Here is a 143,425-nt window from a genome sequence, read left to right as displayed (position 1 = left end):
TGTTTTCGCGCGCGCTCTTTTGCCGAATCTTTCCTACAATAAAATAACCGTCACGTTTGGCGGTTTCGGCTATAAATAAGTAATTTTTTTCTGCGTGTTGTAGTAACTGGGAGTAGGTTTGGTTTCCCTAAAAGTACTCTTGCCACCTAGGCTTAGAGGTTAATTGGGCTTGCTTCTCCAAACCTTAGTTTAGCCATCCACATTTGTGAAAAACAATAAATGTCATCAGCTTCCTATTTTACCCCCTCATCATTTCCCAACTCCTCATAGAATTGGATTTTCAATGGTCATCGGATGGTGTTCGAAGGAGTTTCTGCTAACTCATATTGTATTTCGGTGTCCCTTTGTTTGCTTTTCGTATTCGTTTCAGGATCTGAGTAGAATATTGTTGGTCTCGTGTGTTTTGCAATCTGGTCAGGTTTGCTTTGGATGAGGTGATTTATGGCTATTTGTAAACCCCTCTTTTGTTCTTTGCCTTGAACGTTTGTACCTGTTTTTGGGTACCTCTGCCACTTCTTGCATTTATTTATAATATATTTGTTTTTGCTGATAAAAAATAAATTGGGATGCTATTCAAAGAGAGCCTATAAAAAAATAATATTAACATTATAGTATATATTTCAGGTTGTACTCCTTTCTACACTTAGTTTTTTCATACTTATACACTTGAAATTAGAAGATTGTGTATCCCTTTGGTCTCCTTGGTTGTACCAACAACAACCACTACTCTATATTTAGTCTCTTCGTATTTATACACTCGAGATTATGGGATTGTCCCTGGACCTCCTTAGTCGGTTCCACCCTTCAATTTGATCGGAGCTTGCCAATTAATACCCTCAAATCCGGACCGACCCTCTCATATTGCCAATTGAGCACTCCACTATTCACGTTGCTCAATCCTTAACCATTAAATGACTTTAATCGATCATGATGTGTGCCTAAGGATCTCAGGATAACAGATAGAATCATGTATGATAACACTTGCAATAATATCATATTGGTCAGTTATGATGCATCCCTATATAATGCCAATGCTTGACCTGGATGAGATAGATTACGCTTAACACTTATGGTCTTGGACTAAATCTCCTTCTTAGGCATGATCTAGTTACAAGAACACATGCCATTTTCAATAATTATGCATTTAAAAGTATTTTTGATAGTATTATACAAACAAATATCATTTCATCAAAATACTTTTTTGAGTGAAGAAATATTCTAACATAAATGTGTGTAAACTCATTTTTTTAATATCAAGCTTAACTTCAACTTTAATCCAACACATGCAATGGAATGGTTGTAATAATGCACTCAATATTCTAAAGTTCTGTCCCTAATTTGACTTAAAATAAAAGTTTACATAACCTTTTTTTAAATAATAATAGTAATAATTATAATGCACTTAATACTTGATTAACCAAGTGAGATTTTTTTTTCGAATTCAAGTTATTTAAGTAATTTTTTTTTTTTGAAAAAGAAAGAGGAGTGTACTTAATAAAAAATTGAAAGTGGATATAGTAAAACTTTTTTTTTCTTGAATTGAAAATCAATGAGCTCGGCCCATTAGCTATAATCAGACCAAAATGAATTTGTATCTCAAGATTAACTCACACTTAGTCACCACTACTTTGTTATTTCAATTTTTGTCTTGATAGTTTTTTTTTTGGCTAAATTATTGTTTTTTTCCTTTAATTTATTTTTGAAATTTGATTTTGTCCTTTATTTATTAAATGGTTTAATTTGATTATATAATTTTTAAAAACATTCCATCTAAATTGAATCTAATGACGTTATTATATGATCATGATTATTTATATAAGATATTTTTGACGCTTTAAATGTTTAAAATAAATACGAAAGATTGAATTAAAAGAAAAAAGTTACTCATGTTTTTACTATCCAAAATAATTAAATTTAATATCTCTTTAATTTTATATAAGTGTTACAATGTGAGTGTGAGAAATTACTTTTAAAAACTAAATTCACTATTCAACTTGAATATATACTTCATATGATATCCAAGTGATCAATAACATCGACATTTTGATATTAAGAGTACATATACTATAAGTATAAGAATTAAATTCTAGCAAAAAAATTTGCATGAACTTTTTCAACAGAGTTAATTTATCATATTTGAAATAAAAATAAAAATATATATGATCCACTTGGTGTATGTTTTACAATTTGTTGGTGGAAGATGGAAATGACACTAATTTGTTTTCTTCATTCATGGGTTAGATGAAAAGAAGAAGGTTGATTTGAATGTGAAAGCGGGGGGCCCATCCCACCAAACTCCCTCTACCTACAGCTGTTGAAGCTTCTCCTTCTTGATTCTTCAGTAACCCCTTCTCTCCCAAAATCTCTCTGTTCAGTTTTCATATGGCGAACACACTATATAACGGCGCCACATGCCGAATCCCTCTCCGGAACCAATCCCTGGCCTTCTCTCGCCACGTTTCCAGATCCCTCTCTTTCCTCCCTATGTGAGTTCTCTCCTCTCTTCTTCCCTCCAATTTCACTTCACACACCAATTTCTCTCTCTCACCCTTCGCAGAACACGTGCGGCAAAACAACCCAACGCAATTGCGGTTAAGGCTTCTTCGCACTCTGACTTCGACTTTGACCTTTCGCTCAGTCCTCGTGTCAATGCCGTCAAGCCTTCCAAAACCGTCGCCATCAGCGACCACGCCACCGCTCTCGTCCAAGCCGGCGTTCCCGTCATCCGCCTCGCCGCCGGCGAGCCCGATTTCGACACGCCCGCTCCCATAGCCGAGGTTGTCTTTCTACATTCCCCCTTTCATTCATAATAACTACGTCTTCTTTTTTTAATAGTGTAATTGCAGGCTGGGATTAATGCAATTCGTGAAGGTTACACGAGGTACACGCCCAATGCCGGGACCATGGAACTGCGCCAAGCGATTTGTCACAAGCTAAAAGGTTGGTTTGAATTTCATTATGTAATAATGTGCTTTTCGTTTGGATGATTGTAAGAGATGAGGGTTTTGAATTGCAGAAGAGAATGGGATTACTTATACTCCTGACCAGGTTGTGGTTAGTAACGGAGCCAAACAGAGTATTGCTCAGGCAGTGCTTGCAGTTTCCTCCCCTGGAGATGAGGTAAGTAAAAAAATAGTTTATGCTCTAACTCCATACATAAGCAATAGAGAAACTAACTACTTATATGCTTCATTGTCATTTATTTGGCTAGGGCTCAATGGATTATTTAATTTGACCAAACTTGTTTGAATTATTCAAATTTGTTTATCATTTGCTTGCAGAAAATCTCTGATGATTTGTCTGGTTGACAACCGTGCCAGACTTGTATTATCATTCTTCAATCTATCTCAAGTTTGAAATTAGTCACTTGCACTTGTTTGTTCAAAAGATTCTTCAACTGGCTTTTCAGCTTCTAAAGCTTTTGCTCTATGTTTGTTTTATGTCCCTGGTAGTGTGTTATAATTACTTTTGTTGAAATTAAATAGTTTTTTTTATTCTTTTATAATTGTACCATGTTTATATACAAGTCTGAGAAACTCATCAATCTCATAAATTCAGGGACTAAAATCAAGGATTAGAATCAACCTACGTATATAAAAGTAATAGAAAGAGAGCAGAATTTCCCTATTTACATAAATAGACAATATTTCCCTAACGGTACACAATATGTCAATATCATTTCCCACAATATCTCAACTACTTTTTTTTTATCAATTTATCATTTATTCAGGGTCCAGTAATATGTTTGCTGTGGTAAAAGTCACAAATAAAATAGCCACTTGGTACTATGCACATATTTCCATTTATTAAATTATGTCTGAGTTGTTTTTGGACAACTTAATGCTTATCACATACTCCATATTTTTTTTTTCTCTTCCTGTTGCTCACTGCAGTGGCTTTCATTTATGGCGTGAGTATTTCAGGTTATTATTCCAGCTCCATTCTGGGTTAGTTACCCAGAAATGGCAAGGTTGGCTGATGCAACACCTGTGATTCTTCCAACCTTAATATCTGATAATTTCCTTTTGGATCCCAAACTCCTCGAATCCAAAATTACTGAAAGATCAAGACTGCTTATTCTTTGTTCTCCATCTAACCCAACGGGATCTGTCTACCCCAAAGAATTACTTGAAGAGATAGCCCGAATTGTTGCAAAGCACCCCAGGCTTCTGGTATAGTCATACATCCATAACAAGATCACAAGTACTTCAATGTGTTGAGCCTATATGATATTTCCTTTCAAGATCTTAATAGTTGTTTTATGCAGGTTCTCTCTGATGAAATTTACGAACACATAATTTATGCACCAGCAACTCACACGAGCTTTGCATCTTTACCAGGAATGTGGGACAGAACTCTTACTGTGAATGGATTTTCTAAGGTTAGTCTGTAATGTTCTATTTCTGTTAAGAGTTGCGGGATGTATTGTTGATCCCTCATTCTTATTTTATACTGAATTGCCTATTCTTTATTTCAATAGTGAGTTCTAATTTTAGACATGACATGGAGGCCTCCAAATTTGATTATGACACTTTTGAGCTGTTTTCCTATAGGCCTTTGCAATGACTGGTTGGCGGCTTGGATATATTGCTGGTCCAAAACATTTTGTTGCAGCATGTGGAAAGATCCAAAGTCAGGTATGCTACATTTTTTATTGGTCACTTTCTTTCGTAAGCCTTACCCTATACATCATACATGTCTTGATTTCCTTTTCCTACAGCCTCCATGACATCTTACAGATTCTTAAGTTTAACAGATTCAGTATTTGAGAGGAAACTTAAAGAAATTTTCTAGCCTTCATTTGGAATTAGTTGGATTATTGTTGCTGGTTAATATTATATGCAGTATATACTGGCTGATGCATCTTATTGAATTTAGTTTACTTCAGGGGCCAGTAGTATAGCTCAGAAAGCTGCAGTTGCTGCATTAGGACTAGGCCATGCTGGTGGGGAGGCAGTTTCTACCATGGTGAAAGCATTTAGGGAGCGAAGGGATTTCTTAGTACAAAGTTTTAGAGAAATAGATGGCATCAAGATATCTGAACCCCAGGTGCAAATTCTTTTTTTTTCTTTTTCTTTTTCCCTTAAATAATTCTCCTCCTTTTGTTTTGTCTCTTCCTTTTGCTGTCTGTTTTTCTACTCAAACATAATTTCTCTCTGTTCATCCGCAGGGAGCATTTTATCTATTCCTTGATCTCAGCTTCTATTATGGAAGAGAAGCTGAAGGATTTGGTAAAATTGTGGATTCTGAGTCCCTCTGTCAATATCTACTGGAGGTGGGCCAGGTATATGCATGAAATGGCTTTAAAGATTTTAGTGATTTCATGAGCAGGAAATTTCAAATGGTCTTGTATTTTACGGTATTGGCTATAAAATAGTCGAGATTTATTAGCAAAAGGCCAAAAAGTATGTTCTCATTTTTAAAGTATGACCCAACAACTGAGTGAAAGTTATCTGGAAAGTGTCATCCATGGTCTTTTACAGTTAAGCTTAGACCATCAATATGTATACAAAGTTGAAAGAGAGAGGAAAGAAACATCGTATTGTTGAACTTTTAATGTCTCATCAGTCATAAGTCATAACATTGTCTTTTGCCATTTTGGCTTACAGGTAGCCCTGGTGCCAGGGAGTGCATTTGGAGATGACACTTGCATCCGCATCTCTTATGCAGAATCGCTTACAACCCTACAGGCAGCTGTAGAAAGAATTAAGAAAGCACTTGTCCCGCTGAGCTCTGCTGCACTTGTTTAATATCGATGTTTTTTTTGTTGTTATGCGTGTATTTTATTTCTATTTTGGCAATGTGTAATCTGTTTATTCTGAAAATAATAAGCTTTGGCTACTTTTCCACAAATGAAGTGATGCAACTGTCTTATTAATGGTTTAAAATTATAATAACAAAATTGTCCTCCTTTAATGTTACATATGTTGTCTCGAAAGGGGAAGCAAATAAACAGGCGTTCAATGGCTACAATCTGAAAAGGGCGTGGTAATTTTTAAAGTAGAATCCATTGAGGGACAATTTTCTCAGGCAACAGTTTATTACCTAGCACTAATAAAACTATGGAAATTTGAATTAGCTACAATCAAAGTAGCATTGATAACTCTAGCTAATGGTAAATTTCATGTTTCGTTTTAGGAGAGATTGAATTTGTGGGGACTCCATCTTTGCTACTTTTTACAACTGCATACGGACCCTACGCGGACTAGTAGTACATTGCGTTTTTTTTTTTTTTGGTTTGTCAGGGGATGTAAATTGTGGAAAGTGGTGCTTGTGCCTCATTTCATACAGAATCGAAACTGATCCAACGAAACAATGAAGTACACCCCTCAAGTCGGGCCTGCTAAGCAAAACTTCCATAAAAGCCCATTAAGAATAGTGGATGAAATGGAAGCCCAATATGCTCATAAGTTGTAAGTCCTATAAGATGTTTTGGCCTTCAACTTTTTTTTTCCAGGTATCGAGGAAGATGAGTTAGGCGTGTAAGCGTAGGCCCAAATTATGTTAATTAACTCGTTGGGAACAAAAGACGTGGATGAGTTGATTAATTGATGCAATTTGCGGCAGATCATGTGCTTGATTTGGCATAGAATCAATTCCAAGATAGGAGACTGCTTGACCTACCCCACAACCGCAAGTTTTCCAATAGGTAGGGACGTAACCATTAGAAGTTTCCTGTTGGAAAGGCAATGCAACAACACATACAAAAAATAAGAGCGTGGGAGGGAAGGAACGTAAGAAGGAAAGGCAATCTTAACTCTCTTCAATATTCCCATCTACACCAAACTTTAACATTCTCCAGAAGCTAAGGAGCTCCAATTCCCCTTCATGCAATCTTGCATAGTGACTTCAACTTGGAGACAATCAACCTTCAGACACAAGAATTTCGTTTTCCTCTGCATGCACTTTTTTGTCCCAAAAGTGCCACTTTCCCATCTAAACTTCATCTATATATATATATATATATATTAATCAGTAAACATAGGAAACCAAGTTGGAGAGAGGCAAAAAAAACAAAAGCCTTGTGAGTTGTGATCATGGACGTCTCTAATTCATGCAATGAACAACAAGCACCCGAGATCGTTTTCTTTGATTTGGAAACTACAGTACCCAAAAGGGGTGGAGAGCGTTTCTGGGTTCTGGAGTTTGGTGCTATTGTAGTTACACCCCACAAACTCACCGAGATTGAGAGCTACACCACGCTGATAAGACCCAAAGACCTATCTGTGGTCTCAGTGAAATCCAGCAGAAGTGATGGAATAACTCGTAAAGCCGTTGAAAATGCACCATCTTTTGAAGATGTTGCAGACAGAATATTCAGTATCTTGAATGGAAGGGTGTGGGCGGGGCATAACATCCAGAGATTTGACTGTGTTCGAATCAAAGAGGCCTTTAATGATATCAATAGGTCAGCACCGGTTCCCGTTGGAATCATTGATTCTTTGGGGGTTCTAACTGAGAAGTTTGGAAGAAGAGCTGGTAACATGAAGGTATGTAAGAAATAGCAGCAGCAAGTGATTCATTCTTCACACAAAAAAAACAAAATCCTCATAATTATTTCAAGTTCTTAATTGCTCTTATTATTTATGGGCAGATGGCAACACTGGCTTCTTATTTTGGCCTGGGCCAACAAAAACACAGGTACACATTTCTAACTCTAGTGCTAAATGCATCGTAATATTGTATTAATTTGAGTATTATATATGCATAAGAGTTTAATTTTAATACACTAACCAATTTATATATGATAGTATATAGTGCCTTTTGTAAAATTTGAGTGATGTGGATATATATATATATATATATATATATATATATATATATATGACATTATGAATATTTTGAAGCAGGAGTCTGGATGATGTTCGCATGAACTTGGAGGTGCTTAAGCACTGTGCAACGGTGTTGTTTCTGGTGTGAAATTAATCTCCATGTTCAATTCTACTTGGTTAGCTTTGAAAACAAATATTCCACCTAGCAGCATGATTCTCACACGTTTGTTATGGCTTATGGATATTGTTAGGAATCTAGTCTACCAAACACATTGCATAGCAAATGGTATGGATCTTCCAGCGTTATGACGCGAAGCAGAAGCGATGGGAAATCTCCCTGCAAGGAAGAGACTAGCAGAAAATCTCCCCCAACTTCATATGGATATCAGAGGACAGTTCCCTATGCTAGGGGAAGTTTGGGAAAGGTTTTATTTTATATATTGACACAATATTTGATTTTCAAGTGCATGTTCAGTATACATTATTTTTGGAAATATATATAACCTCAAATACATATGGTTTAATGATAATGGAAATTCTTTAAATGTAGGTGACCGAAAGAGTGAAGGGATTGTTGTGTAAAGCACAAGGGCAACCACCACTTCAACATCTACTCAAGCATTCTCATTCATTACTAAGGTGAAGAAGTGACAACATGAATATGCCACATTCAGAAAAAAGGCCTTGGCGATTAGGAAGAGAAGATCAAAGGCCTCACGTTTTGGTTTTGTTGATCGTTGGCAAATTGAAAGGAAGAAGTGCATGCACAAGATGCCAGAATGTTTTTCACGACGCTCCTGCACATGTTTCAAGAAACCGAGTGACATCCCAAATTCATTTGTGTATAGTTCGATCATTTGATTTGTATATGCTCCAAATTCATTCGTGTATAAGCATACTTCTTCAATGAAAGATGCTAATAGTAAGTGAAATCAAAATGAATATTAACATCAATATTATCACAACAATGAGTTTAGGATATATACAACCTTAGATCTTGCTTTCCACTGAATCACAAATATATTGTTGATAAAAGTTTTTTTTTGGCAAAATGACCAGGTAGGGTTATTTTTACAAACTTATTCTCTAAACGGTCTCTTTTCAAACAATTTCTGGAGGAGGTCTATTTTGCAAGCTTTTCATCATTCTTACTAGGGAAACACCGTATGTCGCCATTTCCTTTGTCATAATACCTTTATGTCGCCATTACCAACAACGGAACAGGACTGTCCCTGTGTTTTTGCTTCAAGTCTCCAGGGTTTTGCTTGTAGCTACTGGTCAATGCCTTGCTTTGTTTCAGGTTACAGCATTATCAATTGATGTTAGTCTAAGCCACCGGCCTATTTGTTACAGCAGAGGGAGACAATCGAGTAGATAAAAATAATGAAATTGTGTGTTACGGCAGATTCAGTACAGAGCTACAATTTTCATAGTTAAATGATATATGTTTAAGAATAAATATTTTCAGGAATATGAATTTTGTGAAAAAGAAGACAAAAAACGAAAGAAAATAAAAGTTACGTACTCTGCCAACAATCTTTAATAATAAGTGTTAGTTTTGAATATTTAATTATTTTTTTAAAAAAATATAAAAGCTGTAAAAAAATATTCAAAACACCATAACTGAAAACTTGATAACATTATAAAAATTTATAGGTCAATTTAATCATAAAAAAATATTTGATAAAGGAAATGTGTCCTGATTAAATGTGAGAGACTAAGAATAAGTGGATATTTGATTTTAGAAGTTTTCCAATATCTTCCATTTAAAAAAAATAGAAACTTTTTTTAAAAAAAGTTTCTTTTAAAAATATAAGATATTTTAAAAATAAAATATCAGGACCAACATAAATTTAATGTTAGTACGTTACGTTTTCGTTTAATGCCTATTTTGTGTTTACAAAAGAGAAAAACTATGATGTCATTTCCAACATAAATTTCACATAAACCATATAGTTCTTTTATTACATCATAGACACACACATGTACACCAATATAGTACATAGACCAAATTCCACTTTGCGTGTGGCTAAAAGAGGAATGGGAAGACTTATTCTTCTGTCCCACTATATTGTACATAAAGTACTCCGGGGAAGGAAATCCAAGCACACAAAAGAAGCATCATACATGAGTAAAATTTTACAACATTCCAATTCAAACCAGCCATGAAAAAAGCTAAGATGTTATTCCCACACACAAGTTCTATCAACAAAGACGTAGGTACAACACTCGGTTTAATCAGTAGCAATTTAGAAATCCAGCTTGCAGTCAAAAGCTTCTCCAATAGTGAAGAAGACCCTTCCTCCAATTCTTGTGACAAAGTTGGTCGCCTTTTGCTTATAAATCACTTGTCAACGAGGATTGGCAATTGCTACCCGAGCGAAATTAACACTAGGAATAGGTAAATAGACACAGTGCAGACATGAAATCCGCAAATTATAGTGTAAAAGTTCAAGGCAAATTAGGCACCCCTTACCTGCTTCCCACTTGAGACCAAACTCTTATGCAGTTCCTCAAGAGAAGCAATTCCTGAGGTCTCAATGCTCACCAAATCTACCATATAATTATAATATAGTGAAATAAACTGTTCAGTGCTTGCCTAGCAACAATATTGTTACTAGACACAAGTATAGCAAATTTACACATTAATCATCCTCAGTGGTGGCTGTTGCACTTAACTTTTATATTAGTAACAAAACATCATATAACTAAACAAGCAAAAGTAATTTATTCAATTAGTTCGTCAGAAAAACAACTTACCAGAGGTGTTAAGGATTACGAGATGAACTATGCTTCCGGTGTTGTCTTCTATGTTCACTTGGCTTCTTCCCGGGTGATCCATTTGAGGATCCTTAGAAACAAACAGAATTAAGTTGCCTAATTAGTTACCACTGAAGTTGGATTCTTTTTTTTATATATAACATGAAATGGTTTGGTTACAAGTGCGTACTATCGCAGAACACATCTGTGCCGGGATGTCTTCCCAGAGTTTCTGTGCCTTCTCCAATTGAGATCCATATTATCTTTGTATAAGATATCGCCATCTGAAAATAAATTTGAATCATCTCAGTTCATTCTTTTTTATTTGCTTATTTTTAAGTGTATTTTTTTCTGCGCTTTAATCTCAATGCATGCCATTTTGCTTGAGAATGTGAAGTGCGGCCCAACAGGAGAGCGTGGATAGAACCCTTGCAATAGCACTTAATCTTTTTCATCATGTTTTAACGGAAAAAAAAAAAAAAAAAACCTGATCATTTATGAAAGAGATGTTCGTGGCGGTGTGACGTACCTGTACTTGAGATTTTATAGATAGGGTCAATTAGTACACATGCATAGATTATGTAAGTCTCAACAATAATAAAGAGGGGTCAAGATTGCTAAAGATCAAAACTCTTTGCATAATAGTATATCTCATCTTTTTTTCAAAAATAATTTTTCTATAAAAACCCCAACACTCTTTTGTGTTGTTAAGTTGGATTAACATGCTTTGCAGAAATTGAAATTGATTAGAATGAAATTTAGAATTGGAAAACTTAGTGGGAGGAGATAAAGATTTTTTTAGTTGTTTGTTTTAAATAAAATAAAGATAATGACGGTTTTTATTTTTTATTATTTTAAATTAATTATTTTAAAATTTAAATACTAATTGAATACTAACGTTCTTAATGAAAAATAAAAAAATATCAAAATAAAACTTTTCGTAACATAAAAAATCAGAATTAAATGTTTTAAACTTACTAATCAAAACTAACATTAACTCTTATTTTTATAATAGTAATTAACAAAGGAATGAAAAGGAGGAAAAGTGTGAAATAATGGGTGATACAATGGAAAAGAAACATAAAAGATATATTATGAAAAATCATTTGTAAAAGTTGGTGTTAATATAGCTTAACTCTTTGAAAAAGTAGAAAAAAGGAAAACGTGTTGTGCAGAATTGATTAGTCTTGAATCTTGATCATTAGAAGGTAGTGAAAAGGCAATCTTAGAGCATCATAAAGGTGCAAATAGGCAATTATCGTTTCGGTTTTTAATTCACTCTGTAGATTCCATTATATTACATTAGATTTATAACTTTTAATATTTTTTTTTTATTTTAACGATATAACTATTTAATAATTTCAAATGAATCTTATATGATATCCTATTTTTGAATATTCATATTTATATTTTTTTTCAACTTCAAATAATAGTTTATTTATATTTTTAATTTCAAAATAATAAACAAACAAATAAATCTAAAAATATTGGAATTTTATAGACGTTTGATGGCCAATTATTATTACGATAAGAACAAATTTATAGTGAGGTTGACAACTTTTTTTTGTGATATTGACAAAATTAATTTTACAAAATAATAATCTTGCAGTTTTATTTCATATTAGGCATTGAATAACAAGGTAAAAAGTGGTAAAAATATTTTTTTTGGAGGAATGGTAGAAAATGTATATATTTATTCAGAGTGCTTAAATTTTAGGGTTATGTGAAAATTAGTGATGAAGAATGTCATTTTAAACATTATTTCATTTTATAAAGATTATGTGAATGAAGGAATAATATAATATAAAAGACTGAAAGTAACTTCGAGGCTGGTCATGGTCGAGTGGAGCAATATATGACTTTGCATTTTAAAAGGATTTTGCTCAATATACGGATAGTCTACATGATCAAAATATTCAAAACCATTTTTTTTAAGTGTTTGGACATGCTTCAGTGCATATGTCATAAAAGTTTTGGTCAGTCGAATACTGGATCTTGCATCGTTGGGGCAATTAATACAAGGCTGGACTCAAATGCCATGCTCATTACCTTTAAACCCAACATGATTTAGGTTTGCATTATATTGCTCATGTATTGGTAGCATAATCTGAGAACATATGAATTATCTATGTTATATAAATATACATGTATAGTAAGATTAAAAGTCAATGGTCACATGATTTTTTTTTAAGAAGGTCACATGAATATTTTAAAACGTTATATACATATAATTTAATAATATATATAGGTAAAATTATATTTTTATTCCTAAATTGTCTCTATTTTTTATTTTAGTCTCCCTTTAAATTTATTCACGAATTTAGTCCCTTAGTTAGGTTAAATCCCGTGGATGTGATCCAAATTTAAACATTGACTCTGATGTATCACATTTTGGTTGGACATAAAAAAATCCGTTCAAGAGATAATTCTAACATTTTTTTTGTTCATTATTTAATCAGAACGTAACATGTGAATAACGTTAAAATTGTGAATAAATTTAAAAGAAAATTAAAATCAAAATTAGAAACACTAAAAATAAAATTGTCACACATATATATATATATATATATTTATGAAAGTAAAATAAATAAATTTAAATCATACATAATAATCAACAGAACGTTTTTATTGTTGGGCTGGTGAGAACGATTTAGTTTGAATAGACTAGGAGGTTCCTGAACCATAGGCCACAAGAAACAAAACAAAACCTAAGCCTGTACTGCATCCCACTTACTAGACTAGTGGCCCTACCCAAGAAGATTTCACGTGACTCTATTCAAAATAAAATATTAAAACATAAGGGAGAGGAGTTAGTAATAGAAAAGTACAATTTTGCCTTTTACTATTGGTAAGAAGTTCTCTTTGTTTTATGATTACTACTTTGAGCAACATTATCTTAATAAGTCAGGTTAATGATATTCTGCAGCACTAATGAAACCGAATTAAAATGATGCAGGCAAGTATCCCATGACGACATCATTTCCTACTACTAGTGGATTTCATGAGAGGGATACATTTGTCTTTCATTCCTCCCTTCTTCTTGTCTTGTTCCATTACCTTGGACTTCACCTCCTCCTCCATGGTTGGGTTTGATTGAGTCGAGGAAGCTGCCACTAAAGTATTCCTTCTCCTCTGTCTGCAAATTCCCCAACAAGATGGGATTCTCCATCTCCTCCCAAAACAAAGCCTTATTATTCTCTTTGGTCCCCACATCGCTGAGACGCGGCCCCTTCAAGTACTCCCCTGCTGCTTCGCCCGTGCTCCCACCCCCACACGCTATCAGCTGCAACAGTGCTGAGTAACGACTTGACACCGACCCTTCACCATCCCTTCTCTTCACTTTCTCACCCTTGTTCTTCTTATTCTTATTTGTGCCTTCAGCATTTACCTTTGTTGCGTTCTTGTTTTCTTCTTCATCATAAACCAGTTCTTCCGTTGATACCCCTCTTGAGCAACGAGAGTGTGGGGTGGTGGTGGAGCTCGTGTAGCTTGTTTTCTCTCCCTCCTCGTACTCTTTCTCTTGCTCCTCGTATTCCTCCAACTCTTCACGCTCTTTCTGCTGCTGCTGCTGCTTGTTGCACACACCCAAAGCCTTACTCCTTGAATCGTAATTGTAATTGTAATTTGCCTCTGCCTCTGCCTCTGCCTCTGCCTGCTGATGAATTCCCTGCTGCTTGTTGCTCACATTAAATCTCTCTGCATTGATAGACATTAATTTCCAATTAATTCATTTCATCTGTACTTTTAGTGTCTTCAAGACCAGAAGAAAAATAAGAGTCTAATAATTACCAGAGCATCCTTCGACGAGTTCAGAACCTTTGAGAACATATTCGCCTCCTTCTGCTGGATGTATTATATCCTTCAGACCCAAGTCGTACCACACATAACCGCTCTTATAGTTCCTGAAATTCAAGTCACATTTTTATTCCAATTCAACAAGATCAAATGTGATGTGAGTGCAGAACAAAGAGAGGATTTAAGGTAAATTTACCTTTTACTAGACCATGAATATTGCAAAGGCATGCCACTCCCACGAAGAGCCATGAGTCGATCGAAGACATCTTTAATAAAATGTCCGAAACAAGTTATAATAGTGGAAGATAATTAATTAATAATCATACATACAGCTATATAAGACAAAAGTAGTTACCTTTCAAGCGGAGAGGTTGATTGGACAAAAGGGTGAGCTCCATGAAATGGGGGTGCTCCAAAAGGCCGTTTCGGGAGAGATAGTAAACGACTTGAACTTTTCTAAAGGGCTTCACTTTTTGATTCATCCTGCATATTTTGGCGCGGTCTGGGCTCGTGTTTCTACTACTGCCTCTTTGTGAACGAACAACGTCCATCCTCCAAAATCCAAATCCAAAACTTCTTCCTACCTCTTCTTATCACCACCACTACTAGCCCAGGAATGCCCCCATAATGCACCTCTTTATGCTCGCAGGAGAATGAAACTGATTGAGAAAGAACCAGAAAATTAAGGAGAGAGACTCACAGTGTGTAGTTAATGCACTGCATGGATAAGAGACAGACTCATTTACAAACTTGGTACCATAAGTATCAAGTGGATTTTTTCTTTTATACTTTATCACTTATTATATCTTTCATTTTCTTTCTCTGTATTTGTATCCCTATATATTTTCATTCATACATTTTTAGTCAAAACAATGCATTTTCTTACTGTTATATCATGTCAATTTGTCACGTCGTCAATATATTGAGTAAAATCAAGATGAAAGAATTTAGTGAGCACCATACCATAGACCTTAATAATAAGAAACTAAAAAAAACCAATTAAGCCTTTTTCTTAATAATAATTAAACAAGAATGAATTTTTCAATTATTTTACATATTTCAATGCATGAGGCAGTCTACAGTCCATAGACCTTAAAAAAAAAGCGTGAAATCAGGATGTACGCAGAGAAAGATTCCCTTTAAAAAGGACCGTTAAATAGAAAGGAAGACACAATGGGAGAAGGTGTAGTGGGTGAAAGCAAAAAGAGAAGAGGCTGAAGGACAAGGTCATGGTCTCAATCAGAATCACAATCACCATACCATAAATGAATTTAATTTTGACTTTACTCTCACTCTGTTCGTGATTTGAGACAACAGTGACCTTTGCCAGGGATTGCTTAGTACGGAGAACTTTTTTCCAATTCTACTTCACATCGTTGACGAAATTTTACTTTTATCACTTTCTCTCTTGTTTTTATCTACCCAGCTCCAGTTACCACATCTATTGGTTCACCGTTCACCACAAAGTCTTGCTCCAATCAATCATTTCTTGCTAACCGGAGTAGGGGACAGGGAAGAGAAAAAAACAGGAGACAAATAGAAACGACAACAAATAATAATAATTTCATCCAAACAAAAATACCCATAGTCATAACAAGGCAAACGAATTAGTTAGTGCCCAAAAGCAAGGCGACTAGTGTTGTTAAACCAGTGGCTATTAACAAATAATGACCATATTTGACTCTGGTCGCTAAACCAGTGGCTAAACAATATTTTTGCAACTGAATATTAGTAGTGATAATAGCTTAAAAAGTTAATTTAATTTGATATAAAAACTATATTAGATGAAAAATATCTATAAATATTATTTCATTTTGAAGAACTAGAATTTAAATTAGTATGTACAACAATAATTTCGAAAATAAAGAGAAAGGTAAAAAAAAATAGTAAGAAAGATAAACGTGTAATAAAAAAGATGAAAAGCATTATAAAAGAAAAAGAAAATGATATGAATAACGTATTTTTGTATTAGGTGGGTGGCATGGCACAGTATGTGGTCCCAGTTATCCTCACGGGGGTTGCAGGGTGCATTAATGAATAGATGATGATGAAAAGGGAAACATGAAGCAGAGACTGAAAATTTGTATTGTATTGCATGTTGGATGTTGGAAGCTCCTGTGTCCTGGATCCATAATAATGTATGTATACACAGCTTCTTCTCTTCAGCTACAGCGCAACAGCTGTCATCGTCAGAACTCGGAAGCAACCCTCTTCTACTGCTTTGTCTCATATACTACTTCTCATTATACATATACCAACTCAATGCTAATTAATGTTGTGTTTGTCTTTAATAATAATACATTTTTTTATAAATTAAATACGTAGTATACTTTTAAGTTCTTATAAAAAGGTAATATATTTTTTTTAATCTTTCAAAAATATTTTTTTTTTATTTTTGAAAACTTTTATAATACACCCTCCCCACCTTAGTATCTGTGGATTCGCAGAAGTAGTTTTCGAAGGTTAAAATTAATAGAAAAGTTAACCGGTAATTACATGTTAAAAAATCAGTTTATTAAATTATAAAATTATATTTGAGAAGATATTTTAATTAATTTTTAATTTTTTTATCAATTGAAAAATTTGTTTAATTATTCAAAAAACAAGTTTTTTTTTTAAATGTTATTTCAAGTAGTTAAAAAAATCTTCAACTTATTTATCCAATTTTTTAATTATTATTTTAAAATAAATCATGATTTTATTATTTTTCAATCATTTTATACTTTTCAATTACTATAATATCTAATTTTAAATCATTTAATAAAATATTTTGTCCGCTTCTAGCTACCATCTAGTTTTCCTATTTTTCTTATCTAGATTTTTAGCTCATTTTTTCCAAACATAACTCAATTAGCATTTCAAAAAATGTTAAAATTTACTAAAAAAATATGTTTATCCAATAGTCAAACAAATTTTTTTAACTAATAAAAAAACTAAAAATTAATTGAAATGTTTTGTTTAACATAGTTAATATATGACAAATTTTCACAAGAAAAACAGAAAAAATGATTTGTTTTGTTGAATTAAAATAAATTTTATTATATTTATAAGGAATAAAAATATACCTAACTCTTTTATTAAAAAGTCAGACAACATAAATATAAATAGCCTAGGCTGTGTTTTGAGTATTTTAAACAATAAATCGACATGTTTTTTTATAATCAATAATTTTTTCCAAACACTTTTCAAATGTGCAAAATTTTGCATATTTTTAAAATTAATTGATATTTTATTGTATTAATACTATTCAAAATATAAGTAATTCTTTGAATTTAATTTTGATGCACTGTACCATAAATATTTTTACAGCAATGATTAAATAAAAATCATCTTCAATATAACTTCAAAAGTAATTGTTAAAAAAAATAAAAATCTTATCATATGACAATTTATAATTTAAGTGATATTATAAAAATATTATACTGTTGACTTATTTTAATTAAATTCATTTTTTGTTATCAGAGTACATATTTACAATTGTTTAAATTATCTAAAATTTAATATACATAACTATTAAGATAATATTATTTAATTGATTCATTAGCCTAACAAAATGTATATCTTTGTTTCATAAACAAGTGTTATGTATTCACTGTGTATGCTTGTGTTAGTTTATGATTTTCCACGGCGACTTGTTTTCACTTCTCAGTTGAATTGAATCTTGTTCTGGTCTGGTCGGCCTTTTCTTTTTCTTTTTCTTGGATCTTTTTTCAGGTTGGCCCATTCACTGAAAATGTGTGACTACGTTCTTTTTTTTTTGAGGGTACAGAGGGTTTGAATAAGCTGGGCTCCATGCCCTAACAACAACTTAACATGTTAAGAAAATCAGTGGGCATTGCTACATGCACCAGCAATTGCACGATTTCCCGTTTTGCCCTTCCAAAAAAGGCTTTTGAATTAGAATAATTCGTATGAGGCTTACGGATTAATCCGTAAACATTTTTTTTTAAAAAAATATGTTTTACAAATTAATTTCCCAAATAGGAGTCAAATATGTGACTTTTGTGTTATTAGCACGACATTCTAACCAACTAAGCTAATACACCAATTATGTTATTAAATAATGTTGTTATATATAACACTAATATTTCTAATGTATATGTAAATTTAAATAATAAATTTTATAACAATTAATTTTGATATAATTCATACGAAAGTAAAAAAATATAAGCCATAACTATGTTTTGTTTGATGTATTACATATGGAAAATAAATAAAAAAATCTATTGAAAACGACATTTAGAAAATCAACTTTGAACCTTTGGATTCATTTTATATCCCACTCTTCTATACCAAATCCTTGCATTTATTAGATTAGATTTTGTTTGGATAGACACAAAGTCTCACATTATTTGAGATCAAAGTTACAAATAATTTATAAAATAATCTCTATCGATCCATCAAGACGTTTTTAATGAGAATAAAATCGTGATGGTTGATCAAACACTTAAGCGGAGAGTTATATCTCAATTATACCCGTGAACTTGAGGCCGGAATAATTATTTTTTTATGGGATCAGTCATACAAGAATGATCCATTTTTCACTTACTAGGAATAATTTGAAAATCAATAACCACTCAATATTTTTAATTACATTTCTGACTCTTCAATCGTGTGCATGCTTTGAATCCTCCACCACCTAATGGGTGTAGTAAAATTTCTTGTGAGGACCGTTATGGCATCTCTTTTATTTAGTTTTAGTGTCTTCTTGTCACCCACAAAAAGTGATTAGCAACTTTCATTTGTTCAAATTCTACATTAGCATCTTGTTGATTCCTTTTAACAACACTGTATGACGTATATTGGCGGTGAGAAAGATTGAAAACGATACCACACTTGGGTAAGCAGTAGTTATCCGCGCCTAACAATTTCTTGTTTGATTGATTCGAAAGCAATTCACGTTACATGGGTGTGCATTCACGTTAACTAACGGAAAAACAAAGATCGCATAACTACTCTTAAGAATTTCGAACTTGATCTTAAAATCATATACTATTTAATAGCTACAAATTAACCTCTATTCCATTAACTACCGAGGGTGAGAGGAGTTTTCACTTAAAATACATGAACATATCTTAGCGGGTTATGGTCTCTTACTTCTGAATATAGAACAATAATCTAAGAAACCAAACAGCAAAAAACAAATGTCTTCTGTTTCTTTTTCTTTTCTTTTCAAAACTCTAATTAAATAATGAATATTTGAAATAATATAATAATTATGAAAGAAAATTATCAACTTGAGAAAGAAAGAATACAGTGGTCCTCTTGCTCTAGCTCTTTTCCTCATTAATTGTCAGCTAACTTGACCGAGAGCAAAGGAGTGGGAAAAAAAGTAGTGGATAATTAAAGGGGAAACTGCCAAAAAATATATTCAAAAGTGGGGCTTAAAGAGAAAAATTAAGCTTTCAAATGATTAATCAAGACAATAAAATAAATAATATATTCTTTTTATATCAAGGATTACAGGTATCTTTAAAAAAGATATCATTAGATATTGATTTTTTTAATATATGTCTATAGATATAAGATTCTAATTCAAGTTATTTAAAGAGAATCAGTAAGGTATCATGTTAACTAACCACTTATTGGTAGATAATAATAGAATGATTTTATGACCAGTGTATGTTTCTTTTTTAATTTTTGATAACAACACTTACATGACGCATCACTTGAAATGTGGCAAAGATAGAGTGTCAGGGGGTGAGAGCTAGTCCTTTGTCTTTGAAAATAAAATTTTCTTTCTAGAATTAATTAATGCCTCTATTCTATTATATAGGGATTGCAAGTTGTAAACCAAGCACACTCATTTTAGTCATTGTCATGACGCTTCTCTCTGCAATGGTCATTGAACTCTTTGGCGAACAAACATTTTGTGTGCCTGTTCTTTTGTCTTCCGTTATCACTCACAGCATCGTTCATGGTTCCGCCGTTACAAGAGACACATTATTTAGTTTACAAAAGAAGGAAAAGTGAAGTATAAATAAAGAAATGTGTTGTTAGATACTAAAAATTATCAAATAAAGATATTAAGTTAGGATAATCTAGTATAATTAGAATTAAATTAGATACTTAAAATTTCCAAATGGGTAGTGGATGGACTATATAATTCTCCATTTCTACGAAAGTGTTGTACGAACAAACGAATTTAATAGTCTGTATTTCATTTTTAATGAAAAATGATACTTGAACAAAACAAAAATAATAATTAAGAAGAAAAATATTAGCATCAAAAAACATTTTTTTGTTAAAGTGTCATTTTTAATTAAAGAAATATAAAATAACCAGAAACAAAGATGATCTAAATATTCCACAAATGACATGAGATGATATGTCAACCTACTTGCACATGCCACTGGTGAGTCATTTCATGTAAAAACTTCCGGGACACATACCACTACTTCTCATATGCCATCTTTAAAGGCATATGCTTGAACCTTTTTCAATATACTTTTAGGCTAATTTTTAGTGTGGCTAAATCCAAACCTTTAGGTTCCTCTCTACCGATGGAGACAGAAAATGATATATGGTGACGGGCAATTTTCAATATACTCCCATGTACGTATAATAAAGCAGGTTGATCAACGTGACAGTGACACTATTACCAAACACAACATTAAGTAGATTACTACTTCGTGTATAAGTAAAATCTAGGCGAAGATATATATTTGTAGGCTGTGAACTCTATATATGTTATAGACACTAACCTCTTCCGTAGCATTCACTCCACACACCAAAAAGTGTAGTATGATGAGCAACAAATTATTCTACGCAAACCTTGTGCTCGCTTTCTACCTCTCATGTCACTATGCTCTAGCTCAGACTGAAAATTTCCCTTTGCCACTCAAAGCTGTGAATCTTGGAAATTGGCTCGTTATTGAAGGGTGGATGAAACCTTCTCTCTTTGATGGAATAACTAACAAAGATCTTTTGGTATGTTGATCGTCTCTATCACTTATTGTTCATCAATAATTTTGTATTCTATTTTAATCTTTTGGCAATGCTTTCTATTCCCAGGATTAAATTATTTGTTAATTTATAGTTGAACTTAATTCCTGGTTCCCCTAACTATAACATAAATTTGCTCATTTCAGGATGGAACTCAAGTGCAATTCATGTCTACCAAGTTACAAAAGTATCTCTGTGCAGAACATGGAGGAGGAAGTGTTGTTGTTGCCAACCGCACCAAAGCTTCTGGTTGGGAAACTTTCAGGGTTGGTTCCTTAACAGATATATATACTTTTCAAGAGTTTTATTTATTTAATGTATCTGTTACACATTTATAATTTTATATATTTAATTAGTGGCATTTTTTGTGACCATCAACAACGCAGTTGTGGAGGATCAATGAATCCACCTTCAATTTTAGAGTTTCTAATAAGCAATTTATAAGATTGACAAATCGAGATGGAGGAAGCAATTTAGTGGCTGATTCAGATTCACCTAGCGACTTGGAAACATTTGAGATTCTGAGGAATGCTGATGACCCTAACAGGGTTCGCATTAGAGCACCAAATGGCCAGTTTTTACAGGTATTTTGGCGTTATTTCTGTTACTAATGGATCACATGATGATGATGATGATGATTTTAAACCTTCTCAGTCTACTCTTATGACCACTATGGAACGTGTAGCTAGTAATGTTTCTATACTCTTAATATTGTTTTATCAGGCCATATCTGAGACTGTGGTGCTTGCAAATTATGAAGGATCCAGTTGGGATGATAGTGATCCTTCAATCTTCAAAATGAATGTTTTGAGTGGCAGCATTATAAGAGGCGAATACCAAATTACAAATGGTTATAGCCCAGATAAAGCTACCAAAATCATGAGGGTAAATATCTCTGCTTTAAAGAGAACAATGAGCAGAAATTTATGTCAGATTTTAATTGACTTATGATTAAGATATGTGGGGCATGCACCTGCAGGATCACTGGAACACGTATATCATTGAAGATGATTTCAAGTTCATGTCAGAAAATGGCTTAAATGCTGTGAGAATTCCCGTGGGGTGGTGGACAACCCAAGACCCAACACCACCAAAGCCATTTGTTGGGGGATCCTTGGAAGTGCTGGACAATGCCTTCACATGGGCAGAGTAAGACCAATTAAGGGCTGCTACCCTGTCTATTTCGTTACCATGAAATTTGGAAAAAAAAAGCCACTTTGTGTATTACTTGTCACTATAAATGTCACTCTTTAATGTCATTGTAGAAAGTATGGAATTAAGGTAATTGTGGACCTGCATGCTGCTCCAGGCTCACAAAATGGAAGACCTCACAGTGCCTCAAGAGATGGATATCTAGAATGGGGTGATTCATACATATCTGACACTGTGGCAACCATAGACTTCCTAGCTGAAAGGTTCAATTTATAGTTACATGTCCCTTTAATTTTCTAAAAATATGTCACCATCTTAAGCCTTTTATTATACTATTTGTCTTGAATGTTTATTTGTGTCATTTAATTTGTCTTTTGGGGTGCTTCTTATCCGGTTAAATTATGTGTATGTGGCCTCAAAAATTGGTTTTCAGGTATTCTAACAGATCGGGTCTAGTTGCAATAGAACTAATGAATGAGCCTCAAGGCGTAAATTTGGAAAGCCTTAAAAGCTATTATCAAGCAGGTTATGATGCTGTGAGGAAACACACTTCTAGTGCCTATGTGATCATGTCTAACCCTCTTGATAGAGATTCAAAAGTGCTTTTGTCCTTTGCTGGAGCTTTCAGTAGAGTGGTCATTGATGTGCACTACTACAATCTCTTTTCGGATAGGTTCTCCAACATGAATGTGCAGCAGAACATTGATTTTATCAAAAACCAAAGGGCCTCAGATCTTAGCTCTCTCACCACATCTAATGGACCCCTCATTTTTGTTGGTAATTAAGTTTTCTACTTTTACATACACAAGAAAGTAGCATTATAAATGAATGCATTATCATATTCTTGGATTCTGTTATAGGACTTTGGATAACCTTCTTTTAAATCTTCTATTCTAAGAAAAGTATAGCATATCATAACATGGTGTTGGTGGAATCTGCCAGGGGAATGGAGTAGTGATTGGAAAGTACAGAGTGCATCAAAGAAAGATCACCAAAAATTTACGCAAGTCCAAGTGGATGTATACTCTCGTGCCAAATTTGGATGGGCTTATTGGGCCTACATATGTGACTCTAACTTCTGGAGCATCAAGTGGATGATTGAAAACAATTATATTAAGCTTTAATTAGTATTGCCCTGTGCTCTAAAAAGGGTGTTGGGTATTTTACTATTTTAGATGTCTATTCAAATTTGAAGTGTAATTTACAAATAAAAATAAAGATAGCCTATTACTGTTACACAAAAAACATATGAAGTTCGTTTGTACACTGCCTTTATAAAATTCACTGTTCCTATTGGTAATTAATTCTATGAAAGATGCTGCAACTTTCGGTTCTTTAATCTTAGATTAGTCAAAGACGGTCCCGAATATGAAATAAATGTTAAAAAAGCTTAAGTTCTTCGCTAAAGTTAACTTATGAAGCACTCTTTCTTCCTAAAACTAGAAAGCAGTTAAGAGACACAAGAAGATAATGCTTGCTGAGAACGTTGAATATTAGAGATTAGAGATTCCTCTTAAATTTTTTGAACTCACAATCATGATTACGATTCCTTAATCCTTATGAGCCTATGATCAGTTTCGCAGCCCTACCATCCTCCATTATCATTTTAAGCACCGAGCGAGAACGAACGGTTGTGATTGACTTTTCTTTCCTTAATAAAATAAAAGCATAGAAAATAATGAGGCATTGGAATAAAAAAATTGTTACAAATGCAGATTGAAATTTTAAATCCGCCCAAAAATTCTGCACAAATTAGTCTTTCAGTTTTGAGTAAAAAGAGCAGTATAATTAAAAATGCTGCTTAGCTAGTTAGTTTTTGATTGATTATTAGAGCTCATCGGTGCCCCTCGTTGTGAGACATCGACATTTTGACAGATTTTACTATTTTATATTAGAGTGCTGGCATTTCTGCCAAAGCCTTCTTTTTTTCAACAGAAAAAAAAATTGTAAGAAAAAATAATTATTTCTATAAAATAAAAATGCATTAAAATTGTTGTCATTTAGAAGATGACAAAATCGATATTATTATACGATAAAAGGAGTTGCTGAATGATTATGTCATTTGGACTTTGACTTCTTCTTTTTTTTTATTACTTCCGGACTTCAACTTTTATATATGACTAAAAATAATTATAATTTAAAATCTTATTTTGATACTTGAAATCACCCCATCACTAACTAAAGATAATCACTAGTATATATTAATCTATCAGTGTCATGTATTACAAATGATCACTTCATATTAATGTATTAATGTTGTATTTTATATGTGTGTATATATATATTAGAACTTATATTTAGTAGAAATTATATTTCATTAAATTTTTTTTATAATAAATATTTTGAAATTAATTTTAAAAAAACATTTCAAAACATTTTATATTTTTAATTGTTTTAATTTAAGTTTACCATGGGAATTATTCTAGCTTTGAGATAAGAGTGCTTTCCAATATTGTTTATTAATGATTTGAAGACGTAAAAGTGAAGGAACAAGTTAGAAATTTAGAATGATTTGGAATCATAAAAAATAAAAAATAAAAAAGTTAGAATGATTTAACGAATGTTATTGACAGATGCCGGTCGTGTAGTGTAATTATTACCGAAGCTGTCCAAGCCCAATTACAGGGGCTTCTGTTCCTCTTTTTAATGGACTGGTTAGGCTACAGATATTTGGGCCTAAGTATGGAGAAAGGCTGATTAATGGCTTGTCGTTTTGAAATGTTTTTTAAGTACAGCTTATTGATTTGAATGTGATCAAAGTGGTTATTTTTGCAACAATTTTTTAAAGCCATGTAGAACTTTAACTTGTTGATTGGAAAATTTAATTTTATATAATTAAAAATTATAATAAATAAATATGTTTTAATATATAAATTATATTTTATATTTTTAGTTTCTCTCAGATTTTTAAAACTCCATTTTAGTCCTTTAAAAATTTTGTTGATTTTTCATTCTTATAATCTTGAAAAACACCACTTTTGATCAAAAAGTGATGCATTTCAAAATTAGAGAGACAAAAATATTAGACACACTAAAATTGAACTTATAAAAACCAAAAACATATTCTACTTTTAAATTTTTTATGAAAAAATTTAAATATAATATAAGATTATTTATAATTATTGATAAATTCTTAAAAATTTATTGAAATTCAATTTAGAGATAAGAATAAAAAGATGGTAGATTGGAAGAGATAGATGGTTTAGAGAAAAACGTATAAAAAATGAAGAAAAAAGGAGGGTGATTTGATATGATTGAAAAAAAGAAAACTGCTACTTGCAAAGTAGCATATCCAAATGAGAGAAGAGATAATACTAGGAATGTTAATTAGAAAAAAAAATACTAAAAATATTTAATTGACAGAATAACAAGAGTGAGCGCCTCACTTTCCGAGTTATAAATTCTAATTAATGTTCTAAAACTTATAGCTTCCATGTTGCTTTTGAAATTAAATTTCTTAACTCACACAATTATCATTTTAAAATTATAGCATCTTTTAAAATTATTCTAAAATCATCTTTATCTAAAAAAAAAGTGAATCCATGTTGCTTTTGAATTTAAATTTCTTAACTTCTACAATATTCTTTGGAATTAAATTTATCATGAGTGTATTCTTTTCTTTTAAGTTTGATCCTTCAAATTGATCCTATTGATGTGGACGATTAGGCGAGTTCATGTGTGTATCATATATATAAGCACTTAACCTGCTTGAATGGACATTCTGTTAAAAACAAACGAATTGGGTTAATAATTAGACTTAACGTGATGGATGAAATTGAGTTTCAGAGACATATTTTAATTTTTTTAAATATAAGTGTCAATTTCAAAAATTAAATAATGAATTTAATCATTTTGTAGAGAAAACCTGTATTGGGTTCTAAAAATTCACATAAATTTACTGCTTCTTTTGTGGCCTTGGGTTGGGACCACCTCATTTGTCGCCCATGTAATGTATTCTTCACTAGGATGTTCAGTTATTTGCATCAATAATGTAGCGATACTTAATGCAGCTTTCAACAATAATTCTTCATTATTTTTTCACCAAAAGGGGGAAAAGCGTGTTAATATCTGAGATACATTCGATGTATGGTATTGGTAATATATAAATTGAGCTTGTCAATTTGGAGTTCACTTTTTCGGGGCCACAACAAGATACATAGTTTATTAACTCGTTATATGCTGACCAAAAAGAAAAATTTAACTCATTATATGACTTTGAAGTGTGGTCCATTTGTCTGTTAGTAGAATCTAGACAGTTTGTATTGTTTAAATATAATTCTATTAGTTAATTAAGATTTTATTTTACTTTGGTTCTTCTTGTCTTTTCTTTCTGTTTTAAAGATAATTATATTTCATCAAGAAAATTTAATCTAATTGATTAAATATGATCCTTAAATTAATGTAAATTTCTTAATATTTATCTTTTAATTTTAAGGATAAAAAAGATAATTTTGTATATAGCATGATGGAACATTAGACATGAGTATCTCTTAACAAAATATTCAAACCTCAATTTGTTGTGTTGTAAGAAAGTAATTTTTTTATCTTCAATGAATCCCGTTAATTATAATTATCATAACAGAAAAAAGCATAAGATACTTAAGAGTTTAAAAAAATGGAGAAATCAAAGTACTCAATTTTTTTTTAATTTTACAAATTATCATACTCATCGAAGAAAATTCACTTAAGAATTAAAGAATTATGGCAAAAATAAAAAATAAAATCCATGGCAGTATTAAAACAAACACTATATTGTTGGACTCCTGATCTAATGGTATGTGTGTTATCGAGTCCCAATGAGATCACATTATTGAGAAATAAGAACGACATGCTGGGTAACACTTGGCACAAAGGGTCCAGAGCTGAGTACTATCTGATAGTGTAAAGACAACCAAAGATACACGTAAATAAGAAAAGGAGAAAAGCAACACCTCTAATGAATATCTTCCCAAATGGACATGTTAATAAAGTTTATAACAAGTAACCATGTCAATGAGCCTAAAAACTCCCTAATTATTTTACCAATGGCATACCCCTGACTTGATTTCTTAGTTAATCTCTTTTATTTGCCTCTTATTTCTACATCATTAACTTTAGCATTGAAATAATATATTTATAGGTACTTTATTATCGTGCACAAAAAAACATAAGAAAAATATCATACAACAAGAATTATATAAGTTTAGTAAGAATAATATGCATACCATGTTATTACTATTCTACTAGAAATTCAAGACTTAAGGTCATTTTTTAGCTAAAAAAACAAACAAAAACTCTATTAGAAATTACAATTTAGAAGTTATGATTAGAAAATATTGATTTTAATTATATTATATCTTCCTCCCAAAAATTATATTACATCTTCAGAAGATTAAGCGTTATAATTATAATTTTAAAAGGATTTTCCAAATGGTGTAATTACAGCATTAGCATCTAATTTTTATTTTGTATTTTTGTTTCTGAATGGGTTGGACAAAAGTCTCAAACCCAAGAAATGAATTATATAGAATTCAACATAATATCACCCATGAAATTTTGATTCCCATATATATGTCCCCCCCCCCCCCCCCGCTCGAAGTTGAATGAAATTCTGCCAATATTAATGGAATGAAGCTACACCCTTGTGGAAGTCAAATTCGATTTTGCTGGAGAATGAAGTCCTTGGTTACCACGTAAGTCGGGTGAGCCTGTGGATTGTCCTCGATGTTTTGCCGAAATTCTTGATAGCTTGAGTGACACTGCAACTCTATTTTAAGATCCTGCAAGAACATAAAATTAGGAATAGTCAATGTTAGTAATTGGCCCATGGAGGCTTCGTGCACCCGAGATAAGGCATCAGCAACGGAATTGGCTTTTCCCGACCGATACTGGATTGAATAGTCATAGCCCAGGAGACGTACTAAGTAAATTTGTTGTTCCGACATCTGTATCACCTGGGACATGATTTCTTTAAGACTCTGGTGGTCGATCAAGATGATGAAGTGATGGCCCAACAGATACTGGCGTCACTTCTTCACTGCCACCATGATCGTTGCTAGTTCTTGGACATAAGTGGATGAATGGAGGAGTTTGGTGCAAAAAGGCTTGTTGAAGAATGCGATGGGGTGGTTCTGTTGAGTAAGAACAACCTCCATGCCTACGCCCGAAGCGTCTGTCTCAACAACAAATGGTTGAGAGAAGTCCAGCAATCCCAAAAACGAAGTTGTGCAAATTGCGTCTTTGAGAGTCTCGAAAGCTAGCTGGGCCTCCGGTGACCATTGGAATTGATCCTTGACTAGAAGACGAGTCAAATGAGCCACGATGAACGCATAGCCTTTAATAAAATGATGATAGAAACCTGTGAGGCCAAGGAAGCCCGATAAGGCTCATGCAGACCGAGGAATAGGCCACTCTTGAATTGCCTCAACTTTGGTGGGAACAGGTTCAATGTCATGCCGGGACACAATATGATCCAAGTACTCAATTTGTTGTTGGGAAAAGGTGCACTTAGTAAGTTTGAAGAAGAAATGTCCTTCGAGTAAAACCCCAAAGGCTTTTGCGAGGTGATCAAGATGCTCAGTGAAGGTTTTATTGTAAATTAATATATCGTCGAAGAAGACGATGATGAACCTACGCAGGTAAGGTCCAAAGATATTGTTCATAGTAACTTGGAAAGATGATGGTGCATTGCATAAGTCGAACGACATTACGCAAAATTCATAGTGGCATAAGTCGAACAATATTAATAAATTTATCATTCATATACTTTTTTGATTAATTGAATGCGTAAATTTTGCCCCTTGTTTTATTAATGTTAGTAAAATATATGCATTATTTAGTTGGTAATATCACTGATATGTTACTTAATGTTGATCATTTTTAAATATTTAACTATGTAAATTTATATTTATAAAGAATTATTAATACCAAATAGATTATTAGTAATCAAAAGACAACTCATACTTTTGTAATCCGCCTATAAGATTGTAGTTATAGAATTAAATTTTCCTCCTTGATTATTTAAATTTGAATTTAAACATTTAGACCAACAAAGAAAAAGGACCAGTATCATTAAGTGCGAGTGTGCAACATAATTGATGCGAAGGATGCACTTCAAATGAAAAGAAGAAAAAAACAATCAAATGGGGGTTGAAAAGGAATCCTGTTATACCCTAAAATATCTGAAGACATATTGTACCATATTAGAATTTTTCAGAAAATTGTCCATAAGTAGATTAATCACTATTCATCAACATATGACTGAAGGGATATGCATGTGTGATGCCTAGCATTGGGCCAAATGGTCCAATTGTGGACAGTGGACTGGTACAATAATGGTAACATGTGCATTATGGATCGTCTATTATCTATTCTCTTGACGCGTTTCACCTTTGAAGGATAGTGATGTTGAAACCAGGGATTAAGCCATAATGATGTCTACACTGTCTCCATGTATTATTGTTGTTTGCTTATTCGCCTCTCATATCGCTGATCGTGATATCCTTGTTTCCATTACCTTCCTAATAATAATAACGGAAAACCATATTCGCCCTTACATAGTTACATTAACGGCATGCTCATAGACCACTTTGAGACTTAGGCTCATTTAAATTTTCTCATCTTTTTATAAATATGTATTTTCTGAATATCAAATGTTAGTAAATATTTATTTTATAATTTAAAATTTATAAAAATATATTACTTATATTAATTTTATTTTTATAAAATAAAATACTTGTTTTATAATATGTTACATAAAATCATAATTTTTATCTTCTTACGATTTTGTTTTGAGTAGGTCAATTTAGTTTGTTATATGTTTGTTATCTTTGTTTATTTTTTATTTTGCATGTTGGTTTCCAATTTTTACAAAGTGTGATAGTTTTATTTTTAGTTTTTTTAGGGGGTATGTACCTATATATCTCCCTCCTTCTTTAACCAATAGACATAAATAGAAAAATAATTTTTCATTGTCCTCTTAATTTCTTCCCTTTTAATTCTTATAAAAAAATATTTTTTTGAGAGAAACATTATTGATGTTTAAAAGGTTTGAAGATCGTTTTTCACTGCATATATTTGGAATCACATGTGGTTGTATCCGACAAAAAGAGTATAACCAAATTCACTTATCTGTGTATGGGGGTATTTTGTTTTTTCTTTAGGGATAAGTTTGTGTGCTTCAAACCACACTATTTAAAAACTTCTCCTTTAAATTAATTTTTTTTATACTTATCATGTTATATTATTAATTCATATTCTGTCATATTTTTGAAATTATATTATTACTGTTGTCCTTTATTTAGCTTGAGACTTTGCATCTTTTTTATGTATTTCTTTTTTTAAGAAAATTATTTTCTAACATGAAACTCATATTTTTCTTTTGCAAACTTAGCATGTATTGGCATAATGGCAATTGAGTTATACCATTGAGTTAAATATTATCATTTAAAGCAGCTAAATCTAATTTCCTGGAAAAAATATAGTGTAACATTATACTGATAGAAGCTCTGCCTTAATAATAGGGAACATCGAATCGCCTTAATATTGGGGAACATTGAACCCCATTATCCTACACTGCCAGATTCGTTCCCTTCTAAACAACAATCAATGTGAAGGGATTTGTAATTACACTGTGGACACATACGTTTTATAAAGACAGAATTTTCTTTTCTTTAACCAAATACAGAAATTTTATTGTTCATCAACTTACTACTCCTTTAAGTAGTTGAGTATGAACTATCAACGAATAGCTAGAGAGAGCATTGCCCTGATTTCTTTTACGGGATTTTTATATCAGTCATATGACGGTGCAATAAACGACATAAGCTGTAGGCACCAAGTTTGCGTGTCCAAATGGATTTCTGATTAAAGAAAGGTTAATTATATTTTTTATCTACCTAGTATAGACTGTATAGCTTTTTATTTTTAATTACCAATATAGACTGTATAGTCAGGGCCGTGTATGACAGTTATTAGGGTTAAAGTGAAATATAAATTAAAAGTTTAATTTATTATTATTTTATTTATTTTATATTTATCAAAATTTAATATGTAGATATTTGTAATATTTTATTTTATTATATAAAATGACAAATTTAATTAACCTATTTTTGACAAAGATAATGTTATATAAGATGTAAATAATTTTAGTTTTAACTTTTTCAATAACGATCATAATTACAATTGCTATTAATAATATTTTAAAAACGAGGCATATTTTTAAAAATAATCTTTTAATATAATTTAATACCTTATACTATAATTTTTTTAAGTATGCACTTTTGTAATATCTTTATTTTTAAAAATGAATTAAGAGTTCTTCAATTTATTCTCATCTAATTTTTTGAATTCAAATAAAAATTAAACATGATTTCATATTTGAAAATGTATTTAAATTGATTTTCAATTAAAGATATACTTTTAAATTCAAAATGGTTGATACAAATAGAATTTTAGTTAAATGTGTAATCATGACATCAACATTTACACCAAATATTTTTTCCATATATATCAATTATAGTTTCATTCATTAAATTTAAATTTTATAAAAATTTCAATAATATATTTTTAGGGGGAAAGGGGTAGGTCCAAAATAGATATAAAATAATTTGTTTAATTTTTTAAAATAAATAATAAAATGACACTTAAATTATTTATAATAATACTTACATCTATATTTAATAGTTGTTGTCATATTAATAAAACTAATACTAAATAATATATCATATTATAACATAATTTATCATTTAAGAATTAAAATTAATAACAAAATACTTTATTAAAAATTGTATAAAAATATTGAAGCCCTAAAAAAATTAGAGGCCTAAGGCCATTGCCTCAGAGGCCTGGCCCTCTGTATAGTGTTTGAGTTATTTTGGTTTACATAATTTTAATTACTTGATTTTTATTTTATTTTTAATAATTTAATTTTAGATCTATTTATTAACTAAATTTACATTTAACATTTCATAAAAATGCTGATATGCATGAGATATGACTGTAGAGTGCTGCATTAGGCTCTAATAATAATACAAAAAAAGAAAGTGCTGCATTAGGCATGTTGATAGTGGTATGGAAAATAGAGTTTTAATACAATGTATTGACATGGATTCCAATTTTTAATTACTCAGTTCTGATCTCCTGTTTTTCAAATTATGCTATTTTGATCATCATATATATTAACTTAACATCCAACATAAGTATAGACAAGTAATAATTCATTTAATATAAGAATGACAAAAATATTAACCACTATTCATTTAGTTCATTTAGAGTGCAAACATGAAAACCTTTTTATCCTAAGTTATAATTATTTTCACACTTAACATTATTGTAAAATTTTAAGTGTTCTTTAAATAAGTTAAATAAAAAATATTTCAATTGAATAATTAAATAAGGAACACATTATTATTGTTTTGAATCACAGCGATACTATCATTGTCAATCCTGTCATGTACAGGAATTACTTTAATAATTTGGTCGTTTAATCTCATTTATTCTAGTTTTATTACAAAAATCTAAAATAGTCTGTTATTTGAAATATATGTATATCATTATTGCAAATAATATATTAAGTGTAAAAAAAATTATAAGTTAAGTAGTATTAAAATCATTTGCTATTAATTATAAATTATTATCAATAAAAACAAGACTTATTTGTGTTTGTACTTTAAAGTTAAAGTAAAAACAACTATTAATTTATATTGAAAATCTACGTCAATAATGTCTAATGTGTACACAAACTACAAACTAGGATTATACGGGAACTTTGATACACTGCGATAGAACACAAAGAGAATAATAGGTAGACAAGATTTAAATTACAAAACAATTTTTATCTTGTGCATTAATTAATGCACAAATGATCTAAAATTTACTTTAATATCATTTCAAATATTAAAAAGGATAATAATAGTAACAGTGAAAATAATAATAAATATAACCATGATAATAATATCAATGACCATAATGATGGTACGATGATAATAATAATAATATAAAAAAAAGTATTTTTATTTTTTGAATACTTTGTATTACAAGATAAGAATTGCTGATTTTTTGATTAAAATGTGAGCTTTTGTTCTCTGGATTACCTTTTTATAAGTGCTGTCCATTACCATGTTAATTTTTTTTTAAGCAAACCAAAAGGATGTTATATCTCTAGTTTAAATACTTGTGGCTTTGGGGGGTCAGTAACAGTAAATTAAAATTGCCGTTTGAAACGGCCGTAACGATCCTTCCTAGTAAACTCAATAATTGCCACTAGTTTTGCGAAGAATATATTTTAATTTAATATGTGGTCCTTAGCATTAGTTAAAGTTATCAGTCTGTATTATCAGTTCCAACAGAGGCGTTGTGGCTTCTTCTAAATACAGAAAATAAGAAGGGGAATGAAGAGAAACATGAATTAAGCACAAAAGACGTGGATAACTTGATATTATTTTATTACATACATGCATAGATAGCCTGCTCTCAAATAAGTCGGCAGGAACAAAGATAGAGAGATTCAACGATCTTCAAATTTCACATTTGCCAGAAATATATAACAGAAAAGAGGGGTATGGGATATGAGTTAAGTTTTGATCACATTCAACTACACTATCCCAAACCGTTACTCTTAAGACTTTGAACTTCACTTGTACTCTAGGATCATGTTGTTCTCAGGAGCTAATCCAACACAAGCCCTCAGGATGTTTTCCAGCATAGCTCGCTGCTTTGACAACGCATTCACCACTGGTGTACCCGGTGGAACCTGTAATTTAATAATTGTATTTCAGAAATTTAATTAAAGGGGGAAATGAGAGAATTAATTCATTGAACAATTATGAATCGGTAGTATTAGACTTACCAGAGGGGCCTTGGTCAGGTAACTAAGGATGGTCGCAACTGGGTGGAATGAGTGGAATTTTCCCTGTTGAAGCCATAAACTCATTTGAGTCTTTAAAAAACTAAAAATAAGAGATAGAGCTTGGAATGAATGATTAAGCAACATATATATGACAAACCTCATTTTCAGCTTTAAACTCGATTCGAGTGCTGAGCTCAGCAAGAAGGACCAAGTCCAAGATAATAGGAGCAGCTAACAGTGAATCCTCACATGTGTTGTGCAACACAATTGTGTTCTTTCCACCCATGAATATCTCAGAAGTGTACTCATCCATGGCCCTCTTGCTGTCCCCTACATAAGGCACGTACTGCAAAAACAATAAACCAAAGTGTCAAAAAAATAACCAATTGAATTTGAAAGAGGGAGTAGTGACTAAAAATAAAAAAATAAAAAAAATTACCTTAATGACAACCACATGGTCTGGATGTTCACCGGGCTCATAGAGGATGGCGTTGCTGTTGACCATATCGTCAACAACATTGCTCTTGGAGATTTCCTTAGAGCGGAAGGTTTGAGGGGCTGAGAGATTCATGCCATCATTGTTGCCCAGATGGTTGTAACTCACTATAGATGTTGGCTGTCACTCATCACCCAGACAATTAAAACATCATCAATGTACTTCTCCCCAACACGTTCTTCAATTTTATTTTAATTAAAGTTTAAGCATACAAAAAATCTTAACAAATGATAGTCTGTCCTTATTATTAACCAATAAAATTGTAGTAGCACACGTGATATGAAAAAAAAAAAAAAAAACAACAACAACAACAAAAGTTGTACCTTGATGCCGGCCCCCACAAGGAAATCCACTAACACAGATTTCATTTTGGTCTGACCACTCTTAAAGTCATCTCCTCCAATCAAACTGTTCCTCTTGATGGCCAGATCAATCAGCCCTGACGAAAACACAAAGCAAAATTCACCAATTTATTTATTTTGCATAAATAAAATTTAATAACCCACATAATAATAATAATCAATAATGAACCTGGGACAAAGGTGTTCTGAGGGCTTCCATTGATGAAAGGAACATTTTCCATAACACAAGCAATGGCATACAAGGTGGAAGGGGAAATCTCAGCCTCGTTCCTGTCCAAGGAAGCAAAGAGGTTTTCCATGGTGTCGTTTAGTCCCACAACTAGGTTGCTGTACCTCTCTGTGTTGGCTGTCCACAGGACAACCACCTTGTCAACCTTAGTGCTTTCCTTAAACTCCCTAAATTTAATTTCATAACACACATATATAGGGTATGAGCGAGTTTCAAACTGAGTAATAGTATATAAATAGATTATGATTAGACCTACTTAATGTCTTTGATGATTTGTTGAACTTGTTCTTTCTTTGTGCCCTTGATCACGTTGTTGGCACGGTCTCCTTGGTTGGCAGCAATGAAATCGGGGTCATAGATTCCGGGGAGTGGAACCATAGATTCCATGTAAGGCCTCAACTGTTTCTGCAGGTCGATATCAAACACCTTGGCCCTGGCCATGGCATCTGCCAGGTTCAAGTTACTGATATCCCATCCCCCAAACACAACATCATCAGGGTTTACCTGCATAAATTAATTAAGACTCGTGTTTATGGCATGGTTCAAAAAGTAAGTATAATTAATTTAATAGTAATTATATGTTTTCAACATGTCACTCATGTCCCACTTTGTGTCAATCCCACATATTAGATGTGGGACTCACTCACCTCACCGGCCATATGTTTTAAATCAGAGAAGTCTCATCCACGTAATGCTACAACTTTTTTTTTTAACAGGATCCATTTAACGTTAGAACTACCAAGCAATATTCTTCATTTGTAATCATAACTTCTATCATAATCATAACATGGTTATTTTAACATTTAATCTATTCAATTCAGAATATTTGTATATTATCTTTATTGTGTTTTTGCTAATAAACGTAAGAATTAATTTTTATAAAGTCAAATAAATTTAAGAGTTAATTTATATTGTAAACAAAGTAGAAATTATTCTGAATACAATTTTTAAATAATTAATATAAAATTCAATAATTTTTCATATATGGTAGCATAAAAAACATTTATATCAACACCAAAAAAAAACATTTACAATATTGATATTTAAATTAAATTATAATTTAATTATTAAATGAAGTTAATATTAGATAATTTTATGTTTTTTAAATATTAAATACACTGCTCAATTCTAAATTTAATTATTATATGAATTTAATATTAAATATTTTATGTTTTGAAATATTAAATACACTTTATGTAGTACTGATTTTATTAAAAATATTTAATACTGGTATCAACTTTATTTAATAATCATTTAACTATTAAATGAAATTAATATAGTGTTAAATATTTTTATGTCTGAGATATTAAATACGCTTTATGTAATACTTGTTTTATTAAAAATATTTAGTACTAGTATTAACTTCATTGAATAATTATTAATCAAACATAAATATTTTTATGTTTTCAAATATTAAATACACTTTTTAAAATTATTAGAAATTAAATAAATCAGTAATATTTATCTCCACTTATCATTTTTGTTTTTGTCCTCCGTGACCCACATCTTTGTGGGCCTTGTTCACTTTTTCCTTTTGTAAGAACCATTTCTCTGACAATTAAACTCACGGGACAAAGGAAAATAAACATTATTTTATTAAAAGAAAAAAGATTATGGGGCCGGATAAAAAAAGGAGATTCAAATATGATGCATCAGTGTCCATGCTTCTATTTTTCAATCAAACAATAATAATTTAATAAAAAATTAGTAATACTATTTTTAGATCAAAATTTAAGTGCAATATCATAAATTATCTTTAAAATTTTATTTCAATAATTTATTCCAATTTTAATGTTTATTCTTAAAAATAAATAGTATATGTACTAATAGTATAAACTTTGTTATACTATTATTCTATCACCTCAAACTATTGTTTATGATAAATTTGTAAAATTTTAACATTATTGTCTTAAAATTTATTAAAAAAATACAATTTTTTTATTCAGAAAATAATTTGATGATTGACAATGTATAAACTTTTATACTGACACTACGTGTCTATTAAATTCTTTTACTAATATGTAAGTTGTCCAAATAAAATTCAAATTTCAGTTTAGTCATATTTTTGACTAATTATCATTTTTTGAATTAGAATTATTGAATTAAAAGTACAGAAAAAGATAAAACAAAAAGACAAGACTAATATTCATTCCCCAAAGAGATGGTAGTATACCATTGGAAGCAGGCTCTTGAATGGGGCATATATTTCCTCCCCTTGGAAAGACCCAACTCTAATAGCTGATGCCTGGGTCAGCGACCCAAAGTAATTGGCTTGTTGAATCTTGTCCTTTGTTGCCCATGAAATACCCCTGAGAAGTGAGAATCACAACATACATGATCACCCTTAAATTTTAAAGCCATTACTAGCCACAAATAATAATAATAAATTAAAACGTTAATATTGGTTAGGAAGATGAAACTAACTCTCGGTTAGCAATAACACCACCGGTGAGGGTTGAGCCATTGTTTCCACCCCACCCCACAAGCATTACCCTAGCAAGACAACAAAGAAACCATATCAACAACAAAGCAATAAATTAAAAGATGGAAAAAAATTCAAATAATTAAGGGTAATTAAGGGGAGGAGGACATGAGAACGTACTAACCCTAGTTTAGGGACATGGGTGTTGGTTTTAAATTCATATTTGACAGTTTTGGGCTTGACAACCCACTGATAAGTGCCATTCTTGTTCTCGTGAACAAGTTCAGTGGTTTCATAGTTGTACACGGACTGAATCTCAGTCTCTGTGTACTTCACGTTAGGACTCTCAACCTTGAAACTCTCGATGAACATTTTTCTTGCTTCGAGAGAAAATGAAACAAGTACTTAATTCGGAAAGGCCTAAAGAAAAAGCAAAGGCTCTTTTAAGAGAAGAAGAAGAAAGAGTGGTTGTGTGCAGTTTCACGTAGCGAAGCAGCCTCAATATATAGACGAACCGCCAATGTATGCTACTTGACGTGGCACAAAACGAGTGGCTGTGAGTCATACAATAATTGTTAAAAATTAAGTGCTCTCAATCAAGTAACGTTAATATTCTCGCACGAAAAGAAAAGATTAAGTTATAATATTCTTTTCTAAAATTTAACTGCATTTACTGTGTTGATTTTTCTTTTTTTTTTACGTTGTCACGAGATATGTGTATTATCAAAATTATTTTTTTACAATAATTGTTAAAAATTATTTTTTTACAGTTATAATAATTAAAAAGCAATTTTATTTTCATAACTCACACCTTTATAAAGATCTTACTAAAACTCGATACTTAATGTCGGTGTGAGTTATTAAAGTAAAAATTTGATTTAGATTTATACACAAGTTTTGTCTTTTTATTAAATTTTAAAATATTTTATAAAATAAATAACATATTATATTATTAATGTTTTACAATTTTAATAAGATTTTACATGTTGCGATATTATTTCTACTCACCATTACCATATATAAAGTAATGATTAAGAAATTAAAAATATAAAATGTTTATTAAATATACAATATTTAATGTTGTTAATGAGGGGCGGAGGCAAGTTGTGATCTGAGAATGTCATGGTCACCCCTATAATTTGTAATCTCCTTTGAAATTTTTGTATAAACAAGTATATTATGGAACCCCTGAAAAAAAAATTGGTCCTGGCCTCCCTTAATCCAAATGCTGCCTCCACCACTTAATATTTTTTTTAAAGACGCCACTTAATATTTATACATTGTAATTTCTTACAAATTTAACCTACTTTTTTAGGTTGAGGGGCATTCAATTAATGGGTTCATTTGGCTTATCTAATTTAAAGTTTAAACCCTCCAAAAAAATGAGTTTGTAATGGGATGTGGTGAGTCGGCCACCAAACTAGCAATATTTTTTCAAAAACAATAAGCTTCTCCAAAAATACTTTTATAGGAGAAAAATAAGAAGAAAAAATAAATTTCTTCATAAGTTAAAATGAATTTTTCATTAATTAATCATTAGTAAATTTATAAATGTTTTTTCATCTTTTAAGATATGAAATTTCTTTACAGATTAGTTAATAATTAGTTAGTGAAGAACTTATTTTAACTTAGAGAAATACATCTCATTTTTTAAATTTTATTCTCAAATAATTCATTATTTATGTTTTTTTTGTTTAGATCATAAGTGAGATAGAAAGTTAAAAAGGGATACAAAGATAAAAAAAAGTATGAAAATAAAAGAGAAATATAATAAAAAAAGATGTAATATTTGAAGGGATAAAAAAATCTCTATTTACAGGGATGAGTGAAAGTGAGAGTTAATTTTTTTATATAAATTGTAAGGAAAATATTTAATGAAAATAAAAATAACCAAAAAAAAAACTTTGTGCACTATTATTTTTTTTTTATTCATAGAATTATTTTGTTTTAGTCTTTATGTTACCAAAAAGTTGTTGAATTTTTTTGACAAATTAAAGCAACAATAAAAATGAAAAGATATACCTTCTCTACCCCTCATTTTGTACCAACTGGGGAGAGGGATTGTATAGAAAGAAAAATTCATCTCATTTTCAAAAAAAAATCCAAAATAAAATACTTAAAAATGGAATTTGCCATATTATTTCTCTTTTTTATCATTGTGTTCCTTCCTGTTTACTCTAATACAAACAAGGGATTAATGAATGTATTTGTATAAATTGTTTAATTAAATACTTATTTGATAAATTTTTATCATGAGTTGAGAACTTATATACTTTAACTAACACATGGAAAGAAGATATTTTTTTTATAGAACGTTAAATTTGATTTTTACGTTCTTTTATCTTAGATCGAAAAACAAATTCACCATAACTCTATATTTGTTAGGTGAGTTTAATATAGATAAATAACTTGACTTAGGATCTAACCTTAAAATATAGCTATTTACTTAAGAGAGTAAAGTGAGTAATTTTAATCATAAAGAATGTTAGAAACACATTATTTTTAACATATTATTTTTGTTGGATAAAATTTTTTGAAAATTAAAAAATTATAAAAATAGGAGAGAGATTCATTAAATTAAATAAGACATGAAACTCATAAAATTTTGTAATTTTTAATAAATTTTAAACAAAAATCAATACATAAATTTAGGAGATATATCCATTAAATATAAGACATGAGATTCATTAATTTTTGTGATTTTTAATAAATTTAAATCATAAATTAATATTAATTTCTTTTCCTTTTTATTGTATTTTATATATATAATACAATAAAAATGAAAATTCTAATTAAATAAAACAAAAATAATTTATATTTTCTTAAAGAACAAAATGTTTGTTATGCTTAATATCTTTAATTTGATCTATATTTGTAATCACTTCGTTCTTTATTTAAATAGTTTTTTCTCGACAAAATTACCCCAAGTCTACACTTTCTTGAATCCAATTGTGTATAAGTGTATGTTATTGTGTTCTCAAAAGATTATGTTTGGAGCATTTATCTTTTGATCATTAGTAAGAAAATCAACTAATAGTATTACATACACATACATAACAATATTGATAAGAAAATAAAGTGTGTAAAATATTTTATTGAAAAAATAAAGATTTTTTTTTATAAAAGTTATTATGAAACTGCCAAAATTATTGCTTTAGAATAAAAATAAATTAAGCAACGCATTAAATAATTTTAAATATTTTTTACTTTCTGAAAAGAGTAAATATATTTCTAAATTTGTTTAATTATTTATCTTTAAGATTGATTGATAATTTGTTGTTTCACTTAAGAAAAATATCAAACGATAAGAATAATTTTAAATAATATTTTGAAGAAATAAATAATTTTAAATTTGAAAGTGATACTTGTTATAAAAATTATGATAATAAGTAACTTAACTACATTCATTAAAATATTAGAAATTAAAAATATATAGCATTTAGATGCTTTAAGCTGGTCCATTTATTCTCTTAAATAACAGTTACTTATGCAAAAAGAGTGTTTTTAGATTTTAATACTCATTTTAAATTTCATTAATCATAGAATTAATATAACAAACTAACTTTAATTTTATGTTTCTAAAACACTTATTAACAAGGCCCTCTGTTTTAATAACTTGCCATTAAGTCAGATTTCAAATAATAAAAAATGCACACAAACAGATACGGCAATAAGTCTTTCTATTAAAAAGGAAGTCCATGCCTAGACAAAACTTAAAAGTTACTTATATATGTACGTAATTGGTAATAAATTATTTCAAAAGATGTAATTATTATTTGAAATTAGAATAAAATATTGTGGTTGTTTATAATAATCGAGTGTAAAAATATTTAGAAGAAATATGACATCATACCAAGTTATTTCATTTATAATAGTTATAAATTAAATAAATATTTTATTTGTTTTTATTTATAAGATTCAAATTAATTAAAGATAATATTAACTCAGAATGAAAATTACACCGACTTTATTTTTTTATCCTAAGTTGAAAAACTAAAACAACTTTTGACAAATGAAAATCGTCGAAAAAAGCATTGAGCTTAACTATTAAAACTACACTACACTTGACTCGGATAAATCATATTAGAAGTAAAGAATGAACTTAAGGAAACAAGCATCTAGCCATGTGGTCTCTCACGTGGCATTTAACAAATCTAACAACATTTCTTACCAATAATGTTTATATCTATAACTATTATAAATATGGAATAATTTTATTTGGTGTTATTTTTCTTCTAAATATTTTTGTCTACAACTATTATAAATTCCTATAATATTTTATTCTAATTTCAAACAAAAGTTATATCTTTCAAAATAAGTTACACCCAATTACATACATATTTCATACATATATAGGCAACTTTTAAGTTGAGGCATGTCTTTTTTCACTAGTCAATAACTATTAATAATGAAAATTATCTCATTTGATATTTCTTATTTATCCTTTATCTATAACAATATATAAAAACAATATTCCCTTTTTGTTCCTAAACTAATCACAAAACTATACCTATTTTTCTTATTTTGCAACCGCTCATGTAACCAACTATCACTTTTCTTAATTAGGATTAAGAAAAATTGTTCACATACAATTTAACTACTATTTAAATTTCACTCATCATGAACTATATTTCCTTATTTCTTTGATTGTGACAACACGCACCGATCGTCATGAACATCTTCAACAAGAAATGCACCAAAGGTTCTCCTTCTTCTCCTTCCCAATCATCGCTTTCCCTTTCACCTAATTATAATAATTCAAACAGTGTTACGTTTGGGTTGTGTTCATTCTTTCCAATCATTTGAATTTTCATGTTTTGGTTTGATAATCAAAAGTGCTTGTTATTATTTGGTGCAGAGGCTCTTCGTGAGAGTAAACTTGAAATGAATAGAAAATTTGTTTTTTCATAATTTTTAATGTTGCATGAACCAAATTTGTTTATCTTTTTGAATGGTTAACGCATGCAATTTTGTTTGTCATGGTTCCATGTAATTTCAGGTATATCATCTTATCACATTCAATCTTTTTATTTTAACTTTTAATTTATTGTCACTTTCTTCTTAATTTATACTCGGATTCTTTGTTTAGCCTTTGGATGTGAATTTTTTTTACATGACATGATACAATTGCTTTTAATTTTTTGTGTATCCATTTAAATTTTTCTAATATATTATGTGCATTTCAGGTTTATCACAACTCCATAACTTTCAAAAAAGTACTTGATTAACAATCAAATTCAAAGAAATTGATTAGATTTTAATGTAACTTTGATTTTTAAGAATTTTATTTATTTTTTATCTTATTTCTCTCTCAATCTTACCTTTTTCTTCTCTTATTTTTTATTTCTATATTATATTACTCTCTCAATCTTATTCTTGCAGTCAATCCACCCCAAATTCCCATATAATGACACAACTAAATTGCATACAAAATTCATTTTAAATATATTGTTAACCTTCTATTTATCTTTTTATATTCTTTATTAATTTCTCTTCTTTGCATTAATTTTAAAAAAATCTTTTTTTAACCTGTGATATAAAGTATGGACAATTTAAATACTCAATAATCAAGAGAACAAACAAATAAAAAAACATGGAAGAAAAATAGAAGGCGAAGAATAATCATGAAATAAAGATAAATAAATTATCTAAAAGACAAACAAGTTGTCGAACAAGCATAAAACAACACAATTAACATGAATTTTATATTTTTGTTATTCTTAGGTACTTAGGTATCCATTTCAGGTGTATTGTATGTATTAATGATTTTAATAGTATGTAATTTTCTTTTTAAAATAACACTCCATGTTTTTTTCTTTAATTCAAATAATGAATTTTTATACAATTGTTAAATGATAATTTGATTGATTTACGTTTAAATTTTAAAAAATAGTTAATTGTAATTTTAGTGGGTAGAATTTTGTTGCATCTTCATAATTTGATCTTTAATTATTTATTGAAAGTTTAAAATAGTTGTATCACTGGAATGAAAATAATAGATGGAAAGCAAAATAAAATGAAACAACACAAAAGTAATTCATAATTTCACAATTTTATTTATTTTTTAAAAATAATAAAAATCCTTTTTTTTTCTCAATAGATAAAAGATGATTCAACCACTTAACAATAACATCACTCTGCCCCATTTTCTTCTTCATCATCCCCTCTTCTAAAATCACCAATCACCATCAAAACTGATTCTTGATTTTGTTACACCCCTAACACATTTTTCTTAAATTAATAACTTACAATTCATTCTTCTCTCTCCATTTGTTATCAGATTAACTATCAAAACTAAAACTGATTTTAAGTTTACATAATTAAAATTAATGTGACTATATATCAATAATTTATCAATGCAACTAAATTAAAAGTGAATCATAAATACACTGTTCACATTAAACTAAAATAGAAAAACCTTAGATCAATTAGACATATAGTCAGATTTATGTTTCAAATCAACAAAGTGACATTAAAACCAAATTCACTAATTCGCAGGCTTGCTTTTTTATACTTTTATTATTTTCTTAAAAAAATAAAAATAGAATTTCATAAAAAAAAAAACAAGTGTAATGTTTTTTAAATTATTCATGTATTATGCATTCAACACAATGAATTTGAAAAGAATAGCATATATTACATTAGCCATTAGCGTGTGTCTGAATGAGAAATTTTAAATTTTTAGGAAATTTGAAATGTCAGAGATTTAAAATGCTCCTATGTAAAATTCTTTAATTTTTACATGAATTTCAAATTCTTCTTCCTTTTCTGTTGATTAAAATGTCATATATTCAATTTTAAATCTAAACATAAAATTTAAAATGATAAATATTCAACATCTCGTTTAAAATAAATTACCCTTTTAAATACTCTATCCAAACATAAGAGTTTAAAGTATACATGCAACACAAAATAAAATAACAAAAAAGTGGTTCATAATTTTTCACGAGTTTATTTTTAAAAAAATAAGAAGAACACAAACCGGATATACCGTTAATTTGACCAACCCCAAATAAGTTGCTCATGCATAATAAATGGTCGTTCACACAATTAAAAAACTCATTTTGATTTTATATGTAAAATTGGTAATTTTAAAACTCAAACAGATTTACTGATAAAAATAGTAAAACTAATTTTAAATGTGTTAACCTATACCAAGTACTTGTTCATTTTAAATAAAACCCTGAAATGAAAACTAATTTTAAAAATAAGATAAAAATATATTTTTAATATTTCTTAAAAAAAGATTCACTTAAATAACAAAAGCATAGGAAATTAGAGACAACGAATTTTAAAAATATTGAAAAAAATGAAAAAAAAAATTATATTCAACAATAGAAAATAAAGGCAAAAAAACAATATATTTTTTAAACAATTTTAAAAATTATTTTATTCAATATTAAAATTTTAAAATCAAAATTTAAACGAAAAATAATTTTTATATTTTTTTAAACAAAAAATAATTACAAAATAGAATGTTACCGTGTATGTTTGCATCCAAGGCACTGACACATTATTATAATGTGGAAAAGCTAAAGTGAATTATAAATATGTATAAAATTTCATAAGATTTAAAAAATGCCATAGCAAAATAAAACTAGAAACACATGAGTGTGATAACATCTATCTTTAATGGTCATTTAAATGAGTCAAAGAAAAGGAATAAAGTTTTCATTTGTTGGGGGAGAAAGTTGAAATTTGGGTGGTTGTTTTGGAGAAGAATTCATTTTTTTAAGGTGAATTTTTGTTTAGAGATTAAATTTTGAATGTGTTTTGAGATAACGAAAGTCTTTTATTTGGAGGGGAATTTTTGTTGAAGAATTAAAAATTTTTAAGTTGATATTTTCAGATATTTTTTAAAAAATAATGGGAGTTTTATTTGGGATGATAATTTCGGGAGAAGAATTTAGTGTTTTAGGTGATTTTTTGTTTGGATATTTAAATAATTTAAAAAATAATGGAGTTTAATAGGATATTTTTTCAAGTAAAAGGAAAGAAATTCAAATAACATTAAAAAAACTAAACGATGAAGTTTGCGTATTATTGGAAATTAAATTATTCTATCTAAAAAATAAAATACAAAAAAAATCTTGAACTATTTTATCTATAATTTTTTTTAAAATTGAATAAATTTAATTAAAGTAATTAAATTCTCCTATGTTTAAATTCCATAACATTTGAAATTATTTATCCAAATATTACTTGCATGATAGAAGTGCAAATTGTGTTAGAGATTAAATTAATTTTACTAAAGAAATGAGGAAAAAACATATTGATTTATCAACTTTCAATTTGTGAGTGTCAACTAATGCCACTGAAAATTTTTCATCAACAATTTTGCTTGAAGAAGGTGAAAAATATTTATTACTAATAAAAAAAGTAGAACTAAGATAACCAACTTTAGCTTAATCAATTTATATATAATACTAGAATAACTTAATATTTTGTAACTTTTTTATATATAATTCAATTTATTTATATTACGGTAACATATCAATGTATAATACGATACATTAAAGAAAAAAATTAACTTTAATACAAAAAGACACAATAACAAAATAAAAATATATACACAAATACAAAAAGACACAATAGCAAAATAAAAATAAAAAAAAACACCTAATAATACCAATGATTCCGCTGACATATATAATGACATCAAGTACACACATCTCCACTCATTTTGACTTTCTAAACCATTTTATCATAGAACATTGCAATAGTACGTGTCCTCGGAATCTTGCACACTGACCAACACATAACAAATTTAATTTACTAAATTAAATTTTACTAAATTAAATAAAAAGTTAAATTTTACTCAAAATATCAGTAAAAGTGTGTTTAGATGACACTATGAAAAAGTAAAAATAATTATTTATTATTTTAACTTCACCATAAAAATTTAATTGATTATTTGTAACAATCAATTAATCTAACTCAAATACATTATAATCCTAGGTTAGAAAATAAAGGAGAAAAGAATTGAAATTTAAATTAGAAGAAAAGAAAATTTGTAATTTCTGTTTCTTAAGTTAATTTTTATTCAGATTTTCCTTAGAGATTTTTTTTAACCAAACAAAGAAAAAGACATCGTTATATATATCTTTTTCCCTTCAGTTTTTTTTTTTTCTCATTTACTCCTTCCAAAGGAAGCTTATGCGTATTGTAGTTAAAGTTTTTTATTTATTTACCAGGGCAAAAACAAACAATGAAAATACTAAATGTACATGTAGTTGGTGTGACCTGTTAAAAAAGATATAACTAAAATTGAAAATAAAAATAAAATTGAAATGATGTAACTGAAATTAAATTTTTCTAATAAAAATATTCATTAGAAAAGTGGACACCAAATAAGATTAATAGTTATGGTTAACTTAGTATTAAAAATGTGATAAACTTACATAGTGGTCTACGGGCAAACAAGCAAAAAATAATTTTCTTTTTTATAAAAAAATTATTATATGAAAATAAAATTTAAATTAATATTCCAAAATAGGTAAGACAAAGGGTAATTTATGACTTTTAAATTTTTTTTTTCATTAAAATTAGGGGTGGGAATAGGTCAGGTCGGCCTACAGATACCTACGACCTGGCCTACAAAAAGTCTGACCTGAACTGGTCTATTTAATTAAAAGGTTAGAATCAGACTTTTTTAAAAGCCTATTAAATTAAATAGACCAGGCTTAGACTAATTAAAAAGTCTTATAAGTCTGATAGGCCGGCTTATATATATATATATATATATATATATATATATATATATATATAATTTTTTGGGTAGCAATATATAATATTATTTTTTGGATACAATTTTTTTTAAACTATCAGAATTTTGATTACACGTTACTACTCCATAACTCCTATTCCTATAATCAAGCACTTTAATTACAATTTAGGTGGTGTGAGTCACGTGCACTTTTATATTCCTTATTATGTTGGGTGACTTCTTTTTTTTAACTTTCCTATTACGTTCCTACTCCATAAAATATTAAATATTTATTGTGATGAAGGCTTTTAAAAAGGCTATCAGGCCAGGCCTCTAAAAAAGTCAGACCGAACTAAAATAAAAGTCTTTGATAGGCTATAAATCAGACTCAGGCCTCAAAGATATTCATTGTAGGCTAGGCTGAGACCTTTCAAAGCCTAGTCTGTCTTGACCTATTCCCACCCCTAATTGAAATTAGTAAAAAATTTTATGACTTCAATTTTTTAATTTTTTAAATACAACTTTAAAGTGGTAAGAATTTTTTTTCACACTACTTTAAAATTGTAATAGATTTTTCTTCATTGAAGTCGTAAATTATTTTACGACTTCAAATTTTTTTTTGCACGTAAGGTCTTTTTAAAAATTGTAAATACTTTTTTATTTTAATTATTTAATGAATTAATATGTTTTTTTAGTTTTAATTAATATTTTCTATATTTTATATTATTTTATTTAATATATTTTTTATATTTTTTCTTATGTTAAGGATTATTATTTATTTTATAAATTAAAAAAATAATATAGAAGACTTAAATTTAAATAAAAATATTAAAATGTATTTTGTTTGACAAAAATATTAAAATATTTTTTTACTAATATTAACTTATAATTTATCAGATAATATTAATTTTTATTTTTTTATATTTGAGATTTAAGATATTACAAATACACGACTTGGGCAATGAAGAGTGGAATCTACTATCAAACTGAGTGAATGATGGTGTGATTGTAAAAAATTTCAAACAATTCGAATTCATTGTTTACATGCAATGGTAACATGTGTTTCTTGTAATTTAAATTGTGATAACTTTGTTGACCTTGTATATAAGTTGAAAAACATTTACAAAGTTTATTAGTATCAAATTTTATCAGTATCAGTTTCATTCCCTTTATAGTGAAGATAAGTGACCTCCATATTTGAGTTCTATTGCATGTTTGATCATTTGAAGCCATAAGAAATGTCAACTATCCATTCTATACATAATGAGATATACAAACCAATTCTAAATATACCTACGAAATGCTCATTGTGTAGAACCAAAAAACATAATCGTAATAACGGTCTATATAAATAAGATGACAGCTAATATTATTTTTACTTTTTAATTTTATGTTTCTATTTAAGTTGTATTGTTCAATTTATATTAATGTATTATGTTTTTTTTTATTTTAACAACTAGTTCTATTACTAAATTATGTCTTGTTGTTAATATCAAATAGTTTATAAAATAACGTTAATTAATACTACTCTGTGAAATTATTAATTTACTTAGTGATAATTATAAAAATTAATTAAAATAATATTATTTGATAAATTATAAGTCAATATTAATAACAAAATATTTTAATATTTTTATTTAAATTTAACTTTTTTATATTATTTTTTAATCTACAAAAGAAATAATAATTCTTAACATTAGTAAAAAAAATATTAAATAAAACAATATCAAAAAATATAGAAAATATTAAATAAAACTAAAAAAACATACATTAATTCATTAAATAATTAAAATAAAAAATTATTTGTGATTTTTAATAAAATACCTTACATGCAAAAAAAAAAATAGTCATAAAATAAACTATGACTTCAATGGAAAAAAAATTCATCACGACTTTAAAGTTGTGTTTAAAAAAAAAAAATTAAATTTATATTTTTTCTTACAATTTCAATAAAAAAAATCATAAAACAATATAGGAGTTTCAATCTGGATTGGTTGATTATCCAACAACTTAACTCTTCCAAAATATTAATTTAAATTGTACTCATTTGATAAAAAAATAGCTCTTTATATTGGTTTGGGCGTGGTCCTACATGGAAAGGGGGAAGGAAACGGCTATTTCCCCGAAAGAGAGGCATGAAAGAAAACAAGGAACAGTTGAGAAAGTGTGAGAAAGTGGAGGTCCTACCAGCCATTTTTCCAAAAGTGTCACCCTACAAGTTCCTTTCATGCAGTCCCACTCACGCCCATATTAACTTTGAACCACGTGTCCCTAGGACTCTTGTCAGGCCGTGACCCACCAACAATTTGCGAGCGTGTCCACACGCCAACTCTACTGGAGCGTGGACTAGAGTAGTCCAAAATATATGTTACTGAGTCCACTCAGTGTTTTGTCTTCGTCTAATTAACCTTCAAGACTCTTCCTTTCACGGTTGGGCCCACATACTCTCGGCGACAAAACCAACGCATACTTGGCCACTCCATTCTCCTGCCACGCGTACACACTTTTCTTTTCCATGAATTCCTTTTCATTTCATTTCAAGAATTATTTCCTACACTGTTCTAGAAAAATGTAATTATTTATAATCATATCAAATCCAGCATAAAATTAAAAATTATCACAAAATTAAAATAAAAATTAAAATAAAAATTAAAGGTTATTGATTTGATTTTTCTTTTTTTCCATATCACACATTTCCATTTGATTCACGATTTGACAAGCCAAAGTCAAACCAAATCATATTATGTAAAATATTTATATTTTATAGAGTTCATAATCATATATGACATCTAACTTGTAAATGAAACAACAACACTTACATTAGGTATATTGAGTAAATCTAATAGGCTCAATCTTAGAGTCTCTCTCACTCTCTCCTCTTTCATAGGGAACGCTTAACCTAAAATCATGAATTGAAATCTCTCTCGTGAAAGTGAAACGCTTAGAGTCTCCTATCTATATAACGGTGCTACTCGAATCTTCGACTGTGTTTGTGCCATTTCAACTTTGCGGTCTCTCTGAGTCTCCATTGGTATAGTTTTTGGTTTCTACATCTATGAGTCATATCAATGTGTTCCTCTTTGTTTCTATTTATAGTTTCCAGACTCTCTTCTCTCGTGAAAGTTGAACTTTATCTTTTGTATTGTGAATCCGCTCTCCTTGTGACAGAGCAACTTAGTCATCTCTATATGTCATAAAATTCTTTAAACTCCTTTGCATTAGTTTATTTTCATTTTCCTCAAAAAAATTCTACACAAATGTTGAGAATATCCTAGTTTATTTATTATTTAAATTAATTGTGATTTGTATCTTATCATTAGAATTGTCTTGTAATTATTAAGAAGATTATTTCATTACTTAGGAAGCTGATTGCAGCGAGGAAGTTTTTTCAGATGTTTTATATTGCTTGCAGCTTAGTGCTTTCATTTTAAAATTTCCTTTGGAATCCACCTTAGCATGGGTGGCTTTTACTTGCATACATAGTGTTTTCTTGTTGGGTCATTTTTTTAATACTTACTATTACAATTTTCAAACCGTAAAAACTAAATTAAATCAAATGGTAAAAGATTAAAATGCTACAAAAAATGTAAAAAAAAAACACAAATACATGACCCATGAATACACCAAACAAGCAAAAAAGATATGTTTTCCTCCCCCGCATGCATGTAGTCTTTTGTTTGGTGGTTAAAGGATCATGTAATCTTTTGTTTGGTGGTTAAATGGTCATGTATTTATGGGTGTATGTGTGTTTATATATATATATATATATATATATATATAATTTTTTTTTGTATTTATCATAATTTATTTACAAATAAAAGTGAATCTAATGAGGAATTGAAAAATCTAATATCACATTTTGTTTGTTGCTTGAAAGACTATTTTTTTTTATGCAATTTCATCATGTTTGCAGTTTTTTTTTAGTTTAAACATTGGCTTAGTTTCATAATTTTTATGTAAATGGATCTAATGAAATAAGTTTTATATTTTAAATAAATCAAATATGAATAATATTTATCAATATTTCATAAATAAATAAATATTTTAAAAGACAAATAACAAAAAAATAGTAAAAAAACAAAAATTTATTTCAGCCAAAAATTTAATAATGTATTTTAAATTATTTTGATTAAGAAAATAATAAAAATAAATTATTTTTCATCTATTTAATTAAATAATGAAATATGAATAATATACTCATCTGTCCCAAAATAATTTTCATAGGTTATTTTATATATACAAAAAATAATAAATAAATAAAATAGAATAATAATTTTAAAAAATAAATCTTACATCATCATTAATTAATTTATTTCTAAATTTTGAAGTTAATCATTAATATATAAGTAAAAAAAAATTAATGCTATATTAAAAAGTAAAATGAAAATTATTTTAAAATAAATTTGATTATAGTGAGACAAAAGGGAACAATATTTTTCACCCTCAATAAAATAAAGAAATCCGAGAACAAAACGGTGTCGTACTAACTCCCACGAACCCTGGCTCATTTATTCTGTTTTGGGGCCAATCTGGAATCTCACATCTCATTCACTAGCAGTTTCTTGTCTTCTCTCCATTGTCAGTATCTTTCTCTCGTGCATTGCTTTTCTTGTTATTAGTAGTGACATGCTCCAAATAAATAATGCTTTGAATTCGATCATCTTTCTTCCTGCAGGACCATGTCTGCTACTTTCAAATACCAACCTACGGGACTTCACGGTTGGGGCGCGCCGAGATCTTCTTCTAGAAATCTCGCAAGGTTCTTCTCAATGCGATTCGCGTGTAACTCTCGCCACCATAAAATATTGCATGCTTCCGTTTCTCACCCTTCATCACTCTCCATTTCTCACGACTCATCTAGTAAGCATTTCTTTTTCTAGACTAACTAATTTAACTAACTTTGCTTTAGCTACAGCTAATAATAATATGTGATTCTTGTTATACAAAATTGTAAACTATGTGTTTTGATCACTGAATAAACTTGAGTGTTTGTTTTTTTAGCCGAGACTGAGAGTACTTTGATATTGATTCGTCATGGGGAGTCTTTGTGGAATGAGAAGAACTTGTTCACGGGATGTTGCGATGTGCCTTTGACCAAGAGAGGTGTAGAGGAAGCTATTGAAGCTGGTAAGAGGATTAGCTATATACCGGTTGATATGATCTTTACGTCCGCACTGATTCGAGCACAGATGACGGCTATGCTTGCAATGACTCAGCACCACCAGGAGAAGGTAGTCATGCCACTTATAATTCAGTTTGCTAGTTACTTGATTGAAAAAAGTTTTCTGCATGTACTGGTGGCTTTAGTCATTTGGTGCTTCTATTTGTATTTTGTTCATTTTTCCTCTATTTGAAGTAATTTGGGGGGCGGGGGGGACAAACTTGTTTTCTTTGACCTAAATAGTTGGTATAGGTTTAATCAATATATTCAATAATTTTTTAAACAACCATTGCTTGTGGCCTACTTGTAGGGAAACCATTATCTGTACTACAGATTAGAGGTCTCTAATCTTTAAAAATACTTATTTTCCAGAACTATTTAGAATGTATGCTGCTCTCCATTAAAAAAGCCAATAAATATTGGTGTTTTGCATACCTGTCAAATGTTTTTAGAACCTGGAGTTTTTAACAAAATCTTTACTCTATAGGTTCCTATTATCATCCATAATGAGAGTGAACGGGCAACAGCTTGGACTCAAGTTTACAGTGAAAAAACCACCAAGCAATCTATTCCAGTTATTACAGCTTGGCAGTTGAATGAACGAATGTATGTAGCTATTAATCTCTCTGTTTCTTGTTCATAGGATATGTTCTATGAATTTTAGAAGGATACAATTATCCTTGTTTATTCTATTTCTTCAGGTATGGGGAGTTACAGGGTCTTAATAAGCAGGAGACTGCAGAAAGATACGGGAAGGAGAAGGTGCATGAATGGCGTCGGAGTTTTGACATTCCTCCTCCCAAGGGCGAGAGCCTGGAAATGTGTTCACAGAGAGCTGTTGCATATTTTAAGGATTTTGTAAGTGTGTTAATTTTCTTATTCCTTAACGTCAGTTTTATATTGGATTTTGTATGACATTGTTATCTTGCTGGGGATTGAAACATTTGGAATTCTATGGGAGTTGATACTTAAAAGCATGTGTTTTAGATTGAACCTCAACTAAAATCAGGAAAGCACGTGATGGTTGCTGCTCATGGAAACTCATTGAGGTCTATTATAATGTATCTTGACAGATTAACTTCTCAAGAGGTAGCATCCTGCAGTTCTTACGAGTGCAACCATCTCATTTGTGTAATTTTTTCTTTTGGTAGTAAATAACGCAAGACTGGGATTGAACTTTACTTCTCTGTCGACAAACAGGTCACTAGTTTAGAGTTATCAACTGGGATACCATTGCTTTACATATATAAAGACGGAAAGTTTAACAGTAGAGGAAGTCCTGTGGGGCCTACAGAAGCTGGTGTTTATGCATACACTCAGGTATAATCCCTTTACATGGTATTTATGGGTGTTATTGGTGAGCTGAAATAAAAACTGAATGCTTCTCAAATTAATGAAGGAGCAATGCTATGTGAAGGTTGGGGATATTTAGGAAACATGAAATGACTACCTGCCTCTATGCTTGTGATTGGGTCACGTGGCTTAGTTTCTTTTTTTGCAGTTTTTGGTCTTTTTTTTCTTTTTCGCATTGGCTAATCATCACCTGTATTTATGATCTGCAAAATGGCTCAAATTTTGTAGTTTTATTCTTATTCTACTTTTTTATTTTAGTTATAGGAACCAAGTTATGTGCTAAAGCAAAACATCTGCCAATGAACTTATAGCTTACTTGTCATTGGCCAACCTTTAAGATTTGGATGTTATATGATGAGATCAGAGGTTCAATCCTCCACCAGGTCTCATCTCCCTTCACTACTTATGTGCTTGCTCTGAGTGTTATACACATATGGAAATCTTACCAAGACTTGTAAGTCTTGATTAACTCCATTTTATTGTTGTTTTTTGTTTGAGAACTGGGATTCATCTCCCCATATATATATATATATATATATATATATATATATATATATATATATATATATATATATAATTAAAATAAGTATTTTTCAATTCAAGTAAAAAATCAATGTCACAACAAATAGTGATGGCTCTAGACAACATGTATGGAGGGCTAAAAGTAACAAATTTAATATGCATAATTGTATTAATGGGTTACATGACTACATATTTCTTTCTACTATATAAATATCCACACTCCACATATAAAATTGAAAACAAAAAGATCTGATGCTCCCCCTTCAATCCATTCCTTATGGTGGTTTTCAAAAGGAAGCTTGAAACTTTGCATCTTAAGAATGCAAAATTTTAATTAAATGATTTGATGTTCACACATGGAAAACAATAATATTTTCCATCACCACGGAGCAACTAGATTAGCTTGTGGGTGGTTGTTCTAGCTCAACTAGGGTCTCGAGTTTGAGTCCCTAGGAATGCTGCTGATTTAAAAACTAACGAAGAGTTTTGTTGTTCATAGTAATCCTAACTAGCTCAACCTAAATTAGTTAGTGCCAATTGTAGGAATGCAATGTACTACAGTTCCTCTTAAATTTGCTGCTGTAAGTTCTGTTTGTGTTAAATTTAGATTATTTCCTATAGCCTAATAGAAAACCATATAATCCATTTCCTTTGGGGTTCAGTGAGTTTTTTTTGGTTTGGGTTCTTGTCCAAGTAACAGCTTATAATTATACTTTGCTTTTTAGTTCAGAGGATATAAGGAAGATAGTATTATCTTTTTCTGGATTTGTTGTCTTCTTATTTGATAGGATTCAGATTGTGTCTTTATTTTGTTGAACCTATCTCATAATATCCATGTTGCATGCTGCCATTTGTGTCTACAGAATTTAGCTATTTACAGACAACAGTTGGATGAAACGTCTAATTGTTATTGATCTTGCATTTCAAGGATCAAAATGGTATGCTACAATACTTCGCTATGATTTATATATTTTATATTTGCATTAGTCAATATATGGAATCCTTCTATAAGCTTGATTGATAAATTTTTATCTGCAGGCATAATTCTCGATATTCATTCTTGGTGGATGACTCTCAGGATACTCATGCTAAACGTCAATTTGAAAATTATTGGAAGGAATTGACCAATCCATGATAGTTTTAAATCTGCAAACTGGATGGCGAGAGCGAGACGTAAAAGCCCTGAAAATTTTATGTACTGTAGCTACCCGAGTAGTCCCAAAACAATTTTGGTTAGAGAGAATGAAAAACAGGATTAGTAAATGGCAATGTTAGTCTAGAACTTGTTTGTGCCTGAATGGAAGTGAACTTATAGCTATAGCTGCCATTTTTGGAACTTATATAGGGAATTGAATTTACGGTAAATGAATGAAAACAATGAATTGAAGTATTTTGCGGACCCTTGGAGCATTTTCAATGACAAATTTGCTTCAAAGATCTAAGTCACCTTTTGTAGTTTCCATGTGTCACATTAGTTTTTAAGAATTTTACTAACTTTTTACTTAAATAATGATCTCATTGAGAACTTCAGTTGGGTCCAACATGTTATATCACATGTTTCTAATTTTATATTTATATATTTTTGCTTTAAAATGATAATTCATTTGTTTTTTGCATTTAATTAATAAATATACCGGAAAATATGTATTCTTGAAGAATAATTAGTTTCTCAGAAAAATAAAAATATATGAAAATAAAAAATACATTACATTAATGTTGGGTTCATAATAAATTAAAAATTAACAAAAATACATAATAATAAATTAGAAAAGAAAAAATACATAACAATAATATTTAAAATAAATTTTAATTAGCATTTTCTTCATGTAACGTGTCAAAATGTGTTTAACCAAATTTGCTTGAAATTGTAGATAAATTTTCTTTTGACTTATGTGTGTTCTCCTTTAGATATTTTTCTAGATCATAATAATGACATTAATTAGTGGAATGATTGATATGTCATTGTCTAAATGATCATAAGAATGTTTAAAATTATCATCATATATATCATTCATATTCAACAATTATATTATGCAATATGATGCGTGTATGCATTATATCTTCATTATATTCACTTGCCAATCACGTGTTCACCTATGTATAATTGCAAATTGAGATTGGAATACTCTAAAAGCTCACATCAACATCATTCCTAGCGGATTCTTGTTGTTGGGTGAATAACAGTCTCTTCTCTCCTAGTAATATTGGGATCGTCTTCACAAATGTAGTTCACTCATGATATATATTTCATTTACTAGATGGTACCCCATATTATATTGATTTCCATTCACTGTGTATTGCACCATTGAAGCTACATCATCAAACAAATCATATCGATTTAAGATGTTAATGTCATAATTTGCACCAACAACACCAAAATATACATGTCAAATCTACATGTCTTGTGTAGCAATGACTTCCAGCATAATCGTGGGTTTTCCATGATCACCTTGAGTATATTGAACTTTCCAAACTACAAGATAATTTTTTCATTCTCATTTCATGCAATCAACTCAATTCAACATACTTAAAAAATCATGCGTCTTCCTTATCTGTAGTAGGTTTTGAACGTTATTGTTATTAGGTCTTTTTAAGTACTCAATTCCAAATATATTTTGTTCACACTACTTACAAATCTCTCTAAGCATTCTATTCCAATAGTTTCATTAATTTGAACATAATCAATAATCATCTACACTTTCAGTAAGCGATCCGTATCCTAACTGATTTTGAAAATTTTGACCGGCACAAGATTGATATTTTGCATACAATAATTCAAGAAATCATTATATTGACTTCATCCATTTTGTTGTGTAGCTCTGACCAGCAAAGCAATTGACTAGCAAACAGATTGCGTAAGTTATGAACAAATGAAGCACAATTTATAGCATTTTGTTGTTCAACGAGTGCAGCGTTAAAATTCAACTTCTGATGAATTATACATAGTAGAAAACGATATTATTCCAGCTACAAGCAATAGGAAACGGTAAAAAATAGAGCTGTCATTTGATTGCCTTTCTATTCAAAATACTGATGTTTGCTTTTGTTTTTAAAGAAAACAAAAATTCAATCTCTTCATTTTAGTTCCAATAAAAAATCTATTTATTTTTTCACTCTCACAACAATGCTCCCTTCTTAAAAAAAAAAAAAACACGCCATATTTGGATTCCCAATTCCGTCCCTTCACTCGGAGGCATTTTCTCTCTCCGTTGCTCCATAGGCTCGTTGTGGAGACTTCAGTTCAATGTTAGTCTTTTAATTTTATTTATTTATTTCACTCTCCAAAGCAATTGTTTTCTCCCTCTTTTTTTTGTTGCTGCTATGAAAAAAATTGTTATTTTTATTCTAAGAATAAGTTCATAGTGACGATCCGTTATCCACACTGGCTAGCTATCATCTATTTTTGTCAAAATGATTGTCCATTTGTTGCCTTTTAGCATTACTTGGCCAAATTATAGTTTGGAAGGAGAAAGTATTTGAAAAAGAAAACAGCAATGATGAAAAAACCGTTCTAATTAGAAACCGGCGATGAGTAAGATTTTATTTTTGAAGTTAAAGCCAGTCAAAAGTCGATAATTGGCGATAGAGAACTTATTTGAGTAGTTTTTGTTTAACTATTTTTAGTTTTAAATGTTTGTAGTCTCCATGACTATGAAATTTGTTTTTGGTTCTTTAATAATTTTTTTTTCTGTTAGTTTAAACATTCATCTAGTCATAATGGCAGTGATGTGAGTATGTGTAAAGTATTGTAACACTCTTTTTTCATGCCTACGTTTTTTTTTACATTATAACTAATCGCATAATTGAAAACGCTTTGTCTACTAAAATCTTAAAATAAGTAAATAATATTTCTAATTTTAATTGAGTAACACCAAAAAGTAGCTGAGAAAAGTTTTTTTTTTCTGAATTAACGTTCATATATAGTTGTACTCCATTGAAGATTTATTTATATTAATATGTACTAAATTGTAGCACATTTCATCTCTCGAGAAATAATAATGTAATTTTAAAATTAAAAGAAAAAGCAACGAACATTTCTAAAGAGAAGGAATATAGTTTATCCAAATTATACCAAACTATTATATATGCTCTATGTTTAATATCAACATTATTATTGAACAAATTTTAAGATGATTATTTTCATTATTATAAAAAATAATTCTTTAGAAACATATTATTTACTATATGATAAAGAATATCATTCACCATTACATTGTATTTGGTGAAACACTAGAAATTGAAAAGTTTAACCTAAAGGTGGACAGAACAGTAAAATGCTCGACTCTAATGCATCGATCCTATGTCATCAATTTCGGTTTGCGATTCTGGCCGCCGAAGCACATCAAATTGTTAGTGCTACGATGTCGTTGTTCCAATAGGGAAAAATAAAATGAAAATAAAGAACACAATTTTTGTTTTAAAAAAAAGTCCTCATCTTTTTTTTCTTCTTCGTAATTATTTTCTGTTTCGCTTCAGTGTTACCAAAAAAAACTGCCCAACAGATGTCAACAATACCCCGTGCTGCTACTATATCCAACATGTGCAATTTTGGCTCATTTTGTGAACTGTTTACTCAACGGTTTCATGCCTCTTTTTGGCTCCCTATCGCCCTCAACCTTAAGTGCCCCGAAACCCCTGCCGCCAAAATCTCATTCTTTCAAAACCGAGAAAAAAAGGACATCATAGAAAAACCTGATTGATTAATCGCATCCAATTATCAAACAAAAAACTCAATAGATGGAGCCAAAAACAAACGTTGTTACGGGAAAAAAAACACAAAGTGTGCTCACTTTATTGTTTTCTCAATGTCTTCGTTTACGGGTGCACGTTCCAAAGCAAATGCTAACTCTGAAATGACCAAAGCTAACGACACTAACCTTTGCCCCATCAACACAAGTACCATTACATCAACCTCGCCAGATACAAGTGCCAAGAATGATAAGAAAAAGAAGGTATTTATTTTTTATTGTTATTATTGATTCTTAATTTCTTCCGTGCATTACATTTTTCTTGTGTTTAAGTGTAATGGGGATGATACATTTTCCTTTACTCGTTTTTTTTTTGTGATGAAGTCTATCCTTCCAAAGATTTTCGGATCAAAGCGAAATGGGAGAGGTTCAGACGAAGAGACACTCAAATCATCAAGTGCAGAAGAAGGAGACGGAGTTACTCTTGGTATTCAATTCATGACATTTTTTTTTCTCTACATAGAGAATCTAAATTTCCATGTTGTGAGGGTTTCCCTTTAATTTTCTTTTACAAATGTTTTGTGTGGAAAGATTTGGAGAATAAAATTGAGACGAGAAGAAAAGCATTTTTGGAAGCGGCCCCCATCATGAGAAAAAGTTTCTCAGGTACACAGATGCATATATTAAGTTGTGGCACAAACACAATTTTCACATTCTCTGAAGTTGAATCAACACAATTAATTAATTGCTTTAATTACAAATTTTCTATAATATAATATTATTAATACCAATACATATAAAAAAAAATTGCGGCTTTAGTTTAGATGTTGGATCAACTTGTACAGTTCCACGTACCTATCAAACAAGACGAAATCTTCTTCATGTCATCCTGTATTATTTTGGTAGCTTACCTAACAACAATGAAATTTTAGTCATAGGTAAGATGCTTTCTAATCAGGGGAAGAGCGTAACGAAGAAAATCAAATTTTGTAGTTTGATGTGGACCTTAAACTCAAACTCCCTTTGTCTCATCTGACATATTGTACCCCCATTGCAATTATAGTTTTTGTCAGGACGTGACACAATAATAAATTAACCATGATTTTAATTTCTTATCTGCTCACAGAAAGGGAGACTAGTCCTGGGATCGAAGGCCTAAATTTGTCCAATTTTGAACGGCCTATGATGACTCCGGAAACTGAACTTCAGAGTTTCAGGTATGTGGAATTTCATTTTCAATTCAAGGCTTCATGCACATTTTTTTTTTGTTGTACAGTATAGTCAGACTCACATGCATTCTTCTTTTTCATGCAATGCCATTTGGTAACGTGGATTGCAGGATCTTCGTTGCAACATGGAATGTGGGAGGAAAGTCACCAAATTATGATCTCAACCTCCAAGATTTCTTGCTAGTGGAGGGCTCCGCAGATATATATGTTTTGGGGTACGAACATCCATGCAATAGGGGACATATTAATTAACTAAGCTTTGGAGTTTAAATATATGGTTATTAATGAAGAAAATTCTAATTGTACCTTTATTTTTGGGACTGCTAATCATTTCAGTATTTATTGGTTTCCATGATTTGTTGTAATCATTAGTTTTTCTAGTTACTGAAATTAGAACATTAGGAAAGTCAATGACTACAACAAAACATAGAAACAAATCACTATTGATATGGTTAGTAATTTCGAGATTAAAGGTACAGTTAAGATATAATCAGAATTTTCTAGTTATGAATTTATGATCAAGAAGCTATTAAGAAATAAATCCAGACCAGACCAGACCAGACCAAGAAGTGATACAAAGATGTTATCCTACTAACATTAAAAGGAGATAAAACAAAAGAAAGAGAGAAAGTTGTACTTGAAAATTCAGAAATCATAATGTTATGTTTGTTTGAATGCTTTTCGTTTCTTCCCATTGTTTTCATTTCATATTATTACAAATTCATGCCACCTGAAGTACTTTGTATGTTCAGTTTTCAGGAAATAGTTCCTCTGAGTGCTGGGAATGTTTTAGTAATTGAAGACAATGAACCTGCTGCAAAGTGGTTGGCATTGATAAGTCAAGCACTAAACGGACCAAGAAATGAATATAGTGATTCTTCTGACTCGGGAACTGGCTCCAAAACCCATAGTAGTTCGAGGGAGTTAAAGTCCCCAGCAAGTTTGAATTTCTTTCAGAAGCCTTCTCTTAAAGTTATCAGTAAAAGCTTCAGGGCAGAGGGTAGTAGCCTCCTTAAGGCTTGCAATTGTCCTGTGGAATCTCCATCGAGGGAGAGACGGAGGATGAGAAAGTTTAGTGACCCTATGAGTAAGTTAGATTCTGAGCTTCGTGGTGATGACACTGTCGAAGAGTTGCTTTCAATTGCAGAAATACCCTCTTCTCCTAGCCAAAGCAGATACTCCCTTATATCAACTAAGCAGATGGTTGGGATTTTTCTCACCATTTGGACTAAGAAGGAGTTAGTGCCACACATTGGACATCTTAGAGCAGATTCTGTTGGGAGAGGAATCATGGGTTGCTTAGGTAACAAGGTAAGCACAGCAAGTATACTACATATCCAGTAAATATATAAAGAGAAATGTGAAAGCTAGCAGGACACTCTATCATATTTTTAAATATACTTTTAATTATTGGCTGAAATTAGTTGAAAATCATAACATTATAGGTTTTATTTCTTATTTAACGAGCATTACTCTTGATTTTGTAGTTTTCAATAAATTTAAACATATGAAACTGAATTAGAAGAAGTGTGTTGCTAGCTATCGTAGTATGTAAAACATGTCACTCAACTTATCCATAGCCACGAGCGTGTTACTAACTATGAAACTGATTTGTTATTTTGGTCACTAACTAAGAAGGCTATCACTGCATATGAAATCAATAATTGATTGCAGGGGTGTATATCAATGAGCATGTCATTGCATCAAACAAGTTTTTGTTTCGTCTGTAGTCACTTGGCTTCTGGGGAGAAAGAAGGAGATGAGCTGAAAAGAAACTCTGATGTGGCTGAAATCCTTAAAAGCACACAATTCCCTAGGATTTGCAAGAACCCTTGTCGTCGAGCGCCAGAAAAGATAGTTGACCATGAGTGAGTTATTATCTCATACGTTTGACTTATGAGTTAATAGAATCTTCTTTTATACAACACATAATTTGCACTTGGCATTATGAATTCTAATAACTTCTAGCCTATTTTGCAGTCGAATAATATGGCTTGGAGATTTGAATTATCGGATGGCTTTAAGTTATGAAGAAACAAGGGTTCTGTTGGAGGATAACGACTGGGACACTTTGTTAGCGAAAGATCAAGTGTGTCCCTCCCCTCATATACTATCAATACAATAGTTCGATTCCAGTTCACACATTCATATACTAAGGAAAAAATGTTAATCTTTAGACTTATTCTGCTTAGTTTAGACTTTATCTAATAAAAATAAACGGTTAATATAAACATTGTAAGGTTATCCTAACATTATAATATGTCATACTACCAATGACATCTTTTGTTGGTATAGGAAATTAATATATGTCATTGGTACGTTAATACACATCATATTATTAGTACAATTCTTAAATGTTTATACCAATAATTTAATTTTTACAAAGACAAGCTTACCAACTAGTTTTACTTTTCATTTGTTGGTATATGCAGTTTTTAGTACTGTGTACTTGTCATTGTCACATAGGTAAATTTATGGACTTGTATTTCATTTTGTACAGTTAAACATGGAAAGAGACGCAGGAAGGGTTTTTAACGGTTTCAAAGAGGGGAGGGTTGTTTTTGCTCCCACTTACAAGTATTCACATAATTCAGACTCTTATGCTGGTGAGACCGTCAAGTCAAAGAAAAAACGCCGAACACCCGCATGGTATGCACGTCACTTGACTCTTATTATATAAGTCAGTCAATTAAATGAGTAGTGCTAGCTAGCTGGCTTCTCAGTTTTCAATACAGATAAATCAAAATTGTTGACAACACTTTCTTCAATTTTATAATTGTCAGGTGTGATAGGATATTGTGGCGTGGCAACGGCATTGAACAATTATCATACATTCGTGGAGAATCAAGATTTTCTGATCATAGACCTGTTTGTGCTGTCTTCTCTGTGGATGTGGAAGTAAGATGCAGAAACAACAGGTTCAGGAAGGGCTATTCCTACACAAGCCCAAGACCTGAATATGAAGACTTCATACCTCAAAGGCATAGTTTCTATGATTATTAATTCAAGCCTCAAATCAAATCAAGCTTGTATATTTCCCTAGGGTCTACAGAAAAATGATTTGTCACCTCTCTTTATTTTCTTCCTATTTTGTCCCCGCACTCATCAAGGTGACCATAGCTAGTTATTAGAATTCTAACAAATGTAAGAGAAAAAAGATTAATTTATACGAGTGGCTAAGAAGTGACCCCAATCTTTGTATGTAAATAGAGTTGAACTATTCATTGAGAGCCAAACATGAACTGAAGAAGAAATGCTTATAGAACTTGTACGAAGCTAAAGGCTATCTTGTATTACATCAGGAGACATTGCCTTATTAATTAATATTTAAATAATTAATTAGTATAGACATAAACAGCCTCTTTGCATATGTAAGGGTAAGGCTGCGTACAACATCCCTCCCCCATACCTTCGCATAGCGAAGAGCCTCTAGGCAATGGGGTACGAAGTTTTTTAATTAGTATAGACATAGCAGTAGCAGTGCAGAATCGATCCAAGCTTGGGCCGAGGAACTTATTATTTGTAGGGTAAGTCCCAAATTGAGGTTACTTCTTGGCCCTGTGGTGTATCTTGCTCTGGATTTGGATTCAAGTCCATGTCCATCTGATTCAGTGCAGCTTGCAAATCAAGATCTTCAAGGGACTTTGGCCATAAGCATCCATAATCTTCTTCTGATGTCTTTCCTGCAATATCTCTAAACTGATCGTTAATCGGATGGCCAACAGGGTGGTTATTCTCATTCTGGTTAGCTCTTGCTACCTCCAAGTTCATCATCCAATCATCCACACTTGCAATTTGTGTGTCATTGGACTGAGAATCCTGAAGGAGATCAGATTGGCTTTCATTAGTGCGGTAAGCACAGAGGGACTCATGGTTCATCCTTGAGTTTTTGTTAAGAAATCCCATACCCATTAAACTTTGTGGACACTGATAGTATTGACAAGCATATAGCTTATCAACAACAGCATCTAAGTCAAACACGTCACTCTTCCTTTTCTCAATAATGTTGCCACCTTCATGGATGATAGTACTAGCAGTGGAGCTTTCGCACTCGTTTTCATCTTCCTCTGATGATGGAGATATTCTGAGGCATTTATTGGCCAATTGCAGCAGTGTTTCTTCTTGGTTCATGACCTTGGACCAAGTTGCTGTGTCCCTGGCTGTCATTTTATCTTGCAAAGTCTTGGACTGAGTCACCAACCTTCTAAGTTTGTCCAAATTAGGAGACATGTGTTTGATGATTGCAGCCAAGAGAGACACTTTCCAAGCCTTTTTGAGGTCATGGGGCTTCTTATAAGGAGGTGGGCCATGTTCATGGGCCAGAAAGCCTTGTTCACCCCACCAATTCTCTGCCCCTCTGGGCCACCAAGGTGGAGCCAAGCCTCTCTCAAGAGGGAATCTTCTTTGGGGAGGTATGCAATGTTGCATCAGAGCAGAAAGTAGTGAACTCAGAGTAGTGTCTTGCAAGTCATTAAGGAGATGTATGTAGGAACTTGGATCCAACTCATCTGTTTCAAGGAGTGGCATGTATTTCGCAATGGCGCCTGGTGCATTTTGATCAAATTTGACCTTTTCTTTCCACCACTCACGCAAGCTGTCAGAAGAACCAGTCACTGGCTTTCCCTTCTCAGGGACAATACCATACACAAAACCTTGAGCATTGCAAACCTCCATAATCTTCACCATGTACTTGAGGATAGAGTCTTGTGCTCTTGACATCTTCTTCCGCCTAGATGCTTCTTGTTTTTCTTGTTGGCCTGCCTCTTCTTTGGGGCGTTTCTCCTTCATCTGCTGCAGCAGGATCCGATCCTTCTGCATCCGCTTCTTTAGCTGATCATAGTCGGTTTCTTCCTCTTCATGTTCTTCTTGATCAAAGGGGTCGATTTCTTCGTGAATCTCCACCATGATTTATGTGAATTCTCCTCCTTGCTTCTTGAAACTGTCGGTGTGAGAGGAAAAAGGTGTTTTTAGTCGTGCTTGAAATGAAAATACTTTTTTGATATGCATGAATGTTGATAAAATGTGTCCTTATTTATATACGTGCATGAAACTACTAGAATGGCGGTGGTAAAAGGGTATGACTATGATCTAATTGGGAAATTAAGCTTAGGAAGTTCAACCAATAAATGCGTTAAGGGATGAGACAAGGTACGCAGTTTCGAAGGTAGTAAGTGTTGCAGTGTGAACAATTACCCGAGGAAATGAAACTGTGGGTGCCGCGTGTTGGGCATGCGAGGCTGTTTTAATTTGGTGGGTAGTATTGATGCACATTTTGAATGCAACTTTTCATATATGTATATAATTAAGTGATGTCATGAGAGTATATGCGTAACTGCATTGGAAATTTGCATGCTGTTGATGGTGGTGGCCATGGAATGATGATCATCAAATAGATCATGATGAAGAAACCGTGAGCAATATGGTATTAGCTGTTTTTTCTTACTAAGGTCTCCCTTGTGAGACCTGCATGTGTGTTGTGAATGATGTAATCGCCAACGTATAGTTATCACTTATGGCAATAAATTAAATAGAGTATGGCTCTAATTTTTCGTGAGGGCACAGAATATAATATATAACTGGCCAGGGAGAAAAGACAGTTAAGTAAGAAAGATGATATAACATCAAAAGGCCAAAAATATTTTTCTTTCCTCTTCTGATATGTTCTTTTGACTACATTTTTATAACTTGTTTCATTACAAATTTTGTCATGCCAACTATGGGGAAAAAACACGAATTAGTATGCACGGTCATCAAATGAAAGTTATGTCTTCCTTAAGTGCTAAGATTCTGATAGGCCTTTCAGCCCAATTTGATGAGAAAGCTTGTGAATTAACAACTAGCAGGCCCAAGAAAAAGGCTCCACGGCTATTAAAACTGGTCCGTAAATTGGTCCCTAAATTAGTCAATAAATATGGTCTCTAAACCAATTTATAAATTTGGTATCTAAATCAGTCTCTAAATTTGTAAGAAATCAATAACTAACGATTTCTAAAATCACTTTTATATATCAGTCACTAATTATATTAGCAACCAAATTATATGTTTAGAATTGAGATATAAAGCTGACTTATTCAAAATAGTTCAAACTGCTTTTAAATTATATTTGATTAAATTTCAATGATATTGTATCAAAGATGAATCCAAAACTATCACCCTATGCAAGGATTAATTAACGTAAGATTTAAAATTTTATTCCTATACTAATTTTATTTGACTCAAATCATAATTTTTTTTAGCAGATATGTGTGATCCAGGAAAACAAATCTACAACTAACTCGCTTTTTAAATTTTACAACTATATTAGATAATTATTCATTTAAAATCGTATGAATAAAAAGATACGCTTGTTTTATAGTATTTTTTCCTTTTTATCATGGAAGAAAAACCTAAAGTCCAACATAGGGTAGACGATTCATGAGCAATAGGATTGATTTTCCTTTTTGGGATTTTCTACCTTCACCAAAAGAAATTTTTCTACACCTTACATTTTTTGAAATATTCCAAAATTACCCCTTTTTGAAATATTTCAGAACATGGATTTGCAATCCGTAAGAATTATACAAATTGTCAATCCGTAATGGCCTTACCTTCCTCACCCACACACCCACCACAAACCTCTACCAGTAGCTCATGGACCGCTATGCCAACTCCGTCGCACCACAGGATGACCACCTCTACTGTAGTAGCTCATGGCCTTACGACATCGTCACGCCAAAGTCGCATGAGGTTGCTGAGATCCTCATGATGGCACTGGCTAGGGAGGGGGAGGGAGTGGGCGTGGCGTGCATGAGGTCACTGGCATCGCCCTTCACTCCAACCTTGCCACGGAGCGCCTCCACCTCACGTTGCTCGCGTACTTTGCTGTTGCCATCTCTATCCTTGACGCCTTCAAGGCAGGGTTGGACCCTGTGGCACTCTCTGCCCTCATGTCCTTCATGGCCATCGCCCTCCCTCTCGTCCCGCTCGACGACATCATCGCAATGGAGTCGCACAAGGCTGCTAAGATCCTTGTGACAGTGCTAGCCAGGGATGGGAAGGGATTGGGTGTGGTGTGGTGTGTGTGAGATCCATGGCCTTCATGGTTGGCAATTCGTAATGGCCTTACGGATTGCGAATCCATAATAGTCTTATGGATTGATAATCCGTATAGGCTATACGTAAGAGTATTTTTCGTTTTTCATTCTTATTGTTAGGTGTAGAAGAAAAATGATAGGTGCAGAAAGAAAATCTCCTCCTTTTGACGGGAGATAGAAAAGTTATTTGATAAGAAATATGTAAAAGTGGTGGTATTGTCCTACAAATCAGCCATAGTTATGGAGTGAAGTGAACTCAACATCATAAGATCTATCCAGCTAGCTGTATTTAAGACTTCAAAAAAAAAAAACCTAGCCGTATTTAAAACTTGAAAAGCCGACATTAAACGCACAAAATTGGACGATTTCTAAACCCACCCACCCAAAAATACGGCAAAAATATGTGAATAACTCACGTCATTGTTCATCTCTTCACATTTTTGCGCTGAAATAAAAAGGTGTCGATCCAAGCCCATTTCGTTTCCCTCCCTTCTTATTTCTACTCACAAACAACACAATATTCTCATTTCTCATCTATTCCTTTTCTCTTATTTTTTTTCATTTCTTTTTATCATTTTCCTCCTATCAGACAAAGTGTAAATTAAAGTTTTGTGCTGCAAAAGAAATGAGCGTAAAACAACGTTTAAAAATAAAGAATAATAATTATAATGTGATAAATGTTTAATAGTTTTGTATTATATTTTGATTATAAGTTCATCAACTTTTACACATTAAAAATTATATCAACAATTAATTTTAATCAGTTAATAATATAAAATATATTATGCTAAACTCATAAGAATTTGTAAGTTAACAGTAGTACTACATTAATTTCCTATTAGCACACCACAAAAACCTCAAGTAATTGTATTCTCGACAATGCAAATCAACTTCGTAATTGTTATTGTGATGTTTCATTTTCATCACCATCTTAATTAGATATGATGAAAAAGGTTAGCCAGCCCACAGACTCAAATTACCTGTTTCTTTAACATATTCTTTTCTATTTATATATTAAAAATACTTTAATAAAGATAATAATTATATTTGTTTAGGAAATGTTTTTTAACAATGGAAACATTAGAAATTTGAGACGGTGATTTCCATCTTAGGAGAAATTATTACTTGGACTAGCACGTAAGCTGTAATCCTGGCCAGTGATAGCTGGACATGTGGACGAGTACATATGTTCAATTAACAGTAAGGCTTAATTTTTTCCAGCTATCTTTAGAGCCATTTCAATTTGATTGTGTGTGTTTGAATGTTTTCAATTATACCAAAATCAATTCTAAAATTAGGTTGAAATTTTAAATTAGTAGCATTTTTTAAATTAATTATCTCGATATATTTAAAAGTGTAGTTTGAACTAATATATTAATACATTAATATCAATTAAAGTAAAATTCCTAACCTGTATTTCGTGCGTGTATTTTGATTAATGTCATTACTTTTATCTTTATTAAATATTTTACAGTGTATTTAATTGAGAATAATTCAATATTAATTACTTTCAAATATTCGTAATTAATATAATAACGTTACTATTAATTTAATTAGTTTACAAGAATTGAAAACTATAAAAATTGACCCTCAAACTTGGGTGGGAGAGATATCTTCTAATGTATATTACTTTAAATAATAAAGAATATTCTACGTTATTATATTTAATTGGGATTATTCATTTATGATTTTCAAATATTCGTATTTAATATAATAATAACGTTATTATCATTTTGATTAATTTATATAAATTAAAAATTACAAAATTGACCCTCACTTTTTTTTTTGGGTGAAATTTCTCCCACTGTATATTATTTTAAGTAATAAAGGCTATTATTCGGTGTACTTGATTGAAAGTATTCCTTTATTACTTTCAAATATTTGTAATGAATATAATAATGTTATTATTATTTTGATTATTTTTTTATTAGTTTACATGAATTGAAAATTACATAATTGACCCTCAACTTTTGGGGGAATTTTTTTTCTTAATGTATATTACTTTAAGTGATAAAATATTTATTTGTTATTTTCAAATATTCGTAATTAATATAATAACATTATTATTATTTTGATTAGTTTAGATGAATTGAAAATTATAAAATTGATACTCAAACTTTTGAGGGTGGGATTTCTCCTATTTTATATTACTTTAAGTAATAAAGACTATTATTTGGTGTATTTAACTAAAAATATTCCTTTATTACTTTCAAATATTTGTAATTAATATAATAACATTTTTATTATTTAGATTAGTTTACATGGATTGAAAATTACAAGCCTCAAACTTTAGGGGGGAAATTTTCTCCTGATGTATACTACTTTAAGTAATAAGATAAAAGATAAAGGATTAGATAAATTACGAGTGTCGATTTTTTAAGCTATAAAGATATTTTTAAATTCTTAAAAAATTAACAGAACAATCACTATTGTTGAGTGTAATTTATTTTTTTAATCAACTCTAACATGTACTATAAATATTATTTTTATATAGTTAAATTTCATAATAAGTAAATATTTTAAAGATATAATTTATATAAACATCTTGATTTATCTAAAAATTATAAGTGATATAAATTTATTATTAATCAAAATAGAAAAATCATTACAAAGGTTTAATTAAAAAATAAGAAAATTGAAACTACCAAATTGTACATTTTGATTTTAATTTGTCATATGAGAATATATATATATATATATATATATATATGCATATAAATTATAAAAAAATTATAATGACTAATATTTAATTATTTTATAGATGAAATCATATTTCATGATTTTGATTCATTTGCACAGAACTATAACCTTAGAAATTAATTTATGGATAAAATATTTAAAAATATTAATTTTATCTTTATAATTTTTTTTATTAATTTAATTTCTATAAAGTAACACATTTTTTTTTTATCTTTAGCTATAACTCCATTTCAGGATTCATGAGGTAGCTAACAAAGTTATTTTTTTTTTATGTTCTCAAGTAAACTTATAAGATACTAGGATCTAATGTTATTTAATTTTTTTCCTAATCTTATCATGTGCAAGAAAATCGTTTTAAAAGTAATATAAAATTACAAATTTTTAAGAAATTTAACCGCAAAAGATTATTTAATTCATTTTAGAGTTTAACCATTATAAATTATTTAATTTATTTATAATCAAATTACACCTATATCAAATTATCATATGATGAAATTACCAACAGAGATACATTTTATTGGAATCAAATTAATATAAAAAAAAATCAGAAGGATAAAATTAATAATTTTCAAATTATAGACAAATTTCAAACATATTTTATCTTTGATTTAATTTAATGTACTTAACTATTGTTTTTCAATGCAATGAATGAAAAAAGTAAAAAACCAAAGCCAACACACAAAACGAGGTTCACCAGTGAAGTAAGTCGTTCACGTTTTTTGTTTGTTTCTCTTTCTGCACCTTTTTGCCATCTCTGCACAACGCTCAATCGCTCATTGCTCTTTGCAGAATCTCTGCAACAAGGTTATTCCACACTACACACTCAAAAAACCAGAACCACATTGATACGCTTCAGGTTTCCCTCGATGGCTTTGTTTTGATGACCTTCACCTACCCTCATTGCTTCTCCTTTCCTTCCTTTGTTCTGAGTGAAACCAACTCAATCACTTTTCCACCACCAATTGTCTTCCTTTTCCTTATAAAGGGTCTTGTTCCTTTCCTACTAACCTAAGTCCTAAGCTCTCTCATTTTTCTCATTTGCTGCATCAACATGCAGCATGGGTGCTCACGGTTACTCTGTTCACCATTGTCTGAAACATAATAAAGGTCACATTTTGACCGAGGAGGTCTTGCTTTTCCAGCTGTCAACTTTAAGGGTTATGATATTTTAGTTTTCCTCTTCATTGGGTTTGTTTTGCTTATTTTTTTCCCCAAGTGGGCCTCTTGGAATGTTGTGTGTGATTGTGAATGTGTGAAGCTCTGAAGAAAAAGTAACGGGGTGGTGTGGGGGGTTATCAAAATAGGGTTTTTTCTATGAATGCTTGGTGAATGGATGTAATCTGACAAAAGGGGGAAAATGGGTGCTACGAACTCTAGAGCGGAAAAGAATGAAGCTTTGAGTCTGTGCAAGGAAAGAAAGAGGTTCATCAAGGTGGCTATTGATTCAAGATATTCTTTAGTAGCTGCACATGTTTCGTACATTCAATCTCTTCGAAATGTTGGCATTGCTCTCCGCAGGTATGCTGAGTCTCAGGTAGAGGTAGAGTCATCTCTTTCTATATCTAACAAAACCCCTTCTCAAACTAGTTACCCTTCTCCATCATCACCTTCTCATGTTGCTGAGGTTGAGGTTTTGGAGTCACCGTTGCACACCGAGAGTCCTCTTTCGCCTCCTGTGGCCACCACTCTTAGTTACATGAGGTCAGGGGGTAGTGCTGCTGTCACTGTTAGGATCAATGCCTTCGGTAACAACAACTATTTGGATGATGAATCCACCGTGGTTCCAATGCCTCCACCTCCACCACCTCCTCCTGAGTCAGGTGCATCTTGGGATTTCTTTGAACCTGCAGAGGACAGTGACAGCTTCAGGTTTGCAGTGCATTGTAGTGAGTCCAGAGAGTTTAGGGATGAAGAAAAGGGTGATCAATGGTTACATGTTGGTTCTGATAGGCATTGCATGATGCAACCACTCCTGGATGAGAAGTTTAGTGGAAACTTCAGCAGTGCTGCAATGGGAAATGAGTGTGGCAACTCTTATGCACATTGCCTTGATAATTCAACTGTTTCAAGAGGAGTTGAAGGTGGCAAAGGAATGGTTGATGGAGAAGTGAGAGAGCTAGAGTTGCCAAGTGCTGCAGGTGATGTGAGCCGAGCTGTTGCAAACAAGGGTGCTGGTGGAAGGTCCAGTGCAAAGAGGGAGCAAAACATGGCTGGAAAAAATGCCTCCACAGAAAGAGAGGATCCTTCAGAGTTCATCACACACAGAGCTAAAGATTTTCTCTCTAGCATAAAGGATATAGAGCATAGGTTCATTCGAGCTTCTGAATCTGGTAGGGAGGTCTTGAGGTTGTTAGAGGCTAACAAAATCAAGGTGGGATATTCTGAGGCAAAAGGTAATTGCTTGAAATCAGATTTTTTTTCTTCCAGATGCTGAACTTCATATGAATTTTGTATGCAATAGCGAGGTACTAAACTGCTTTTGACTTCTTCTCTTAGGGAAGTCGTCTACCACTGCTTTGTTGTCTGCTGTCCAGCCTGTTTGTTGCGGTAGAAAGGCTTCACCTGTTTTCCAGGGTAAGTTGCATCAGTTCTGTAAATAGACACTTATTACCAACTTAATCTAAATTGTGGATTTAGCCTTAAATACTGCTTGATGATTTGGGCTTGTCATTTATTCTTCAAATTTGGCTTGTTACTCTATTGAAGGTTTCTAGATACTTATTAGCTCTTGTTTGATTCTCCATTTGTTGACAAATGAAATGAAATTGTTCAGGACATGACACAAGCTTAAAATTTAAGCTGCTATTTGTAATATATATAACTAATTTCTGTTTTGTATATGGTTCGCTGAATGTTTTAAGTCTGGTGATAAATATGATTCTTTCTATTTGGATTAAGGTGATTATTTTCTGCAACAACATGCAGTAATCTAAGTGGTATCCTTCAATTCATGAGGTTTGATTGTTCATTTGGTTAATAAATAAATAATTGTTTGTTGAAAGGTAAGCTATGCTGACATAAGTTCTTACCTTGTGATGAGTTTGGAAATAAAGAGGTATATAGTGTTGTTTTGTATTTGATGCAATCTGGTCTACCTGTAAATTCCTTATCTCGAGCTACGGGTGTTAATATTATTCAATTTTTTTCCTTGTTAGTTTTTACTCTTAAACATTTAATTACGAGGTCACTGTTTTGTTTGCACTTCAAGGTTTGATTCTTGAAAGATGAATATTTGGGATGGACTAATTTATCCCCTATCTGTGCAGAACCTGCCCAAAAAATTATTAGTTGGAAAAGGACAGCTTCTTCTCGATCATCCTCGTCCAGGAATGCTTTGGCTACAAAAACAAAGGAAGATATTGATGATAGTGGAAGTGACTTTGTAGAAGAATTCTGTATGATTGCTGGAAGCCATTCATCCACTCTTGACAGACTATATGCCTGGGAGCGAAAACTCTATGATGAAGTAAAGGTATTACAATTCGCATAAAAATGAAATTAGTATAGGGTTTATGATGAAAAACACTGAACTATTTAAATAAAGCATGATATAAATGGATGAACATGAATTGCCTGATAACTGAGTATACTAATTTACATATAATATCTTTAGAACATCAAGTCAATAACAATTTGAGTTCCTTGGATGCCAATATTAGTTGCCTTGCCACATTGAAATCATAAATTATGGTTATCTTGGGAATGGGTATAAGGCATATGAAAATTTATGTTTCCGTGGTCCTTGGAGAATTCTTGGGCAATTAATGCCTCCTTATCGTCTTTGAAAATGCATAACCAATGTTGTGCTCATCTGTAGAGTTAATTCACATTTCAGAGCTAATTTGTTATCTATCTTATCTTCTGGTGTTGCAGAGAAAATTCACTAGAGAAATAGTATCAAGAATTTTTTTCATTCATTATTCATAGGTAATCTGGTGTAGAAAATAAAAGGGAACTTGGTTAAACTTTTCTAGCAGTATTTTACTGCTCACTCCATTTTTCTAAATCTTGGTAGAATTTACATTCAATACCCCACTACAATTCTCGGACTGGTTCACACAAGTTGTCAGCAATAATCAAAGTGAGGCCTCCTAAGTTGCTTGAACCATATAAATAACTGTTACTTCAAGGAAAAGAAAAACCTTAAAAGTAAAAAATATCTACTATAATATGCATTTATTTAATTGTTCCTTTCTCTCCAAATTCTTTTATTGTCATGCTTATGCTTGGTAAATGTGTTGCACCTCCAAATTGTGTTTTCAATCCTTGATCATTTTGACCACCTGTTGGGCTATCTGTAGGCTAGTGAATTCATAAGGAAGGACTATGATCGAAAATGTCACCAGCTTAGGCATCAATTTGCAAAAGATCAAGGCACTCATGTGATTGACAAGACCCGGTCAGTTGTGAAGGATCTGCATTCACGGTTAACAGTGGCTATATATTCTGTTGATTCAATATCTAAACGAATTGAGAGAATGAGGGATGAAGAATTGCTACCACAACTTTTGGAGTTAACAGAAGGGTAAGTGGGGGGTTCTGGATTTTATGTTTATCTTATTACCTTGAAGCTTTACTTTCTCTGTTATCTTTAAAATCTATTCCTTGCCAGTTGAGTGTTAAAGCTATAACAACTAATATAACTTAAGAAACTACTGGTTGTGCAGATTGATCAGGATGTGGAAGGCTATGCTTGAATGTCATCATGCACAGTACATCACCATCTCCTTGGCATATCATTCAAGGAGCTCACCAGGAACCTTGCAAGGAGATGCACTCAGAGAGATAATGACTCGGCTGCTAGAAGAAGTTGAGTTCTTTGGTCTGAGTTTTGCTAACTGGATTAACAGCCTCACCTCATATGTGGAAGCTGTCAATGCGTGGCTACAAAACTGTATACTGCAACCAAGGGAGCGTACCAAGAGCAGAAGACCATTCTCCCCTCGCCGAGTTCTGGCACCACCTATATTTGTTCTTTGCCGTGACTGGTCTGCTGGGATCAAGGCTTTACCCTCTGAGGAACTAAGTCAGGCAATCAGAAACTTTTTGTCTGATCTTCATCTGCAGACGGAGCAGCATAATGACCAACTTCTCAAGAAACAGAATTCTGTCAATGCAAGTATGGCAGAAACCGAGAGCAAAACTAATGAAGAGAATGAAGATGAGTCCACGAATTTGAGCTGCATACATGCAAGATTAACAAAGGTTCTTGATCGCCTGACCAAATTTTCTGAGGCATCATTGAAGATGTATGAAGATATCAAGCAAAAAAGTGAATCAGCTCGAAATGCATACCATAATTGCAGAACTATCAGGGCTGAAAAATTTTAATTCTCAAAGTATATGAATTTTTTTCTGCTGTGCTTGCTTGACATTAATTTATATTATCAAAAACACCCAAAATAAAACTATAGACGCATGATCATGGTCCTTGTTGGAGAAAGAAATTTGTGAGATGAAAAATGGGGTGTAAGTGTCTGTAAATGAGCTGCATGTTATGATGACTAGCAAAGACTATGTTGCTTGAAGAGAATCTGAGATACTTCTTCACTGATGGTTTTGTTATAGACACTGTTAACCATTTTTATTTTTCGGTTTTTGTACGTGAAACATTGAAACAGTATCCATCTGCATAATAGCAGCAAAGGCTAATGGACTAAATTCTTGGTACTTTTCGTGTGATTTAGATATTATAAGAAATTTACAATTTTTACCCATGCCACAAGATTAATACCATTGCTCCATTACATGCAGAAGCTGAGCAAATAGTTCGCAATCAATCAATGTTAAAATTCAAAAGGTAACTTTTGGCTTCCAAAAATATTGAAGAAAAAACCTTGTATATCTTTTCACAAAATAATTTTCACTTTCCACTGATATCTTCGACTGAAACTTCATTTCATTCATTTATGGTTCTGGTCGTGTGTAGTAGTTTCTTGGTCAGGAGCAACCACTAGCATATAAATTTCAACAATGAGCCAAGAAAATATTTTCTCATGTTAATTCCCGCAAATACATCAATCTTCTTTGCGTTCCTTTTTTTAAAATCCCACATATTGTGTGTACTGCGAGTAGGCCCCTGACCGCTTGGCAATGGGGGCCCGTGTAACGTGATCCGGAAGATCAAATGCATCAACAAGTTCCCTTGCAATATTCCTCACTTGGAAACTAAGATACTCCGCGAGCTTGTGGATTGCCTGTGAAATGGAAAAACTTCAATATACAACAATAATAACATTATGATGTAAAAAAGGGCAAGGTCCAAGCGTATCCATCCTCATCTCAGATAAACTCTGTACTACTGTTATCTTCATAAGGTTAAAAACCGATTGCCAAAACCAAGATTTTCAAAAGCCAACTCATGCTCATAATCGATAATATATGTTTTATTGAGGGAAAATCAATGTATGGATATGAAATTATCATAAATCTTAAATCATGTTTTCCTTAATATATATAATAATCTTAAATTTTCTGATGGGTGAGAAATGAAGTTCAAAAAGAAGTGCTTACGTAGCCAAATAATGAGTGACATTGTCCCTTGGATAAAAATGTCATTCATGGTATCTAACCAAACTACTACCAAAGTTATGCAAATTAATATGAAAGCCAGCCATCATAATTGTCCCAGGCAGACCTAGTACCATCTCATTTAGGTTATCACTAGTCATTCTCAGTTTCTTAGAACGGCCCCCCAGTATCAGCTATTAACCCATTGGTAATTAAGGGTTTCTGTGAGCTGTTAGGAAAAACTAGAAACAGCTAATTAATTTTTGTACTCAATTGCGCATTAATTTATTTTCAACATATTGGAGTACTAATTTTATTTCAAGGATTATTATACCTTGGCTTTGTTGGGAGCCACATAGTCAACATTTCGGTAGGTTCCAATGTCATTCCATATTCTATCCAGAGCATAAAGATCACAGACGAGCTTCAGAGCAGCTTGGGAGCTTGGATCCGGACAGCTGGCGCATATATAAGTCAAGTTAAAATTGGATAAAATACAAAATTGAGCAAATAAAGGAGATAATACACAAGGGCTAGGAACTAAGGAAGCACCTCTGCACGGCTTCAATAAATTTAGCAAGGATGACTGACTCAATATGTGACTCTGCAAGTGTCAAAAGGTGATTCAAACATCTATTCCATGCACCAAAATCCCCAAGAGATTTAGAATGCTTTCGAAGTCGTACAGCAACACTTTGAAGTAATCTAGATGTTCGGTACTGCAGAGTGAAAATCAAAATAACTAGTTGATTTAATATTTATGTCAGTATAAACTATATTAAATCATTAGTCATGCAATCAAGATAAAACTCACTCTGAACGCATCCAATTGAAATTTAGGATCTCGTAAATGGTCTTCGCCTTCCCACCGAGCAGTAACCGGATTTGGCTGTGACAGATAAGTATTCATGGATTCTCTCAAGTAGTTCCATGTCACTGCGAAAGTTCCACCTTTGAACTTTCCCTTGTATTGTTTCAAAAGATCACCTGCAACCTTCATTTGTAAAGGAAAAAATCCAAACAAATTAGTTAACTTGCTTCCAATACGAGGATAGCAAAACCAATCAAAATACATAATGCATGGCCCTAAAGCTATAGTTGCCATCAAACGAAGGAAGGGCATGCCTTCCCATGATTCCACATGGTTTTAAGTATGAAAGCAATGTTGCAAAAATATCTCTGCACCAGCAATCAAATAATTTAATGGATTCTTTTGTTAGAACACTTTGGCATTTCATTTGGAGACTAACAAAAGCAAGATCCAAAGAAGCTCTACAAACATTTAATATCAGCAGAATGCAAATGACAGCACAAGGTTAAAGTGGTATTTTGAACCAAAGTATGGGCAAACCAATTGCATATAATGCCCAACCAGCTGCAACTTTCCTTTATTGTTCTGTTATTTGAGCAAAATTTCAATGCGGATTTGTTCACTATTCTCTACACTCTTCACTAAGGTCTAGAAGAAAGCCAATATATTTTTTATATGGGAAGCAGCAAACACAGTCACAGATTTAAATGAGTGAATTCTGAGGCAATTCTTTGCAATATATATTATCTTGGTTATCTGATTAAAACATAACAACAACCAGGTTGTAAAAGTAGAGTAGTTATTATCTATGAGAAGCAATATAATTGGGCTTTAGGCTTTAGCTAAAAACCTGTTGAAGCAGAACTGTGTTGTCTCCTTCAAATGTTTGAAAAATGTCATGATCGTTTCTCAAAATACCAAACCGATTAACAGCAGCATAACCATGGCCTCCACAGGCTTCCCTACAGATGCTGAGTGACTTTGCAGTGTATGATGTTACATAAGCCTTTAGACCTGCCGAAAGGGCATGGACATCTGCAACTAATTCATCATCATGAGTTTTTTTCATTTGAGAGTATTTCTCCACTAGATTTGTCGTGGCAAAATGAAAAGCATAAGTTGAAGCCAGCATTGGCATAAGCTTATGCTGTTGAGACTGGTAGTCAAGAATACTGACTTCAGGTTGGTTTGGAGGTCCAAATTGCTGACGAAGTAGAGAATATCTGATGGCAATTGTGGCAGCAACCTTCAGGACGCTTACTGAGGAATACGCAAGGCCTACCCTACCACCAACAAGTTCCCCTAGAGTAGCGGCAAACCGCTTATTTACTGTAGGAAGGCTACTCGTGTACTTTCCATCACGGGAGACATCTCCAAAACGGTTTAGAAGATTGTCTCGAGGAATTCTTACCGAGCGGAATCTCAATGCTCCATTATCCACACCATTGAGGCCGACTTTATGACCACAATCATGTATCTCAATTCCAGGAAGTGGTTGATGGGTCTTCATATCCCTTATTGGAACTATGAAAGCATGGACACCCATATCAGAAAGTCCTTTTTTGTCATAAGTAGGTAATTTCAACCTAGCGAAAACAGTGGCAAACTTGCCGTGCACTGCAGCATTACCAATCCACCATTTGATGGCACCATCATTTGGTGTATTAATGATAAATTCATCTGTGATTATATCAAAGGTGGCAACAGTTTGGAGGCCCTGCACATTTGAACCTTTTAAGCACAAAAAAGTAAGCAGTTTAGAAATGTGTACTTGGGGAAACGCTATGTGGTTAGCATGTTTGACATAGAAATATAAGTCCCTGGAAAGAAAAAATATATATATATATATATATATATATATATATATAATTTCAACCCCAAAGATGTTTATCCGAGAGTAAGTTGGGTATGGAAAACAATCAAATAAAGGGAGGAAGCAAAGGTTATTGGTTAAAGACTTTAATGCACTTCACCGGCAATTGCAAATAAATGGAAACTGTTGTTTGTTAGATTATTTCAAATAGGTTTTTTTCAGCAGTATCTCACATTCACCTCATTACTTTTATATTTCTTATTTTCACAGCTAATTTCAAAATGTCATATTGCCTTCATTTTTCTTACTTGTATAAGAAAACACAAAAACACTGTTATCTCTGTGTCTGTCTAAATCCTTAGCTTTATGTTTCAGTACAAATGGTTGTGAAAAATGTGACATTTTATAATCATTTGTAAAAACAGAAAAACCTTTTTTTTTCTCAAATCAACCAAGCCTCTCTACCCTACACGATCAACAGTGTCAGTAAGTCAGTGACACTAACCAACAGTCCAACAATGAGATGAAAAAACAAAGTTTACAAGTTGAGCAACATGTTATGTTAGAAGAAGAAAGAGATGAAAGTACCATGGTGAAGCTCGGTCATAGCAAAACAACCAGGGTAGTCCAAGTTATCAATCCCATCAAAGTACTTATCCTTATGCTTCTTGGTCCCCAAATTGAGAACAGAACCACCCCAAAGACTGCACAACACAAAAAAAAAGAGTTATTAGTATTAGTTAGCAAAAAACTTTTTACACTAATTAACATGGAATTAAAATAGACAAATTAAACATTAAGAAAACTGGTAAATTAAGTTGCGTACCTATACTGGACCCCCATCTTGATCCCGAGCGACATGTCAACGCTTCCAACGGCTTCCAAAATGGCGAAGTACTTAGCGGGATCGTCGACTACGTAACGGAGGGGTCGAATCCCGGCTTCTCTGACGAGTCCCGTTAACTGCTTCATGCAGAGGTCGCGATGCTCGTCCTTGGAGATCTCAACGGGAGTTTGAAGGCGCGGGTTCGCGTTGAAGTAATCGAACACCTTCTCCTGAATGTCCACGTGTTTCCCTCGCAGGTAACTAGACAACGACGGCGTGTCCACGCTCAGCTTCCCGCGAGCGCACGTTGCCATCTCCAACTGCTTCGCCGCGACCAACGCCGTGGGGTTTAGGTGTAGGGTTAGCCTCTGGATTCGCCTCTCGGCTTCGCAGTTTGGTGTTTGCATTTTCTGTGTTGTGTTTGGTGGAATCGGTATTTGTTATTGTCCAATTTCAACGATTTGCGATCATGTTCAGATATATATAAGGGGGTGTTCGTTTGGTGTTGGCGATACGGCATTTAGAATGGTAATGGTCGTAATCGATAACGTGGCTTTGAAGCGATGATCACTCGTGAGTCGTGACTGACCAATATGGATAGGATCGGAATTTTTCAGCTAAATTTCCCTGCGCGCCTTCCAACGTGTCTTCAGTTGACTGATAATAACGGATGACTTTTTTTTTTTTAACCGATGATATTATGAAAATGAAATCTTACCCAGAATTTATTGTCATAATTTTTTTTCATTTTATAATGATTATTCTATTTGAAATTTGCATAAACAAATGTTAATTATGGTATATTTATTTGAATTTTTCTATATAATAAATTTTTTAAAAATATAGATGAATGTTGATTATAAAAATTATACATTTATGAATGTTTTATTTTAAATTTAACATGCGATATTACATTTTATAAGATTAAATATGCTGTTTTTATATTTTATGAAATATAAAAATTATATAAATTGTACGATTTTCCAATTTAAGACGGAACAAGATAGAATTCTTTTATCCTTTGAATGTCTTGGATAGTTGTGGCCCATACGGTATCTCTTATCTACTTTTCATATCGACATAAAATAACTAATTTTGTGTTTGCACCATCGGTCCACACCACCACGTGTCAGAAAAAATTAAAAATACATGTTCACATCTATATTATAGGTATTATTAATGATAAAAAGTATTATGGTATTATTAATTATTAAATAAATCTAATGGAGGTAGTTCAGTCAATAATATATCATTGAGTATGTAGAAAATACTTGGATTCAATTTTTTCATAATACATTTTTAAGGATAGATGAAAAACTTTAAATATAACTTATAGATGATTAATCTTATAATCAGTCCATACAACAAAAATTATGAAATAGTTTCACTAAAAAATCAAAGCTCCTAATTATGATGGTTAAAAAAATCATTAAATTATATTTCTTTATTTTTAACAACAAAAAAATCTTTTTCCACAAAGACTTGGGCTCACTCCACAAGTATGTATCTCCATTTTTAAATTATTTGTCATAAATACATAATTATATATTTAAGATTTGAATTTAATATCGCGGAAAAAGTTTGAATAATCTGGCATCAATTGATATAGGCACATGAGTTGAGGCTCTTTGTGCATATCATAGTCATTCTAAAATTCTCTTTAAGCTTCCTAATAATTAATTACTAGGAGATAAAATTACTTCAAGAGGTACTTTTCATATAACAAATAACTCACATTTAATTATTGGATTACAAAAAAAATAAAGGATTGAAATCAAGAGTTACTATTTTAAAGTTACGCTTGATGAAACTTCATCCACCCTCTTTGGTTATGTGTATAATTTAGGGTTAATTATTTTTGTAATCTCAACACTTTTTAGAATTTTTGTTTGGATTCACCTCGACTTTTTATTATTATTTTTAGTCATTAACTTTTTTCTTGTCCTTGCTTTTAGTCCCTAAAAAAGGATTAAAATAAATTATGAAAAAAAGTTTATGAACTAAAGTTTAGACAAAAAAAAAAAGTTAATAACTAAAAACAAATAAAAAAATTTCAAAAAATTAAAAACACAAATTCTAAAAAGTTTAAGGATTGAAAATTTAATATGCCCTATAATTTATCGTTGTTATAGTTTATTATAATTAGAAAAAGTTTATTGCAATTTAAATATAATTAATTTAGCTCATGTATGACAAAAAATACAAGGCTTTACATAAAAAAAGAAGTTTAACTAAGCTTTCAATTCTTAAAATTTTTCCATATTTAGTTTCTAGTCCCTTAACAAAAAAGTTGATGAGTCAATATTCTTAACATTTTTCTATTAAGGTTTTTAGTTCTTCAATAAAAGTTTCATTACGCAATGTCTCTATACTTTTTAAAAATTTGGTTCAGTTGAACAAAAATTTGAATACCATTATTTTATTTATTTAATGAAAAATTTAAGAATCTTGATCAATTAAATTTTTGTCTAGGGATTAAAGACTTTTATTAAGGGACTAAAAATTAATTTTGAAAAAAGTTTAGAGACAAAAACTAAGTTGTTTTTATTTCTCCTAAATTGAAAGGAGGCAACAAATCCCACAACAAAAACTAGTTAACCCTTGCAAAAATGGTATGCTTGAAACTTCAAAGGGAAAAAGTTATTAAAGAAGTTTAAGGTGATTTTGGAATAATATGTATTAGGAGAAAAAATTTTGTTTAAGAATAATCACATGTTTCAATTTTTTTAAAATATGTTTTAGCAAATTTCATTATTCGAAGCCTAAAATTGAGAAATTTCAACTATAAATAACAACTAAAATTGAGAAATTTTAAACATTCCCAAACATGCTCTTGTGACACTTGGAACCATCAAGATTTTATGTCTATGTGTATAAGAAGTGTATGAATCCTCTTCAAAACCCAATTTTTTTTTTTCAATAAAAGAGACACACACACAAAGAAAAAAAAATGATTGAATGATTAATTTTAACATTTAACCCCTTTGTAAGTATCTATCACTTAAAAATTACAGTGTTAGAAAGGATACATACTTATACCAGAAGCCTCAACTCAAGCAGCGACTAGTTTAGTTTACCAGGGGCAATGGACACATAAATATTGGTACAAAATTATTTACGTCCAAAGTAATGATTATTTTACGTCAGAGACGGTAAACGCTCAAAAGTTAAGTATTCTCTTTCTAATATATTTTATTTTATATCTAAGAATTCAAATTTTAAATTACTTTTTAAAAAACACAAATCATTATTACAGATATGAAAAATCCAATATTTTTGTACAAATCGAATGAGACAAACATGTATTGTTATAAAGGAATAATTTACGTAATGTCTAATGCCTATGGGAAGATTTTTCCGAAGTTGAAAGAGGCAAACATTTTTTGGGGGAAACACCTAATACATAATACGAAAATGCTAATTAGTACGAAGAGGAGATTCCTAAGACAATCTTATTAGTATTTTTGATTTTCTCTCTCTTGCTGATCATGTCTAACCATTGTCTTGATTGATAAAAGTTGTCTTTATATTGGTTGGTTTTTGTTTTCGTGCATATTGGAACTGAAATAATTCTTAACAAATAGCACTTCTCTATATAATAATTGCGAGACTTCGATATTATAATTTTGAATTGTCATTTTAAATGAAAGGATGTTTAGAAGGTTTTTTTATATTATTAAAAAGTATTTTTTTAACAGAAGTGTTTTAAGAGTTATTTTTAAATGAAATTAAAACAAATGAGTTATTTTTAAATGAAAGTAGTTTTAGAAGTTATTATCACATATCTTGTCCTAATCTTGTAAATATGTTGAGCATATAGTTTTAGTTATTCTTTTTAAATATACTTACTAAATTCATTTTTAATTAGCATTTTAACATGTGCAGTGCATAAAATATATCTAACTAAATTTATAACAAATATCCTACTAGTTTTAGTCTAAACACTCTATTTGCCACATCACTTTATACCCCTATCACACCAAGTATCTTGAAAGGATAACAGGATCAATCCTAATAGTTTATTTTGAGTAAAAATGTAGACATTTAAAAACTTTTTCGCATTTCATGTCGAGATGCAACCATTAATCTTGAGTGTGTATATTTCTCTTCTCATTCTTACTATGTCAAAATCCTAACGGTTTCTTTCCTTCTTCTTTTTTGGTTACATACAGTTTCTTTCCTTTTACTTTCTTATCTAAATCAACCATAGCATTCATGTGTCCTGTTCACCAAGAACTATACATTTTGAGTGTCAATTTGTTTTCTTGAGCGGCCTCTGATCAAAGTTTACTATTTTTTAACTAGCTCTTTTGTTAAAGAAATTTACAAGAATCAGTAATCTCTATCTGCAGCCCTGGTAAAAGCAACTCCCTCTGCCACCATCACATTGTGCCTCATCCAACATCATTGCACCACTTCACCTCCATCACACATTTATATGCTTGATTTAATAACGTAAGGGTAACAAGAAAGGAACGTGGATTCACGGCATAAAAGATGGGGATTGGGGGTGTTGTTGATTTTGGTGAGTGTTGTTGATGAAGGCAAAGGGGAAAGGAGTATCATCCCATTTTGAAAGATAATTTTTATCTTTTAAAACATAATAATTTTAAAGCACTTATTTTAATTTTTGAATAGCTATTTTAGAATAATTTTAGAGCACTTGTTCATATTCTAGAAGGTAATTTTTGGAATAAATATTCCAAAATAGCTTTAAGACACTTATTTTTATTTTAAATAATTGTTCTAAAGAATAATTTTGAAATTCTTATTCATATTCTGGAGGTAATTTTTACCTTCCAAAATGATCATTTTGAAATGGATATTTCTAATGGAATAGTTGTTTCTGTCCGCATAAATAAAATTGGGTGAAATACAAGTTATGGTGAAGGATTCAAATGTCCACGTGACTACTCTTTGGGAGGGGTTTTCTTTCAACACTTCTTCTACACCCAACAATATAGGTGAATTGTCGAATTTGTCTTTCCATCAAAATTAAAAAGTAGCATCCCTACACCTATCCCCTTCCTCCTATATTGTTTTTGTTTTCGCTCTCCCTTCATTGTGCCGTCATCTCCTCTCCTTCATCCCTTTGTTCATCTTCACTTGTTGGTGGTTTCTTTTCCCGTTTTTGTCGTTGTCATGGGTGTCGTGAGTACCTTTTTCCTCATCATTTTTTGTGCATTGCATTAGGAAATCTATATAATCTTACGAATTCCCAATTCTTATCCCAATATGTATTTTTGTTTTTATTTATTTATTTATTTTAATATTTAATAAATTATTAAATGAAATAATTTTTTAATTTAATAATTAATTTGTAATTTTATTGTTATTTATTTAATAAACAAATATTGCTGTTTATTTTAAAATTTTATTTCTTTAATTAATTATATTTTATTTAAGTTGTTTTTAATAATTTATTTACGAATATTATTTATTTAAAAATTAATGTATAAATTTTTTTATGTCTTCTAAAATACTTAAATATGTCTATATATCAATAAATATACTATCACACAATTTTATTATTATTTTTTACTATATATTAATAATATAATACATTTAAATTGATAAACATATATATTAAAATTTAGATTTGCATAAACTAATATATGACATAATTTTATTATTTTTTTACTTGCATAAAGTAGTTAACATAATAATATCTACACAACTATTATAAATGTTTAATTACTCATCTGGTCCTTATTACAAAAAATCAACTTTTCTTTTATTACCTTTTAGTCCTTGCTATAATATATATATATATATATATATATATATATATATCAATAGCAAAAATTAATTATATTTTGATTAATAAGAATAAAAAGGAATCAAAATATAAACCATAGGATTAAAAATACACCTTTCAAAATATAAGAACTAAAAAATAATTAAAATGTAAATTATAGGAACTAAAAAAATCAATTTTAAACTCTAATAACTAAAAGAGAATTAAAATATAAATTATAAGAACTATAAATTCCACTTTCAAACTAGGACTAAAAGTTACAAATTATGAAACTATAAAAAACAAATGAGTAATTAAACATATTATAAAAATATAACTAAATTTATAAAAAAAATAAAAAAATTTAATTTTTTATAATATTTTTAGGTTATACGTCAATCCGTATGTTTATTAATATAGATCGAAGTTGAAAAAAAAATGTACCTCCGTTGTTACACCGCAACACCAACTACAAATTGTCAATGAACCACTGTAATAATGCACATCGACCAAAATAGACACAAAAATGAAGGAGGAGCTCGGCCACAACTCACAAAAATTTATGGTGTATGAAGAAGAAAAAGGAAGAAGAAGTTAACAGGGTTAGTTTTGGAATTTTAATAAAAGCATTAGTGTAGAAGAAGTTATGTGGTGCAGGAAGAAAATCCCTCTCTGGGATCGATAGTAGGCCCGGCCCATCGGGGCGATGATCCGGCCCTGAATTTAGTTGCCCGCCGTATTTTTCGAAAAACGACAATTCAAAGTTGAAAACCCGCTTTTACCCGCCCCTTAATCCTTTCGTTATTTGTGTCACTCACTTTCGTCTCGCGCTCATTTCAGAACCACTGAGTGTCCCTACTTCCTAACCTTTCCTCTCCATAACCCTAACCCTAACCCTAACCGTAACCCTAACCCCAACCCCAACCCCAACCCCAACCCCAACCCCAACTAATTCGAAATTCGCTTCCGTGGCTTCTTCCATCTCACAAGGTCAATTCATCTTAACCCAATTCTTCTCTTTTTCTATGTAGTCTCTGGTTTTTTCCATTCCTTAATTTCGTCTAGTTACAAAATTTGAATTCGGTGAACGTTAGGGTTTCATATTTTACAAAGCTCGCCTATTCGTTTCAAATTCACCGATTCGGTTAAAGATTTTCAACAAAATCAAAATTTTATGGGAAGCAATGATAGTTTCGGCGACAGGATTTTCAAAACCCGTTCCCATCTGGCGGACGTCACGAATCGTCCGGCGAAAAGGCCGTTTTCTTTAGTTTCTGGCGATGGCGGGGACTTGCAGTTCACAAAGCTAATTCGCTTAGGGGTAGAAAATTTAGCAAAAGAGAAAAACCAAATGCAATTCGGAGCACAGGCTCACCTTAACAACGTGGTCCTGTTGCAACCAAAAGAAAAACACCCCATTTTGTTGCCGTTTTCTGATTCGCACTCGTTTCAAGATCCCATCTTCCTCAAGGAGGGAATGGAGGAGCATAATACGTTGGATTTGGAGAATTTTAAATTTGGGGAGAAAGGGGAAGGAATTGTCGCCACTGATAGTGCGGTTGAAAGTGGGGGCAAAGTTATTTGTGATGTTGAGAATTTGGGATCTCCCAAGCGTGGGACTGAGCAAATGCCAACAATCTCTGCCTCTAATGATTCTAATTTTCTGGGATTGAAACCGTGCTCAAGTTCTGTTACTGAAGCTGCGGACGTGAAATCTTGCACTTGTTCCTTTTGCTCCAAAGGTGATTACTATTTCCATGTAATTTAATCATTGCATTTTCCTTATAGATGCAGTTCTTTAGGTATTTTTGGTACTGTTCTCTAATCAAAATTTGACCTTTACCTTGATAATCTGCGTAATAAAGATTTGCATTAAAGGTCATCATAGATTACTTTTGGAGAACAACACCAAAACACTTAAGGAAGTATATTAAGCTTTGTCCTTTTGTTATGTGAAATTTGTGTTTCGTCTTAGTATGTAATGAATGTATGTTGCTTACGTTGATCACTAGCTGCTTATATCTGGTCGGATCTCCATTACCAGGATGCCAAAGGTAGATTAAGTGGTAAGTTCTACAAATCATTTTAGCCTTTTTTTGTTGTGCTATATACAAGTATCCTAATATTTTTCTGCTGTCACTTAGATTCATTTTTTTCTAAGCACTCTTCCTTTTTGCCAGCTATAAAGAAGAGTCAGAAAGAGGCAAAAATGATTATTCAGAAGTTTTCTGGATTAGAGGATACAATCATGCATGACCAGCACCGAAGTGAGGAGTCGTTGAAGTTAGAATTTTCCCTTGTGCATCAGTGGAAGTCTCTCTTTCTTGAAATTCAGAATATGTATACTCAAGAAAGTAGCCAACTTGTGAGTTTTCAATGCTACCACTTACATACATGGGCTTAGTATTTCAATCCTACGGGAAATGTTAACTTCCATTGCCATGTTTTTAAATTGAATTCTGTGTTTTTTGCACAATTCATTTTCTTTAATGTAGAGTGCATACTCTCCTCTGGATCTTTTGATTATCTAAATGTTAACTTGTTGTTGCATTTGGGGGCCAGCGTTTGAGGTTTAGTTGGCTAGTTAGCTTGATTGGTTAATTTGTTAAGGGGGTGTATTGGATTAGGATTTTAAAAGATTATTTTAGCATAAAAAAGTCTTGGTAGATTTTAAAGATTATATAAGAATATTATAACTTATCAAATTTCCTTACAAGACTTTTATAATAGTTTGGATTTTGATGCATATATATCATAAGAATTTAAAGGAGAAATATATGGCACACACATCTTGAAGAATATTAAAGAGAAAAGAAGATATGTGTGATGAAAGAAAAAAAAGTCTGGTAACCAATAGAAAAATAAAGAAAAAAGTCTAGCAAAATTTCAAGGGTTTGGATGAGATTGTTTGATAGCTATGAAGCACCGACACGGACATCGAACACGACACGGACATGGACACGTGGACATTTGTAATGTCCAAAATATAGAATGTAGTATGGGTGTCGTGTCGAATACTGACACGGACGCGTGTTGGACACCGGACACGGCAAGGGGCTGAAGTGTCCGTGCTTCATAGTTTGATAGATGTCTTATACTAAAAAATTTAATAAAATCTATTAAATTTGTATATTTTTTAATACCAAAAGACTTTTTATAAGTTATACAAAATCCTAATTGAATACCATTGGATTTTGTCGTCGTCCTTAAAAAATCTTAAAAGTCTTAATTGAATACCATAAGACTTATTTAAACTATTTAAAATTTTGATTGAATAACCCAAGACTTTTTTTTTTATTTAAAAAAAATCTTTTAAAATCCACTGCACTTCCTAATTGTTAGTTTACTAGTAAGTTCTATATATAGAACATGTATTGCACATTGTCTTATATCTTTCTCATTTTTAATCAATTCCAATTTATTGTTTTTTTTCTCATTCTATATTTTCTTTTTGGGCTCAACCAATTTTAGAAAAGGAAGCATGTGTAAAGTCCATTTTTTAATATTTTAGGCATGTATTTATTTAGTTATGGCTATGCTATGTTGTGAAGGTTAACTTCTCTGCTCTGTATCCCAGTTTATTTTTTCCATTTTCTCCCCTAATGCAAATGATTTGATTTTGCTTTCAGGAATCAAGCTTTGAAACACTAAAAATTTTGAGAGAAATGCAAAACCGGTCTTGAGTTGAATGACAACAGCCATTGTGAAAATCAATAGTTGTTCCAATCTGTTTTTTCCCTGTAAGATTGCTTTGCACATCAGTTTTATGGCCCCAAATTCCAATTAACATGCATATGCTCGCTCACCTTTAATTTAACCAGTATATTTTTTGAACTCGGTGTCTTTAGAATACCTGCAAGTATATGTGTACATTTGGCACATCGTCTGTTTCCACCGACTCTTGTATGATTTGATTGAACTTGCTTTGGAGGATAACTATTCTGCGTTTTTGGGATGTCCCTGAGGGGATTGAAAGATGATTATGCTACATGCTGCTCAAAGATATTTGGTCCATGGTTTTTTCAACTCCTAAGATTGGTTTCAATGAATGTTTGGCAACAACGATTTTAGGACTCTCTTCAATGATGTGCAACTCCTTAGCTTTAAGATTGGTATGTGAAATTAATTGTCTTAGACAGTCTTAAGCTGCCAAAAGCATGGAATTAAAAATAGCGCCTAGTGGATCGCCCCGCCATTAAAAATAGTCAGCCTTGTGGACTTCACATTTCATGGGATGAAGACCTGTTTGTCAATGTCACGGGAATTTCTTGAGGTAACGTTTATTTTTTTAAGGTCATGCATTTGTTTTTGCTTTAGTGTAGATATGTCAAAGTTAGTCTGATCCAATTATGTTGGTCCATGATGATAGTGAGTTAATCTAGTTTGGCTTAAAATAAAGAGGTTAAATATGATGGGTTATTAGTTTCCTTCAAATAAAGAGGTTAAATATGATTTTGGTTCTTAAAATATTGTCCCAAAAATAATTTTATCTCTTTTGATCTGTGAAATTCTTAAAAAAAATTCTTTTAAGTCTTTTATTTAACTTTGCTAATTTTTTTGTTAAAAGTTTACAGCAGTAACTGTTTCAGTCGTGGATTTTATATTACAAAAATTAACAGCTGCGTTAACTGGCCGTTTGAGTTTTAATTAAATTGTCTGTAATAGGTGAATGTAGCTTACATTTAATTAAAAAGATTAACAATTAAATAAATGACTTAAAAGAAAAACTTTGAAAATTTAGAGACTAAATAAATTATTTTTAAATGACTAAAATTAATGAGTCAATATTTAGAGGAACAAAATTATATTTAAATCCATATAAAAAATCTAATTAAATAAATAAAAAATACTGAAGAAAATCTACAAAAGCCGAAAATGCAATTATATTTTAACCCATCTTAGCTGACTCGTTCATGAAAGTCAATTATAGTTGTATCAAAGTTCATGAAAATATAAAACAGTTGGCAAATATTTTACAACTTATCGAAATATATCTATATAAACATGACCGTAGTAATCTCTGATATACTTTAAAGCTCTGTTCGGTTTAGCATACATAAATAATATTGAAAGGATAGAGATAATTTTACGGGTTTGATAGAGGGGAAATTAGTTTAAAAATGATGGAATCTGCTAATATTATTTTTTATTTATTTTCACTCATCTCTTTATCTTTATTTTTCATATTTTTGCTATTTTTTTTAATCAAACAACTTTATCTTATCATTTTATTTCTCATCTATTTTTGCTCTTTTTATTTTATTTTAGTTTAACAAACACAGCCATAGCTTTCTTTTTTGATGCCCACAATTTGGCAAGTCCTTGTCTCTATTGAAGTGGGCCAGATTTTAATTTTAATTGATCCAATAACCAAATATCAATGTGACCCCCTTTTTTTTGCTCCACAAACCTCAATTAAACTATAGAAAAGCTATATTCAAACCCGGTCCCGAGAGAAGGAGGATCCGGTATCAAATATTTGGTATGAGATGATTAAAATTTGGGATGCATTTTTCCATAGTATACATCCTTCAAGGATTATTCTCTCTTAAATGATCCTTAAGCTAAGAAAAAAAAAAATACTTAAATAGTCCTAGAAGTATTAAAAATTATGCTAAATGGTCTCTTAAATATTGGCAAAGTCTTAATTACTCCTTGAACTTTGCTGATCATCAACTTAGAAACTAAACTGATGATATATTTCAATACTTAAGGAATTAGTTAAATAATTTTTATAATTTTAGGGACTATTTAGCAGAAAGGGTAATAGTTTGAGGATGAAATTGGCAGTTTATTCTATTTTTCCACTATGCAACATTATATGCAATAAATTTTAGCCACACAATTTGGTTGGTTGGAGTTGTCTTAAAAATCTGTATTACTAAGAAAATAAACAAATTAAAAAACAATGAATAATATTATAACAAAATCAGACAGAATAAAGATCATTATCCAATAACATTATATCGTGTAAGATTCGTTGAAATTCATATATTAGTTTTTGTAGTGGTTATCATTTAATTATATTCCTATACTATAATTTTCATTTATAATTATCTAAAACTTGCATTGCTATTGTTTAATGGGTGTTATGCATTGATAAATAACAATTTATCCAAATGATTAGACAATATTATCTAAACCCTACATGCCTCATAATTGAGCTAGCACAATGTCAAGGAAATATAAAAACAATGCACATCCAACGTTTGTTTATTTTGGATTAGTTTAGGTAGAGATGACTTTGTCTTGGTGGGCGAGAGATTCACTCCACCACTACCTCTTTCAATTCCTAGGCAACTACTCCCCATTTATTTATTGGGTCTATACATGAAACCAAAATAGAAAAATCCCCTAATCCCGGCCCATGGCCCATGTGAACGAGTCCTCCCATGTTTGGAAGCATGTAAAAGGAGGAAGTGTCAAGGAAAAAATGATTGATTATAACTTGTTGTGCATGATTGATTCTCATATCTAAAATTAATTTTGAGATAAAAATACTTATCAATGGATCAGAACTTTTGTTTTCTTTTATCTGTTAGATTTATATTAAAACGTTAAGTATGTTTAGAAAGGAATTCCATTTTCCCTTCTTCACCAAACTACATAAACAACTAATGATACAGTGACCCCTTCAATTTTATTTCGTTTGTTGACTTTTTATTCCATTTCATTATGAGTCATTTTATTCCAACTTCCTTGAAACTTCATAAATTTCCCAACAAAATGGAGCTTAAGATAATTGGAATAGACCTGGAAAATTTTTTTTTTTTTTAAATGTCAGCATTAGCACTTAATAGAGATGGGTTATAACAATGATTTATTCCATTGTTGACAATTTAGAAGATCTACAACTACGAACTTGACAATTCATTAACATCATTACTAATTAGTGTGGTCCGGATATGATTCAGGTTGACATGTATCGTTTAAGTTGTTTTTTTTTAAAAGAAAAAATAGGAAAAATTGTCACCTTTTTAGTGATTCAGTGTTTATCGTACTACTGGAAGAAAATAATTATAAACCAAAACTGAAATATCGATCTAAATGGTATGATGGTCGACCAAGAGAGCATATACTCTAATTTCAATATAGGTAAGATCGGTTAGAGTTGAACATTTCATAAAACACTAAAGAATATTTTTTTTTCGTGTGAATTTGTAAGTGGCAATGTTATCTTGGTATTTTTTTAAAAAAAGGATTCTCATTCAAAATTGATTCTTAAATACTAGTTTTTAGCTAAACTTTCTTTCATAAAGAGACAGGTTTATTCTTGTATCATGACATGAAAGTATTTTTTACATGTGAAATATTTAAAGTACTTACTTTATTGTTATGTCATTAATCAGACACTATTGTGTTATTTTTTATTTTTACTAGATTCCGAAATTCAGCCACAACAACTACAGCCTATTAATTATGAATTTCATTCACCTTTCTTAACGGCAGTTAAAGGTGACTCACGACTTCAATATTGAAATCTAGATTCACCATGTTGACAATTAATGGTGGTTGGTGACTTTGGGAGTTTGATCAACATTGCTGGTCATGAATTATCATTACCTGATCTCCTTGCTACTTAGATTATCATAGTCAAAACTTAAAGATGTGTTTAAATTCAAATTGGTTTAGTCAAGATAGTTAAAATTTTCAAGAATATCTTTCTTAAGAATTTACTTTTAACATTGTTACCTTGATTTTTATTAAAACTTGAACCAAAATTATTATTCTAAATAAATAATATTATTGTGAAGTTGTTTAGTATAAGTTAGTATTATTAAAACTATATACGTATTTATCTCATTTTAAGTTCCCACCTAAAAAAAAAATACTTACCAATACCTTGAGCTTATAAAATTAATAAAGAAAAAGCTTTTTTTTTATTATTAAAAATCACAGTCAAATGAAGTTAAAATCAAGAGAAGCTGTTTTAGTAATACTTTTTCATAAAAATTTCTATATTATTATTTCTTTACTAGTATTCTAAGGTATTTTTTAGCATTTAGATAAAAGAAACATTAATCTGAATGTATTATTAGTATAAATAGATTTTGCAATTGTCTTCTAATACCATTTTGTCATATATTATTTGATAAATTTGTCATTTTATGTATTGTTAGATATACTAAGAAATATAATATATATTATTAAATAGTAATATAATTTTTTTCATGCTGGCATGTTATCGTAGTTAAAATTATTTTTTCCATGTGAATGATTTATAATTTTTTAAAACCCGTGTTTTCTAGAGCATGGTTATCAAGACTAAAAATTGGTGGGGGCTACCCAACATATATATATTTTTTTCCCATAATTAAAAACTTTTTTTGTCCTGCGTGCACTAAATCACTTTGCATTTGTTTTCTAATTAAATACGTAGTTCTAGTTTTGATTAGTTGATAAAGAGTTAGGAATTTGGCATGTTCTATAGGAAAAAGCTCATTCATTGGGCTGATATATTATCTGGCACACATGTCAAAGTCTCTTTCTCTGGCTTATTTACAAAAAAAAAGATGTCGTAGTCAGCTATCAAAATTGTGGTAGAGGAAGCACATGATAATGAAATGGTTAAGTGTATATTTAGTTTTACGTTTTAAAATTGATTCATGATTTAAATTTAATTTTGAATAGTTTTTTACATATTTAATTTTATATTAAAGTATACTTTATAATTTATTATGATTCATAACTGATTTTGAGTTAAAATAATTTTAAATGATTTTTGTGTTAAATTTAAAATTTTCTGTTAATTTAATTTTATAATAAAAAATAAACATAAATTGAATTACTTTAATTTTGTTACGATAGAAGGATAATTATAACTAGACAACAGAACAGAAGAAGCAAGTGGCATTTTCAGACGTCACAGTAGTTGGTGCGATTCGAGAGTTGTTTTGCGTTCCTTGAAAGTGATATCCACGTAGGAATCGACGTGTGAGCGCGTCAAACAAGGTCCCACATAAGCATTGGAATATAATAATGTCTACACTCTGATTTTTTTGTAAATTCAATTCATAATTATTCCCAAGTTGAAATATTCATATCTATTGTGCGAATTACTAATGGTGATCAATTTTTAGCTATTTAGTAACTGTAGTAAAGTTATACTTTCAAATAAATATTCTCTGTCTCTCCTTTATCTAAATTAACCCTTTAAGAAAAATAAAATGTGGATTGCCGGTCCAAAGCTCCCTTTTTTTTTTAAATAATATAAGAAAATATGGAATATTTTTAAGATTGTCGTCATAGAATATTATGATTAGGAAATGTTACATTTTGAATAAATTAAAAATATATTTATTCAGTCTTTAATATTTTTAGAAACTCAGACATTAATAAAAAGGATAGGTAGTGAAAGTTAAAGATTGAACTGTAAGGTAACTTTAATTCTTGTGTCATGAAAAGTACATATTTACCTCTTATAACAAGTTAAATGAAATAGGAGAATGTATTTATAATATATTTATTTCTTATAAACATAATATAAATAGTTTGCACAAAATCTTAAGTTTAAGCCTTGTTAAAGTTAACTCATTGTATACTAAAAAATATATACACATATACCAAAATCAAGTTAAGTTACATGAATGTTTTCAAGTTTAAATTTAATTATCGTACCCAATTCTCTTATTCTTAAGAAAATCCAAATATTTGGAATTACTATAAAATAAGAGGTAATTAAGGGCATTATGTACTTACATGAAGAAAATTGGGTGATGCTTGGTGCCCTCCATGCTTTTGTCAACGTTTTGACTGCAAATATTTTTTTATATAGCCATCGTTCTTCTCAACTGGACATTTATGTTCGACACTCTTACAAAGAACAATATTTTAGATAGTGTTTTCCGCCGGAAACATTTAAATTATGTGCATAAAAGTATGTTATGATTAGGAAAAAAATATTTTAACCATAAATAAATAGAAATAATTTTTTTCATCTTTGCAAGTATCGTGATAATGGACTATTAATTTATTAAATATTTTTGTAATATTTAATTATAAATATGTATTGTATTCATAGGAATTTTCAACAATAATTAAAGTATAGTTTTTTTAAAGAATTAAAGTATAGTTATATCTATAATACTTATTTTTAATTAAATTTATGATACATCATTTTCTAAAATTTAAAATTTTAATTTATTTATTTCACTTGATTTTTTAGTTTTTATTTATTTTGTGAGTGTATATATATTAGCAAAAGTAATTTAAGTTCAAAACAACAAAAAATAACCTGAATTAATATGTGTGTGTGGTGTAATATTTATATTACATGATGAATTTCACAAATAGTTAGACAATAGTAATCCTATTTGGCTGCATCCAAATTAATGGGAAAAAATATTTAGATATGGGTGGTAAAAACAAAAAGAAAAAATGAAAAAAAATGTGAAACAGTATTGCGTTTAGAAAATTGAGTGATGGAGATGAGTCCATGATGAGCTTTGGCGAACACCAAGGGAATAGGATCCAAAAGTCACTTGCCCTCTCCAGAAACGTACTTTTGCAAATTGTATGGAATGGGGGATCTTTCATCTTACCTTACCATTCGTCGTCAACATTGTGGCGCCGCAATTGGTGACACCATCTCTACTGTGTTATCATTCTCATAATGATAAGAACCTCCTCCATGTTTTTCCATAGAATAATCTTCTTACTATTTTTCTTTATTTCATTCATATAATAAGTGTTAAACGTGGTCTATACTTTTAAGTTAAATTTTTTTATTTTCAACTTTAATAGTGCTTTCTTCATGAAGTATTAGAAAAATTTATAGAAAGATTAGTATGCGAATATAACACTATTCATTTTCATATATAAAGTTAAATAAATTAAACAAAGTTAACTCGAGCAAATATACAAGTGTTTGTTTTAAGAGAGCATTTGTTTCAATGTATGTATTATACTACATTTTCAGAATCACATTCCTAAGTGAGAATATTACAATTAAAAACATTATTCATAACTATATTCAATAATACATTTGGTTAGATTTAAATATTCTTAAAAATATTTTTAAAGTTTAAATTTATTGAAATTAAAAATTGTAATAGTATAAGTTATAGTTAAGGATGATAATGGATAAACTTTGGGTAGAATCCTCTAGTACTTGTTCTTTTATCCGTATTTACAAAAAAATCATACTTAATCCTATATCAAATGCTGGTAGTAATTTTAATCCTCATCGTACCCACACTCATCGAGTACATGTATACCTATTCACACTCATGATTCATACTTTACTCATATATACAGTTACCAAATCAATAAAAAAAATTAATCAAAACAATTACTACAAAGTAAATTAAAAATGTATTCTTAAATTCAGAAAATATTATACAAAACATGCACACCTAATATTAAAAACAATCATAGTACTAATTCGTCCAAACTCAAGTTAAACAAATATTATAAAGATAATCTTTCAAGATAATAATTCTTAAAGTTAATTTTATAATCTCTAAAAAAATCTAATTAAACTTGATTTTTTGACAAAAAAATGTATATTTAATATATATTATTTACTTAGGTAACTTTTATATATATATATATGTGTGTGTGTGTGAGTGTGTTATTTTTAAGAGATCAATAATAATTTTTAAAATTAATGTTTTAATCACTCAAAAAAAATTAATTAAACTTTTTTTTTCACAGAAAATTATATATGTTATATGTTGTTTACTTATATATATATACATACACACATAGGCATGTGTGAATTAAGGATGATTAATTGACAAGTTAGTTTTAAATTAATTTTAAGGTGTTATTATCTATTTAAGAGACTGATATCTTTTTATATTTTTTCATATATATAAAATTTAGTGATTAGACTTTTTATTAACCTGCAATTATGTGCATCATAATTCAAAATAAAAAATTATACTTATTTAAGCAATTGTTTTAAAAAATAGATAAGATAAGAATGATATTAATATTGATGTTATTTCATTTTCTTTTTCTCTGAGGAAAGTGAGGTAGAGGAACAATGTTATTTTTTTAATAAATATATTAATAGACAGGTATGGCCAGTACATGACTGACACGTGTAAGGTGCTGTTTGGGTGGACATTTGCCAGTCACGAATGAGATATATTACCTAGGTGGCATTTTCCTATAGGATAGCCATCTCGGTAAAAAGGCATTATTGAAGTTGACGCCGCAAGTGAATCATCAAAGAGACTATTGCAAGCAACTTCCACCTCAACATGAGTATATAAACCAAGTGTGGCTCACCATGGCAACGCAAGAGCGAAGCTCGCAAAGTGAGGCCACTCAAAAAACAATCACTTCTTAGCTTGATCCTTCTCAGCAAGAGATCCAGGTTTTTAAGTTTTTAGCCTCTTATTTTTGTTTTATCGTAAAAGAAAAAAAGAAACAATCACTTGCAAGTCTTTAGTTTTCTCCTCCCTGTTCTCTGGTTTTGGAATTGAGACAGGCTCTACTTATAATTTGGAAAAGTTTTTTTCTTTTTGTTTGGGTTTTCTTAACTTGTTCTTCGCATATCGTAAAACATGGGAACCGCTATAGGCATGTACAGCAACAACAACATCGTACCGGATTTCCTAGATCCGTATAGTGAAGAACTGATGAAAGCACTTATGCCTTTTATGAAAAGTGATTATTTCTCTGCCTCTTCTTCTTCACGCGAATCACACCCTTCTCCTCTTATTCCATCTAATTCTCTCCCCTCCTCCAACCAAATCAGGCTCAACCAACTCACCCAAGACCAAATTCTCCAGATTCAGGCCCAAATCCACATTCAGCAGCAGCACGTGGCCCAAGGCCAAGCCCACCTGGGCCCAAAACGCGTCCCTATGAAACACGCCGGCACGGCCGCGAAAGCCGCGAAGCTCTACCGCGGGGTGCGGCAACGGCATTGGGGCAAGTGGGTCGCCGAAATCAGACTCCCCAAGAACCGCACGCGCCTCTGGCTCGGAACATTCGACACCGCAGAGGAAGCAGCATTAGCGTACGACAACGCTGCGTTTAAGCTCAGAGGCGAGTTCGCGCGTCTCAATTTCCCTCATCTACGACACCACGGAGCGTTTGTTTTCGGTGAGTTCGGAGATTACAGACCTCTACCTTCTTCCGTGGATTCGAAGCTGCAAGCTATTTGCGAAAGCTTGGCGAAACAAGAGGAAAAGCCGTGTTGCTCTGTCGAAGACGTGAAGCCCGTGATACACGCTGCTGAGCTGGCAGAGGTGGAGTCTGACGTGGCAAAATTGAACGCTGAATATGTTTATCCCGAGTTCGAGGATTTTAAGGTCGAGAACGAGAACCCAATGTTGTCCTCGTCTGTGTCTGGCGAATCTTCTTCGCCTGAATCTGGTGTTACTTTCTTGGATTTCTCGGACTTCTCGGATTCTAATAATCAGTGGGATGAAATGGAGAATTTTGGGTTGGAGAAGTTCCCTTCTGTGGAGATTGATTGGGCGGCAATATGACTCGCTGAATTTTCGTTACGTCAAATGGTTGGTTTGGCTTTGCTCTGCTTTTGGGTTTAGTATGTATCTACTACTTATTATGTTTTGTAATTTCTTAGGTTTATGTTTCGGTAGTGTCTTTGGCTGCTTCTGCAATGGATTTTTTGACATTTGCGGATGTTTTGCTCAGACACGAGGGTTGCAAATTTTAGGCAGTGAAATCAGAGAGGGTCGTAGTGGTCTTTTTGTGGTCTGCTCGTGTTTTTTGTTACTTGCATGACCGTGGGGACTTCTACTTGTGTGTCTTGGGTAGCTACTTCTTGTTCAACTGTAATTGAAGTGCCCTTCCAATATATGAAAAATTTACATGTTCTTGTAAAGTATGGACTATGGAGAAGAACTAAATGGTGTTACGATTTTTTGTTTTATACTAAGCAATTGTAGTATGAAAATTCGCTACGGAGAGCCAAATTTTACTGACTTATAAATATAAACAAACGGTGTTTGCTTCTATCAAGGACTGTTGGCAATTGAGTGGTGTCAAAATTGTTAGTGCAAGCTTTGTTTCCCATCCATGCAAGAGGTTTGCTAGTATTTATATATATATATATATATATATATATATATATATATAGATTCTTGCTGACTAATGCTTAGAGAAGGAGAATTTAGTACAATTAGTTTAATATTTAAAAAGTATTATTAATAAAATTAATGCTTTTTATTTATAATTACTTTTTATTTTTTGAACAATGTTTTAAAGAAATTTATTATCCTTTTATTTTATTTTATTTTTAAAGGGAACGCTTGAATGGTTGGTTCAAAAAGATTTGAATAACTTACCGTTTCCTCTCCTTTCAATTAAGAAAGCAATATCTCTAAATGTTTTCATTTAAATAGTAACACTAGTTTTTTTTTTAATTAAGATATTATTTTAAATGAAAAAAGGATGTTTTTCATGCTTGATGTGATCTTTTCTTGTGTATCAAGTTATGAACCTCCTAAAATTACCACATTCATGCAGTCAAGTGTAAAGTTCAGATTCATTTCATTCATGCAGCGAAAGGAAAAACGAAAATAAATCTTACTTAATTTGAAGTTATTGGTGTTAACGGTTTTATTTCAAAGTAAAACTATCCCATTCAAGAGTTGGGATTCCCAGCGTACATGTTCCGACATTAAAATAATTCAGAATATAATATAAATAGATAGAACAGGATATATAACAATCTTCATGATAATCATCTACAGTCAAAGGAATATTAAGAAGTTAACCACGGGATTTTTTTAGCAGCATTCCTCCAACTAGTGATGAATCACTGAATTCAATGAACTAATTCAGATGCCAAGAATTAATATTAAATAAAAAATTATTTTTTCCTTAATATAATTATACATATAAAAAAACACAGTTTTTATGTTAAAAAAACTTAATTATCTTATCTTTTATTTTCTGATTATTCAGAATTTCAGATGCTTATCTCATTTTTACTTATTGCATATTTAAAAAAATGTACGAATAAATTATCAAAATTTGACAGCAAATAATACTACATTAAAAAAAGTTAAGATTTTGAGCCCCAAAGATTCAAAATTTGCATGAAAAATTATCTGTTTGTCATGTACGACGCAAGAAACTCAATCTTAAGCTCTTGCATGCATGTTTTGTTTGTGCTCAGAGCTAATTGGATTTGCCTCTTATAACTTATACACGAGTAATGGTAAAGTAAAAAAACTTAATTGGTAATGGGAAATTTAATGAACATTGATATTATAACCTATTCATGTTTTATTATGTGTATGTATGTAATAATGGGAAATTTAATGCTTTTGTGTGTGTTATATTCCAAAATAATTTGAAGTCTTAAATAAAAATATATTTCTTTATGATTGTAATGTACTTAGTTTATTGTTCCAGCTAAACTATATGCTAGTTAGTGGTGGAAATAGGTCAAACCAAGTTAAGCTTTGATAGGCTTAAGTTTGACTTGCATTATTATCATTAAGTTTAAACTTGACTTTTTATCTATTAAAAATAATTTATTATGGCCTAAGTCTATCCTTTATAAAAGTTTGTCTTAACCTGAAAGCCTATATACAAGGCCTGGCTTAATTAAATACATAAAAGGCCTGAAAGCCTACATGAGTCATGTGACGGATCAAGAGTTCAAGACAAACCCACTATTGAAATAATAAATTTAAGGAAGTAGAAATGTATTAAGGCAGTAAGAATATGGAAGTAGAAATGAAAATAATGAACCGATTATAAACTTACATATCATGTGACTCTTGTGGACCACATGTATTTCAGTAGAAAGGTTTTTCATGGATTACATGACTCTTGTGGTTTGTATTATAAGTAAGTGATGTAACGTGAAAGTAGAAATGTATTTAGTTTAAACAAGTCCACTATTTGGGCTTAGTGGATTTTTTTAAAGCCTATGGCCTAGCATTTTTAATTAAAAAAGCTTTTTAAAAAAACTTAAATTTGGTATTTTTAATAAATAGGTTAGACCAAGTCAAACCTTAACCAGACTAGGTCATGGGTCTTTGACAAACTCTCTTACCTATTTTCACCTTAATGGTAGTAAATAAATTTAGATGAATAGTTATTTTAATCATATTATAAATATGAAATATTTATGAGTTTTAGTGAATGATTAAAATAGAATAGTAATACTAACAAGGTCTAAAAAATATTGATTAATTTTTTTGAAAAAAATTAAAAATAAATTTTATTATATTTTAGCTAATATTTTTTAAATCTTAGTCATTTTGATTAAGAAATACAAGTTACTATGGCTTATGCCAATCATTCTTGATATCAATAACTTTTTTTTTGTTGATAAACAATGGCAAATTACTTTAAGCTATTTGATGCATTTAATTTCACAAAAATATTTTTTTTTCTTTCAAAACGATCTATCTCATACTTAAAATTAAGATTCGAAAGATAAATATCTTAATTAAAAAATATAAATCATTATCTCTTATATTAAATGTTGTTGATATCAAATACTTTTTTTATGACCAATATAAAATTATTTGAAGTATTTGAGTGCATTTAATTCAGTAAATAATGTGAGAGTAGCAAGGTCATTTTCATGCGCAGATAAATGACAAAGGGAGAAACCAAATGCGTAAAAACAGGATGGAAGAAGGTCTATGATATGGCGTGGGGGTTGAGATGAGGAATTTGGGAGGCCGTCCCTTCTCCATCCAAAAGGTGCAATCAATAAAGAAAGAATAGTTATAGCAGCAAGATGCATCAAAATCAAATCTATATTCTTATTCTTGATTCTCAGCACGCCAAGACAAACTTAACGCTGCCAAAACGGACGTAATAATGACTTGAAATGAAAAGGCCAACAATAATATAAATAAGTAAATAAATGAGAGTTTCTATGTATCCAAATAATATAAAAAATTGAAGGATTCATACTTCTAAAATTATCTTTAATCATATTTTATAATTTAAAAAAATAGTAATAAAAAATTAATTTTAAAAAATAAATAAATAAAATTAAAAGCATCAAACCCCCCAAATCGTATAAAGTCTCAAAATAAATATCCCTGAGGGCCATGACCATCAGCATCGGGAATCCTTCCAGACCCTAATCGGCCACCGCTTAACCTTTCAACATCTCTCCCCAATTTCATTGATGCCTCTTTTGAATTGAATTCCCTCGCTTTAATCTTAAATTTCCTCTTTTTGAATAGCGTTCAAAAGGAATGTGAACGAGATCGGAACTTAGCATTGCATTGCATCTTCAAGTTGGTAAAAGGATTCCGTGATGAGGGGATAAAGTTTGTTTAAATCCGCTTATTTGGTCTTTACAGGCTTTAATGATGTGGCTTAGCATGCGTCCTAGATGGTCAAGTTAAGATTCTTCTTTCTTTCTTTGCAGTAGCAGATTAGTAGTAATAATAAACGTTTTTTGTTTCTCAAAGCGTGTGTGCCACACTTTGGAGATTCTCCTCGTACGTGGCATCCCCAAAAGAAACGAGCATCTGCACATATAAATTATTCGAAAGAAGAAGATAAAAACAAAGATGATTTGTATACTTTTTTTGACGAAAGGGATGCAATGTGTGTGTGTGTGCGCTCTACATGTGATTGACCACAAGTGTGATGACAATAATTAAATCATTATCAACCAACTACTTCATTTGCAATTTTCTGACAGTTACGGAGGTTGGGAACGGGTGATCAGGAGTTTAAATTACTTTGGCATTAGTATTATTCAGTGCTTTTAATGTTATATATAGCAACTACTAACCTATAAATTACGCAGGAGTAATATTTTACTGACTAATGTTTATTTGTCACAAAAGTTATAAGTTAGGATGGGTTTTACTGGTCATTGACTTAGTACCACTGTATAATTACCGCTAAATACATATTGTGTTGTAATTCTTCAAAGAAGTCCATCTAGCTTTGTGTTAGAATACCAATATGGGATAAGTCCCCCATTTTATAAAAACAAAAAAATTCAGCATCATATAAATAAGAAAAAAAAATCATAAATATGAATTTTGAGATGATTTCAAGTTAATGTGAACTCAAATTCACTTATATTTATATTTGTGACCTATTAATATAAATCTTTCAGTGGATTGCACAACACTTTGTAACGTACATATTTTGCTTCTCATCTGGACACAGTAATGAAATTTGTTGAGGAACCGGGACCATGGATTATTACTATACTTTAATAATGTTATAGGTACCCAACCACAACCAAATAAGCCTTTTAATGTCACTACCTCCGGTGGCCTTCGATTGCTGTCGACAAGAAATGGTTTCTCCGATGAGACTTTTCTTAGCATTATTGGTGCTAGAAATGACAATTTTACAAACGAGTTCAATATCAATTATTCAATTTGATTGACATGACACTTCACTCTTTTGGAACGAAAACAGTCTATACTCTCTACTCGTTGCTAGAGCCTAGAGGAATAATTGAATTATGGATCAATGATCTATATGTGAAACTACTATAGGCTCTAATAAGAATTCATATTGGAATTCTCATTCTACTCCTAATCTTATGGTAAAAATTGAATTTAATCTTGAAACAGTTTTTTATTCCATATTTCAAACTAGAGAAAAAAACATTTTATGAATTTAATGTTAATGTAAAATTGACCAATAAGAGCTTTCCATTCATCGGTAGAGTGAGTAATGTAAAATTGGTTGGTTCTAAAATAAAATACCCAATCAAACGTTATTGGTATAGGCTAAATCCCTTGAGAGCGGGCATGAGATTGGTGAATCCAAACGGGAAGGCTATTGCCATATCCACTCATACTTTTTTTCTAAGAACACTCTCCTCCTCTTTTTAAAAATTAGATTACTTAAATAACCTTTCCTTTTCAAACCTTCTTTTCTCTCTCGCACACTTCCTCTTTCATAGCAACAACACATTCTCCCTCTCTTTCACTCCCTTCACCCCCTCTCTGATTTTATTTTCAGTCTTTCTTTATTTCTCTTTTGCTCTCGTGTTAAGGAATTTTTTTTATCTTCCAAACTCTCATGTAGTATGTTTGCACATGCAACTACTTTTCTTTCTTGTTTTATTTTTGTCCACTTCCACAACATCATTAATGTTACTTATTTTATATATGTAGCAACATAGGTTTAGATCTTAAATTTTTCCAAGTTGCTACAGTAAAACATCTCTTAGAGTCATCCAGATTGAATAACCAATATTAATTATATGTTTTCTTCACTTAAATTACTTCACTATTGTGCAAATTTTCCTTTATATAAGGTTTTTAATGGTCCTAGTGTTATGTTGAATGTTTTCAAATGTTTTTTTTTAATATTTTGGAAAGTACTTTCCAGGACATAAAAACAGTATTATGAAAAGAACATTCCAAAATAATGGTTATGTATCAATGTTATGAGTATAAAGGGTATATATGATAATAAAATTTAGAAAAAAAAAACTAATGGGGGTATACATAGCAAAAGCCCAACAGAAAATGTTGAGTTCCAACAGACGCAATAGGAAGACCCAAACCCTTGTGTGGCTGAAAGACTTTTCTAAATTTTTAGGCTTAGTTAAATTGTTATTTGACCTCTTTGGTCTGACATTTTATTTGCTTTAGATATCTTTAGCTATTTTAAGTGTTTCTTGTTTTTGGACCAAGAAAAAAGTGTTGCTTGTCTTGACGTTGAAGTTAAGGAAAATTCTGAAAGTTTCTTTTAATGTTTCTTCTTACTCCTTCATAGTTTTAACCTAGCAGTAGCTTATCATCCCTCTTTCTCTCTCATCATTCTCATTATATAACCAATTAATTACATAAAAAGTTGTTAATAGAGTGATGATAAGTGCTTGTTCCACTCATCCATACTCAAGCTTACTTCCATTGTGAGGTTGCATATAAAAGAATGGGAAGACATGACTTGAAGGAGAAAGAAAGCAAAAAAGGACGCGAGCACTGAGCTTGAATGAAAAGAGTTGAAAAGATACGAGAGAATAAGAAAGAAAAGAAAAAGACAAGAGTCAATAAAAGAGAAAGATAAAGGATGAAAAAAAGAAAAAAGAAAATAAAAAGGCCATATTAATACTTATATTTATTTTGCAGCATTTTGACAGTTTTAATGTTTATTATTTAAAGCTAATTTACATTATCTCTTTTAATATTATTGATTTGTTTTTATTTATTACGTAAACTACATTTCTCTCATATATTAAATTTTAAATACTACTTTATCTTGTCATTTAAAAAATTACATTATTACTTTCTTTTAAGAGATGAAATTAAATATGTTATACTTAAGTTTCGTTTTACTGTAAATAAAACTTGGTATATGACTTTTTGGTGTACAAGAACACTCGTATATATGTGTGTGAATTCCTTTGATGCATGTAGATCGTATTAATATTAATAAAAAAATATTTGTCATCTTATTCATAGATCAAAATTGATGTGATATATATTTATTTAAAATATATTAAAATATAAATTACTTGATCACCTTTTTATTTGTGTTAAATTTTTATATAATTTGACACAAATAATTAATGAAATATATTTAATAAAAGTTATTGAATTCACATGATTCTATTAATTAAATTCATATATGTTATATAAAGTTATTGAATAATGTAAGTTACATCGATATCATTTAATATCTCATTATATATAATTAAAGATTTTTTTATATATATTTTAAAAGTATATATTATATCAATTTTAATTTATGTGAGTATATCAACTTAATATTAAATATTTTTATATTAATATATTCTATACGTAGAATATATGATATATATGATAAGAACTTTCAACTAAATTTAATATTCAGATAAAATTATCCATTACAAAATTATTGAAAAATTTAATACGTACACTATTTCATATTTTTAATTGTTTAAAATTTTGTTTTAAAATTCCAAAAATTTAAATTCTTTATAAAATAAAATTCAAACAATGAATTTTAGATTAAAAAAATTTAAATTATCTGATAAATTACTTTCCTCGTTTAAAATGTTTTATCCAAATCCACTCTAAAATAATTAAAGAATATAAATGATATAAATACCAACCCATTATTACAATAATTATCATCAAAATCTTGCATATATCATTCATTACACACCCAGGGTAGAATATGTAGGATGCGCACGATGCACTTTGACCTGTTACATCCATCGGATTTTACGCCCTCAAATATTAAGATTTCCTCTAATTATAAAATAGTAATAACATCTTATCAAGAAGAAGAATATAACGATTCAGATTGATTTTTGTACTGCATATGGTTTGCTTTAAATGTCTACATTGACTCAAAAAATTTATTAATAATGTCCATTAGAACTCGACGTGGATTAAACTAAGCTATTAGAATGCATATTGTGCATTATATTAACAATATACTCCTTAAATATTAAATCCATTTTATATTATCAAAGCGTGGGAATAATGAATCTTTGTCAACCTTTTTGGCCACGCCTATTGGAAATTATTGGTATGAGATATTTAACAAAGTTGCTTTATTTATAAATCTTTCTCGTAGCAGATAGCGGTAGTATATGTTTCGTGTGGTGGAATAGAAAGAGATTCAGAAGAGAGAGAAAAAAGAGAGCACAAGCTTGAGTGTCCAAGATGCATTGACCCAAAAAATACAAACTTGGTATAAGATGTGTTGATCAAAAAGTAAATAAGGTGCCCAAGATGCGCGCGCATATGTTGCCACCATGAATTTGGTCAGGCTACTCAACACACACGTGGGGGTCTCTACGTAGTTCTTTCATTCTCGTGTCATGATGCCTCTCTATTTGGTGAAGCATGCTAACTTGTTCAAATAGGATTCAATGCACGAGAAAACTCTTTTCGTACGTTTAGTCAATGAAATGATCTCCTTTTGAACATTGAACATTGAACTAATTAAGACATCGAGTAGTAGTGATACGGGTGAAGGAAATCATAACCTTCCAAAAGAATCACATATAGCTTTTAAAATATTGTGTGCAATTAATGTGGTGATGTTCTATTCGAGGGCAAGAAGAAAGGGCCGAGAGCCAAAGTGAAGTCTTCTTTGTCAACCCTAAACCTTCGTTATGCGGATTCTTGATTAAGACAGCTCCACATTTTATTTTAGTAGGCGTTGCTGAAGCCTAAAGCAGGCGTAATTTGAGAATATTGAGATATTAAATTGTCCTTTGTATTGGTCTTCTGTGATGGAATTGCAGTTTGGCACCTTGAATCAAACTCCCATGTTTTATTTTGGTTAGTAAATTCGCACTTAAAGAAAATAAAGTTATGACCAAAGGACACCATTATATTTCCCAAACCGGTATGATTACGTTAAAAAGAGGATCACTGGTTTCATGTTGGTTACTGTCACGAGGTGTAAGACGAGCAGTCCTAGGATCTTAGACTCTAGGTGTTTACGTACTCTAGATTTGTGTACCTCGTCGGTAGACTCGATCGAATGTTCACCTTGAGGGGGCCGCAAGCTTGGTCTTTGGCTGAGCGAAGCAATCTGCTAAACATTCAGTGGTCGAGCCACGAGACCCTGAGCTACAATACTTGCCCGAAAATCTCGGGATAATGACCCCGTGAGTCCTGAGAAGATCATTCGGATACGCTAAACCCTATATGAGTTGAACGTTGAGTCAAGCATGAGACAAATTACACTTTACGCTAAATGCTTTTGGTCTAGGTTTCTCTTGTTTTCTTAAGCATGCTCTAGCTTCAAGATCAGTTGCATAAAGGACATCGGTTCAAGGTTGTTTTTTCATATTCATGAGAATTACACTCTCAAAAATGGTATTATAAGGGTTTGTGTTTTTAATAAATTAGTGAACCCTTGTTTGGTTATGGATGAAAATAATCCAAGTCTCACATCAGCTAAAAGTAATTCCACATTAATATATATAAGTGAAGAGAAACCCTCACCCCTTGAGCTAACTTTTAGAATTGAGTTAGGGTTCTCTCATTATATACTTTAAGAGTTACATTTCAACATTATCGAGACTATTAAACAATAATATTTCTTTAGATCATATATTCCTTATTTGACCTGAAGAAAATACCTAAAAGAATATTTGTTAAGATCTTAAAGCTATCATCATGGCAAATGCTGAAATAGTGCTCTCCACTTTGTGTTGAGACAATATATAGAGACAAAGATTTGAAAATATAAGATGAGTTCAATAGTTAAAGAAAAAGAGAAACAAGGAAAGCTTGCAGGTTTGATTTATCCTTTTAATATAATTAACATTCTAACCATTAATATTTGTCAATCAAACAAATAGAAACAAAGGTTTACATTTCATAATTTTTACTTGGACACGACTGAATGAAAAAAAATTTGATAAGATAAAACTTACTTTTGTTATCTCTTTGTCTTGGGGTGTTAATTAGTCTCATAGTTTTTGGTTATGGGAATCTTTTGCTTTCAAGAAAAAAAATGCACCATTATTTGAATTAGCTTGCAAAGAGTGATCATATTTATGTTGCATCAGTCAATCTATCACTAAATTATAATTTATGTTTTCTTTATGTTTTTTTTTTTCATTTTCTTCATCTCCTTTATGTTATCATTTATTTTTCGTGGCCATATAATTGTAGATGTGGATGTGCACGTTAAATAGTTCATGATAAATTTTTTTAGTTCATCCTATTTATTTTATCGGATTGACTGATAAGAAATAAGTATTTTTCATGCTTTAGAATCTTAAACAACCCAACTTCCATTGATGTTACGTAAAATGTAACTCTTTGCATTAGTTGTAGTCAACGCTAAAATGGAAGCTCATTCAAATGTTAGGTATATTAAAGTGTTCTAGCGTCCACATACATGGATATAGTAGACTTTCCTCCTTTTTCTCCCTCATTCTCCTTCCTCCAATTAAATACACATACCCTACTCGTATATTTATTATTTGTAGACCGGTACACTTGTTGCGTCCTTAATAGCTTCTTTTCCTAAAAAGAACTTAGCGACAAGATTCAACGTTAATGAACATGTTTGTATGCATGATGAACTCATTTGACTTATGTTTCAAAGCATCATTTTGTGAGTAGTAGGAATTTCTAGCTTTGGCTTAAAGGTTCCTGAGAGGTCCAAAATGGAAAAACAAAAACACTAGAATAGCATTGGAATTTTTTCATCATTGATCCATAAATTTCTGTTAATAGTGTTATTAATCATTGTTAAATTTTGAAAATAAATTGTCTTGAAAATGAATGAAAGCGTAACTCATATTGGGCCTAATTTTTGGGACCTAGATCAATTGATCATAATATACCATCCCCGCTGGAAAGAAAAAAAAAAAAACTCAAGAAAATATGCTTTGATAGCCTTTTAGCCCACACAAATAGTTTGCCAGAACATGAGCAATGTCTATGCTGTAAACATTAATATCGTCTATTGTCAATCTTGTGTATAAATTTGTAAAATGAAAATCCACAACAAGGACGAATTCAGATAAGAAATCAATTGTCGTAAAAAAAAAATACTAAATTTCCATTCCACACAAGTTCACATCAATATAAAACAAATGCAATCAATTGTCACGCATCTTGTCTTTTCCAATCACTTTGGAACAAATTTAACGGGATACAATGATATTTACGAAAATTTAATTTGATATGAAGCATGCATTTTTTGTTATTTACATATGAAGCATGTATTTAATTGAGAAGAATATATTTTATTAAATGGAAACTTATTAATTTTTTATTTTTAAATATTAAATGCATTTTATTTCATTAATACTTTTTAATTTATTTAGTATTAAGATAATAAAAGATAATAGCAGTAAAAATAATAATAAAAGATAATATAACTTTAAGTGGATATTATAGTACTCCATAAAAAAAAAAGTGGATATAATACTTCTCTTGGACAAATCTATATGATAATTCTTTCTAAAATTTCGATGTTAATTTAAAGAAATCAACTACTTTCAAAATATTACTCATTATTATGTTGTTAACACAGACTAGTCAAAGTATTAAATAAAGTCACGACAAAAGATCGAAGGTTCTTCACATATATACTTTTTTTTTGGAAGCAATTCTTCACACATATACTTTTAGTAACATTTCAAGTCTTTAAATATAATGAATACTTTCTTATAGTAACTCTCCGCGCCGTATTCTTCTTGTTCGTCAAAGTTTTTCTCTTCAAGACTAAATTATATATTGTTATTACAACTTGTTTCCTCGTAATATAGGTTGTCACCCTCATTCCATTCACATCAAGTCACACAGTGATCACTTAAGACAAAGTTTGACAGATGTGTGTATATTTTAATGTTGACAGCGATGTTAAGCCATGCGGAAGTCCATCATTCCGACCTGGACCTTAGTAGGAAAGGTCCCATTTTTGTCACATCTCCAACTGTTTTCAGTTAAATTAAAGAAGGTTGAAAATTTGGGCAAAGAACCATATAAGCCAAAACTAAGATAAAGGGGATCGAAGGAAATTAAATAATGCATGGTCTTTGATTATCTCTTATTCACCATCACCAATCCGCAACAATATTTTATTAAGCACAAATAAATAAGGACTAAATACTCTTGATCACTCCAAACCCAGTTGAAGATAAAAAGGAATTAAGGGGCGAAACATCTAGATAAAAATGTGCGCATAAGAACCAAGTTCTACAATCTCAACAGTCCTGAATGATGATGCTCAATGTGCAACAAAGTTGGACGGATTTGCCGACCTTTACCCTCCTTCACTTTAATGGTGGTTTGAGATAAGGCAAAATTGATGATGATTATGTCGTATCGGTGGTTGTGAATAAATTGTAAGATAACAAATTAAGCACTGCACGCATGCATACGGGGATAAGAATTGAGAGGATAAATTCATGTTACAAATAAAGGAATAAAGTTCAGACGATATCCCTTTGGCTAAAAAGTGCATCGACGGTGGATTCACAATCCATTCAACTTGTGTTTTGACATTATTGAATTGATTATTTATTTATAAAGATTCCTAATCTATGGGTCGCAATGTTAAAAAAAAGAAAAAGAAATGCCATATCCATTTGATACCAAAACCAAAACCACTCTTTTTTTAGTAATTAATATCTTGGGGATTCAATTATATGCCATTCCTTTCAAAGGAAATATCCCCTTTTCTTTATACTCTTTGTCACTGTCTTTCTTTCTCTTCTTTCTTTTTTTTTCCAACTTAATTAACAAATCATATAATCGCTTATGCTTTGTCTTTAACAACGATCGAGGACCACGCAAGTAAAAAAATTATGTTATTCATCAAAAGATCACATTCAATTTCAGCACTATACGTTTATTTTGCAATATTCAAGCAAACCTATATTATAATTTACATAGTACACTGTCGACCTATATGACGATTCCACACGCGAAATAAGATTATATGCCATACTGTTCTTCTCCCCCTAGAGTTGTAGTCATCTTCTCTCATTTTTGGACACTTTCCAAAATATCATTATTAATTATGTAACCAAAATATAAAAATTAAAATAGACTTCACCGAACTCTAATGCAAAATTTTCTTATCATTCTGTGTGTAAAATTTTGTAGCTAGCTGCAGAATCTGCATGTTGTATAGTTGGTTTTCCAATTTTATCCATTCATAATCTGGCACTTAGAATCCACAAAATTCACATGCAACGCACATCTATTTCAATGCATAAGCTTAAACTTGGTGGACACTTAATATGCATTATTATAAATTAATTTTGAATCACACGATTGATTATTAACCCACTATTCATGCAGTGTAAAAAAATATATACCATTTCCTGTCTGTTTAACATTGGGTTAGTACTTGTTAATATAGTTTTTATCTAACCAGAATTTCGCTGTAAATATAGGCTTTGTAAGTTTATAATATACTACGTATTATATATACTGAGAAACAATTTCGTTAGTACAGAATATATATATATATATATATATATAATGTATCATATTATTATTGTCGGCTTACAATCACGAGAAAAAAGGTTAATTAGAAATTAAATCAATATCAACTCTTAAACAAGCATGGATGAGTCACTACTGGGAAACCAACAAAATTTTAGACACTCGGGACCATAGCAGCTGATTTACTCGGTTGCTAACTTAGTAATTTAATGACAGATAAGTATAACTTATTAAGATTGGCCTAGTGGAAGGATTAGAGTAACTTCCATTAAGTCCTAAATTTTAACCTTACTTTTTCACTGTACAGAAAAATGATGGATAAGTAATTTGCACAAAGTCCTAAGTTTTAACCTTATAATAAGTTTGAAAGAATGTAAGTACTGGTGTAAAAAAAGAGTCGAGCCAAACATAATAATATTCAATAAATATTATGAAAATTTTCCTTTTAAGTATTTTCAATTTCATTAATCTAATATTTAGTAAATATTAGATGATAATTTGTAAATAGAATTTGTAATTAAAAATATGTGTACAAGACATGATATGATACACACATTCAAACTATTCACGAATTGTTAATTATGAGTTTATAAAGCTTGATTGAAAAAAAATATTAAACTTAATTTGGACACATAGATAAAAGATAATAGATCGAGAAAAATAAACCGTTAAGAAGATAAGTCTAATGATAAAAATAAAAGAAGGTAATTTGAGTTAGTTGAGACTTGAGAGATATTTTTGCTTAGTTATATGAATAATGTATGAAATGCACATTTAATTTTAAGGATAGAGAAAAAAAATATTTAAAATATATAATTAAAAGGATTGATGACATATTATATTAGATGAATATATCTTATATGAAAATAAAATAATTAAATATAAATCATATAATCAAACATAAACGATTAGAATTTAATATTATTTAAATTTTTTAAAAAAGTCATATAACTTTTAAAATAATGGCATAATATTAAAATTTAATTTTTTATGTATAATTATACCATCTAAATTTAATTATTTTATTCTTATATAAAATATTTCCTCACATAATAAAGAAAATAAAAAAGATAAGAATCTCACATTCTAAATTATATTTTCTAATTTATAATATAAAAGTAAATTTATTTCTCTGCATATCATTGTCTTGTCTATTCATCATAATAAACTAAAGTAGAAAACTCTTATAAAAGTAGTAATACATTGTCCTATTTGACAATAATTATTCAAAAAAAATTAAAAGAACTATTAAAAGCTAAACTTAACATGCTTTAATGCAATTAAGTCAAATTCATACTTTTGATTAACTTAAGAATGGGACTCAATTTCCTCTAATAAAAAGAATGGGACTCAATTTTCTTTAGTCGGTGGCTCTGTGCCATGTAATAGAATTGTTCATCGTTTGTATAAATACTTTTTTTATATTTAATCTCATCTTGCTTTTTTGGACTGATACAATTTTAATTCTGTTATTATTTTTATGTATTAGAAGATGTGATCTTTAAATATATGCGTGTATCAAACATTTTCTATATTAGTGTTACACGTGTGAATGCTACACACAATGAGGTGTAAAAATTGGAACCGTTGATGTGGATATCGCAATTCATAAGAAATTATTGGTTTCAAAAGATGGGATAATTCAGTTTGTCGACGTACCTTTACCCTTTAACCGAAAGTGCAACTGATACTTGATGTGGTTTGTGGTAGTTATTATGGTTTCAAATTCTGCTGCCATTCCCACTGCATCAAATGAGAATATTTGTGGATATCAATTGATGTCCCTCGGAATCGAAAGCCATTTTGTTTAGCTTAGTAAGAGTTAAAAGCATCTATAATAAATAGTTGTTTAGACCAATTATTTATAATAATTTTATGAATTTTACATAAATTTTAATATTTTATATAAAAAATTATTCTAATATTACAATTACTGAAGTAAGTATTTAATTTTATTTTATTAATATTACGATACTTGAAAATTTATGGTATAAATTTATTATAGCAATGATTGCTTGTATAACTAACGTTATGTCATCTATTCCAATAAGAAAAAGATTAAACAATGTTACTTAAAATTAAACTACTCATATAATATAAGTCTTTTTATTTGAAATACACTAAAATACTCATAAAAAAATAAGTACATGTATATTAACAAAACATATATAATATATTGTTTCTAAGTACAAATACTGATAATTATTCTCATGTATATTTTTTATTTCCTTTTGTTTTTCGAAGGTACCATTATGAAAACTGAACAATATATCATTGATTTCTTTTGTTAATGTTGTTTTTTGAAATTTTTAAACATCATCAAGTTATCACGAGTTGCTTAAGAATACAGTCAATATAATTCTCATAAGATCAGGAAAATATTTTATTTTTTATTTTCTGTTATAAATCACGTATGTATCTTTTACTAAAAAAAACTATTTAAGATGGAACAATTCTTTTCCAGTTAATCCATACACTCGATGATGACAAATTAACAATCTTTCCTTTTGATTTAACGAAGAGGGTAGGTTTTTTTCAATAAATATTCAATAATTTGATCATTTTTAAAATGAAATAAATACAATGATAGATTAACATATAAATAATATTGTAGTGTTTAATTTTTTTTTATAAATATATAAATATCCTAATTCACAAAATAAAAAATTATATTTTCTTTCCTTTCTTTCAAAAACTCTACTCCTAAACACAATTTTATAGAGTTAAGTCTAATTTATTTCTAGCGTTATGAACCTGCTAGGCCATTTCGGCCTGCAAAAAAAAGTCTTTTAATGGGATAGTTCAGGTCACGCGGGCCAAAATGGGTTAAACGAAAGGGTGTCACATAATAATAGGGTAAAAATATAATGATTTCATATTTTTTAGAGATAAAAATGAGAGAAAAAATTACAAGATAAAAAACAAAACTAATTTATCTTATAAAAATTTAATTCAATAATTGATCTTATCATATTCTATATTATCTCTCAATTTACATAGTGTCTTTTGAAAGACTATTAAAGCAAAATGTTTTAATTCAAAAATTGGCTTGAATCGACTGGTAAGACCAATCCAACCAGAAACTGATGATGCAACTGGTCCAAGCTCTAAGTTAGATTGCTATCTAACCGATATAAACTAGTGTGATTCGGCCGGTTTGTCAGGTGAACCAGTGAATTGACAATCTGTTTTCCTTGGTTCAATTTGTGCTCTCCTATTGAATGTTGCATTGCTAAAGTAACTATAACCACTTTTATGTGTTTGCTTTTATATTTATGCCATTTTTTGTTCATATACAATATCTTGCTTTTATATATTTTAATTTTTAATATAATTAATTGATGTGATTCAACTATTAACTCAATCACTAGTTAAACGTATATCCATTAATTTAAGATATTATTAAAGCATGATTGGTTGTAGTAATTCATGTTGTTGGATTAGTATGTAGAAGAAATTTTTCATTTTTTATTTTTTGCAACAATTAGGAATTGATGTTAAAAGTTATTAGGCATCCATACTTTACCCTTTTTAATTTAATTTAATTAATAGTAACATAACTAATGCCTGATTATTTATCACAATATATGGATATAAATGCTTCACATAAAGTTTAGCAACAGTTATATAACTGCTGCATTATAATTTATCATGAGTGATAAAAAAAGCCATAAATAAATTTTGTCAAGGGTAAACTTTTTTTCGCACAAAGCTAGAACAAAAGTTTATTAAAGAGTTTAATTTTTATAATGTTAATTTTTTTATATTGTTAATCAATTACCAACAATTTTGGGTATAATTTAAATGGTAATGTATGATTAAATGATAATAATGTAAAATTATTTTACACATAAGCATTAAACTTATAATTTTAAATTAGTTATTATAATATTCAACAATTTCATCATAAGTAAAAATCTATGATGAAATGACTGTATTTCTTTTTTTTACGCTATCAGTATTTTTAAATTAAATTCAAAATTAAAATCCAATTATTTTGAATAAACCCGAACCTGGTGATACTGCCACCAATCCCAAATTGTCACATATTAAAAATCACGCTCATTGTTAATCAACTGATGTAGATTCGTTAACTATTTCAATGAAATTCATTCTTTGATTTCTCCAAATACATTTGCTGGATGATTACAACACGGTACCTCCGGTGGAAGAGAAGAGTGTCACAGATTTTCAGGGTTGTTATAATCAATCTTCCTTGTTTATGAGTGGTCTACGACCAATACATATACATCTCAATTCCCAACTAGCTAGTTAAATAAATTTTATGAATCATCAAGCTGGTCATGTCAATTAGTTGTCAAGCAATACTTCTTGATGGGTCATCAGTTTTTTTCTCTTCAAACTTTTGAATTTTGATCGTGAAATGCTAACTCCAGTTTTGACACTTTTGTTTTCGCCAGACTCGAGTTCATGTCATGATCAAGCAAGTTCTCGTATCTTAGCCTCCAAGTGGGTCTCACTATGGGCCCACACCAACTCCAGTTGGAACCAACCACTACACTTCACTCAATCTTTGTTCAATTCTACGATTTGTAGACTCATTTTTAAAGTATATTCTCTTAAGAGTTATGATAAACATGTATATCACGTTAGGGAGTCTTGTAAGTGGAAAAAAAAAAGAACAAAAGATAGAAAGAAAATAATGTAAAAAATTGATAGAAGAGGATTTTTTTTTTTGGGCGTGTGTATTTAACATAGTTATATAATTTAAAATAATTAATTAAGCTAAAATAATTCTATACTAATTTATTCAGCAGTGATAGAAGAGGAAAGTGATGTTATAACTCATTTTTTCTTATTCTCTTTTTTATCAGAGCCTTCATCTCTTTTATTCATTGTACACTATTATTAGGCTTCGACTAGGATAAACCATCAGGGTGGTCTGGTGGCAAAGCATCAATGTAAATGGTTTGGTTCTTCAAATTTATGCTTACTCTTTTTAGTTTCTCAAATTCGAAAATAATTCTACAATTGATTATGAAGTGACTATGATGTTTAATTTTATTTTTATAAAAATCGACTAAAAAAAGAACATTTTTTAAAATTGAGGAATTAAAAAAAAGCCTAGAATTAAATTATTCAATGGTCTAGATATTTGACCTGCAATTTATCGAAAGCCAAAATTTTAAAATTATAAGTTAATTCCTGATTATTATTTTTCAATTATTTCAAGTAAAAAATTGCAGATTCAACTTTAAGCAATTAGAAGGCATAATTTGCACTGTTCGTTTTTTGATTGGTGGGATGTAGTGTGAATGGAGATCATCAATCTATTTTTCAAAAACTTATTATTTTAGTTCTCATATTTTAAAATAAAAATATTTAACTTTTTTTATTTTATAAAAATTTTAATTTTAGTCAAATTCTTAATCTTGCTTATATTTTATTTCTTATGTAAGAAATAAAAAAGAGATAAAATTAAAAATTGAATAAAAATTTCTTATTTTTTAAAAATGTGGAAATCAAAATTATAAATTTTTTAAAGTAAAATAATCAATTTTCTCTAATCTAATTATAGAGATTAAAATCATGAATATTTTAGTTATTTCCAACCACTGATAAAAAAAAATACTTTTTCCAACCAAATATCTCCCCTTAATTAATTAGCACGTGAAAAATATATATTATCAACTACTTCGGTGGTCACGGGCAAAGAGGAATCCACCATGTGCAACACGATCAAAGTAAATCCATATATTACGTTTCAAATTTTACGTCATAGATGAACGTACTTGGCAAATATTATTCCAATCTGTAACTGTAATAAATAAATTTGTTGGGTACAATCCCTGCGTCTAATTTTCATACCCAAATCTTACACTTTTCCTTTTGAAAAAAAGGAAAATAATAATGTTTAGGCCTATACAGACCAAAGTGAATTCGAATTTTGAAAACTTTAAACAATTAGTTTTCAATTCTATAACTTTAATTGTAATCTATATGTTTTTTTTAATTTACATCTTAACACTAAATTTAAATTTAAACTAGACAAATCATTCGTTATTATTTTCTTATTCAAACATGTGTAAGGTGACAGGTTTACGAGTGATTGTCGCACTAACAATTAGGATTGTGCAAAAATTAGATTGATAAAAATTGGATCGAGTTGATTTTAAAATATTTTAACTGGGTTTTATATCTAAATAATTAAATTGATTTAAAAACTATTTTAAAATTAAACTGATTTTAAAAAATTGATTTTGAATTAAACTAGTTTTTAATCAATTTTAAATTGATTCTTAAAGTCGAATCAATTTTAATCTGATTTTTGAATTAATTTTTAAATTATTTTTTTTCAAACAAAAGAATATTTAAATGAAAATTAGTTCGACTAATCAAACTGATTTTATAGAAATAATTTAGTTAATCAAGTTGATTTTATAAAATAATACACTTATTTTTTTATTTTTTTATTTAGTTTGAGAAAAAATTATTTTGATTTACATTTGGTTACAAATCTGATTCAATACCGACAGCACAATGTCTAATGCTTAAGGTGTCAATTTATAATGGATGGTACGGTCACGACGAGTATGATAATAGTGATGTTGGTAAATGGAGGACATAATAACAATTATATTAGAAACTGATTAACCAATAATAACAGTTATATTAGAAATTGATTAATGATATGATAATAATGGCAATCAATGACTGGAAGATTAGTTGTAGTCGAAGATTAGCTGTATTGATGAGGATGATAACATTGTCAATGATAATTACAATAGCAACATAATGGTTATGTTAGATAAATTTAACTGAAAAATTAATTAGAAGATGAAAAATTAATTGGTAGTTAAAAACTGAAAAAGTAATTTATTAAATTATAAGTATTAAGTAAAATTAATTATTGAAGTAGATGAATAAGTATAAAATGATAAAAAAATAATAAAATCATGATTTATTTTAAAAAAATACCTAAAAAATTGGATAAATATATAAAAGATAAAAATGAAATAAAATATAAAAAACAAGACATTAATGTTAAAAAAAAGTTACGATTGAGTAGCTTTTAAAAAATGCTAGAAATTATTAAAAAAACTATTAAAAAAACCTTAATTGTTCAGTAAACAAAGTTTTTGTTAATAAAGAAATTATTATTTAACTAAAATCTCTTTCCAAATATAGTTATAATATTTGGTTGGAACTTAATATTAGTTATTTGATTTGTGTTTTACTAGTATATTTCTTGTATTATGAAATTTAATTAATTATTGAACAAATGACAATAAAAAAATGCAGTTTAGATTTTTTTTATACAGTTTTAGTTGTTTTTCTACCTTTCAGTTAATTTTATATCTATATAATATTTTTATTTTTGTGATTTTTAAGCCAATCCGTTTAACCACCTGTTATGTGAGGTAAACACAAACTAAGAAAATAAAGCCAATTAATGTTGTTGACTAGATTGAACTCACTTGTATACCTTTTTTCTAGAGTAAAAATAGCATCACCAATATATTGGTGACAATGAAGATGATTATGATTGCGGTAAGAACAACAATGAAGATAATTAACTCTTTCACTATAAAAGAAATACAAACATGCTTAAAAAGTCGTTTAATTGACTTTGAATGAAAGTTTTTTACATTTCAATGTATAAAAGAAAATGGGATGCGAGTGTCAGCATTAAGGTTATGTTACATTAAATAAATTTCCAAGCTGCCAAAGTGTTTTGTTTTTATAACTTCAGAGAAAAATTTGAAATGACTTTTTTTATAAAAAATTGAGTTCAACGTGTATGAAAATTAAGTTAAAAACAATTCAATTTCATTTTATACGACGGCACATGATCAATCCAGTCAAACAATTAAATGTGAAAGCAACCCTAAAGTTGGCATATGTATTACTCCATTTCGTGGTTATTTATAATAAGATAATTTTTATTATTTTATGTATTAATTATTTTTTGACTAAAATATTTTGAATTATTTTTTTTCTCTTTTACAAAGATTAAAGTCATTTTTAATAAAGTTAAGGATAGATTTTTAAAAAAATATTATAATTGTTGTATATAATAAGTTTCTAATTTTTTAATGAGTATAAATTAATCAATTCTATCTTATAATTAGGAATGGATGAAATATTAATATTTTTTTTTCTTTCTAATGTTTAGGTTCTGCTTCCCCATAGTTGCATGAAACATGATGCTTCCTATTAAAGGAGTTAGGTAGCCAACACATCTGATCTAGGTAGTTCTCGAATGAATGCTTTTCTTGATTGAATGTGCTCCAGAAGTAATTGAAGGACTTGTTATATTTTTACATTCATTTTTCTTATCTCACTTTTACTCTACTTTTTTTTTATCACATCATTTATTATATTTATTATTTTTCCTATCATCTTTTCTTTTATTTATTGACATCTCTCTTCTTTTCCTTCATACGTACTTTATTTATTGAATAGTTAAAGGCTTTGGTTTCCTTAGATGAAAAAATGTCGCATCACTCTGAGAAAGTCGGTAGAAGCAAGTGACTGGAATCTGTGTCAACAAATCAATTAAAACCTAGTTTATTGGCTGCGTGCTTTAGTTTACCACCCATTCATGAAAATAATAAAAGAAAAAGAGAAAAGCTAAGTCAGTTTGGCATGTCGACACGTTGACACATATATAAAGTAAAAGACGATGTCTTTTGTTTTCTGGTGTTGACAATTCAAGTCATGCAAGTTCGACCATTCGGGGGCCATGTGCTAATTATAATTAATTAAAAACAGAATCAAATCAAAATGCCATAATCATATGATATTCAAATAACCCAGCCAACAAAACAAAATAATTATACAAACACTAATTAAAAACTCTAATCAAACTGAATGTATAGATACGAATCTGATATCCATCTCCATCGGCCTCGAACTGCATGAAATATAATTCATTTGTACGCTATTGCTATTGCTATAATGCTACGTACGTACTACCAAACTAGGCACATAAAAATGGAATATGACATGACTAATTAATCTCTGACTCGCGGCATTTGGTGTCCAATTATAGTGAACTCAAAGTACACGTTACACATCATGTGATTTTTGGTTTATGTTCACCTTGATGAGTCTCAGAATCAGCATCAGCCGACCACCACATAGTTTTTGTTCTTAAAATTAAAAACGAAAGATCCATCCTTTCATCAACTTGGCACATGTACTGTGGCTCTTCCTCCTCTGAATACCATTCATTCATTCATATGCCCCGTCAACATTTGTTTTCTTCTTTGGCTACGTGTTTGATAATTACCTAAGCAGAGAGAGGGGGGAAAAAAGAAAAGAAAAGAAGGAGAACAAATCAAAAGTCATGCCCTAACAAAACACACGTGTAGTGTCTGGTCTGGGATTCATTATATCAATGTGAGTGGGTCTTATCTTGTCCCTTGCCAAGTTAAGTACCCCTTCTAGAGGTCAGGCCTAGGGCTCTTTGACAAAGAGACACGTTGACGGCACGTCCGTTTCTCAATTCACATTGACTTGTTGTTGGGTTTAGGCCTCAAAACCCTTCACTGTCTTTCTACATTAGAACACACAGAAAAAGACACACAATTAAGTCTTTGCTCTACTTTGTAGGTGCCTATACTGCCTAAGTGAAAATAAAAATATCGTATACTGTACCCAGAAACGGTAACAAGAAATGAACAGAGAAATTCATCAGATTCGAGTTGTATCTAGACATTATATTGGATATGTTACTCGCTTTCAACTCTAATAATAAAAGGTTGAACACAGAAAAATAGTATTATTTTGGGTGCCTAAAAGTAAAGAGAGTGCATAAGAACTACAATAATGGTTGACAGCAGAATCTAATATGTAGGCCCACTATAATGATAATATAATTATTATTAAATCTATAATTAAATATTTTCAACTTATTTGTTTTCTAGTCAATTTAGAAATTTAAAAACTTAATTCACTGACCTACAGATAATTAGCTCTGTTAGTCTATTTATAAATGGTTTTTAAACCTTTAAGAAAGCCTTACTATTAAGTAAGTTAGGAATTAGATTTTCAAGTCACATCAAACTTTAAAAAATGTTAAACTAACGCTTATCATTGAATTTGGAAAATAAAATTCCCAACAATTACGCATTGTTTGAATAAAGAAAGAAAAAAAGAAGATAAAGACAAGAAGAATAATGGGAAAAGTACGGGTCTTTGGCTTGATTAATGGGAAAATAAAATTCCCAACAATTACCCATTTTGATTTCCCTTATTTCAATTGCTCACATTTGGACTTCATAGTTTTTCATTTGTTAAAACTAAGTTCGTGACCCCAAATTTAATTTTTCTAATAATTAACGGTAAACGTTTTTATACATTTTGTTTTTATTGAAATATTTCATGTTGTTTCTCCTTTACCATTTTAAACAAGTTGATGTCATCTTAATACATATCCATTACATTCCTATAAGTTCCTATAAGTTATTAGATGAAGTTTGGGGGTGAGAAACATAAATAACAATTAACAGACTATAATGGTCATCAGATGCAAACAATTAGAACTAAAGGACCAAAATCACATATATGTTAAAATATGAGAATAAAAAATACAATAAATAATTTCTTCTTCTTCTATTATATAATAGAAAAAATAAAGAGAAAAATATATAAAAAAAAAAAGAAAAGAGGATTATATATTGATAATATAAAGAGTTTTACACAATTATTCAATCTCAACCTACCATACATAATGAGTTTATTAACTTTTAAAATAATTATCTTAAATAATTTAAATATTAATTTATAATTAGATGATAATGTAAATGTCGGTATATAAATATTAAACTCTAAAAAAATACTTATACTTTTTAAGCAAAATGACAAGTAAAAGCATCATAATAGAGAATGAAAAAGTATTCATAAATTTGCATCTCCACTAATGTATTCATACTCATAAAAGCCAAAGCCTTTCTCCTCAAATTGATAGGGTGCTCCTCTCTAGGGTTTGAAGTTGAAAAAAATTCTCCAAATTGATAGGGTGCTCCTCTCTCCTTCAACTTGAGCCCATGGAGGAGGTTCATGAAGTCGTGTTTACTATGAACCCTTATAAGTCTCCTTATCCAGATAGTTTTGAACATTTTTTTTCTCTGCCTGTACATATTGAGATGTTGTGGCTAAGGATGTTTGTGAGTTCGTTTCCATTAGTCTTTAATCCTACCCTTTTTGAAACTCTCATAGTTCCCATCCAAAAGTGGATCATCTCACTAGCCTATGAGATTTTAGACTTATCAATATGTACAATGTATCATGGACCAAGATCATTTCTAAAGTTTTAATTGATCACATAAGGCCCCACTTGGACTCTCTTACTGATCCTTTACATCATTTCAAATTGTGACATGACTAACAATGCCCTTAGAAAGAAATTGTGCATGACGTGCATAAGAACAAAGGAAAACAAGTTTTCTCCTTTCAAAACTGATCTTGGAAAAACTTATGACTAGATAAATTGGTGTTTCCTTCATCTTACTCTCAGTGAGTTTGGATCCCGTCTGGTGATTATTAATTTGATTATGAACTACATATATATATGTGTCAACACTATTAAATGGAATAATAAAAAGAGCCTATAAAGAAAGTGGGATAATAAAAAGCTTGATAGTTATTTTCTCAAACATATATAGGATTGCGGCAAGGAACCGCCAATGTTCCCCTATTTATTCATCTAGCGTATATGTAATTTAAAAAAAAAATCTAAATTTAGTGACCCCCAAATTAGTTAGAGAAGAATATTTTCCTTTACAATTTGGTCTCAAGTTCATTGATTTTTAGTAGTGATATTAGTTTACTGAAATTGATCAATATCAAATTATACATGAATTTAATAACTTAATAATATAAATTATGGACGAGAAAAGATAGTGTATACACGACAAGAAAAATGACTTATGTCTACGAACTCTTTTTGCCTCCCGTCATGAACTAGTGTAAATAAAACTCACAAATACTTTTACCTACAATTAATTAATGTAGGTAAAACTCAACAATTTATGTCTACCATTATTTAGTGTAGGTAAATTCATTAATATTAAAAATGACAACTACTTTATGTAAGTAAAACTCCAAAAAACTTGTGTCTATGGTCAATTAGTGTAGGTGTTACGATTTAGCTTTTCTTTCATTCTACACACAATAAAAAATAAGATCCAATTGAGATATATAAGTTAACTTGATGGTTGAGAAAAAAAAAAGATTGTAAGAAAGAAAGGAATGAAAGAGGTCAAATTTGTCTGCAAGATATTTTTAATAAAATTAATAAACTAACATTAATCGAGGAAAGAAAAAGGAAAAAAAACCTCTTTAATCATTATTGAAAAGGGCTTGTAACAGCTGTATCAAGACTTCCAAATATAATTATTTTGTTTTGCTAATTTTTTATAATAGACATAATTATATTTAAGATAAGAGATTTAATTAAAATCATTTCTTAATATTATAACTCTGTCTCTTTGATTATATAGTTTGCTGTCAAATCTAGTTGTGTTATGTACATTCATTTAAAAAAAATAATCACTAACAATAATTTATTTTTTAAAAAGTCAATTAGTATATCTTTCTCCTAAATATATAATTTTAATTAATTATTCATTTCACACCTATATCTTTTGTAGCCCTTCAACTACTTGAGATCAAGATGTACAAAATGACTTGATGGGAAAGGATGAAACTATGTTGGAATTATGATATAATTGATTTGAGTTGAAGTGAGTATGTCAAGTTGTACTTGAATTAATGTATTATTAATTTTGCTAGTGGACTAAATTATCATAAAATGTACATTTATTAACTGATTGATTCAAAATATCAGTTGTTTTAGAGAAATATTTTTTATTTTATCTGTGATTTTAAAAATTAATAAGACATTAATTGTTTTTTAAGAACTTATTTTTGTTTCTTTGTATTTCTATTTCCACTAAGTAAAATGAGGCGAAATATATTAGTGATATATAAAATGATCTTGTCGAATATAATTATATCTTTTAAAATTGAAAATGTTTAATGATTTTTAAGTGCTTATAAAAACATTAAACGTGCAGTAAAAAAAAAAAAATCAAACGATGGGTATTTAATTCTGATAAGATAATATTAGTATTTTAAATCTCCAACTATACCAATAGTGTATAAACCTATATTTTTAATATAACAAGCTTGTCCGATTGAATTCGCCATTAATGGAAGAACACCAACCTGAATGAATAGAACAAAAATCTAAATAGCGTTAATTAATACTTAATTACCATACATAGAAACAGGGTAAAGTAAAGGTAGGCAAGAAAACCAATGATGCTATTCTTTTACTATATCATTTTCTTTTTTGACGAATATTCGAATGTTATGCTCGTTTAATTTAGAACAGAGACTTCCAGTTTTGACTAATAGACTTTTTTTTTTTTTAAGGGAATAGATCTTCCACACTTCTTCAATTCTCTTGTCTTCGTTTCTTGTCTTCTCATAAGTGTCTTAGATTTTAAAATATAATAAGATAACACTTTTCTCATAGTTGTTTAATTTTCTTTTTGCTAAACAATTATTTTTCAATTTGAGAGATTGTGACTGGGATAAGGAATGGAGATGGGGAATCTGAGACCCCTACACGTGGACGTAAATTTTAAGAAAAGGTTTTTCAAAGATACCACAAAAAAGCATATGCAAAGATATAAAGTTTTGAAAGACCAGAGAGAATTAAGAAAATAGAACCCTACGCTCCCATGTGAAATAGTATGAACGGGACGACTATATATGTATCTAGTAATTAACTAGAAATGGAATCTCGTGCTTTTAATTAGGTCGTTCAGCACCTAAATAAATTAACAGAGGCACCGGACATTCAAAATTCAAATATGATATACTAAGAATTCCCTATCAGTTTTTATTTTGTAAAATTAGAAATATTTGCTCTGATCAGCATCTTGGCATGCAAGGAAACAGCATCTGTCAACAAATTCCTTGACATTTCTTGTAATAACTAGTATATAGCTATCTAGCTAGGTTGTATAAACCAGTACTATAAAGTATAATTAACTACACATGCGTTTGCGTTCAGAAACTTGACACGCAAGGAAACAGCATTGGTCAACAATTCCTCCGCTTTTCTCATTATTAACTATACATAGCTATATACTTAGCAAATTTGTTTAACTAATTAAGCATCCGTTTTGCGTATCAAATCATGGGAAGATCCAACTGAAAAAGAAAATGTTTTGTGAAAAAACAATGGACAATAAAAGTTATCCGGTTTAATTTTTAATATATTTAAATAATAAATAAAAAACTGTAATAATCCTTTGCTTTGACGATATGATATATAGCAATCGTACCATCCCATTACATGGAAGTAGTTTCAAGACCAGGTAAAGAGAACGAATCGTCTTCTATTATTTAACCATATTCTTTCTCTTTCTCTCGCAATTCTGATTTTGACTGATGATACACAATGGTGATGACAGAACAAAACTACGAATTTCGAAGAGTGTGAGAATAAAAGTATAAAACTAATAAAGGAAAGAAGTGTAAATGGAACAGTTTCATCTTTCTCTTTAATATATGAGCAAAGAATTTGGATTCAAACTCAATTTACTTAAGACTCGAGATAATATATGAGAGATAAGATGAAATTAATTTGAAATATTGTTATAATAGTAATTTTTAAATTATATATAATAATTAAATTGTAAACTAATTTATATGTTATTATATATTTTAAAATAATCAATGTCAGTGTATAATTAATATAGAATAATTCCCAATAAATTTTGCTATTAATACATAATTATTAAAAATTGTAAGATACTAAAATGGGTTGAAACAATATAAAATAGGATTTGAATTTTTTTATCAAGAATTTGAAAAGGATTTAAATTAATCCAGAAAATATATTTTAAATTATTTTAAATATTTTGAATAAATAATATATGCATTGGACAATGTAAAATTTTATTGAGTTTTATAATAAATCAATATCTTAAAAGTAATATAAAAAATAATTTCAGTTGATTAATAATATAAAAACTTTACAACAATATATAAAGCAAACCAATAAAACTCTTAAAATTTATACCTAGCTACTAAAAATAATTTTAATCACCAAACAAGTTGATCAACAAACAAAATATTTCCTTTAAAAAAAACTAAACAAAATATTATTTTAACTTAACTAATGGTTTCTTAAAAAAATTAATTAATGGTCTTTGGTATAAAATCTAATATGTAACTCTATTAAATACTTTCAGAAAAAAAAAGAAACTATCTTAAATACTCTTTGAAATTTTATTATTACCCATAATAGTCTTATATGACATAAACATAACTGCTCCTTTAAAAGTTATTTAATTTTTAAGTGAGATCAAATTAATAAGAGCATCTCATGATTTTTATATAAGCAATAATCCTTATCACATATTAATCTTAAACAACTTAATTAATCTTTTATCCAATGAGACTTTTATTAATAGATTGTTAAACTTACAGATATTTTTTTATATAAATTTAATAAAAAGTTGATTAACTCATGAATAAGAATTACTTATATAAATAATTTTCTAATTTTAAACAACTTAAAATTACAAATAACACAACAAAATAATATATTTTTGATAAACAACTCAATAAATAATTTCCATGCTGGATGCTCTAAGGCCACACACACTTTCAATATCAGTGAGTAATATAAGCATATGCATGGTGGCTGCTACATACTGGTGGAAGGCTTTCTTTTTTGATTCACCGCATGCGTTCCTTTCCTCTTCTTTAATTTAATTATTTCTTCATAGAGTCATTTGATCAGATCATATGCTAATGTAACCAATAGCAGACGCCGCTGGATGTGAGAATAATCCAGACCAATACTATTCTCGCAAGCCTTCGCTCTTCTAATATAAAATTATACATGCATGCATGCTATTAAGTGTCATAAATTACTTGTTAGTTTATATAAATCAATAATTCTATGAGGTTTATATATATATATTTTTACTGTGTTATTGATATAGAGTATTTATAGAGTATTTATTAAATTTATTGATGATTAATTTTTATTAAAAAATCTAATTTATTACTTTTAATAAAATTTTCTCTTTTAATTATATTTTTTATTTATAAAACTCAAACCTAAGAGTTAACTTGAAAAGATCAAACTTAATATTAATCAGATGAACAATTTTTTTTAATAGTTATGAGTTTAATTTTTATATATTAATATGTAAAATTAGATGATGAATTAGAAATAGGAAATTTTTTATTTTAAAAATTATTTTATCAGACTAAATACGATATAGTTTGTTAAATTTAATATTATAAGGTATACGGCATTTTATTTTTGTAGAACTAGTAATAATTTACCGTAACAAATAGTATATGAATTTATTGCAAAGCATTTGAATTTTTTCTTGTACTGCTTTACTTTTTAAAGGAACCTTTTATTGTATGTTTATGGAAACATAATGTAAACATATTAAATATTTTTACATTTTAAATATAATAAATGTTTTAACAATATATTTTTAACTTTAACACAATAAACTATTACTATTACTATAGATATTAATCTATATACTAATGGTATAATTGATTTTTCACCAAAAAATGGTATAATTCATTATGCTAATGTTTGATGGACAAAACTTAAATACATCTCCTCAAGTGTTTTGATTTTATTCTCTAATCAAAATAAGAGTTTCAATTCGATAATCTACGTAATAAAAATACACACTAAATGTTAATATAAATTAATAAAGTGGAATTCTAATTTTAATTAGAATATAACATAAAATCATTTAAGTAACTCCATCCACTATTACAAAAAGTAGTTTTAACATCGGCTTATTAACATCGGTTTTTTACAAAACCGATGTTAAGTTAAACGCGGTGGCATATTTGTAAATAAAGTATCATTCTTAACATCGGTTTTCCAAAAAACCGATGTTAACTAATGATGTTAACATCGGTTTTTTGGAAAACCGATGTTAACATCATTTGTTAACATCGGTTTTTCAAAAACCCATGTTAACGTATAATATGTTAACATCGGTTTTCCAAAAAACCGATGTTAATGCATACACGTTAACATCGGTTTTTCAAAAACCGATGTTAACGTGTAATATGTTAACATCGGTTTTCCAAAAAACCGATGTTAATGCATACACGTTAATATCGGTTTTTTGGAAAACCGATGTTAACGTGTGATATGTTAACATCGGTTTTCCAAACAACCGATGTTAATATAAATTTTTTTTTAATTTTTATATATTTTAAAAAAATCATATATTGCGTTATTAATTATATTTTAATTAAAAATATATAATAATTAAGAAACAATTATAAATTCAAAAGGTAAACATTTAAAAATTAAACTAAATTTTTAAAATGAATTTCGTAAATTTAATTTTATTATTATTTAATCAACAAAATTTGATCAGATTTCGCCATATTTTTTGTCTCAGCAACTTAATTGTTTGGAGTTATCCTACTGCATTCACATCCTCGCACAATTATATGCAACATATATTTATAAAATAGAAGTATATATGTGGGTATAACATTATATATTTTATAATTATTAACACTCTGTATTAATAAGAACGACTTTAGAAAATAATTAATGTAGATAATGTAAAATAATTTTATTATTATTTAATTATAAATTATTATCTATGACACATTTATTAATTTTTATAATAATTATGTAAAATTAAAGTCATATTAATTTTTAATCAATTAATAATAAAACAAATTTACACTAATAATACATGGTTATTAATGAAATTCTTATATTTTTTAATATCTTGCTAGCAAGTGGAAAGGTAAACTACCACGATAATGTGGACCTACACATGAAGGTAGGTACAGGCCCACTTAATCCCGAAAAAAATTATACTATTATGATGGTAATTTGTCATGCTTAACCCCCATAATTGCCTCATATGACGTGGATGAATAAGTATATAATTCAATAATTATTTTAAGTGAACAAAAAATATTGACTTTTATTAAATTTTTTCAAAACTTTAAAACCTCAAAATAAAAATAAAGTCAGATAATAAAAATTCATTGCTATATAATTTTTACTGTCAGGATAAAATTAATTTTAAATTATTAAATATTATTAGAATATATATTGAAATTAATTAATAGTATCAACGTAAATGTTATATTAATATGCGTATATTACCTACGGGCTACGGGAGATGTATTTGATTTTATTTGTGAATTGCGTGTTACCTACGGCATATGGATTTACTTTTCGTAGCAAATTGTTAAATTATTGAATAAAGGATAATGGACATGAAATTAAATAGAAAACATTTTCATGATGATAAAATATTCTCATTTAATTATAAATTATTAATAGTATAATAAAAACTTATTATTCTTTTTAATAATTACTTCAAAAAATATTTATTCTAACTTATAATATAAAATTCACACTCTCACTATATGTAAATTAAATTCAATCCATATATAACATAATATCCCATTAATTATTAGCCGACGTCCTGAAGAGGGAAAGGCAAGCGGGAGATGTCAATATTATTTCATTTAATTTTCTGGCCAATATTTTATATAACAACGGCCTCCATTCCGCCTAAACTCTTCTTTCCCTCTCCTTCTAGAAACTTCGCTTCTTTCACTCCCTGCACTTCTTCCTTCTCCGCCACCGCTCGTTCCCTCCTCTGCTCCGTTCCGCGGTGGAGCCACCGCCTCCATTCCGCCTCTCCGCTCACTCCCCGTCCTCGGATCAGCGCCGTCGCCACCATGGGTGCTTCCCTCCTCCTTTCTCTCTCGTAGCGTTTCTTTTTTTGACCTCATATTTTGTTGTTCATTTCTCCAATTCCGTTTTTGAATTTCGCATTTTCGTTTCCATTTTTTGTATTCTGTTTAGCTTTCCTACACGAGTATGTGTTGATTGTTGTAGTGATATTTTTTTATTTCAGTTTTTTTTAAAAAGAATAAATAATATGAGAAAATAAACTCTGTCATATAATCATACACTGTCATATATTTCTTTTGGTAACCACCGTAATACAGTGTCATATATGATAAGATATTTGACTTTTATAAAAATTACCGATAATTTTTTATTGATCATAGTGTTAAAAACTTTTCATCCGAGAGTGTAGGTCTATGTTTTGGTAACGAGAGTAAAAGAAAGAAACAACAAAAGGAGATTAATGTATCACGTTTGGTTGGGGGAGTAGTGTAATTTGCATTATCTTGCTGTCATTGTGTGAATTTATATTTATGATGCGCGTATGTTTATAATGTCTAGTGCTGAATTTTGTGTTCTGATTATTGTTCATTTCAGCCAATTAGAGAACACACACAAAACTCAGCGCAGTCGTGTTTGAATCCCCACCTCCCACATCTCTCGTGTGATCTTGTGAGAGGTAATAGAAGTTGTGTGTATAATTTAGAATAAATTGTTCTCGTATCTTCTGAGCGCTTGTTATACTTAATCTTACTCTTTTTTTTTTATCATACACAAGATTGTCTTATGTAGGTGTTCATTCAGTTATTTCTTTGATTCTTGTTTTCATTTTGGACCGTGCTGCTCATCATCACAGGTACAAATGTTTGTTACCAATGAATATTTTTATTACGTGTTCACTGCCATTAATGACAATTGATATATGCTATACAAATTGTGTTCATGATGAGTGAACCTTAGATTCCCGTTTGAGATTGGATGCAATGATTCTTGCGGATAGTTTGCATTAATCATTGTATTTAATCTTGAATTGTCCGTTTGGACAGTTTGGGGAGACTGATATTTTTATGGTAGATTCATGTGTTAAGGTTAAAATTATTTTGTTTAATTTGATGAAATTTTGGTAATGCATTTCTAGTTGTTCTCTGAGTGCATACTTGATTATCGGGAAATTAATTTCACCGATTTCATGTTGTGTACTTAGAGACCAATGCGAAATGCTGCCAAAATTTTGTCAAATTTAACAAAATAGAATTAACCCTGATGTATGAAGCTACCATAAAAGACGGTCTTGCCGAATGGGATAGGGCCACACCTATAATAAAAAAGTGAGATTTTCATGCATCGAATAACTTTGAGAGTATGACCGAGTTATTACTTAGATGGATCGAAGTTGGATGAATGAAAGTCGCATCAGCCCAGAATATGAGGAAGGCGTCGAGCAATTCTTACAATTTGCTTCAGAAAGAGGTCAACCGGATGAAGATGGAAAATATTATTGTCCTTGCATCAATTGTTTGAATGGAAGACGACAAATACTGGATGACATACGAGAGCATCTGTTGTGTGATGGAATTAAGAGGAATTATACGACGTGGATATGGCATGGTGAAATGACAGACATGCAGAGTGGGCAACAATCCGAACCGTTTGATGTAGAAATGGGAGATCGCTTGGAGGATATGATTCGTGACCTTGGACAAGAGTCTTTTCAGCAAGCACATGCCCCTATGTATGATACATTACAAACTGATTCAAAGAAACCTTTGTATCCGGGGTGCAAGAATTCGTTGACGCTGTTGTCGGCAGTTTTAAGTCTGGTTAATATCAAAGCCAGATATGGGTGGAGTGACAAAAGCTTTAGTTCACTGCTTCAAGTAGTGCACGACATGCTTCCAGAGGAAAACACATTGCCTAAAAGTTACTATCAAGCAAAGAAAATATTGTGTCCCATGGGTATGGAGTATCAGAAGATTCATGCTTGCCCGAATGATTGCATATTATACAGACATCAATTTCAAGAAATGTCGAAATGCCCTAGGTGTGGGGTATCACGGTACAAACTCAAGGATGATGAGGAGTGTAGTAGTGATGAAAACTCAAACAAGGGCCCCCCAGCGAAGGTGTTGTGGTATCTTCCGATCATTCCAAGGTTTAAGCGTATGTTTGCTAATGGAGACGACGCAAAAGACCTTACATGGCATGCAAATGAGAGAAACTGTGATGGAATGCTTCGTCATCCGGCTGATTCCTTGCAATGGAAGAAGATAGACCGTTTGTATCCGGATTTTGGCAAAGAGGCAAGAAATCTTAGGCTTGGACTAGCCACTGATGGAATGAATCCATATGGCAATTTAAGCACTCAACACAGTTCGTGGCCAGTTTTGCTAGTGATTTACAATTTGCCTCCTTGGTTGTGTATGAAACGAAAATACATGATGTTGTCTATGATGATATCAGGCCCAAGACAACCAGGAAATGACATTGATGTTTATCTAAGTCCGTTGATTGAAGACCTGAGAAAGTTGTGGGATGAGGGGGTTTTAGTGTTTGATGGGTTTCGCAAGGAGACTTTTCAAATGCGTGCAATGCTATTTTGTACCATTAATGACTTTCCAGCATATGGGAATTTGAGCGGTTATAGTGTTAAGGGTCATCTTGCATGTCCCATCTGTGAAGAAGACACAAGCTACATACAACTGAAACATGGTAGAAAAACAGTGTACACTAGACATCGCCGTTTTCTAAAAGCTCATCACCCTTACAAAAGATTGAAAAAAGCTTTTAATGGAAGTCAAGAGCACGAAACTGCGCGGACACCGTTAACTGGTGAGCAGGTCTTCCAGCGGGTTGAACACCTTAATACTGTATTTGGAAAGACCCAAAAGAAGGATAAAAGTAAGAGTTGCATATGGAAGAAAAGGTCCATTTTCTTTGATCTTCCGTATTGGTCTGATCTAGATGTTAGACATTGTATTGATGTTATGCATGTAGAGAAAAATGTATGTGACAGTGTCATTGGGACACTCCTTAACATTCAGGGCAAGACGAAAGATGGTCTAAATACCCGTCAAGATCTAGCTGACATGGGCATACGATCGCAGTTGCATCCAAGGTCTGATGGTAAAAAAATATACTTGCCTCCAGCTTGTCATACTTTATCCAGAAAGGAGAAGATCAGTTTGTGCCAGTGTCTGCGCCAGGTTAAAGTACCACAAGGATACTCTTCAAATATTAAGAGCCTTGTGCATTTGAAGGAGCTTAAGTTGGTAGGCTTAAAGTCTCATGATTGTCACGTCTTGATGCAACAATTGTTATCGGTGGCCATACGAGACATTTTGCCTAACAAAGTCAGGCTTGCCATAACTCGGCTGTGCTTTTTCTTCAATGCCATATGTAGCAAAGTCCTTGATCCGGTCAAGTTTGATGACTTGGAAAACGAGGCTGCTATTATATTGTGTGAGTTGGAGATGTATTTTCCGCCTGCATTCTTTGACATCATGGTTCACTTAATTATTCATCTAGTCAGAGAAATCAAATGTTGTGGTCCTGTTTATTTGCGGTGGATGTATCCGGTTGAGCGATACATGAAGATCTTAAAAGGGTATACCAAAAATCTACACCGTCCTGAAGCATCTATTGTTGAAAGGTACATTGCAGAAGAAGCCATTGAATTTTGTTCAGAGTACATTGAAAAAGCTAAACCTGTTGGGCTTCCTGAGTCTCGGCATGACGAAAGAGTAAGAGGTAAGGGTTCAAGAGGACTGCATGTCATCACTCCAAGTGTAGAAGATTTGCAACAAGCTCACTTGTATGTGTTGAATAATAGTAATGAAGTTTTGCCATACATAGTTCGTCATGAAAATTTAGTCAAACAAAGTAATCCAAAAATGTCGAAGAACTCAGTGTTGAAAAAACATAACAAGACTTTCCTAGATTGGTTTAAACACACAATCTTGGCTGATGATAATGCTTCTGAAATGTTGAGAAAGCTAGCAGATGGACCTAAAAGAAATGTTATAACTTGGCAAGGATATGATATAAACAAGTATTCCTTCTATACAAAAGCACAAGACCAAAAAAGTACAATGCAAAACAGTGGGGTTACCCTAAGGGCTGAATCTCAACACTTCGCTAGTGTACATGATGACAATCCTTGTGTAGCTTTCATCCCTTACTTTGGTTTCATTGAAGAAATTTGGGAGCTTAACTATGTCAAATTCACTGTCTGTGTTTTCAAATGTAAGTGGGTTGACAGTAATACCGGTGTGCGGACCGATGATGTGGGATTTACGTTGGTGGATCTTAACAAACTCGCATACCAGAATGATCCTTTCATTATGGCAGAACAAGCGAAACAAGTATTTTATGTCGAACACCCTTGTGATCAAAGGTGGTCAGTGGTTTTACATGGAAAAACAATAGGTGTCAATGTTGAAGATGATTATTCATACATTGATACTTATGTTAGTCCTTTGTCCACACAATTGTCACCTAATGTCATCGGAGAAGAAACTGACGATGTTCATGCTAATCGTAATGATCACGATGAAGGAGAATTAATTAACATCGTCTAATGTAATTTTTTTTTATTTTGTACTTAATTTCAATTCATTTAATTACATTCATACGCATTTATTTTTTATAACATATTGAATTAATGTTTTTTTTTTCACAGCCAAATGGCTACACAGTCAAACTCTCCTCCGCCTCCTCCTCCTTCTACTGGTGTAACATCGCATTCGTCGTCACCACCATTGAAGCGGACTAGAAAGGCCTCACGCCTAAGATTATTGGCGACTAGACCAGTTGGGGCAGAGAGACCCCTTGTCCATGTGGATCCTGTTACTGGCAAAGCAAACGGTCCCCACAGCAAGAAATTTAGAACATATTTAGGGATCGTTGCTCGTGATAAGGTGGATGTCACATACGAAAATTGGAAGCATGTCCTTATTACTCAGAAGGATTTGATATGGGAGGATATTCAGGTATCATGTATTATTTCATGTTCCATATTGTTTGTTAGCCAAATATTTGAATTTAGTATTAATAAAACCTAATTTACTCTTTGTTAGGCTGAATTTGATATCCCTGAAGCATCTGATTTAAGGACAAAAAAGAAAATACTTCAGACTGTGGGGGAGCGGTGGAGACAGTTTAAGTCTGATTTGACGTCAAAATGGGCACTTGCAGCTGACAAGGATAGTGTTGATGACACTGTATGCAAAATGTACGGCATTAGCAAGGAGAAATGGACCCAATTTTGCCAGAGCCGTAGAGACCCTTCATGGGAGGTAACTAATTTGGGATTTTCATTTTTTTAACTTTAAATGAACTTATTATAATACATTGTAATCATGAGTTTCATTAATGTTTCATTTTTACAGAATGTTCGAAAAAAAGCACAAGCTGTCCAAAAACAAAACACTGCCCCTCACGTGATGTCTCGTGGGGGTTATGAATATTTAGAAAAAAAGTTGATGGATGAGAAGAGAAAGAAAAAACTAGAGGAAGCAACTCAATCCGGAAGCACTGACACCGTCATTGATCCTCCATCTCCCATCAAACGACACGTGAAGTGGAAGCTAGCCCGCACCAAGAAAACTGGTGACATGACATCTGAAGCAGCAAAGGAAATTGCTGACAAGATTGTAAGTCACTTTCATGCTAATCATCCATATCAAATTTTTATATTAATAAAAATTTTGAATTTGACATGTATATTTTTTCAAAAGTAGTGATACAAGAACACTTCTATATAATAAATAATTCATTTCATCAATATTTATTATATTATATCACCTATTATTTATATATATATATACATACATTTTTTGAATGATGGTACGTGAAATCATATCATTCCAAACATCTAATTAATACTTATATTTCTTTTTATCTGTTTTTTTTCTTATAATAATGTAGTATCATTTATTATACCTACTTTTTTCTTTCTTCCATCTATATATTAAACTCTTGTCAAATAGATTTGTTAGTCAGCAATTTTTTAAAATATTTTTCTCCTTTCTCTTTCTAGCTATCGAAATATATATTGATATTTTTCATTTTTAAAAGCAGTATGTCACAAAAAAATAAAAAGTACTTAATAGTTTATAGTGCCATTTTTTAAACTTGTGAATCGGTGTTTGTCTTTAAAATGTAATCGCATGCATCGTATATTGATGTGTATGCGGCAGCTGGTATCGTTCAACGTACCATTGGTTTTCGGTGCGAGCTGCTGTTTTGCGCAACAGTATTTCGATGGGCGTCAGTCCTCGACCCTTCTTCGCAAAACATGCATATATTTTTAGAAAATATTTGAGTATATGACCAACTTAATTCATAAATTTATATCTCATTGTGATTTTAATCCTGAAAATAATAAAATTTTAAATAAGTATCTAAATTTAATTGTTTTTCTCATTTTGATATCTGTCTGAGAACTTAAGTGATAATTACAAATAAGTTTAGGAACCACAATTATAAGAAAGGGTTATTTGGGGTTTGTTAAATTTAAAAGAACTAAAATAATAGTGAAATATAAATTTAGGAACTAAATTCATCATTTATTATAGAAAAAGATAAATTTAGTATCAAGGACTATGGAGTTCTTTAAATACTTAAATCTATTTAATAAATCAATACTCTTAATTAATTAACAACGATGGATACAAATGGAATAAACACAAATGGTAATAATAATAATAATATGTGTCCCTTAATAAGTGATGTAATTCGGCAGGAACTATTTCATATTAATACTACTAATTAACAAAAATTTCATATACATAAACTAAGGAATTTTTCCAAAAACATTTTTAAGAAAATCATCATATCACTTATTATTGCATAATTATTTCTATTTCTTTCTATCTCTCTCATAATTATAAAATAAATTTATAAAAATAGAGTCATGACAAAATATAATGAAATTACATACACAACTTTATCATATAAAGTATTAGAGTGTTCGATCACGACTCATTTCGTTTTATTAGCTCATCTAGACCATAGTTAATTTAGATAGATTGACACTTTAGAAATTAAACTCAAAGTATTATAAATACCTGCTTAGTTATACTTTAGCTTATTTTAACATAGTAAGGTGTCTTATACTATTTTAAAAATGCTTTTTTTAATAATTTTGTATTAATTCTGTAAAAATGATAATTATGTATTAATAAGAAATTATACATAATATTTTCATATAATATGACATTATATTTTATCAGTATTATTTATTTTAAATTATATAAAATATATTTTGATCATAATTTTATATTTCTTTAATACATGTATATAATGTTTGGATTGATAGATTTTGTTAATAAATTAACACTACTAAGATGTTATTGGTTTGAATGAATGAAATTAAACATGAATATCTTAAGTAATGATTCAAATTTAACTATTGTGAATAAAAAAAAATATAATTTAAAGAATTTTTTTACTGAAGTTGAACAATTAAATTTTTCGATAAAAATTAATCATTAACATAATCAATAATATTTTATGCTAATAACATAGCAAAATAAATTTGAGCTGCTTAATATTATTTAGTTTATTACCATATTTAGTCAAGTCAATTTTTTTAATCAAAACATATATCTATCAAAATTTTAAGTTGGATAAAGAAAAAAAAAAAAAAACTTATGTTAACACCGTAGGAGCAACGGCAGTAGTCCACTCTATAGCAGTCGGAACTTTCTTTTGTGACTTGTAATGTATTATGTATAACTACAGTATGGTTTTTTTCTATCTCAGAGTACTTACTAAGAACAGTATAAATAATAAATCTTTTGATATAATCAAACTTAGTTAGAAAATTGATATTTTTGAACAAATATTTATTTATATATACCATGCAAAAATAACTTCAATATAGTTCATAGAGCCAATAGTATTTAGCCCGTTCAAAGTTTCAAACTACTACTTTTGTACGGATGAGACGTAGTGCTATACTACATAAGACAGTTGTCATGACAGAAAACGGCCAAAAGTTTCCCCTGATATCCGTACTCCTTTGGATAGGACAATTTAATTTTAAAACAACTCATCTTAAAATACTAATTGTTATTAACAATTCATTTATATTTAAATGATATTTCAAATTAAGTTAAAATAACTAAGAAAAGTAAGATATTTTTTTAGAGAATAAATATGAATCTGTTTATAAATCTTAGACCTACAATTAATTTAAGAGAAAAAAATTATATTTTGTGAATAAAAAAATTGAGAAAAAAATTCACAAAAGATAGTTCATCAAATTTTTTGAAAAAAATAAACACCATCATCAAAATAAACACCATCATCAAATCACAAATAATTCATATTATGGTTAAAAATAAACACCATCATCAAATCACAAATAATTATATGTGATATGATAAATTTTATTGGTATTAATAATAATTACTTTAAAATTAAAAATATTTTAATTAATTGATCATGTAAAATTTTATATTAGCGGTACAAATTCATTAAACTCTTAATTTAACTTAAAAAATAAATGTTTACTTATATCTTCAAATTGCTTTTATTTTATTCATTCCTCTTCTTATTGTAAATCTTATTATAAATTTTTTATTCTCTTTAAATAAGATTTATAGTTTGAGTGTTTTATATAAATTTACATTTTTCATTAAAAATAATTTCCATCAATTAAATCAAATTTCTTTTAAGAGTTTTTTCAATTGATATTTTTTAACGTCCACCCCGTATCATAATTATAAATATAAAAGTACTTATTCTTAAATGTGAAAGCATTTTTTATTATCCTTTTCCCTTATAACATATGATTTCTTTATTGTTTAACACTTTATTTTCTTTGTGTAAAAAAACACCTTGTTTTTATATTTTATATAAAAAAAACCAACTTATCAGTATTTTTTATATCAAAATATTTTTTCTCGTCTAAAATATCATTTTACTTATACTTTTAAACTATTTCTTTTCATTATTTGTTAGATTAATTATTCTTATTCAAAATATTAGTTCTTAATTAAGTTAAAATATATAAAATAATTACTAGTGTTATTTATTTTTAAAATATTCATTCATTACGTTATATATTTTTTAATTATAAAAATTAAGTTAACCTAACATATTTGCTTCCTTTAAAGTCCAACTTGTAATAAATAGTAGTAATAAATTGTGCTAGGTTAATTTTTTGGGGAAATAATTTTATAATTAAAAACTATCTAATGCATTTTATGGATGTTTTAAATATATTTAAAAGTAGGTAGTATTTCAGTTAGTTTAAAGTCTCTTTTTTTATATAACTACAAAAAAATAAGTGTCATTTGTAGCGCCGCGTACAAAAGAAAGAGGCACCTTTTCTATCTCCATTCTCTCCCCACCGAAAAAATATAAGCCAAGTGAAAATGCACTTTTGTACTTTGGATTTTATATCTAACTATCATGGATGCAAATACCTTTCAAATATAATTATTTAATTATATAAATTATTTTTGTTGTATTTTTTAATTAATCAAGTTAATATAAATATATTAAAAATATTATTTATTTTGATTTAAATTTGAAAATAAGAATATAATTATAACAATAATATTTTGAAGGCAATCAGATTTATTAAAAGTTAAAATTAAGGATTTAATGTGAATTTAAAGATTGTACCATATTTATAAAAATAATATGAATTTAATTTAATTTAAATTCAAAACTAATAATGATTATTATATTTTAAAATAAAATATTAATTAATTTAAATTTAAGGATAATAACGTACTCATAATAACAATAACTTAATTTTTTAAAAGTATATAATCTAAAAAAATTAATCCCACTATTGTAAGTTTGTGAAATTCACTAAGGAAGAAAATATAAAAAGTCATTAATTGATAAAATGAAGAAATTGGGAATCTTAAACCTTATTTGTTAACAGTTTTCCAAAATGATTTTCTGTTTTCTAAAATTTGTTTTTGTCTCTCAAGCATACTTGAACGTGTTTATCTGTTAAGCACATTTCTGTTTTTTTTTTTTTTTTTTTTTTTTTTTTTTTTTTAAAGTTTGTCTATTGGGCATTTGAATAGAACACTTGAAACAAAATGGAAAAAAAAAAAATCTATCAAGTGTTTCTTTCGTTTGGTTTAAAAAAAATGAAAACTTAATATATTTTGAATGGTTGATTTCTAAGTTATGTAAAATGGTTTAATATATATATATATATATATATGATAAAAGAATCAAAGAAGGCCTTATTCTCTAAACGAGTACTCAAAATTACTATAACACAAAAATATATATTTGCCCCATTTTATTATACGAGTTTTTTTTAGATAACAAGGGATCATCATGAGGTTTTTTTTATGCTATTCGTGTAATGCATACATTTTTTTATGAATATTTTCTTCTAGTCATATTTTTTTATATATTCAAAAAAGTTTAAATTTGATATCTTAAAGATATCTAAATCCAATTTCGTTTAGCCTAGCACGTTAGTTTTATGAGTTTAATTAATAACTAAACAGTAATATAAAAATTATATTATCAATCAACAAAGAAACATATTTTAAAATGTTTTTTCTTAAATGATTATTATAGCACCTAAAAAAACTTATTTATGTCGCGGTGTTATTAGTGAGTGATTATAATATAGAAGACCTTTCTCATTTGTGTATATTATTCTCATTATATATAAAAATTTACTAATTAATACTGCTCCACCCCGGAGTGACGTGGCAGGAAGCCCTGTGGAATAGTCGGCTAAGGGATGTCGGCCACGTGGAGAGATTTTATTTTATCTTATATCCTAGACTAGTTGGAAAACAAAAACAAACAAGACTTCATGAATCAAAATTAATAACTGGGTGCTCTATGCCTTGGTTTTGTTCGGTCACTTGCTGGACCTGGAATTGAGTTGCAATTATACAAACACCAACACCATTTGGCATCTGTTCCAAACAACAATGCGTGTTTGGTTAATCATATTTTCAAACAATGATCACTCATTTTTAATATTTTTTTTAAATATCGTCAAAGAAAAGTAATAATTTCTTAAAAAAGAAAAAAATTGATGAAATGAAATACAAATAACATGTTTGAAAATCCATTACAAAATTACATCAAAATACATTTACATTTATTAAATGTAGATTAAAACACATGTCATATCATTTTCAACCCCAAATAAAAAAAATGTAAGAAGTGGGAAGGAGAGTAAGAGTATGGTAAGTGGCGGGGACCTCAAGGATATCGGGGTAGGATTGTGGGACCTTATTATTTTCCAATAGTGGGTCCCACCAGGGTTTGTAACGTGTATAAATAAAAGCTAGGGGCTGTGTGTTCTCCCACACACATATCATACTCTCTTCTCTTCTCTTCACTTTGATTTCATTGCAATTACCTCTTTTTGTTGTGATCTTCTTCCCTTCTCTGTTCTAAAAAAGAACACGGCTGATCTGGGCTCGACTAAAACAAATCACTAAGGTTCAATACCTTAACTTTCCTTCACATCCTCAAACACACTATAGAATTCACAAATTGATGATAATTTGCTTCTATCTGCAGTAAAAATGACGCAGAATGCGATAGTGTCCAAGACAAAATCGGGGATCAACCGGGACATAACCGTGCCACAAAAGCCACTGGCGGCGGCGGCGGCGGGGGGGTACATTCCCATTCCGAGGAGGAGGGTTTTGAAGAACCTGGAAATCAATGCATGGGTTGATTCCATGAGATCCTCTTCTCCAACCAATTCCAAATCCACCTCTTCTCTCGCAGAAGAACACAGCACTTGGATTGTGAGAACCACTGATTAAAACTACGTCTATATACTTGTTTTGAACGACTAATGGATCTGATCTTGCTCTAAACGCATGTTCTTTGTTAAACAAACAGCTTCGCCACCCCTCAGCATTAGACATGTTCGAGCAAATTATGGATGCGTCCCGGGGAAAGCAAATTGTCATGTTTCTCGACTATGATGGTACTTTGTCGCCTATTGTTGATGACCCAGACCGTGCTTTCATGTCGGATTCGGTTAGTATTTA

At 30.2% G+C, this 143,425-nt stretch overlaps 15 protein-coding genes and 1 long non-coding RNA gene across 20 annotated transcripts in view; 12 read left to right on the top strand and 4 right to left on the bottom strand.

The window, feature by feature from the left end:
* The window catches only part of LOC114413139 (anthocyanidin 3-O-glucosyltransferase 5-like), a 2,082-nt gene extending 1,604 nt beyond the window's left edge, over positions 1-478 (top strand). Inside the window, exon 1 of the mRNA XM_028377354.1 lies at positions 1-478. This exon is cut by the window's left edge and continues 1,604 nt beyond it. The gene's annotated coding sequence lies outside the window, so the exon portion shown is untranslated.
* A 1,732-nt stretch (positions 479-2,210) lies between these two features.
* Positions 2,211-5,921, top strand: LOC114413137 (bifunctional aspartate aminotransferase and glutamate/aspartate-prephenate aminotransferase-like). The gene is made up of 10 exons (XM_028377353.1): positions 2,211-2,486; positions 2,558-2,777; positions 2,847-2,940; positions 3,017-3,120; positions 3,924-4,172; positions 4,268-4,381; positions 4,554-4,637; positions 4,879-5,049; positions 5,171-5,284; positions 5,610-5,921. The coding sequence occupies exons 1-10, from the start codon at positions 2,383-2,385 to the stop codon at positions 5,748-5,750; spliced, it is 1,395 nt and encodes a 464-aa protein (XP_028233154.1). The 5' UTR covers positions 2,211-2,382; the 3' UTR covers positions 5,751-5,921.
* A 1,074-nt stretch (positions 5,922-6,995) lies between these two features.
* On the top strand, positions 6,996-8,791 carry LOC114413136 (protein NEN4-like). Its single transcript, XM_028377352.1, has 5 exons — positions 6,996-7,490; positions 7,595-7,641; positions 7,851-7,914; positions 8,024-8,197; positions 8,323-8,791. Exons 1-5 carry the CDS (start codon positions 7,038-7,040, stop codon positions 8,413-8,415), a joined length of 831 nt encoding a protein of 276 aa, XP_028233153.1. The 5' UTR covers positions 6,996-7,037; the 3' UTR covers positions 8,416-8,791.
* Positions 8,792-13,168: 4,377 nt separating this feature from the next.
* On the bottom strand, positions 13,169-15,059 carry LOC114413135 (protein UPSTREAM OF FLC-like). Its single transcript, XM_028377351.1, has 4 exons — positions 14,683-15,059; positions 14,524-14,593; positions 14,322-14,434; positions 13,169-14,228 (listed from the first exon to the last, which is right to left on the bottom strand). Exons 1-4 carry the CDS (start codon positions 14,876-14,878, stop codon positions 13,522-13,524), a joined length of 1,086 nt encoding a protein of 361 aa, XP_028233152.1. The 5' UTR covers positions 14,879-15,059; the 3' UTR covers positions 13,169-13,521.
* Positions 15,060-21,009: 5,950 nt separating this feature from the next.
* LOC114413134 (probable glucan 1,3-beta-glucosidase A) lies at positions 21,010-23,728 on the top strand. Its single transcript, XM_028377350.1, has 8 exons — positions 21,010-21,257; positions 21,419-21,538; positions 21,659-21,856; positions 21,996-22,157; positions 22,252-22,421; positions 22,538-22,687; positions 22,858-23,201; positions 23,367-23,728. The coding sequence occupies exons 1-8, from the start codon at positions 21,072-21,074 to the stop codon at positions 23,546-23,548; spliced, it is 1,512 nt and encodes a 503-aa protein (XP_028233151.1). The 5' UTR covers positions 21,010-21,071; the 3' UTR covers positions 23,549-23,728.
* Positions 23,729-33,810: 10,082 nt separating this feature from the next.
* LOC114413133 (inositol-3-phosphate synthase) lies at positions 33,811-38,236 on the bottom strand. Its single transcript, XM_028377349.1, has 10 exons — positions 37,945-38,236; positions 37,763-37,831; positions 37,512-37,647; positions 35,595-35,842; positions 35,279-35,505; positions 35,071-35,186; positions 34,691-34,867; positions 34,409-34,597; positions 34,252-34,314; positions 33,811-34,155 (listed from the first exon to the last, which is right to left on the bottom strand). The coding sequence occupies exons 1-10, from the start codon at positions 38,130-38,132 to the stop codon at positions 34,036-34,038; spliced, it is 1,533 nt and encodes a 510-aa protein (XP_028233150.1). The 5' UTR covers positions 38,133-38,236; the 3' UTR covers positions 33,811-34,035.
* Positions 38,237-50,412: 12,176 nt separating this feature from the next.
* Positions 50,413-55,899, top strand: LOC114413132 (2,3-bisphosphoglycerate-dependent phosphoglycerate mutase-like). Of its 3 annotated transcripts, none has more exons than XM_028377348.1 (9): positions 50,413-50,497; positions 52,142-52,326; positions 52,468-52,697; positions 53,115-53,233; positions 53,329-53,485; positions 53,615-53,716; positions 53,828-53,947; positions 55,366-55,440; positions 55,541-55,899. In XM_028377348.1, exons 2-8 carry the CDS (start codon positions 52,146-52,148, stop codon positions 55,414-55,416), a joined length of 960 nt encoding a protein of 319 aa, XP_028233149.1. In that variant the 5' UTR covers positions 50,413-50,497; positions 52,142-52,145; the 3' UTR covers positions 55,417-55,440; positions 55,541-55,899. The 3 variants fall into 3 exon arrangements, with proteins under 3 accessions (XP_028233149.1, XP_028233147.1, XP_028233148.1); XM_028377346.1 differs by lacking the exon at positions 50,413-50,497 and adding an exon at positions 51,955-52,044; XM_028377347.1 differs by lacking the exon at positions 50,413-50,497 and having other exon boundaries at positions 52,081-52,326.
* A 3,353-nt stretch (positions 55,900-59,252) lies between these two features.
* LOC114413131 (type I inositol polyphosphate 5-phosphatase 5-like) lies at positions 59,253-63,617 on the top strand. Its single transcript, XM_028377345.1, has 10 exons — positions 59,253-59,454; positions 59,575-59,677; positions 59,782-59,856; positions 60,317-60,407; positions 60,530-60,634; positions 61,172-61,730; positions 62,094-62,287; positions 62,400-62,508; positions 62,920-63,068; positions 63,203-63,617. Exons 1-10 carry the CDS (start codon positions 59,308-59,310, stop codon positions 63,420-63,422), a joined length of 1,752 nt encoding a protein of 583 aa, XP_028233146.1. The 5' UTR covers positions 59,253-59,307; the 3' UTR covers positions 63,423-63,617.
* Positions 63,618-63,643: 26 nt separating this feature from the next.
* On the bottom strand, positions 63,644-65,447 carry LOC114413130 (putative ETHYLENE INSENSITIVE 3-like 4 protein). Its single transcript, XM_028377344.1, has one exon. The coding sequence runs from the start codon at positions 65,322-65,324 to the stop codon at positions 63,936-63,938; it is 1,389 nt and encodes a 462-aa protein (XP_028233145.1). The 5' UTR covers positions 65,325-65,447; the 3' UTR covers positions 63,644-63,935.
* A 5,351-nt stretch (positions 65,448-70,798) lies between these two features.
* Positions 70,799-75,779, top strand: LOC114413128 (nitrate regulatory gene2 protein-like). The gene is made up of 5 exons (XM_028377342.1): positions 70,799-72,585; positions 72,689-72,766; positions 73,459-73,664; positions 74,494-74,717; positions 74,860-75,779. Exons 1-5 carry the CDS (start codon positions 71,550-71,552, stop codon positions 75,521-75,523), a joined length of 2,208 nt encoding a protein of 735 aa, XP_028233143.1. The 5' UTR covers positions 70,799-71,549; the 3' UTR covers positions 75,524-75,779.
* Positions 75,780-75,835: 56 nt separating this feature from the next.
* On the bottom strand, positions 75,836-80,680 carry LOC114413129 (acyl-coenzyme A oxidase 2, peroxisomal). Its single transcript, XM_028377343.1, has 7 exons — positions 80,153-80,680; positions 79,915-80,030; positions 78,364-79,244; positions 77,517-77,696; positions 77,255-77,421; positions 77,037-77,160; positions 75,836-76,389 (listed from the first exon to the last, which is right to left on the bottom strand). Exons 1-7 carry the CDS (start codon positions 80,557-80,559, stop codon positions 76,234-76,236), a joined length of 2,031 nt encoding a protein of 676 aa, XP_028233144.1. The 5' UTR covers positions 80,560-80,680; the 3' UTR covers positions 75,836-76,233.
* Positions 80,681-86,727: 6,047 nt separating this feature from the next.
* Positions 86,728-93,546, top strand: LOC114413127. 3 transcript variants are annotated; one of them, XR_003666867.1, is made up of 6 exons: positions 86,728-87,631; positions 87,902-87,955; positions 88,070-88,254; positions 89,519-89,629; positions 89,738-90,162; positions 93,270-93,546. XR_003666867.1 is itself a non-coding variant. In XM_028377340.1 (5 exons), exons 2-5 carry the CDS (start codon positions 87,064-87,066, stop codon positions 89,570-89,572), a joined length of 861 nt encoding a protein of 286 aa, XP_028233141.1. In that variant the 5' UTR covers positions 86,733-86,879; positions 86,984-87,063; the 3' UTR covers positions 89,573-89,915. The 3 variants fall into 3 exon arrangements, 2 of the variants coding, with proteins under 2 accessions (XP_028233142.1, XP_028233141.1); XM_028377340.1 differs by lacking the exon at positions 93,270-93,546 and having other exon boundaries at positions 86,733-86,879; positions 86,984-87,631; positions 89,519-89,915; XM_028377341.1 differs by lacking the exons at positions 87,902-87,955; positions 93,270-93,546 and having other exon boundaries at positions 89,519-89,915.
* A 4,551-nt stretch (positions 93,547-98,097) lies between these two features.
* On the top strand, positions 98,098-99,710 carry LOC114413125 (ethylene-responsive transcription factor ERF060-like). Its single transcript, XM_028377339.1, has one exon. It carries the CDS (start codon positions 98,405-98,407, stop codon positions 99,335-99,337), a length of 933 nt encoding a protein of 310 aa, XP_028233140.1. The 5' UTR covers positions 98,098-98,404; the 3' UTR covers positions 99,338-99,710.
* A 31,528-nt stretch (positions 99,711-131,238) lies between these two features.
* On the top strand, positions 131,239-136,397 carry LOC114413124. The gene is made up of 4 exons (XR_003666866.1): positions 131,239-131,465; positions 132,012-132,093; positions 132,193-132,270; positions 136,093-136,397. It is a non-coding gene; the product is annotated as an uncharacterized LOC114413124 (long non-coding RNA).
* A 160-nt stretch (positions 136,398-136,557) lies between these two features.
* On the top strand, positions 136,558-139,190 carry LOC114411377. Its single transcript, XM_028375078.1, has 3 exons — positions 136,558-136,708; positions 136,802-137,065; positions 139,179-139,190. The coding sequence occupies exons 1-3, from the start codon at positions 136,643-136,645 to the stop codon at positions 139,188-139,190; spliced, it is 342 nt and encodes a 113-aa protein (XP_028230879.1). The 5' UTR covers positions 136,558-136,642.
* A 3,525-nt stretch (positions 139,191-142,715) lies between these two features.
* The window catches only part of LOC114413123 (probable trehalose-phosphate phosphatase J), a 2,909-nt gene continuing 2,199 nt past the window's right edge, over positions 142,716-143,425 (top strand). Inside the window, exons 1-3 of the mRNA XM_028377338.1 lie at positions 142,716-142,862; positions 142,944-143,176; positions 143,274-143,414. Of these exons, the coding sequence (XP_028233139.1) occupies positions 142,949-143,176; positions 143,274-143,414 (369 nt within the window). The 5' untranslated portion in view covers positions 142,716-142,862; positions 142,944-142,948. The remainder of the gene's footprint in view (positions 142,863-142,943; positions 143,177-143,273; positions 143,415-143,425) is intronic.

The sequence above is a fragment of the Glycine soja genome, chromosome 5 (assembly GCF_004193775.1).
Source record: "Glycine soja cultivar W05 chromosome 5, ASM419377v2, whole genome shotgun sequence".
In the NCBI taxonomy this organism is placed as follows: Eukaryota; Viridiplantae; Streptophyta; class Magnoliopsida; order Fabales; family Fabaceae; genus Glycine; species Glycine soja.
The sequence above is the reverse complement of the archived record's forward strand: the minus strand, read 5'-3'. Positions and strand labels throughout refer to the sequence as shown.

What these genes read in the sequence shown, in the direction of transcription:
- LOC114413135 (XM_028377351.1), bottom strand. Translation starts at nt 14,878, where the DNA reads ATGGACGTTGTTCGTTCACAAAGAGGCAGTAGTAGAAACACGAGCCCA. An exon ending in TCAACCTCTCCGCTTGAAAG is followed by an intron (nt 14,594 to 14,682) that starts GTAACTACTTTT and finishes ATTTTATTAAAG; the next exon opens with ATGTCTTCGATCGACTCATG. An exon ending in TATTCATGGTCTAGTAAAAG is followed by an intron (nt 14,435 to 14,523) that starts GTAAATTTACCT and finishes CTTGAATTTCAG; the next exon opens with GAACTATAAGAGCGGTTATG.
- LOC114413137 (XM_028377353.1), top strand. Translation starts at nt 2,383, where the DNA reads ATGGCGAACACACTATATAACGGCGCCACATGCCGAATCCCTCTCCGG. An exon ending in GTGGAAAGATCCAAAGTCAG is followed by an intron (nt 4,638 to 4,878) that starts GTATGCTACATT and finishes TATTGAATTTAG; the next exon opens with TTTACTTCAGGGGCCAGTAG. An exon ending in TCAAGATATCTGAACCCCAG is followed by an intron (nt 5,050 to 5,170) that starts GTGCAAATTCTT and finishes GTTCATCCGCAG; the next exon opens with GGAGCATTTTATCTATTCCT.
- LOC114413131 (XM_028377345.1), top strand. Translation starts at nt 59,308, where the DNA reads ATGTCTTCGTTTACGGGTGCACGTTCCAAAGCAAATGCTAACTCTGAA. An exon ending in CATGAGAAAAAGTTTCTCAG is followed by an intron (nt 59,857 to 60,316) that starts GTACACAGATGC and finishes ATCTGCTCACAG; the next exon opens with AAAGGGAGACTAGTCCTGGG. An exon ending in CTTTGTTAGCGAAAGATCAA is followed by an intron (nt 62,509 to 62,919) that starts GTGTGTCCCTCC and finishes CATTTTGTACAG; the next exon opens with TTAAACATGGAAAGAGACGC.
- LOC114413136 (XM_028377352.1), top strand. Translation starts at nt 7,038, where the DNA reads ATGGACGTCTCTAATTCATGCAATGAACAACAAGCACCCGAGATCGTT. An exon ending in GAAGAGCTGGTAACATGAAG is followed by an intron (nt 7,491 to 7,594) that starts GTATGTAAGAAA and finishes ATTTATGGGCAG; the next exon opens with ATGGCAACACTGGCTTCTTA. An exon ending in CTGGGCCAACAAAAACACAG is followed by an intron (nt 7,642 to 7,850) that starts GTACACATTTCT and finishes ATTTTGAAGCAG; the next exon opens with GAGTCTGGATGATGTTCGCA.
- LOC114413125 (XM_028377339.1), top strand. Translation starts at nt 98,405, where the DNA reads ATGGGAACCGCTATAGGCATGTACAGCAACAACAACATCGTACCGGAT.
- LOC114413133 (XM_028377349.1), bottom strand. Translation starts at nt 38,132, where the DNA reads ATGTTCATCGAGAGTTTCAAGGTTGAGAGTCCTAACGTGAAGTACACA. An exon ending in TTGTGGGGGCCGGCATCAAG is followed by an intron (nt 34,868 to 35,070) that starts GTACAACTTTTG and finishes GATGAGTGACAG; the next exon opens with CCAACATCTATAGTGAGTTA. An exon ending in AGTTTAAAGCTGAAAATGAG is followed by an intron (nt 34,315 to 34,408) that starts GTTTGTCATATA and finishes TGGCTTCAACAG; the next exon opens with GGAAAATTCCACTCATTCCA.
- LOC114413129 (XM_028377343.1), bottom strand. Translation starts at nt 80,559, where the DNA reads ATGCAAACACCAAACTGCGAAGCCGAGAGGCGAATCCAGAGGCTAACC. An exon ending in AAGATGGGGGTCCAGTATAG is followed by an intron (nt 80,031 to 80,152) that starts GTACGCAACTTA and finishes TGTGTTGTGCAG; the next exon opens with TCTTTGGGGTGGTTCTGTTC. An exon ending in TATGACCGAGCTTCACCATG is followed by an intron (nt 79,245 to 79,914) that starts GTACTTTCATCT and finishes TGTGCTTAAAAG; the next exon opens with GTTCAAATGTGCAGGGCCTC.
- LOC114413130 (XM_028377344.1), bottom strand. Translation starts at nt 65,324, where the DNA reads ATGGTGGAGATTCACGAAGAAATCGACCCCTTTGATCAAGAAGAACAT.
- LOC114413128 (XM_028377342.1), top strand. Translation starts at nt 71,550, where the DNA reads ATGGGTGCTACGAACTCTAGAGCGGAAAAGAATGAAGCTTTGAGTCTG. An exon ending in GGGATATTCTGAGGCAAAAG is followed by an intron (nt 72,586 to 72,688) that starts GTAATTGCTTGA and finishes TTCTTCTCTTAG; the next exon opens with GGAAGTCGTCTACCACTGCT. An exon ending in CTTTTGGAGTTAACAGAAGG is followed by an intron (nt 74,718 to 74,859) that starts GTAAGTGGGGGG and finishes CTGGTTGTGCAG; the next exon opens with ATTGATCAGGATGTGGAAGG.
- LOC114413134 (XM_028377350.1), top strand. Translation starts at nt 21,072, where the DNA reads ATGATGAGCAACAAATTATTCTACGCAAACCTTGTGCTCGCTTTCTAC. An exon ending in TAACTAACAAAGATCTTTTG is followed by an intron (nt 21,258 to 21,418) that starts GTATGTTGATCG and finishes TGCTCATTTCAG; the next exon opens with GATGGAACTCAAGTGCAATT. An exon ending in TGGACCCCTCATTTTTGTTG is followed by an intron (nt 23,202 to 23,366) that starts GTAATTAAGTTT and finishes GGAATCTGCCAG; the next exon opens with GGGAATGGAGTAGTGATTGG.
- LOC114411377 (XM_028375078.1), top strand. Translation starts at nt 136,643, where the DNA reads ATGTACGGCATTAGCAAGGAGAAATGGACCCAATTTTGCCAGAGCCGT. An exon ending in GTAGAGACCCTTCATGGGAG is followed by an intron (nt 136,709 to 136,801) that starts GTAACTAATTTG and finishes TCATTTTTACAG; the next exon opens with AATGTTCGAAAAAAAGCACA.
- LOC114413127 (XM_028377340.1), top strand. Translation starts at nt 87,064, where the DNA reads ATGGGAAGCAATGATAGTTTCGGCGACAGGATTTTCAAAACCCGTTCC. An exon ending in TGCCAAAGGTAGATTAAGTG is followed by an intron (nt 87,956 to 88,069) that starts GTAAGTTCTACA and finishes CCTTTTTGCCAG; the next exon opens with CTATAAAGAAGAGTCAGAAA. An exon ending in CTCAAGAAAGTAGCCAACTT is followed by an intron (nt 88,255 to 89,518) that starts GTGAGTTTTCAA and finishes TTTTGCTTTCAG; the next exon opens with GAATCAAGCTTTGAAACACT.
- LOC114413132 (XM_028377348.1), top strand. Translation starts at nt 52,146, where the DNA reads ATGTCTGCTACTTTCAAATACCAACCTACGGGACTTCACGGTTGGGGC. An exon ending in CATTTCTCACGACTCATCTA is followed by an intron (nt 52,327 to 52,467) that starts GTAAGCATTTCT and finishes TTGTTTTTTTAG; the next exon opens with CCGAGACTGAGAGTACTTTG. An exon ending in ACAGATTAACTTCTCAAGAG is followed by an intron (nt 53,717 to 53,827) that starts GTAGCATCCTGC and finishes GTCGACAAACAG; the next exon opens with GTCACTAGTTTAGAGTTATC.